This window comes from Paramisgurnus dabryanus, chromosome 1 (assembly GCF_030506205.2).
Source record: "Paramisgurnus dabryanus chromosome 1, PD_genome_1.1, whole genome shotgun sequence".
Classification (NCBI taxonomy): domain Eukaryota; kingdom Metazoa; phylum Chordata; class Actinopteri; order Cypriniformes; family Cobitidae; genus Paramisgurnus; species Paramisgurnus dabryanus.
This window is the reverse complement of record NC_133337.1, coordinates 14,618,607-14,742,360: the sequence shown is the minus strand read 5'-3', so window position 1 is coordinate 14,742,360 and position 123,754 is coordinate 14,618,607. Positions and strand designations below refer to the sequence as shown.

Genomic DNA, 123,754 nt, shown 5'->3' with positions numbered 1-123,754 from the left:
AAGACCACTGGATCATGAATATATTGTGAAGTGAAAAACATCACTGGTCTATTTTTAAAATATGGGCAGCCTTAAACTCATTAACTGTCACTGGCCCACAGGTGGGCCCAAAAGGGTTTTTCTTAAGTATTAAATCGTTAATATCCTAGTCCAAAACTAAAATGATCTTGACAAACTATTCATTGATGGAAAGCTCTGTGTCTATTTTTCAAATTTCTTCACCGTTTGGATAAATGCATAACGTTGTGAGAGTAATTTCTAAAATGTCACAGCCCAAATGTGGGCCCAATTTTGAAAAAAATGATTCATTCAATTTACTCAATTTTTTAAAGGTAAGTGGTTGCAATTAATTTATTTAAGCTACATTTAAACAAAAAAGATTAGTTAAGTAAAATACAATAAAAAACTTTTGGTTAAATGTAGCTTAAATAAATTGATTGCAACCACTTACCTTTAAAAAATGAGTAAATTAAATGAATAATTTTTTTCAGTGTAATATCCCATTTTAAACCTAAAATAATATTGACAAACTATATATGGATGGAAAGCTTTAAGAATGTACTTTTCATATTTTATCACCATTTTAAGAAAAGAATGAGACAGTAAGAGTAATTTTCTTAAATGTCCTTGGTATTACATGTTTATAACACTATACATTTTCAAAAATCTTGACAACCTGGAAGCTCTAATGGGGGGCGTACACACCAAATGCGAATTTAACTATTTGAATTGAGATTACTTACAAAGTCAATGTAAAGATGCAAACTTGTGTGGGGTGATGCAGATGACAATCGTGCCACACAATTCTGGTCATTCACATCGCCTCGCACGATTGCTGAAAAAATCTTCAAAAATGTTGACCACCTATATATCATTGGAAATCTCTTGGAAGCTAGTTTTCATATTTCAAAACCTTTTTGCAGTAATAATAATGCAGTGACAGTAATTTATTAATTTGGGATAATTTGTAAAAATAGTAGGCAGCAATCCATTAACCCCATTCACACAGACCTTTGGTCCCAGAAAATACCTATAGAATTGCCAGACAAGCCTCTGTGTGAACTCAAACACATATAAAACCCCATTCACACAGACCTTTGGCCTTTGTTGGTAAAACCACTAAAAGTGTCATTTTTGTAATTGTAACTTGGATCAGAGCTAGTTTTTAGCATTTTGGGCCAAACATTTTTTTATTGCTTTTAAATATAAAATACACCTTTAGAACGGATGTGTTAAAAACATCACAATCAGTGTTAGTTTAGGAACAAACCACACTAAATGGGTTGCCCCAGAATTCACACATCTATGTGTTAATTTTGGAACAACCAGTGCTCGAATTGAGGAGGCATTGAGGACCCCCTATAAGGAATTAGGGACTTGGGTACTTGGGGGGGGCGTCCCCTCAGATATTTTTTATTTTATTAAAGATAATGCTGACAAACCGTTATTTTTTTTGTTGAAGGTAAATTCTGATCTAGTTTAAATCTGTAAATTTTGGATTGCTTTTCCTTGTATCGATGTTACATAAATCATACATTTGCGTTTAAAGGTAGTAATGTGTTGGGTTTTGGGTTTGCTGCTATGTCATGGTGGCACTGGGGAACAACACATTTTGTGTTACTTTTAACACAACTTGTGTTTTATTTTAAACTAAATTAACGCAAAATATAATATGTTAAATGCATAACATAAAAACTGTGTAAAAAATTAACACATCCTTTCTTAAGAGTGTATATAGATTATTGCATTATTTGTATTTATTAAAATAAACTTAACTGCTATAACTATTTAAAATATATTAATTTAAAGGTGCCATTACCTTTTCAGTTAAGGGGTTATGCTATATTCATTGCCTAATGCCATGTTGACTGTGACTGTTGAGTACTGACTTTAGAAAATTGGTTTACACAACCGCTGTGTGTGTGAATGCACTTGTGCATTTCCTTCTTATCAGTAGTTTGGGGCACTTGTCTCCAGAGCTTTTATGTGAAGATCAACTATTAGTGCCCGCATGATTACATTCTAGCCACAGTCTGTAAGATAAAAGGCCTGACATATTAACTAAGCAAACTCTGGTAAAACACCTGGAAGGGGTGTGTCTAACAACTATTTGACCCCGCTGTGATGACAGGGACACAACCACACAGTCACCTCGGTTAAGTTGTTAAGCCCATATTTACTGTAGCATTCACTTGTGTGGTTTTGACCTAAAAGAAGAGTTTTGGTGATTTGATCATATTTAAACATTTCCCTTGGTTACAAAACAAAATCGTGACCGCCAACTTTTTCAGAGGACCTCATTGTGAAAGTATTTTCCTTTCACTTCCCTTTCATTCATCAAATTTAAGTCCCAACCAACTAGTTAAAATAGATAAATCATATTTTTGCAGCAAAAACATTTAAAAATCCACGAATGGGCTGGAGTCTATTCCAGCATCTCAGGATCGACCCATTGCAGTTCACTTCTAAGGGCAATTTGAGTAATTTTACAGTTTTTAGTGTTTAAAAAAATAACAATTTTGTATTGTATTTAATAATATTTAATGGACTAATCTCATGAAGCAGTTTTAGTACATACATTTTCAAAATACAATTAATTAGATCCGTCTATATTAATTATACCACAGCTTTCTTAAATGAGTGATTGTGATTGGCTGGCTGTGATTAGTAGTCCAAGGCAAGCCTGTTGGCCGCATTACAGCTTTAACGTTATATGACTTCGCCACATTCATTTCAGTTGTTATAAATTGCTATAATGATGTTCACAACTGAGAAAGTGTCATTGCAGCTCAACTATGAAGACGGGTAATCGCACAATTTTAAGGTTTGTCTCTCATTCGCACGCATATATCTGTATTACGCCAACAAATGCCTAAAAAAGCCGTTAGTAGTTTAAAATAGACTATTTTCATCTGTCAGCGACCATTCACATACATAGACGTCTTGAAGTCGCTGCATTTGCTGCCATGATTACATATCAGTAATTAAAAGTAGGACAGGACACATTTTGTACTCCACGCAGATGTTAACGTGCTTTTAATTCGTTAAAACAGCTCCCCTCTTTGACCTGTATGTGTGTTTGTATAGCGTTATTGACGTATCAGTGTGGTCAAAGCAGTGTGTGGCTACATCTATGACAGTGACAACATCAGCGGTGTATGAAAGTTGTTCTCATCAAAAGAAAGTTTTAGGAAGAAAACCCTCGATTATGTCAAAATACGATAAACATTTTGTTGTGGCAGTTAGCTAAGCTTGTTGTAAAATTATCGATCCATTTTTGCACACACACAGACAGACTTACCACCAGTAATTCAGTAATCTCATGAGCTCACTGTTTATCTTATGAACAATGTAATTCATTAACATTATTAGTACAAAATGACTTCATATATTATCTAAAAATATACAGTTTATATATCTGTAAATTCCTAAAAAAAAAGCAGTAGTACAATAGAGTAGTATGTCCACATAATATACTTCAAACACTGTATATGAGCGTATGTGTCGTTTTTCCAAAATGTTTATGTACAGTTATTTGTGTCATGAGTCCAGATATGTGCGTTTCAGTGTGTGTTTGTTCCATTAGCCCCGTATCCTGTGTCAAACAGGTGTGACACCACATAATCACTGTACTGTCCGTCAATCAATTTAGCCGCGTTGTTTTTGGCAAACCAGCAGTCCACCGTCTGCTTTCCAGAGTAGATTCGCCTGCTTTTCTTCATGACGGTGACCGTTCGATCCTTTAGCTTCAACGCGGGATAACTGGTTAGCGTGGTGTTTTTCTCTGGTGTTTCGTGTGTGCTGTTTTTTCCAGCCATGGTGAAGTTTCCTGGGATATGGGTCAATGTGATGTCCTCGTTCATAAACTGACCTGTGAACACAGGAATATGTTCTTCATTTTAAATTGTACATAAAAATATGTTTTATGATTATAAATGAGAGAAATTGTTTATTAACTCATCCGTTACAAACCCTAAATAAACAGCATCTTAGTTAGGCATCATTGGTGCACACCTCACACAAAGGCTGTTTCTAAAGGTAAGTTAGGCAGTATCATAATGCTGTTTGGTTAAATTCTAAGCTTAAATTTTAAGTTTTCTTCACTTTCTGGGAAGGTAATCCCAGAATGTACTGCTCAGTGTTCTATCTTCAACATGTTGATGTCAAGTCTCCTGTGTACTGCACTATATGGCTGTTGTGCATGCTGTGTATAGTTGCTGCCTTTGTAAATTCACACTATATAGTCACTTATGTGGTTTTAGTGTTAAATACAGTCTTAGGACCTTGGTATACCTATGGCAATTTTTGGGTGTTTTGGGGTAGCATTTAAATATGTGACTGTGAATACTTATGAAGAAATAACATAGAAAAGAAATGGGGAGCTGCAGGGATGTCATATTTCTGTAGGACAATCTGTAAGTTAGCTTCACATGTAGGATTTTTCAATAGGCTTTTGGATTATTGCAAAAAATAAGCCTGTGATAAACAAAAGTTTGTGATACTTAAACCCCATTCACACAGCACTTTGGTCCCCCAAAATTTCTGTTATATTGGCAGAGAGGCTTTTGTGTAAACACATACGTCCCATAAATGTTCTGGGATCGATCCCGTAAAGAGGACCTAGTAACATTGCCGTTACATCCACCGAAAGCATTCTGTGTGAACAAGATGCAGAAACAATGTTGTAAAGGGTGTGCGGTAGTGAGAATGCACGTGTCATTGCAACCAGAAGTTATGGTTCAGCTCTTTGACACAGGGATTTAAATGCAGATCAACATTTATGACGAGAAATGTTGGCAAACTGGACTGAAGCAGAGGTCACGTGTCTTTGCGTTATGTGTGTGAATGCACGCACAGATTCCGTAAAATCATTGGCAGTGTGAATGAACCAAAAATCAAACCTCGGATGCATTTTCTGTGTTTTTTCGGTAATCTCTCTGTTTGGAAAGGGCTTTACATGTTTTGTCCTTCAAGACAAATTAATTGGGTGTGCCTAAAAGTCTTGAAAAGTGAAGCCTCTGGCTCTTTGATCGCCCCCTTTTGGCCCCTCATAACCTCCCCCACCTCCATGCAAACGAATGGGACTGTGCTCTAAATAAAAAAAATATTTACACTTCCAAAAATTTTTTCCGAAAGATGGTTTTGGTCCTTTAAGGTAGTTGTTATCACGCTGATATATGTTCAATTGTTCATTTATGTGTGAAGTTTCATTTTAGCTAGTAATTTGATACTATAGAAACGAGGCGTGTAGATATGATTTGTGTGGTTGAACCGTTGAATTGGGCGCGTGAGCATTTGGGCAGAAGTTTGATACCGCGGCTCCACCTCTGGCTCCATGGATGATTCCTTTTGCCCATAGACCAATTTCGTGTTTGCAAACAGAGATGACGTTTTTTGTGGGCGGAGCCAAACTGGTTGCAGAAAGTGACTGCTCCGCAGTAGGGTTGTGAAGTGTTTTAGCATTTAACCGTGATTTTTATGGATCCGGTGTTCTGTCGAAGTCTGATTCCTTTATGTTTCCCTTTAGTGCAATGTTTCTTATAGCGTTTTAATCACATTACGTTTATTTTTTTAGATAGATCAAAAGTGTAAATGGCTTGGCTACTGATATGCATGTATGTAATGTATATGTATTGTTCTTTTTTGCTAAATCAAATATTTTTACAGTCTGAATCGCTAAAGTACATGTAAAAGCAATACTATCATGTATTATATATAATAGCGTTTATTAAATATTTCATAATGTTCCTGTTTTTTGTTATTTCTTCCTTAATAAATTATAATTGTAACATGATAAAAACGCTATAAGAAACACATGGAGGGAACAGACTTCGACAGAACACCGGACATCTTCTCTACTTATTTTCTATTCTAATTATTAAAAGATTTCCAGATGATTTCCTTGCTCCATTCTGTTCGTTTAAGGGCTTATTGTAATCATAAACACCTACGTTTATCTTCAAATGATGTCTTTGACGATGGTATTCTATAAAAATGAAAGCCATCTTTTTTGGCATTCTTATTCTGACACTTAACAGCACAACATGACATTTTCCAGTGAGTTATCTTGCTCTTTTCACTCGTGTCTAATTCATTTCCACTGTTTTTCTGCAACCGCATTGCGCGCGCAGCTTGCAGTGACGTAACTGTGACGTCTACTCTAAATTGGTCTATACCTTGGCTCCAAACTGACGTTTTTACGTCAAAGGTTACGTCCATCTTTTTTTTACAGTCTATTAAATGAATACAACTTTCAAGAATTTTGAAGTCTAAATGCAATCACCAGAAATTAAAAGATAACCTTAGGCTATAAGCGAACTACACCACGATTGCTTGACTTCAACATCATTTCAACCAAGCTTCCAACAAACTGTAGCTTTATTAAAAACATGGTCCTTGACATTTTGGCCTACAAATATATATCATCTCTTCAGCTCTCTATGGAGGAGCTAAGTCACACCCACCTACAGCATCATGATGGACCTAAAGCAATTATCCTGTAAAGTATGTAACAAGTACTGAGTTTATCTGAAAGTTTTCCCTTTGTTTCAGCCAGATTTAATTTTAATTTACAATATTGTTTAATTTAGCTTGAACTATATGAAAAAAGTAAGCAATAGACAGCAAGGCAGGTCACTAGGTCATGATGAAACAAAGGTGTGCTTACCTAACAACCCGTGTGTTTCTTTGCTCAGCCCCTTACTGTTGGCGATGTAGAAGCCCAGGTGATCTCTCTGATAGGGGGCTGGATTTTTATAATGGTGAAACAGGATGACGAATTTGATGGTTCCTTGAATGGTCACTGTGAGATTTTCGTTAGCAATGAGTACCACACCCAGGTTTGCAGTTTCAACAGAAATACTGGAGCTAGACGGAAGGATAATTCGGTCACGGCCATCCAGTATGACCTTCTGTGTGGTCACCTCTATGTAAGATCGACTCGGCTTGTTGGCTACTATAGTAATGGTGCTGAAGTACGTCCGCTGATCTTTATGACTGCCGACTGGGGCCGGAGCACCGATCAGAGCGCCATTCACAGTCACACCTAATTGACACACAAGCACATGCATGTATACATAATCATTAGGAGCAAGTCAGATATGCAGACCACATAACATCTGCATTTAAAGCAACACTAAAGACTTATTGCTCTTTGCTCCCCCTACAGGTTAGACGCGTAATTGTTCATTAGCACTGTCGTAAATACTGCAGCATAGCTGGCTCTGATTGGATTGTAGGTCTGCCGTAAAGCAAGTTTTTGTAGTTTTCACTCGAACTACAGGACCACTACCCGACGGTTGGAAACTTCTTTAGGGCAGTTTTGGCCGATAGAGGGCTGCAAAGCGAATGTGAAAGTGCCATTCACCCTGTTTTGAGTGGATGAACCACTGAACCTTTTTTGGAAACGTTATTTGAAGGTAAAAAAAAACTCTTTGGTGTTGCTTTAAGGCCTGATCACACCAAGAACGATAAATAAAGATAACTATATTAGCATCCGCCCAAACAAACAGACAATATTGTTATGTTCTAAGCTGGTGCACCCTGTAGTAAATGCGCAAACTCTTTATAATTAAAATGGATTTTGATTGACTGTCAATAGGTGCATTTCTATAACCTTCCAGAAACACCCCGTTACATGGCTGCTCCCAAGTGTAAGTGGTTTTCCTTCGATTTAAAAATATGGGTGTGTTCCACTTCATGCACTGCCAGGCGAATGACATCATCTGCCTGTCGGTCTGCGCAGTCAAACGCGAACTGATCGCTAGTGTTGTGGCTGCGATACTTACTGTAAACCTACCAACATCTTCTCTTAAAATGACTTTTTAATTTTTTAGCTATGGTTATCATCCTTGATTTAAATAGGCCTTAGGTATTAAATTAAAGGAATGTAATAAGTATTTTGCAAGTACAACAAATTTAATGCAATTTTTAAATTGGGAAAATAATGTCTGGTTTAATAAATATTTAAAAGTTAAAGGAATACTCCACTTTTATAAAAAAATCCCGATAATTTACTCACCACCATGTCATCCAAGATGTTTTTGTTTTTCTTTATTCAAGAAATTAAGTTTTTTTTTTTTAGGAAAACATTTTCTCAATTTAATAGACTTCAATGGACCTCAGCAATTTACAGTTTCAATGGATTTTAAAATCGCAGTTTCAACGCAGCTTCAAAGGGCTCTAAACAATCCCAACCGAAGCATAAGGGTTTTATCTAGGGAAATGATCGTCATTTTCTGCCAAAAAAAGAAAGGGGACTGTTCCTACGTTTTTGTATGAGGAATGATATAATTAATGTAATGGTGCCGATGATGCTTGCTATGCTTCTCAATGAATTATGGTGAAATTACGCTACATCCAAAAGCCAGAGGGCGCTCTCGTGCAGAAACTCAGTATGCGCTGCGGACGAAGAACCATGCACACGCAGCTATGACACGCAGCTCCAAGAAATGGCTTACGGATATATTTATATTGCTATTCTTCAAACCTTTTCAGGTATTTTCATGATAATAAAGATGATCATGTTTGACGAGTGTTGCTTTTTCAAACGCATGTTATATACAACCCAAACTAACAGTGATTTTAGATCGATAAGGACTATGTTACTAATCAAAAGCTGTAGTACATGAAATAGCTGTGAATAATATCCAGTCCTTCCAGAAAAGAAAGGTTATTTTTTGATTGTTCCGGGTAAAAATCCTTGATCTTGCGGCATATTTTCTTAAAAAAATGCGATGGAATATGCAGGATATTTTTGCAATATTATGGGATGAAATGATTTAAACTTGCAAAAAGTGCAGGAACTTTCAATACCTTTATGCAGCTTTTCAGTGAGGTTCAGTGATTTTCACGTCACATAATCACGTCACTTCATAACGTTCCCATGGCAACAGGGAACATGGCTGCACTTGTGTGAGGTAAATGCAACATTTTTCAACTCTGCTAAGATATATGTGATTTTTGCTATGAAAATGCAGGGATTATAAAATCATGCAAGCACCGCATAATTTGCGCACGGAAATCTGCAATTTATGCTCTGAAAGTACGGCGTATTTGAAAGAATGTGGCCCCCGCATAAATATGCAGACTTTGGCTGACTATGTGTTAAATCATGCGATCGCATAATTGCGTTTTTCTGAAGGGACTGAATATCGGCAGTGCGATTCAGAATAGTTATCGGACATGCATTATTAGTATATATATTTGTGTCAGTTTATTGTTTAATATGGTCTGCAAGTGGGCGTTTTTACATATTTAATGCAAGAACTTTAGACATGATTACACAAATACGTAAGGTCGCGCTGGTGCATCACATGGCTAGTGCAAGATGAGGAGTTGTGGTTTTAATGTAGATTTTTTTTATTTTTCTTAATGAAAATGATGATTGTTTCACTAGATAAGACCCTTATTCATCAGTTGGGATTGTTTAAAACCCCTTGAAGCTGCCTTGAAACTGCAATTTTAAACTGCATTGAAACTGTGAACTGATGAGGTCCAATAAAGTCTATTAAATCCTGGAATATTTTCCTAAAAAAACATTTCTTCTCGTCTGAACAAAGAAAGACAAAGTATGACATGGGGGTGAGTAAATAAAATAAATTAAAACCTTAAATCTATTTATTCAATCTGGAAAATTGGCCAACATAAAGCCCAATAAATAGCAAAACAAATGTGACATCACAGTTTTGTTTATTTAAAAAAAGTTGACGTAGTTGTGCTCATTACCAGAGTTTTTATGATCAGACACCAGTCTCAGAATGTGCCCTGGCTCTCCATTGATGTTGAAACACACTGTCAGTTTACTGTGGGGAAACTCCACCACAAAATGAGGATCACCATCAGCTACAAACAGATAAAAACATAATATAATAGCCAGTCAATAGGTAATACAATACAAATAAAAAAAATTTGCAGATATGTTCCTGAAACCTACGTCAGTAAACCGTTTTAGCCATTTTGCTCTTTCCACATTCACATACTGTACATGTAGAGCTGAGGTCGCGTGACATATAAATCAACTTGTTGTTGCAAAAAGGGCTTCTGTTTCATGGCTCAATATATCATAGCGCATATCTAACCACAGCTCTGTCACTTTTACTACTGTATATTGCATTAAAATGCCAGTGGCGGATGTCCCAGGTTATTACCAAATATAGTTATCTTGAAATATTGTTGTCAGATTATTCATGCTTGCATTTTATGTACGACACAAACAAGCCCTGTGGTTTTTATGGCGCACGTTCATGAACGTGCTGTTCTCCTTGTGCAACATTTTATGAAATTGATAAACACAAGTTACTCTTCAGAGTTTAGAGATTCAACACAAGGCTTCACTAGGGACAGTTTACTTTGCGAAGTCTTGAAGTCTTAGAACTGCACCTGGCGTTTAACCCACACAACACTGTCTACATCAGTAGTGTATAACTAAAACACCCCCCATAATGATCCCAGTCTTTTCCCATCACCTCCCTCCCAAACAGTGGTACTTCAATTAGAGCCCATAAACATCTCTCAGTAGCAATTAAGTTGGCTCTGATGAAGCCCCTTTTACCTGAAGAGAACAAATTACAAGCCACCCCGACGAGACGTTGTGCTTTTACATTATCACTGCTTTCAACTACTCGCAGACATTCTCACTGAAATGCATAGCAGATGTAAAAAAGAAATTGATAAATACCGGATGTTTTGGATAAAGTGACAGACTTTTTGAGTTTGTTACCACCACCTGCAGATAAAAGAGAGAAAATTAAATTGGCATGGATTATTTGAACACGTATTTATTCATTTTTAAGGTTGACTGCATGTGTAATGAGAACCTCATTTTTAATCAAAACCAAAAGTTTTATTTGCTGTCCAATTTAAATAAACACACTTGTTGCCTGGACGACTCCAGAACTTGGCTTGGGTGGTGCATTTCTGTAGAGGCTCTGGGGCGTTAGACTGTTGTCATCGTCCGACAGCTGACTGGATGATTCAGGAGGAGGCGGGGCTTCGGTGGGCTCCGCCTCTGCTAAAGTTCCATCGGCCAACACTTTGGGCTGTTCTACTATCATTTGCGTCAGTGGTGTGAAGAAGTTATACGTTAATGACAGATTCTTAGCATGTTCTGTGTAGTTTTCTCTTTCTCCACTTGTTTGGCTGCGGATTCGCCCCTTTAGTCCATCTTTAACGCTCAGGTATCCCCACAGTCGTTCTACGTAACTATCCGCATTTTGGCCGACTTCCGCCTCTGCTAGCCGTCTTTTGGTTACTTGCTCCTGTTCACGTAAAGACACTTCTTTCTCTAGCACAATGCTTCGCTCACTGTTGATGGCTGTTACCTGAACGTGCAGTGAGTCTGAGCTGTGATTGGTCAGTTTTCCGGCAACCACAAGTTCGGAGCCGTTGAAGTAGTTTGTGAAAAGATTCTGGGTGATGTACTCCGCAGCATCCTCAGAGTATTCAACTCGGATGTCGGATAACAGTGGTGTGCCAATTTCATCATAGAAGCTATAAAGAGAAAAAATAGGTCAAGGATTAATGGCGATAGGACCGGATGGAGAAATAAGGTTACAATGGCCCTGTGTTGCCTCAGACTTTGGGTTAATCAGTCATATTTTTCTGTGGGTTCAACTTGTTGAACTTGTAGAGTGGGGGCTGGCTTGTTAAACCTTGTGTAAAGAAATCTGATCTTTTCTGGTGCTTCATGACTTTTAACCTTTAAACTTGACTTTATTTTTTTTTCTTAACAATTCTGAATCAACCATTTTTCATATTTTACCTGAACAAGCTATGTAGCATTGTGTTACAATTAAAACATATATCAGGCATTAAAACTTGTTTTGCAAATCTTTTTTGCGTATCTGACTGAATTTGTTTAGTTGTAGTATGAGCAGAAAATAATGAAAACCAGCCTGAAATTTTTTTTACAAACCAGATTCAAACCACATATGAATGCGATAAAATTTTGGATTTCAATGGATTTCATAAGACATGCACAGTAGTCTACACCGCTGTGTCTGAATTTATTTTTCCTCATTCTTTTCTAATGTAGTGAAAGATTATGGCGTGGGCATGTAACAAATATAATGAGAATTAATTGAAAATGTTCCACCTGACACAACTTTAATAAATCACAGTTTATCATTTTGTGTAGAAAATGAGCGCCTGCATGGGACTTTCTGGTAAAATTGTAATTATGTTTTCCTTTAGAAGTACAGACAGCTGTTTCTTTAAAAAAAAAAAAGAAGGGATTAACCCTTTAATCAGTTCACAGACTAAGTAATGTTACTGTGCCACTAAGGTGCCTTTGAGTGCGCAGCCTAGTTTGACGTGTTGATGTAATTTCAACTTAAAGGGCTAATATTACGCCCATTTTTAGTCTCTGGTGTACCTAGAATGTGTCTGCAAAGTTTCAGTTCAACACACCCCACAGAACATTTGTTATAGCATGTCCAAAATAGGGCTGTCGCGGTACCACAATCCCACGTTAAATTCATGAAGCTATACCCTTCTTGTTTTACTTTTCATACATGTATAATAAAGGCCAAATACATTTTCAAGAGTAAAGAGAGTTTGCTTTTCCTAAATTCTCATGAATAAGCATGTTGCAGCCAACTGACTAAACATTTTACTTTCATCTGGGCATTTAAATATTATAAACATGATGATCATCTGCTGACTCGACTGTTTCAGCATGTCCTTTACGTTATTGCGGAGAGTCTGCTTTATTAACGCCTTTTCATTTGCTCTGCGTCTGCTAAAAGTTTTACGACCAAGGAACACACAGTATATAATGTACATTCTTATGGATAGCATTTAAGCTTGTTCTGAAATGATGATAAATCTAAATGACTAAAAATTATCCCTCCAACTCAATTTAGACTAAATAATAATTTGTTCATTTTTATACTTTATAGATACATGTTAATTTATTTACTATTATACTACGGGTCAGTTGAATGCTTGAATCTGATTGGCTGACGAACTTTCTAAGGTGTGCAATTATTTTCTGCAGGCATGAGAATCCAGTGGTGTAGTCTACGTGATACGCAGGTATACGCCGTATAGAGGGGTTGCAAGTTTACAAACATTGCAGGGTGCGCGCGCAACCAAGGGGCAGAAAGACCGATTGGTGAGCTGATCTGCTACTGCAACAACCTTAATTATTGAAGCGTTCTTTAATGTTTGTACATAAATAAGACTTGATTTTAGTTGTATCTGTTTTTCTGTCTTTATTTTTGCAGTGTTACTGTGATACATGTATGAATTATAATTTTATAATTATAATGCTAGTAACGTAATAGTCGCATCTACTGGTATGTTAACATCAGGCACCCAGCACTGACTCTGTTGGTACTATTTTCCACGCAAAAATTCCTTGGCATTTTGACTTACAGACACCGCTACTAGCATACAACACAATGCACGTCTCTTCTTTCTGCCCCTCGGTTGCGCGCGCAACCAGTTAGTGACGTCGCCGTGCAACCCGTCTATACCCACTAGAAATTGTCAAGGATTTCCGTATACCCACTGAAAATAGCGCGAGGATGCGTAACAGCATGGTTTTGTGACATTTTTAAACTTTTAGTCATAATATAGATGTGAAGCACTGACCATTAGCATGCTACACTTGCTACTTTAGCGGGTTGAAATACATATTAGGCTTTATACTTCCTGCCGAACTGCGCGATCCGATCGGCGTATATGAATTTCTATGAAATCAAATTACTATAGTGACGCGAAAGTGACTGGGGAGCAGACTGGTGTGACGCCACAGGAAAGTGACAGCAAAGCACCGCGAGAGCGACTCCAGTTATCACATGGAGAAATCTGCTTTGAATCGCTCTCGCGGTACTTTGACATCACCAAGAGGTCTGCTTAGCGCCAAATGAAGTCGAACCTGGAGTGTATCTATCTGCTCACGCGACACTGTAAACAAACAGACTCTATGTGGAGATGTGAACGAGTGGAGCAGTGCTGCTTTACAACGCACATGTGAGTAAACAACATTTAAATCATCAGTCCAGTTTATTACTTTATCTGGAGGGAAGGCTCCAAATGCAATAAAAAAGCCCGTGATTATATCCTGATGGTTTTTAGCTGCCTTCAGTTTCTCTGCATGTTTGCTTGTGCTTCACAGTGTTAAACTTCTCTTCTCTGTGTTCATATATCTACGTTCAAGATGTATATGATCTTAAACTTCTGTTTGGTTTGGGTGTCTAATATTAGGCTACATGATGGTCTTGTAATAATAATTAAGTAAGCCTATTTTCATTTTTAGACAATGCTTATGCATGCAATGACTATGCAAATTAGAGTTCATTCATGGTCATCTTAAATGTTAATTAATTTAAAACATTTACACCATTAAATTACACATGGTAATGTTATCAATAGTTGTCAGATAATAGCTATTGAAAGAGTGAATATTTTTTCACCTTCAATGCATGTGTTAGCCACAGATTGAAGATTGTAAACAGTTTATTTAATTTTAATTAACAGTTCCTGAGTTCCTGAGATGTTGATTAACACTAAACCAGTCTAAAAATCAGTCCAGTTTCCCCAGCTGTAAACCCATTGGCTCTAAAGTCTTTTTTTCTTAATAAACGTAATTTTTAATAATAAACTGACATGTTGAGAACACATTCAGTTTATGTGTTTATGAGTACACTTTCAGAATGCTCTTAGTTACATGAATATCTATACTGTATGCATCTGTGAGTGTGGTGGTGCTTATGGGGTGTCGCGCTGGGACGAGTGGGCATAAGGGTGAGAGGGAAAAATCACAGTATACTCACTACAAAAATCTAGACTACACCACTGTGAGAATCCTTCACCTTTCGGCGAAATTCGCCGTTTTGAAGCCAAAAAAGGTGACCCACGTGAATCGTGTAGATTCGATGAGAAAACATTTTGGGGGGAGGGGGGGTATGCGCGCGTTGTTTGTAGACGCGCCCTTCGCCGTCATCCAACATGTATACCAGACATTAGGCTTGTTTGAGATGCAGCTTGCCTCGCCTGAAATATAGGCGAGAGTAGCCGGCTGCAGTGAGGGGAGGAGTGAAAAAAGTGGAGGCAAGCCGGACGCTTCATGAATCTCGCAATGTTGTTGACTGCAAACGTCACCAATGGAAGAGATCGCGTTCGCGTATTTTATCGCGGATTAAATAGATGCAACTGAAATACCAACAAATGCATTTACATTAAGATGTTTATCAGGAGAATTAACAAAGCTGAACTGTTCATTATTGGAAAAGGCTTCTTAGTAAATTTTGGGATGTAATCTAAGTCTAGACGTAATACAAATTCGTTTCTGTGTGAAATATAAACAGCACACTGTACAATAATACAACACAAATACAAAAGTTTAAAGGAATTTTTTAATAATATAAATGTCATAAGTCAAGAACAAGTTGAATAAATATAAAAACTACTACAGGAAGTGGAGTTTTTAGAATTAAAAAGTCATCAGCTGACATTCCAGGGCAAATCAGCATTAAGCTGTGTCGTCAGCAAGTCTTTTCCCATGGTGCTTTTCGTCAACGCAGTCGGTGGAGAGTAACTGCGACCGGCTGTAGAATCCGACGAGCCCGCCTCTCCATCGCGAGCGTTATTTTGTACACGTCAGCGTGACATCAGAGCAAGTCGGACGTAAGTCGGACACTTTTCTAACCGCAATGCATCTTGCGCTGATCACCGGTGATCGATTCTGCGCAGAATTTGCTTATCTCAAACAAGCCTAATAGGTTGAGTTCGTGCTGCGCTGCAAAAACCGACAGGCAAGCAGGTGACATCAAAGTATCACGAGAGTGAACCGAGAAGTCATACGGAAGTCTGCTTTCGAACGGCTCTCGCGCTACTGTGATGTCATCCGCATTTCTCTGTTCTTCATCATACACACTTGTTGAAGATGCTTAGAGCAACTGCCTTCGGGAAGTAAAGTCAACACAAAACGCTGTAAAACTATCATTGTAGAATTCTAATGCGTCAATCAATTAAAACAACACATTTACACAGGCTGACACTGCAAAGTGACCTGAAAGATTTTTTGTTGGAATGGATTGGAACGAATTATGGACATACTCATCGCTTGTAAGTCACATTGGTTTACTAGTCTACGGCTGTAAGTACTTAAATGTAAATATGGTGAAACTGCTAAATATTGCATGAAATGCTGTAATAAGAACATACTGACATACTGTTACTAATACTGTTAATAAGAAAGTTTATAGTTTACTGTAACATTTAAGCGATTTTAGACTATTTGAGCGACAAAGTTCCTAAAGTGAACTGTTTTCAGTGCGCATACGCGCACAAACTCCAAAGCCCACGCACTGAAACGCGGGTTTCAAAAATCACGCAAACACATAATCTTTTTGGGCTTGACAGGAGATATACGCACAAACTATATTGTAATACCACAGTCTCTGCAAGTATTCTCATAAAAACAGTCGTTTATTATAAGTGAGAAGTTGATCATGTGTCAGTGTATAGAGCTTCTCCGTTGTTAAAGGGACAGTTCGTCTCATTAGAAATGCTTATGTTTGAGTCATAATGTTAATCAAACTACAGAAGACAAAAGGAAAATCACCTTTATAGCTTTAAAAAGATCAATTATATTTAATTTATAGAATGAAAACAGTGTTATGTTAATTTGATACTGTTTCTCTACCTAATCAATACTGTTAGGTCTTACTTTATTTGTAACTTTGTTCTTTTCTATTTTATATGCTTGTAATTTCTTAATTTGTTCTTATTTTATTTTCCCACATCACTTTTTTGCTTATCTGAAAATGATTCAACCCCCATGACTCAAAAACCATAATGTAATTCATTTAACCAGTACTATGTTGAAAAATTAATTCATTTTAAATTATATGTAGGCATTCAGGTCCACCCTATTCCAAGGCCACCTTAAAATTGTATGGCCTTACGACTGATGGTCAGATTATGGCAAAATAAAATTATTGCAGATGTAAAAATAGTAAGGGAATGCTACTTGTTACAGCTTTCCACATTTATCAATCCATTTAATTTAACATGGTTTCTGTTACTAGTCAAAATGTTTACATTATAAATTTGAAATCTAAATTGTCGCTCAGAATGAAATAATTGAAATAATGGTCATAATGTATTTTTTGCGTATGTTATGGTGTGCATTTTGTTTCGTCGCACGTGGAGGGATGTTGAGTTCCTTCCTTCTTTTTTGTCCTTGGCCAATCACATGCCTGAAGAATAAATAAGTTAAGTCACAGCATGTTCCCTAATGAGGCCTAATATTTATTCTGGGGGTCCTCCCACCTCGCGGAACCATCAGAGGCCACATCGGCTCTCGAGCAACCTTCTCACCTTTTTCACCCCTGACCCGTTTTCATGCCTGTTTCTGGGAAAAGAACTGCGAAGGTAGTTCCAGGCTTGGACCGCATTCCAGTTCCATATCACTTCGCATAGTTAACTTTAATAACGGACTAACAAAAACAACATGACAGACGATTTTCCTGTCGTCTGTCAGCACTGTTTAGAGATGCACAGAGGTAGCCTCCTTCACAAAATCTTTCTTGCTCGCTCGCTCGCCCTCTCTCACTCTCACTCTCTCTCTCTCTCTCTCACTCTCACTCTCACTCTCACTCTCGTTCTAATAACTTCATTAATAACTGCATTAGAATGCTATCAACGGCTCAAGCCTCCATTGCCACCTTTAAAATGACATTTTGGAACAAACAGAGGTGTTGGATGAGACGCGGAAGAAAAATTCCTACTCTCAATAGTGATATAAGTACAAAAACCAGATGAATTCCATTAAATATATGTCTTGAGGTGTGGTAACCGCGGAATAATTGACTCCGGGCCGTTGAAGTATTGAAAAATAATGCACACCCGAGGTGTAACAGCCACGGCGCCTCAGGTGTGCATTATTTTTCTAATAATTAAACGGCCTATCGTCAATTATTCCTTACATATATTATAGTAAACACCCTATATTAATATGCATTTTCTTCTGTATTGCATTCTTTAGTACATTTACAGGTGCACAAATACTGGCTAATTTTAATTTCATTAAGACACTGCTATGTTCTGTATTGACCAAGGTGTTGTAAATTTGCACTTAACAACCCTAAACAATGTTCTTCCATTTTTTTTTATTTTTTATATACTATATTTAGCTGTACTATAGCTTGTGTTAATCGTTCCCTTATAAGAGGAAAGACATGTAGCACTTTGCGTTCTACCTCAATGTATGTATTTTTAAATAAAAATTTTATTAAATAAAGGCGGTAAACCACATACTGCGCTATTGAGCCACATAAAATCACCGAAAGAGAAATTCTTTCACTGTGACAGGCCTAGTCCAAAATGCCAAAATGTTTTCATGTGTGTACCTTTAAATGCAAATGAGCTACTGCTTTCAGTTAAAAATAAATCTGATTCTGCATTAGCACTACAACGTGCTAACAAACACATTTAAAAAAGCTATTGGTTAAAGTTAACCACTCAGTCAGTGGCTGTGGGTGGGGCTTTGTTAGTGTGACATCACATTAACAAGAGAACCAAAACAGCATATCTAATGAAGCTGCTTTGGTTTAATAGGGATTAAAAAAGGAGTGGATGGATTTTTGTAGTGTGGTTTTGTTCACGCACTGCGAACACACATTTATGTCCAAACACCTTTTTGGATTTTGCATAACACGGCCCCTCAAACAGTAAGTCAATGCAGGACATGTCTTTAAAATAACCGCAGGGTTTCGTTTTACGGCACAAACCAGTAAAATCACATTTGACAGCTTGTAAGAGCCTCAGCTGTTTAAAAAATGAAGTCTAATAGATTCTCAATTTAGATATGAAACTATTACTACAGAGAAAATAATAAAGATGTGTGCAGTTTGAAAAGCTTGTTAAGATGCTAAACGGGTTGGATATGTTTTGTATTTGGCACAGATTCATGCATATATACCGTAATCCACCAAAGTCCCTTTAGGAAGATCGTGCCAGTTGGCGGCCATGTTTACAACACCTCCAGGCAGTTGTATCAGTCAATTTCAATCTACTTCAATGGGGGGGAAAATGATATCTCTAAAATCAACTGAACCATAACTTTTGTTTCTTAAGCTCAAATTGCCCAATAAACGCCTTTTTTTAAGGTTTCAGCTATGTTTCAAACACCACCTTTTTATGATGGCCATACATTGTGTCAAATTTGGCAAAAATATCTCATTTTGTTAAGGAGTTATAAGCATATATGTCTAAAAATGCCACAAGTAACACTTCGTTTTTTGACATTTTCAGCCATTTCTGATGGGATTATTGACATTTCGTCATTAGTCTATAGTCCAGAAGCTATTGTTTTGTTCTTCCTACGGTGGTTTCGAGTCAATCGGAATAATGCTCCTGGAGATATTTGTAATGGTGGCCTATAAAATTGTAAAGTCGGGATTACATTTTCAGATTTAAAAAAAATCTTTAATGTGTTTGCAGCAATGGTTTAGTAGTACAGTATAAGGCATTTACAGCAAATTGTTATAGACGGAGTACCTTTAAATGGTTATCATATTACATGTTACTTACCCTTTGAGCATGGCACTGGCATCAGCATCTTCTGGGATTCTCCTCATGGTTCCACAGTTCTCTAGGGACATCCTCTCCAACAGCTTGTAATCCACATCATCACCCATCCCAATCGTGAAGATGCAGAATTTCTCTTGCACTGCAGCTTTAGTGTTTCCAATGATGGTTGGGCTCTGGACCACTCCCACTGTTGGGCGCCCATCAGTGAGAAAGATGATGAGCGAGACGCTGTTGTGATGGGTCTCATCTTTGCTAGACAGGTAGTCCCTTAACAACGCTGAGCTCGTCTGAATACCATTGTTAATATCAGTGCCTGAGAATGCAAGTTAAATGACAGCAATGAATGAGTTTTGAAGAAACAAGCTTGTAGGAAAATGTGTTTCAAATTAGATGAAAGACTCACCCAAAAATAAAAATTCTTTCATCATATAATCACTCTTACTTGCATTAGGAATGTTTAAATAATCATTTCCATATGGCAGTCAAAAAATACATAAAGCATATAACTCATAAATGACAGTATCAGACTTTATGTGAGGTACAAACCTAAAAATTATTGCATAAAAATATTTTCAAAATTTTCTCCCCTTGTGTTTCACAGAAGAAAAACCAGCATATGGGTTTAAACATAGGCTAAATAATGAAGTAATTTTGGGAGGGATGTGTAAGATTTTCTACCTCCAGTGGGTGAGATCATGTAGATGAACTTCTTGGCATCCCGCACATTGTTGGGTGTGACAGGCACCAGCTTGCCAGGCTGCCACACGCGGATGCGATTGGAAAAAGTGACAAAGTTGAAGTGATCGTTGGGACGCAGCTCGCGTAGGATTGTGAACAGAGCGTCCTTGGTCTGGGTGAGAGATGATAAAAATCAAACTTTTGAACTTTGCCATTTTGTACAGTGAAGGGCATGCATGCGTATTTATGAGGTCACAGGAACCAGCTGTGAAAAAAGTGTTAGTATGATTCCTCTCTTTGAGAGAAGGAAACACTGCCCGTTTAACTTTGAAGAGAATAAATACTTAAAACTGATATTTTTAGGTATTTTTAAGTTTTACATATACTGTGTCCATTTAATTCTTACTGAAACCGTTAAACAAATTTGATGCTTCATTCAATAATAACTGTATTGTATTTACCTGTCTCATTTTAGTACCAGCCATAGAGGCGCTGGTATCAATCACAAATACAACGTTCTTAGGCACGACAGGCAGGTCTTTGGGAGCAAAGTAGTGCACGAAATGTCCATCTTGAACCTGAAATACAGCAGATACTTTTTTACACACACATTTAGTCCTTGTAAGAGCGTGCACGTGTGCACAGTGAGCTTAGCATCCAATAGGAGTTGAAAGTCTGCAGTGACTTCATCACATTCTGAATGGATTTCAAACATCCAAGAGGGAAGAGAAATTATAGCAAAGTAATATGGAAAATAATAAAAAAAGAGATTCCTTGTGAATTTTGTAATTTTTTGAAGAGATTGACTGGAGAAAAGGCTGTGCTATGCAGTTGCTAAGGGATGCTTAGGGATTTTTAGGTCATTGCTATGAAGTAGTGTTCTGGGTGGCTGCCTACAAGTCAGAAGAGTCTCTATTATATACTGTTCTCCAGTTAATATAAAATTCATGTGTTTAGCTAAAGAAAAGAAGTCATACATCTGGAACGTACCAAGAAGGATTAGGGCCAAGCTAAAATAAAAACATCTCAACATTGAAGTCATTTATAATGCGAGATTTAAGTAGGCTTTCAAGAAAAAAAGTCATAATAAATAAAATTACGTGAATAAAGTCATAATATTTCAAGAATAAAGTTAAAATAACGAGAATAAACTTGTAATATTTCGGGAATAGGGTCAATATAACGAGAATGAAGTCGTAATATTTTGAGAATAAAGTCAATATAACAAAAAATAAAGTGGTACTATTTGAGAATAAAGTCAATTTAACGAAAATAAAGTCGTAATATTCGAGAATAAAGTCAATATAAAGAGAATAAAGTCAATATAATGAGAATAAAGTCAAAATAATTTGAGATTAAAGTCAATTTAACAAGAATAAAGTCGTAATATTTGAGAATAAAGTCAATATAACGAGAATAAAGTCAATATAATGAGAATAAAGCAAAAATAATTTGAGAATAAAGTCAATATAATAAGAATAAAGTTGTAAAATATCGAGAACAAAGTCAATATAATGAGAATGAAGTCGTAATATTTCGAGAATAAAGTCAATTTAACGAGAATAAAGTTGTAATATATCGAGGAAAAAGTCAATATAACGTAAAAAACATCAATATAATTCAAGAATAAAGTCAATACTGAGAATAAACTCATAATATTTTGAGAACAAAGTAAATATAACAAGAATAAAGTCAGAATATTTCGAGAAAAAAGTCAATATAACAAGAATGAAGTTGTGATCTTTCTAGAATAAAGTCAATATAATGAGAATAAAGTGAAAATAATACGAGAATTAAGTCAATATGATGAGAATAAAGTTGTAATATTTCTAGAATAAAGTCAATATAACGAGAATAAAGTGAAAATAATATGAGAATTAAGTCAATATGATGAGAAGAAAGTTGTAATATTTCTAGAATAAGAAAAAAGATAATACAACAAGAATTAAGTTGTAATCTTTTTTAGAATAAAGTCAATATAACGAGAATGAAGTTGTAATATTTCTAGAATAAAGTCAATATGACGAGAATAAAGTCAAAATAATTGGAGAATAAAGTCAATATAACGAGAATAAAGTCTAAATAATTCGAGAATAAAGCCAATATTTTTTGTCTGTTTACCTTTCAGTTTCTTTAATAATAAATTATTTATGTACTGTAGCTCACACAGTTTTCTAAAGTTCTAAAGTTGTAATATTTCTAGAATAAGAAAAAAGATAATACAACAAGAATTAAGTTGTAATCTTTTTTAGAATAAAGTCAATATAACGAGAATGAAGTTGTAATATTTCTAGAATAAAGTCAATATGACGAGAATAAAGTCAAAATAATTGGAGAATAAAGTCAATATAACGAGAATAAAGTCTAAATAATTCGAGAATAAAGCCAATATTTTTTGTCTGTTTACCTTTCAGTTTCTTTAATAATAAATTATTTATGTACTGTAGCTCACACAGTTTTCTAAAGTTCTAAAGTTGTAATATTTCTAGAATAAGAAAAAAGATAATACAACAAGAATTAAGTTGTAATCTTTTTTAGAATAAAGTCAATATAACGAGAATGAAGTTGTAATATTTCTAGAATAAAGTCAATATGACGAGAATAAAGTCAAAATAATTGGAGAATAAAGTCAATATAACGAGAATAAAGTCTAAATAATTCGAGAATAAAGCCAATATTTTTTGTCTGTTTACCTTTCAGTTTCTTTAATAATAAATTATTTATGTACTGTAGCTCACACAGTTTTCTAAAGTTCTAAAATATTCAATAATTTGTTGTCTGTGTGTTCCTACTTCCTACCTGTATATCCCCAATGCCAAATTCTCTCTCTACATCATAGTGGACCACAAAGTCTCCCAGCATGCCATTGGTGGCAATCTTGGCTTGCTGGGCGATGTTGGGAGTGAATGTGATCTTGCAGAAGGTTTCGTTTTGTTTAATTATCGTGGAAGCTGGTGGTCCTACATTACCTGAGGAAAGACAAGGAGTGAACATGAGTGAGTATGAAAGTCTAAAGTTATTGTTTGTTAGAAATAATAAATATGTTAGTCCATAGTCCTATGTTTCATTTAAATAGTTATCCTAGGATGCTAAACTTTACCAAACAGTTAAATCCAGTTACAACATATTTCAGTATCAACTCAGGCATCTGATTGGATTTAGTTGGTTACCATCTGCCTTACCTTTGCCATTGGAGGCTGGAGTTTTGCCATTGGAGGCTGGAGTTTTGCCATTTTTTAGTGGCAAGACTTCTAGGTAAGTAATGCGAGAGTGCTCCACAATGGTAATAGCCACACTGAGTTTGCTGACCAACTGCATTGGCCGAATACTGGTCACATGTTTATAATAGCCCAATCGTCTCTGTAGCAGCTCTTCGTAGGTCAGGAGGAACATGGCTTTGTTGCGTCCAGGGATAGTAACTGCCATGCGAAACAACTCCATCTCACCCTCACTTGACACGGAGAGAGGTTAGAAAATATAACTTTGAAAATACAAACCTGCCAAATGAATCTCATATGAATTTCAATAGTTGAAATTTTTTGAGGAAAATAAATCTCAATTCAATGCCACTATATCATTTCCTTAATCGATTGCAGGTTTTGCAATTGTGGTAAAAACAGCCTTAAGCTCAAAACATGCTCATGTCAAAAGCAAGAACACAAACACTTCTAGCTGAAGATTGATTTCATGGGCTAGAAAAAGTTTTTGCAAAATGTATAGTTATGTATGGCATAAGGCAGCAGGGACTAACAGGGCCATGTTAGTTAGCCAAACCCAAAGGCTTTTGGTCAGATGCAATTAATAAAACACAAGTACACTGCCTGTTCAAAAATGTCACCTGGATTTAACTAAGCAAATAGGTAAGAGCCTCCCTGGCTGCTGCAGTTGGTCATATCAAGGTTCAGCAACCGAATCTTTGGGATGTGCTGGAGGAGACTTTCAACAGCAGTTTGACATTGCATTCTTTTTTACATTTCTGTCCTTGTGTGGAGTATGTTTCTGTGCTTAAAGCAGCACTATGTAGTTTCCATGTAAAAATGACTTACAGCTCCCCCATGTGGTTGAAAAGCGCAACAGTGCCTGGTATCAGACACTCTTCTGCAGGCAGGGGGAGGGGCGGGACTGTGTTTCCTACCCTCCACCGCCACTTTCAGAGCGTGCTTGTAGCAGCTAGGAGGCTGCTCAAGTTGCAGCAACAGTACAATTTGTCCAGTTAAAAGTTGTTCTATCACTGAAATAATTTTAGAAACATTATTTAAAGGTAAAAAAACTACATAGTGTTGCTTTAAAATATAAAAAAATAAAGATTTTAAGCAGGTTTATCTTCACCTCTGCTCTGGTGAGTCTTTGTTCTTCGGTTTGCCATTACTTTCTCCACCTTCCTTCTTTATCTTCTTCTCTTTGGCCTTCACCTGGCTGGGAAAGACACGTCCTCCCACAATCCTTTGCCACAATACGAATAGAGTAAAATGAAAATTTTGATTAGTATCGTGGAAATAACAACATATGACACTGCTTCTTTTGTGCAATTATAATATAAACTCTTTTAAAGGATCTTATGCTGGGTACACACCAAAAGATAATCGGGCTGATTTTGGGCCGATTTCCGCCCTTCCTACAATTCTAGCTATGTTCCGATTATCTTGAAGGTTCTACAGATTATTTTATCAGATTTTCCCTCGGTGTGAGGTGTCAGAACGTGATCGGAAGAACTTCTGATCCGCCCCGATCGCGAATCGTGACTATTAAACATTAAATATTTACGATAAGAAATCCTGATGTGTGGGGGAACCCCAAGGACAAATGCGCGCACGCTCTTGAGATATCAAGTTAAACGAAACAATATCCAATCAGAAAGCGAGATGATGGAAGACGGAAGCAGTCATGGTGCAGCACAAAGTGAAGTTGATGCAAAGTGAACTTGTACAGACCATGTTCCCGCTGTTTCCATGACTTCACCCAAACCCTTTACTTTTTTCCTTGAATCTTGAAAATCATTCCAAACACTATAATTGAAATTTCTTCCTGCATATCATACACCACGCTTATTTGGATGTCTTGCGATATTTTGTGAGATTCTGGTTGAAAATCTGTTTGTGTGTGGTGTGCTGTCTTTGACACATCGTGGCACACCACACACTAGGAGCAGAATGGTTAAATCTTGGAATTTTTATCTTCATATTTGTGGTCTATTACATTTTGAAAATCTTATAAGATGTAAAAAATATTTTGATGTGTACCCGGCATTACCCAACTATTAAAACAATCCAAATGCAATTCTCCTGAATCTGAAAAACATATTATCGATTCTTATATTATTGATTCTTATAAGATTTTAGTTCTGGTTCGCCTTGTAAAAATTCATAAAATTAAAAAAATTAAAAAAATAAGCCATGATTTAAAATAAATAAATATGTATTCGGATGCTCAGTATGCAGTTCATTATAGCAGTAGTTACTGTAGTTATGGGGACACGTTCTGTAAGACACAAATGGCACAGTTTCCTGACATTGACCCGCAAGAGACATTTCCATCTGATGAAAAACTCTATAAATAAAATATTTATAGATTGTGCTTGTAATTTGTATGTGTGTATATATAGTTCAACACTTACATGGTAAAGTTAGAGATGTATGCAGCAGCAGGGATGTAGAACTGAAAAACGCCTTGAGTTGCAGCCGAGTGTCTATTAAACATGCTGCAGGACACTGCAGTGAAGGCATAGCGGGAGATGATGGTGGTTTGGACCGAAAGCTCCAGAATATGCGGTTTAGTCTCCTGGCAGATGGAAGCAAGACTTATTATGATTGTAATTAAAATGTAGATGAATATTTAGAATAGTTGGTTATCTGTGAAGGTTAGCAATTTGAGGTGATTAACTTTTTCAAAAATGTATTATGGTAACCATAGTTCACCACAGTCATAACATAATTATCATATTTACAAAGCTCTCTGGAATGCTTGATTCTGATTGGTCAAGTGCTGTGTTATACTGGATAGTAAGGGATAATGTATAGGCAGCTGGTTTTTTTATCGCAGAATTAAACCCTGACAGTTTGAGGGTCTTGCAGGATCACACTGAAGGGGCTTATTTCACGATAACAACCAGCTGTTTGTACATTATCCTGCTTATTACACCGCTATTTACTTTATAAGTAAGGTAAGGAACATTAAATGTTTATTTGAAATATTTTATTTGCACATTTTTAACGAATGCAGACCTTCTTTGAGAAAAACCCGTTTATTTTCGGTTTTAAATAATCGTTGTAAAAATGATGTTATTTATGTTATAAAAATACATTTATATTTAACTTTTGTGTAATATAAAACTGTAAAATGATTTGCAGCATCTGGATCAGGGATGGGCAACTTTGGTCCTGGAGGGCTGATGTCCTGCAGAGTTTAGCTCCAACCATAAATAAACACACCTGAAGTAGCCAATTAATGTCTTACTAGGCATACTAGAAACTTTAGGCAGGTGTGCTGAGGCACGTTGGAGCTAAACTCTGCAGGACACCGGCCCTCTAGGACCGAAGTTGCCCATCCCTGATCTGGATTATCGTGTGTTATTAGTTTTGAGCGGGTGCTATCTGAGAATAACAAACCTGCAAATGTCACAACTGGCCAATCAGAATCATGCATTCCAATAAGCTCTGTAATAAAAGTTGATAACACAGACTCATCCTGCTACTAGGAGTCATCTTGGTGCAGTTTAATACTTTGAATCATTTTGTAACATTTTTTTTAATGCAAATTATTAAGTACTATTTTATCTATATAAACTACTAGTGGTGGATATTGTTTGTACATCAATAATAGATATCCACACATTATTTATCCACCATTCTTCATCTCATTCCAAATAAACCCATTCAAGGTGATACAGTACCTCATCATCCAGCTGGGGTTTACTGTAACAACCAGCTAGTGTACATTTCCCCTTACTTTTCACACGCTTCGTCGGGGGGGGGGGGGGGGTTAACACAATTCTAAGGGCCCCAAAGATCAGATTAGAGTTTTATTAGTAGTAACATGGGTGTGGTAAAGGACCCAACCTCATATTCTTTTATATGACCTAAAATTGCTAGAGGCGCCCCTGCTCTCTGGAAAACTTGATTCTGATTGGTCAGTCGCAACATTCCAAGATCTGTTATCCCTGATAACAAGCTGTTAACATCCTTGTACCTCAAGCGGTACTGCTTGTTTAATGTAGCATAAAACTCAGCTTAATGTCTCTCTTCTCATTCAGTTTTTTATATGTTACAAAATTAAAAGCATTACATCAATATTTCGAGTCCACCTGTGACACACTGTGAAAACCCTGCTAAAAAACAATAAACCCATTATAAAATTCTAATGGTTTCCATTAAAATACCAAAAGGAACCATTAGCTTTTACCATTTAAACCACTACACTGTAGTGTGTTTTGGGCCATATTCCATTAGAACCATTAAAATTCCCAATAGAACCAATAGAATTTCTGTGATGGTGTCTATTGTTTTTTTTTTAGCAGGGAAGGCAATGAATAAATATAATGACCGACTTTTAACCATAATTACTGATAATTCAGTTGCTCAACATTTTGGTATGAAACCTTTAAAGTATCGGACAGTGAGTCTGCTCCATACAGACTAAATCTGTTATTCTGGACAGTTTGAACAAACTCGCTTATAATAAAAATCTTGCCTGAAAGATAACAAAAATCTTTAGTTTTAGCGCGCAACGAGTAAATTTATGGAATATTGGCAACAAACTAGTAAACGTATTCGTGTTTATAGACTAAATTGTGTATATTAGCTAAAAATGTTATGTTTTGACTAGGCGTGGAGTCAAAAAGCGATGGAGAGCGCGCGCAAGTGTTCTTACCTTAGTTAACGTCGTTCTCAACTGGCGCGGAACCCTACGAGCAGCCTGTAGACAAAAATGAATTCATTCATACGTCTAATACCACAATGCCATGATCATATGCGTAAAATTGCAAGAAAAGTCATACGGTATTTAAATCCAAGTCAGAAATTGTGTCGTTTTCAAGGTCCAAATCCTCCAAAACGTCAGCATCCTCATTTTGGCATTGGAATATCGGACACAAGAACAAGACAAGGACTATAGCTAACATTTTAAGAGATGATTTCGTCTCTCTGGAGTGGCTCGAATGTACTCCAGTGGTCGTGGAGTGGGTTCGGGGCGGTTATTGCGTCCCACCCATCTTAAGACGCAAGTAGAGAAGCGCACGCCTGTTAACTGCAAGTGTTTGGAGGCTCAAGTGTTTCTGGTGTCTAGACGAAAAAAAAACTATTTCTCTTAAAATATTGCAACCCATCTGTGTCTATTCTGTCCTAGATTGACCCCTAATTTACTGTTGATCTTTGGGGTGCGTTGCGCAAGACACAAATCTAGTTTATAATAGTTGGCAACTCAAGTCTTCTGCAATGTAGAAAGTATTTTATGTCTTTGGTTGGTCTTTATTGTATAAATATCGTTAATAAAACGATAGCATACAAGCTTGGATATTTTGGGGCATTTTAATTTTAGGTAGTCAAGAACAGTTGTGTATTTTTTACATGTTTAAATGTTTTAATGTAGGCTAATATATTTACTGCATTTATTGAACTAATGCAGGATTACAAATAATAATTATAATAGAAATAAAAATAGAAAATTAACCCAACATTTCAAGCGTATATTTGCTCTTTAAACTTAAGCGCATGTAACCATTGCCAAATCAGGTTCAATAAAGTTTACATGGTGGTGCCATCTGGTGGTTGGTTTACGTTACCTAAACTGAGATATTGTTTCCGTTCCAGTTTTGTTTACTTAATCAGATCGGACCATAGTAAGTCATCAGCTTTTAATTTGTGTGTGAATCTCATTGATATTTATTGAAAGAAACTTGTATCTTTGATGATTTTTATGCCTCCAAAAACGTTTTGAAGCCTGTTGGCATTCAGTTGTTCTTAACTACCTGGACATCAGTAGTAATGTAGAGATTAAACACATTGCAGTAACAATGTTTCAGAATGACACAAAGTACCATTATTTGCTGCACGAGAATAGACCTGGAGACACAGTTGTTTTGCAATTTTCTAGGAAATGAGGGCATGATTCAAGAATGTTGTCAAATCTTGAACTGACACAAAAATCCTCAAAATGGTGTTAGGTGTCATCCAAGAAGTACCATTATTTAGTTGTAATGTTTATTAAGAATTTCAAAAACGACAATGGTCTCAAAATAGCTATACCCTCTATTAAATGACACCTTAATTCGCAACCCTGTTGGGAATTCTGGCAAAGTGATTAATCTTATTTATTATTTATTTCCCTTTTAATTTGCTGTTTAATTTTTATGTTTAATTTTAACAAAATAACACAAGCCGTTTTAATCTGTGTTTATTATATGTCCCACATTTTGTTAAGTTTAATGTGAAAGAAATAACAGCTTAAATAATGTTTGACCAAGGATTAACTTTTTAAAACTTAAGCACCCATTCTCACTGAATTTTTGTTTAAATGAAGAAAAGGGCCTATTATGCACTCCATTAAACAATATAGTGAAAAAAAAATACATATAAAAGGACTAGAAAGTCTGAACCAAAAGTCTTCTAAGCTTAACGATACATTTATTTTATTTTTTGAACATATTTTTTAAATTTAAACGTATACAAAAACATTATTATTTTGCCCAACTCGTCTACAAAAGAATGTTATGTGCGCTGTCCCTTTTCAGATTTTGTGTTTGCTCTTGTGCTGGTCAGGTTTCAAAGGTTCCTTTCTCTGTTTTTTTTTTTGTTATGTGGGGCACAACAAATATTGACGAGGCTCAGAGGTCTACTTGACAGCACAGGCTGATCATTTAGGCTCAGTGAGTTTGTGTTTGCATGTGGATTGTGCCTGCCATTTTAATACTGAGAGAACTCATTTCTGACTTCTTTCCATGAAGCCTCCGGTTCTTCTTCTTTGCGTCCTGCTCTTCTGTCAGAGCTGGGCTTTTGAGTTTGTCATCGATGGAGAGTGGGAAACTCAATTGGTAAGACTAAAAGTAAAACAATGTAAAGTGTGCATGCAGCCAAAGATGGTGGGTTGATAAGTTATATTCTCTTTCTATTAATGTGTTAGTCAGGTCCGTTGGATCAGTATCACCAATCTGGAAGACACAGGGTAAGTTTTCATATTTAAAATACATTCATGCATTCGGCATACATTTTGGCAATATGTGCACTTTTTTGGGAATCAAACCTGTAATCTTGGCATTTTTTAGCACACTACCAGGAAAAAATTAGTCAATATCAATATGAAACTAAGGAGAATGTGAAATTGAGCTGTTCTTATATATACATATAATACAGATTTTGTCTTCCTAATCTTATTTATTTAATGTACTTGGTTTCAAACTGTTTTGTAATGGGTGTAATGTGATCAATGGCTCTCTGGGGCCTTCATTGATTACCGATGATCAAAGTGTCAGGTGTAAGTCCAGCGGTCTCTTTGATTGTGTCATACTACGTCACGTAGCTGTTTACGAACTCTTCCTTTATAAAATAATGCGCTGGATTTACTAAAAAATATATTGCATCATTTTTGCATCCACTTTTTAAAGTAAGTTTTCCTTGAAATTTTAAGAAATTGCATAAATTGGAAATGATGCACTATATTTTTAAGTAAATGTAGCCTTTATTTTTTTCATTGTTCATTAACAGGGTACACTTTAATGTATTTTTACTATTAAAGTCTATTAAAGAATGATTAACATGAAAGTTGGTAGTTTAAAATCTCATTTTAAAGTTTTAATATAATATAAATTCATCAATAGCTGTTATTTTCAATTATTTTCAAGTAAATCCAGCGTATTATTTTTTTACAGTGTATGTATAAGTGATAGCTTAATTTAGGCTAAATCTGCACCCTTGATACTCATTTTAGCCTAGTTTATATTATATATTTTTTGTATAATAAATTGTAATGTTTTTATACTGTTTATTCTTAGGAAAATAATCACATAAATCAAGTTTTGTAACCTTTTCCAAAATATGGTACAGGTGAAAGTTGGATCTTCTTAAAAATTTACTTCAGTTGGTAATACACAAAAACTTTGTGAAAAAATTAAGGTGACATTTTTTAATAATTCAATTGATAGCACCTAAAAATTTAAGTTTTTTCAACTTAAATGTTTCACCTAAAGTGAGAAAATGTAATGTGAAAACATTACATTTTTATTTGTTACCAAATAAAGTATTTTTTAAGTTAATCCAACTTTACATTTTTACAGTTGCAATCTAAAATTCTAATATAAATATTTAGTTTGATATCCAAAGGTAAATTTGATAATTTCTTATTAAACAAAAAATACTTATACATTTTTTTGTTGCCTTGTTTGTACCATATTTATGAAAAGTACCTTATAATATAAATTCAATTTCCCCTAATCAGGAGAATTTATGTTATATATTTATAAAATAGTCCTATCAATGTTCTATTAACTCCTATTAAACTATTTCCATTAATGTCTTTTTGTTTGTATGTGTAGAGGAACATTTTGACCAGTGAGGAGGAAGAGGATTTTGAGGTATGTTCTTGTTATTCAACTTTGATCTTATCTAATAATCGATTGTCTTGTTTGAAGACACTCCGGTTATTGACTTACCCTTTGCCGCTGTTCTACTTCTGTTTTCCAAGTACACAATTAGTTTGATTTACTTAGCTAATTTGTCTTAATATATTTTATAGTTTGTTTCACACTTCTGTGAAAATTGCAATCAAATCAGCTGATCGTTCAGTTTGGTGTTTGCTAAGGATACATTATTATTTCTCATACTTTGTGTTAGACCCATAATCCGAAGTATTGAAGCTTATAGCATTTCAACATTTAGTTTCAACTATTATTTGATCATCAGTTTTTGGCATCAATAACGGCAAATCATTTTAAATATCACTGTTAAAAATACTTTGCTGCCTTAAATTTTTTTGTTAAATCAACTCAGATTTACAAGTCATTTCAACTTACTATTATTTATCTTGACAAGAGATGAGTTGTTTGTTACAACTTATAAAATGAAGTTGACTTCTTTCAACTATATTTTATAAGTTATAACAACTCACCTGTAGTTATAACAACTAATCTCTAGTCAAGATAAATTATAATAGTAATGACTTTAAAAAAAAAAAATGTTTTTTTAGGCAGCAAAGTGTTCATGACCTCTTCTAAAAGTGGAATAAATAAGCTTTCCATTTATGCATGTTTGTAAGGATTGGGCAGTATTTGGCAGAGATACAACTTTTTGAAAATCCAAATATTGAGAAAATCACCTTTAAAGTCCAAATGAAGTCCTTAGCAACACATATTTCTAATAAATAAACTGTTGATATATTTACGATAGGAAAAATTACTACATTTCTGAACATGATCTCATAATATCCTAATGATTTTTTGCCATAAAAAATGAATAATTTTGGCCCATGCAATGCATTTTTGGCTATTGCTACAAATATACCAGTGCTACTTATGACTGGTTTTGTGGTCCAGGTCTACATATAGAATTATTTTTACAAAATTGAACTACATGGAGGGCAGTTAGCCTGTAGTCCAAAAATGTTTATGATGTATATTATTGACATTGATTGATTCATGTACTTTACTGAGTTCTGTATGTGTTGCAGGCTATTCAGGGCTATGACATCACTGTTAAGAGCTATAAGATGGAGAGCAGGATTACGTCACGATTCGTTCACACCACAGTCAAGAGCTCTGTGGTTAACTCCGGATCCAGTGCACAGAGCATCGGCTTCAACGTCCAAATCCCCAAACGTGCCTTCATCAACAACTTCACCATGTAAGAACGATAACACACACAAACAGACACACAAACACATCGACTTGCTTGCTGACTGCCGCCTGCTTTTCAGGAACGTAAATGGGATCACATTTGTTGGGTCTGTTAAGGAGAAATCAGTTGCAAGAAAACTTTACGCTCAAGCTACAGCCCGTGGGAAAGCTGCTGGTATTGTCAGGTATTGTACTTATCTGATTCTTTCAGATAATCATCGATTCATCTGTACTGCCAGTCTGGTAACACACATGTTTCTCAGGACTAACTCTCAAGCAATGGAGACCTTTAAGACAGAGGTGCATGTTCCTCCTGGCAGCAAAGTGGAGTTTGAGCTACACTATCAAGAAATGTTGCAGAGGAAACTGGGCTTTTACCAACACACCCTGCACATCCAGCCTGGACGCCTGGTGCCTTTGCTACAAGTCAGTTTCACATAAGCACAAACATATGTACGCTTTCATCAATCATAATTTCTCTAAATGTGTTTGTTGATGTTTTTTTTACCCCAGGTTGATGTTTATATATTTGAACCCAAAGGCATTAAGTCTGTCACCGCCTCTAACACACTAGGAGACCAATTTGCAGAATTGACCAAAATCACCCACACCAAAGACAAAGCCCATTTAGTGTTTAAACCAACAGTACAGCAGCAACGTAAGTGTGAAAACTGCACAGACAGCGCTGTGGATGGCACCTTCACAATCACATATGATGTCGAGAGAGAGGGCAATGCTGGAGAACTGCAGGTGTGGATGTAGACAAATTTACATTTAACAATTGATGTACAATTTGATGTATATTTCTAGGTAAAATAAAGTTGTAAAATATATACATATACAGGATACAGTATAATGACTGCAAAATAAAAACAAAAATGTAGTTGAAACATATGCAATAAGGGAAAAGTACAGTCAGTCGGTTTGTATCATTATAATGAAGTTTATTTGTGATTGACCATTTAGAAAGTGCAGAGTAAAATGTTGTTAACAGTAGTATGTTATTTTACAATGACATTACCTCATTACATTGCATGTGTAATAATCGGCAGTTGTCGTCTCTGTATCAAGTGCATTGCATACATAATAAATCATCCTCTTATTTACATGCATACATGTGCACATTATGCATGGGCATAGTATGAACACTACATACTTCTTAAAAAGTAAAAGTGTGATAGTATGCTAATGTTTTTTTCTATACCCAATTTTTCAGGTGTCTGATGGTCATTTCATTCACTTCTTTGCACCATCTGATCTTTCGCCTCTCTCCAAAAACATTGTTTTTGTGATTGACGTCAGTGGCAGCATGTGGGGATTGAAGATGAAACAGGTAGGGATGTGGTAACCTGTATTTGCATATATAAATTTGTATATATACACTTAAATGTTTACGCTATCCCATTAATTGATCAAAAATAAAGTGCCCTCTTGTGGAAGTAGTGCAGAACTGCAGTTGCATTTGTCATGGAAATTTCGTTGTGACAACAGCAAGGCATTTATTTAAAGAAATAATATGAAATTTTTATGAAAATAATTGACTTATGCCATTCTGGATGTATATGACTTTCTTTCTTCAGCTGAACATAAAATAAAAAATATTTATATAAATATTTATAATGCTGTCATCAGCATACATTCATCAGCTAGGAAAAAATCCCATTGTGGATATTGTTACGCTGTTTCACCAACGTGTGGTGTGAACTTTGCTACTGACTTACATGTATGCACTTTATACAATTATTGCCCTTGGTGTGCATGCGCCTTAATACAGAGAAACATGAAGTGAAGAAATTTAATTTATACATTTTTTTTATTATTTAATAGATATATTAAGTAATTTATTTTATGATTTTTTTACTGATTTCATGTCCATTAAAGTTAGAAAATGAAGTGCTCATTTATCTATCTTTGTTTTCTTTCTTTCTTTCTTAGACAGTTGAGGCAATGAAGGCTATTCTGGATGATCTATCAATGGATGACTACTTCAGTGTCATAGACTTCAATCACAACGTCCGCTGCTGGAGTGAAGACCTGATGCCGGCTACCTCCATTCAGGTGGATGAGGCCAAGAAGTATATTCAGAATATCAAACCTAATGGAGGTAAGAAAGAAAAGGCTAGAGAGAGAGGCATATGGTTTAAAAGGTTTTTGTTTTTGTGTAATTTTGAGTGACATTTAACTCCAGGTACAAACATCAACGAGGCTCTAATGAGAGCAGTGCAGATCCTGACGAAAGCATCCAGTAGGGGCATGCTCAACTCCCATTCTGTTTCTATGATCATCCTGTTTTCTGATGGAGACCCAACAGTAGGTAAGAACGTTCACATTTACACAATTATGTTTTCTTTTGATAATGTACAGTTTCATGTTTTCTATTGCATGTTTAGTTGTGAAGAGATTGTATTGAGATTAAAGTCTCACTTGAAACGAGTGGACCTAGAAACTGTATTCTTTAGGTCACGATTTAACAAGTGAATAAACTATTTTTGTCTTGTGGAGGTAAGCAATCACCCAAAAAACCTTATAAACCACCTAGAAACATCATAGCAACCACCTACATAACATAAAGACTGCAGCATACAGTTGTGATGCCCTTCTGATCTTCAAGAGCATCTCAGTAATGTGGCATCAAGTTTTTAAATGGGCAAGCCAAACATAATTCCCTCTCTCTTTCTCTATCTGTCTTTAGGAGAAATAAAGTTGAGCACTATTCAGAAGAACGTGAAGCGTGTGATGAATGAGGAGTTTTCTCTCTTCTCTCTTGGTATCGGCTTCGATGTGGACTTTGACTTCCTGGAGCGAATTTCCTTGGACAACAGGGGTGTCGCCCAGAGGATCTTTGCCAATCATGATACATCAGAGCAATTAAAGGTATTGACACAATCAATGAAGCAATATGCGTCCTGCATAAAAGTCTTGTGACAGTGTAGGTACACCGTATAGATTTTTACCGACATCTAGGAGTGAGATTGTGAATTGAGACCAACAGCTTAGTCCACAGCTCAACCCTCCATTAAAAAATCATGTTTCAGAAAAGATCTCAGCAGTGTCTCAAACCATCAATCACTAGTAGAAGATTTGGAAATAAACTCAAACATTTCTCATCAAATTCATTCAAAACTTTCAAACAATTTCCACATTTATAGATCTGAACATTTATTGTATATCAACAATGGAAACCTCTTAAAACCCTCATCCCATCCCAGGAATGTTGCTTTATTAAAGGAATTTCTAATTCTCTTCCTTTTTTCCTTAGGAATTCTATAGCCAGGTCTCCGCTCCTCTCCTCAGGTCCATCACCATCCACTTCCCTCAGAGTGTTGTAAGCGACGTGACTCAGAACCGTTTTGACAAGTTCTTCCGTGGTTCTGAGCTTGTAGTGGCTGGAAAAGTTCAACCAACAGACCTCACAACGCTGCAAAGCTTAATCACTGCCTCTGCTGTGAGCGATGCATCCCTTTTGTCTCAATTTAGAGATTCTGATTAGATCCAGGATCAGCGCTGCTGAAAAGACCAACATAGGTTGTGTTTTGGATGTTTAACTGATCAGTAACATTTGTGGTCCATTAGTTCGACCAGCACAATGGATCTAGTCTGAGAATTTATGCTGGTCCTTTCTGCAGGAAGTTATAAGTTTATATATATATATGATATAATACCTTTAAAGTACACACCAAATATTTACAACAATTTATTAATTGAAAAGTTCAGTTAATAAATGACCACTTTGACTAGAAGTACATTTCCCTTCTAGGCCAACATGGACCTTAACATCCAGACAGACACAGATATTGGGGAGCTGGACTCTGTGCTCAACACACAACAGCATTCCTTCCCTGGCTTCGCTCGACAAATGTGGGCTTACATCACTGTCAATCAACTTCTAGCCGACCGGTGAGAGTCACAACCCTGTCTGAATTTATCTAATCAAATTGTGACCCTTAATAGCCAAACATAAGCACAAGTATGCTTTTAGCTACAAAAGTTCAATTTCATGTTTTATTGCTTTCCAAAGTGTGTCAGAATGTGATTTTCAAAGCAAGTATAGGTTTTATGATGTTATATAAATTATACACATTGTTTTAAAGTATATCAAGCCATAAAAGTGATTAATGAATGTTAGGGCTTTTCTTTGATGTATTGCGATGGTCATAGGTTCGATTCCCAGGACACTTATACTGAAATACTAATACAAAAAATAAATAATAGCCTACTTGCCAGCATCTAAACCACAACATATGCTGGTAATTTCACAATAATATCTGTTACTTATAATAATAACTACACAGGTACTTCATCGGTGCTATATGGCACTTAAAATGGTTCCTTTATGAATACGAGCCAAGAACCACTTTTAGTGCTATTTAGCACCGTTTGTTTTTAGAGTGTATTACATATTTATAATACTAATATCCTATGATAAATCTTCAAAAATCTTAACAAACTATATATCATTGGAATGCTCTAAGAATCTAGTTTTCATATTTCAAAACTTTTTTGCAGTAACAATACTTAAGTGACAGTAATTTATTAATTTGTGAATACTATGCAGCAGACCAATGGCACCTAGTGGCCTTTGTTGGTAAAACCACTAAAAGTGTGACAAAAAACATTTTTTTTGTGATTTTAATTTTAAATTTGAATCAAGATTAATTGAGACGTATGGCTTTATTTTATTTTTAGCATTTTGGGAATGAAACATTTTCATTTTTTATTCATTTGAAGGTGCACATCATCTTTTCACCCCCCCCCCCCACTCAAAAAGTTGGGGTGACAGTTAAGGGGTTAGTGTGGTTAAAACTGTATGGACCTTCTTTTGTGCAGCGCTCTAGCTCCTAGTGCAATTAAAAAGCGTCTGATCACCCAGAGGATTGTGGATTTGGCTGTGAAGCATCAGTTTGTGACCCCTCTGACTGCCATGCTGGTAGAAAGTCAGGACCAGGTGATGGCTGAGCGACTTATCGCCGACTCGCCCAAAGATTCCAAATATGGCTGTTGCTCAGGTAACCAGCACAAAGGGTTTCATCCTATTTCATATAATGAAATAATAAAAAAGATATAGATATTTTTATTCCTAACCAATAATGCTAAGGCATGAATTCCACTATTCCTGGAAAAACATTTGCTATAAGTATTAATCATCTCTCTTAAAGCCCCCACAACCTAAAAAAATGTGTTTCTAGTAGAAAATTATTCAAAAGTGTGTGCAGAAACATCCTGTTATTATACAAATCCTTTATTCTTCTTTGTGTGATCTTCTTTAAACCACAACAGTCACACAAAACAGGGCTGTTGGGGATCCCCTATCAATGTGATGTCACATTGATTACGCCCCAACCATAACTGCTCACAGACTCCACCTTATGAGCGCGTTGTTCAATCTTCTGCCAGAGACACATGTTTTGAGGTAGTCCAAAGCACATGTGTAAGCGCTCTACCCCATACTTTGCATACGTGGAGGGGAACAGAAGCTTTCTTTGCATTTAAAGAGACACACACAAAAACGGCACGTTTTTTATTGCAAGCACAAATAGCCATGTTCAACATCATATAATGAAAGATCTGTGCTGTATTTTGAGCTGAAACTTTCTGGGAATAACCGAGACTAATGCTAAATAATGCTAAAATAACACCTACATTAGGGGCCCTTTAAATATTTAGATTTACAGTATAACTTGAACCTGACCACAATAAAACTGGTGAAAATAAATTGCTTGGTCATCTACAAACCAGAAAATCTGAAAATAATAGAGGGTGGAGTAACCACCCTGAACAACCACCCTAAATAAGCAAACAACCATATTCCCCTGTTATAGTTTTTCGGTCTTTACAGGTTCAGATACCACTTTTTTATTTTTAAAATGTAAATCAAGTATTTTTATGTAATAATACAGTCGATAATGACATGATAGCCGATATTATAACAATTACATTATTAAATGTACATATAATTATAAATCTATATCAATTTTCCTGGCTGTTTACACAAAAAATATATTTTGAAGGAGTGTTTTGAAACCTAGCATATTTTGCTGATCTCTCTTTTTTCTTTTGTTTTATTTTTTAGCTACAGCTCCTTTCAATGGGAAACCTCCTGGACCGATAGTCTACTCCACTCCTCCGTGGGCTTCCACACCTGCCCCCAAAGACCTTGAAGAATCCAGGACAGGACCTGTACAAGAAAAAACCCTTCCTGGGAAAATCACTAGTGGTAATGCACCATCCAATTATATTCAGACAGCTAAAAAAAGGACTGTTTTAGACCACTGTTGTGAATGAAGCCAAAATGCAATTCTTAAATCTTGTCAATAGTTAACACCAATGTTTCAAGAAAACACATTTGCACAAAGGGTGCACTTTAAGGTGCAATTTTCACATTTATATGTACACTATGTATATAAACATTTAGCTTTTCTTTACCGCAGTGGACAGTGATCCTCACTTTATCATTCACTTACCCAAGACCAACATGGACATCTGCTTCAATATCGACTCCAAGCCTGGGCACATCCTCAACTTGATTTCAGACACTGGAAAGGGTAACTTCTCCAGACATAATGCAAAATGTTTTTTAAGTAACAAGGTCCTTATTTTGTATTTCATATGTGCTGTGTTTTTCTCTACAGGTATTACAATCAATGGTCAGTTGGTGGGGGCTAAGAAGATGAAGAACAACAAAATAAACACATACTTTGGTACCATCTCCCTATACTCCAGAACAGACGGCGTGCAGGTCATAGTTGGAACAAACAGGATTGATCTGATGGAAGGCAGGAACAATCATTCCTTCTCTTGGGGAGCAACAACTGAACTGATGCTAAAAGGGTATTAAAGTCTTATAATGTCACGTAGCCAAACCCTGACAGTCAGCATTAAGTCGGGTCCACTTTGTAAAGCAACAATTGCATTGGAGTGCCGGTGTCCTGCAGAGTTTAGCTCAAACCATAATTAAACACACCTGAAGCAGCCAATTAAAATCTTACTAGGTATACTAGAAACTTTTAGGCAGGTGTGCTGAGGCAAGTTGGAGCTAAACTCTCCAGGACACCGGCCCTCCAGGACCGAAGTTGCCCATCCCTGATCTAAGATATTGTGAAGAAAATTTAGTCTGATATTAGTTATTAGTTAAATTAATGCTATGCATTTGGTCAGGCTTTTCATACTGGGTAAAATGTAGCTGTGGTTGTAAACTTTTAAGAGTTATATATAAAATGTATATTTCATGCAACAGCAGGGTCATTGTCATAAATATATGCTGATGTGTTTGTTAATATATGCAAATCCTTGCTCGTCAGGATGAAGATTACCATAGTGAAGGAGCAACAGGTTACTGTGACGACCGATGATGGTATTTCATTGACAGTGCTGCTCCATCGAGCATGGAAGAAACATCCCGTGCAGGTGGACTTCCTGGGCCTTTACATGCCAAATGACAACAAATACTCCTCGCAAGTTCATGGTCTCATTGGTGCGTTCACCAACATGCCTACTAAAATAAATGACTAATATTATTAACATATAAGAGATATAGCATCGTTGTTTTATATAATGTTTATTTCATGTTCATGCTTTTGAACTCCGTAATCTAGTGACTGTGTGACTAATAAAATGTTTTTTGTTTGTCCTAACAGGTCAGTTTACACAGGAACCACAAGTGAAAGTGTACGATGTGCATAAAGGAGCAGATCCAAAAAAGAAAGAGGCCGTAATGGAGGTGAAAGGCAACAAACTGGCCGTCACCAGGTACATCTGTCAATTTCTTATACAAACTAGTAGTCATTGTAGAGTGAATCTCACAAATGTCCAGTTAATATTTCCAGAAATGTAATAAAGAAACAAGAAACTAATTTTTATGAAAATTAAAGGTGCAGTTTGTAACTTTTAGAAGGATCTCTTGACAGAAATGCAATATAATATACATAACTATATTATCAGTTGTGTAAAATAACCTTTCCGAATGAACTGCATTATCTTGGAATGAGATGTTTTATTGCAATACACTGCAGGTCTTCTTACATTGGAGTCGCCATTTCACAATATCATGTTTTTACAGTAGCCCTAAACGGACAAACTGATCTGTAGAGCGCATTTTGTCACTAGATTGTCTCAGATGATGACGTTTTTGTCCTGTGTTGGCTACACTAGCTTAACTATGCGTTTCGAAAGGCATGGGTGAGCTGTGAACTGAGCTGTTGGTTGTAATTCACAGTCTCACCACTAGATGCCGCTAAAATCTACATAATGGACCTTTAATATATAGTCAGTGATAATTCTCTTTGCTCTAATACAGGAAAATCATTCTGTATGTGTACAATTTTAGATTAAAATCTGCATAAAGAAAATACAAGTGATACCATATATAATGTGTTAATACTTTTCAATAAGGTTTCATTATTATCTTACATGATTACTATTATTAAAATGTTTGAATTTGTGTGTTTATCAGGGGTTGGCAGAAGGACTACAGAATTGACAAGAAACAAGGTTCAGATGTCTACTGCTGGTTTGTCCATAACAACGGAAAAGGCTTTATAGATGGCAGTTACACCAACTATATCCTCCCTGAGCTAGACAGCTTCTTGCCTTCTCTCTGAAATGTTAACATAGTGGTTATGAGAGGAAAAGTCTGATTTCAAAAAAATCTTTTATTTTATACAAACAAAAGCCTTTCTCATGAATCTTGACAAGAAGGTTTTGAGAAAAAAAGTTCATTTTTAATACTACAAGATACAAAACATCAGAAAATGGTGCTGTACATCAAGCAAGAGAAGATAATCCTCTAAAATGAATTAACCTAGAGCATATCAATGTATTGTAATAATTTGTAATCTATAAATATTTTATCAAATGCAACCATTTTCAATGACATCAAAAGGTAACAAATATGAGCACAATAAATTGATTGCACAATTTGTTCCAGTATGTATATTAGATGATTGTGTATGAGTCTTTATTATGTACATGCAAAATGTAAAGCATCTAGATTAGGCTCTGACACAGTAGAGTCGCTCTGGAAAGATGTTTAATCAGGCTAGTTTGGAGAAGTCCTCGTATGGAATCCCCTCCACCGTCTTTCCTTTCAAACGACCCTGAATTAAGACAAAGACCAGATTGTAACTCCTGAATTAAAGATGTCTATATAGATGCCTGCTATATGTTGACACTACTTTCGTAACAGTGCACATTTTTTGTTTGCAATTAATCACAATTAATGTTTTGACAGTCCTATAAAATATAAACGGTTAGTACAATACCAAAATCCATATGTACAAAAATAATGATCTCTGGAAAATGCTGAATATATAGGTTAGCTAACCTAATCCTGAAAAATACAGGGTGTAGTTTTAACAACATGTGGGAAGTCATTTCATGACACTGTTCTGTGTGAACTTACAGAGTCTAATGTGAGGGTGGCGGAGAATTTGTGCTCATTAATGCCGTCCAGGATGGCCTCTGTATCTTTATATTGACCATTTAGGATCAAAACTCGCTTACCTACACACAAACGAAAGAAAAAGAAATTATGTAGAATATCTCAGTAACTGCAGACAATATGTAGTTCACATTGACAACAACGGTTTACACTAGTGTAATCATCAGTCAATCTCCAAAAAGATACATACACAAAAAAAGTCCATATGACTCTTATATTCTAAGTTTACTAAATCTGAAGGATGCAAACACATACTGAAGTCATTATCCACAATACTCAGTCATGGGTTTATGTATTTGGCAAACAAATATTGATTTGTTATGACCACACGATCAAAACTATGTAGGAAACACTGGGTCTCATTCATTAAGCATGCGTACGCACCAAGGGGCAACCTTCTGATCTTTCTGATGAAGCCAATACGGAAGTGATTTAAGCTGCAATTCATCGACTGGCCGCTAGAGGCTGGCTTCAAAAGGGAGTCAATTCCCATAGACCTCCATGTTAAAATGGCCAACTTTACAGTAGAAAATAATATGTTTACAGCCTGGTACAAAATTAGTTTTTGGTCTATATAGTTAAGTTTGGCCTTCATGACAACTGTGAGGGGGGTGAATTTACCATTTAAATTATATTAAGCCTTAAAGTTTTGCGTAATTAAGGGCGTGGCCACTTGAGTGACGGTTCAACAGCCACTGCTGTCACTATAGACGAGTTAGGCGGGCGTGGTTTCAGCAACCAGTCACCTCAGCTTCACCCACGTCCCGCCTTTTTACCCATTTTTGGATATCCGCGAGTGACGCGCGGCCAAGATGGCGACGGCAGGCACTGCCTACTTTAAGCTTCAAAAACGATCTTCAGAAACCTACGGGTGACGTCATGGACACTACGGCCATCTTTTTTACAGTCTATGGTACGCACAAATTTGTGCGTAAGATGTGCGTGCGGACGTTTTCACGAACAAATCGTGATTCAACAAAAACTTTCATATCAAAATTTCTTAATGTACGCAAAAATTCAAGAAAACTAAAACCAATCACATACACTATAATCAAATACTAGGCTATAATGTTATAATAATGTTAATATATAAAATTAACACGATTATATTTTATATCATAATATCTTCTGTATTATGTATTATTATATGTGATCTGTATTATTATTATTATTATATACATGATATTATTCATTATTATAGCCTACTTATTTTTTTCTACTAGGGCTGTGTTGAAAAAAATCAATTCACCAATTCTGAATCGATTTTCATATTAATTTCTTAAGATCGATCTGTAACTCAGAGGATCTATTTAATAATTAATAACTTAAACTTGCCGCGTCATGCGTGGAAGGACATTAAAACAACGAACACGACGGACAGTAACGTTAAGAAAGTTTTGAAAACTGTAATTCAGGTAACAGCTGGAAAAAATGCTTATTTCAAAAACACTTATCTAAATCTCGAAGATCAGATCGGATCGGATCGAATAGAATAATGATAATCGATTCAAGATCTTGAGAATTGGAATCGATTCTTGAAATTTGAATCGAAACCCAGCACTATTTTCTACACATATAAAGATGCACGTAATGACAAATCTTCATGCTTTCCTTCCTCCCTTTTTAATCCCAAATGTAAACGTCATGTAAATGTAATGAGAAGTCCAAACATCAATCACTTGATCTCCTTTCTGTTTTAATTTAGATACAGATGCGCGTCTCTGTCATATTAATTAAATCGTATATTTGTTAATGCATCAAATACTTATTTAATGTTACTGCGGTCAGTGGACAGCACTGGCTTCCTCCAGCGATAGCAAAATCTCCCAAATAAAAAATGCAAAGCAAAACAGAACTGTACCGATAATAAATATGATCATGGATTTCTTTTTGAGCTATTTTGCTTCTATGACAAACTGCGCTAAAATTTTCTGTGAACTAGCGGTGCGCAAAGCCCTTATTTGGAGCTGGTTTGGATGTTTTATGCAAATTACCAACCTCATGCACGCTCACGTAGAACACTTCAAATTCACTAACGTAAGAACAAGTATAAGAACAAACTCATGTGCGTACGCACATGTTGTGAATTAGGCGGAAAGTTTTGGTGAGAAGCTCAAGTGTGCGTATAAATACGAAAAGCGTATGCAATTATTAGTGAATGAGACCCATTGGTTTTCCAGATGAACATTGACAGCAGTCATCAATCAACATCTTAAGGGATCAAGAAGTTGAAAAAAATAACAACACTTTCAGTTTTGGTAAAACTTTTGCTTTCAATGAAAATAATGCATGTTTATCCATAGTAATGTATTACCAGGAGCTGGAATAACCGTCTCCACATGACTTTGGTCCAGTTTGAGTTTGTCTCCGGAGTCTAGCATCTTCACCAAGGCTGTGTATTTATTCTGTACCTCCTGTGAAATAACACATATACACAAAATACCGCTGTCAGAAACATATTACCATCTGGGTGCAGCCATATAGCCATGCTGTGGTCAACTAATGAACATTTCACCTACCCGAATCATTGCTTTCTTTTTGTAATACTTCTCCCCCAGTCTTTTTGTTATCACTTTTACTACAATGTTTGGTTGAATCCAGTGATCTGATCGTACAGATTTCTTCTTCTGCTCCTCCATCTAAAAGTTACAGAAAGAAAGTAAAGTTCTGGTTGAAGACCAGTGTAAACTAATATTAAAAAAAGACTTGTATAAGATTGTATGAATTCGCAAACTAAACAATTATTTATTGGAAAAACTGATGGTTTAAATTGGGTGTTCACTTATAAACTTTTTTTAAAGCAGATCCAAGCAATGCAAATTGAATATTTTAACTTGATGCAGAAGAAAGCATACCTCTATTATTTCATCAAGGGCGGATTTCTTTTTCTTTTCTTTTGACTCTGAACTCTGAGAGGACTCTTTCCTTTTGGCTGAAGCAGCAACTTTGAGGGTGCTAGGACCCAGAGTCACACTATTGGACAGAAACACAGGGTCATTTCTAAACTAATATGTATATATATTTACATTTTAATGTATATAGGTACATTTTAATATTACACAAAAATTAAATATAAAAATGGCATTATATTTACAAATGATTAAACCAAATAGTGTGTTAATGAAATTTGAACGTCTTGTCTTAAAACTGAAAATAAACGTGTTTTGCTCACTGAAGGTCAGCATTCATTTAAAATGAGCAAATCAAATAATTTAAATCAAAAATGAATGTTCCTTACCTTACTTATGAGGTAAATAGCCATGTAATAAGCGGGATATTGTAGAGGGAGCAAGTTGTTATCGCAGAAATAAACCCGACAGTGTGATCAGGAGCCGAATTAGAGGCTAACTATACATTATCCCTTACTTAACATGAAACTGCATTCACAACCAAAGTAAAGCTCATAGTAAAGCTATGGTGCTTTGTTATTTTTTACCTTGTTTTAGAAGGTCCTGCAGAAGCAACATCTAAGCTCAAGGTAATTTTCTTGTCTTCATTCTCCCTCTTAAATTCTGTAAACACTGGTTCCTCCTGTAGATACACAGACGTTGAAAATGTGTGAACGCTTGGTGCAGAAATTTGTTATCTGAGCTTTGAATTTGTCTTAATGTTTATTTAGTGATGGGAATACATTTCTATGCTGATGAACGTCTACTTTTGCTTTGGACGACTTAAATTTTTTTAACATGAGAAACATTCAAGTTTATTTCTAACTGATAGGAAACACATTTCCAAGCACACACCTCAGGCTCTCTGCCTTCCCGGCCACGGCGAACTTGTTCTTCAATGAACTTAGCACTGCGTTCTTCATCATCCAAATCCTGTTTCTTCTTCCTCTCCAGCTCTTCTTGCCTACGTATAGTTTCCGGATCACGATCAATGTACTGGATGTACCAGCCTTTGGGAGTCTCATCCACTTTACAGAAACCTACATAAACCAACATCATCTAAATAAGACATCACTGTAATAGATGAATTATCTTATGGGTGCATTCGTTTGATGCTTGCTTATGCTTACCTTCTCTCCCAAGCCATTTGGTGAAGTCAGTAAGAGTTTCCCATTGTGTGGAGTTCATATGGACATGTTCCCGATGGCTGATATATTCATTGTAGACTATGTTATTGTGGACTCGTTTGGTTCCTGCAGGAATAAACACAATATACCATAACGCAATAAGTAAACAAGCTAAAAAAAATGCAATCTGTTATTAAAGTACAGTGATTTAAAGTTGCAATGATTTCATCATACCAAAACGCCTTCTGAGAAGCTCCAGGAAATCAGTTTTGAATTCACTATAAAAACAAAATTGCATACATTGTTAATAATTTACTTATACATTTGGATAATACATAATCATGTGAAGTTACTCACTCTGAGAAGTGGCTCATGAATTGGTTGGGGTTCTCTGACGCTAACAGCAGCTGTCTCTGATGAGACTCAGACATGCAGTGACATTTAAATCCATTCTGTAGTCAAGAGATATTATGGGAATGAGTTATATTAACCTGGCTGTTCAAGTGTTATGTTTTGTAAAATGTAAAAAAAATCAATACAAAGACTTTGAGCAATAACAACCTGGCTGTCTACATAGGCAGCTTACTAGTTGTTGAAACACTGCCTCTGATGTATAAAACAGATTAACTAATTAAGTTTTTGAGGAATGGCTAATGGTTCTGAAAAAAGGTTAAAAATACACATAGCTCATCACGCTTAAGGCACATTTTGCCATGAAACACAATTTAATGAAATAATTACAGATTACAGTAAATCAATACAGTAGATCGTTTTAAACTGAGTTAGCCTAAACCACTGGATAACGAGACACATGGTTAACATAAACTTACTTCATCTCGACACTGTTTCTGACACATCTGACAATACCAGCGAAGTTTCTGCAATCCTTTGGCTTTGATTCGGTTCCCGATCGCTTTAGGGCTTAGAAAATCAGCTTTTCCCATTGTCTAGCAGTAAAGTTTTAAAAAACGAAACACAACAATTGTGTCTGGTGTTCAAACACCGCTTCCTTGCTTGTGACGTGAAACACTCGCCTCACCAAAACGCCCGTTTCGTCACAGATTCCTGTGTATCTATGATATCGCGAGAGTATGATGAACACTCGTTCTTTCCTGTATTATTTGCGCTTGCGCAGACCGGCTGATCTGACCTTCACTGAAGTGATCATGTTCGCCAGGACCAGCGCGGCGGTGTTCCTCCCACAATGGTAATAATTTATTTCATTTTATGAAATAAAATTGAATTAGTATATACCGGTATTGTCTTTTCATGCATAATAGAGCTATTCTGTGTCACTTTATGAATTAAATGGCGGATAAATACAGCAAGGACGTAACGAACTTTAGGCCGCAGTGTGCTTGAGTCAAAGCGTATGACAGCGCGCGACAGAGATAACTTTAGTTTTGCTAATAAACGATTATTGTATAAATCAGGATGCAGCCGTAAAAGGTTTACTGTGTGTTGTTATTTGAAGACCTTACTGTTTCTGTGGTGATAGAGTTAAGTACCCTTGTGATGGCATGGGCGATATGTCAAGTTTATTCACATTATTAAGTGTAATGTATTCAGTTAAACTACGTTTATTTTTCTATAGTTTTATGTTTTGGATTTGCACATTTGTTGAATTTATTGCTGAGTACTGAAATTTAAAATATTTTGCAGTGGGCAAGTCAGGAACATGGCAACCTTGAAGGACAGTAAGTAAAGTTTTCTATTAGCATTATAAAAGGTCTGACTGTCATTATATAGGCTATAATATAATGTTTGATTTGAATAAAGATATTGTTTTTGTTGCAGTGACATTATGCAATGAGTGTCGAGTTTCTTACCAGTGTTTATATTTCTTATTTTCAGTCACCCTTCGGTTGAAGTCCATCAAGAACATTCAGAAGATCACCAAATCCATGAAGATGGTGGCAGCAGCTAAATACGCTAGAGCTGAGAGGTCCCTGAAGCCAGCCCGCGTCTATGGCACTGGTGCTATGGGTATGTCAAACAAAATCAATTTATCGCATTTTAAAATAAGCCAACATTTTTAAATGCATTTGGATGTTTTTGTGTTTCTAGCTCTCTATGAGAAAGCTGAGATCAAGGCTCCAGAAGACAAGAATAAACACCTGATCATCGGCGTGTCATCTGATCGTGGTCTGTGCGGTGCCATCCACAGCAGCGTGGCCAAGGCCATGAAGAGCGAAATCGCCAAGCTCTCTGGTGCCGGCAAAGAAGTTATGGTCGTAAATGTCGGTGACAAACTCCGAGGTCTGCTGTACAGGTATGTTATCGTTTAATCGTAACATTTACATGTAACCATTTCTTTTATTGTAGGTTCATCATGCTTTTTTTACGTAGCAAATGTTTATTTCACACCATTGTTTTGCTGTAGTTAATCCATTTTTTTCTGTAAACACAGGACCCATGGCAAACACATCCTGATCAACTGTAAGGAGGTGGGCCGCAAACCTCCCACTTTCACTGACGCATCTGTCATCGCCACAGAGCTTATGGATTCTGGCTATGAGTTCGACCAGGGAACCATTGTTTTCAACAGATATAGGTGTGACATTATTCACATTACATAGTTGTAATATAACAATTAGAATTATAGTAGTGCAGACAGTAGTAAATGTGGAGTTTATTTGGTTTTGATTGTGATTTGTTTCTTGGGCAGGTCTGTGATTTCATACAGGACAGAGGAGAAGCCTCTGTATTCTATGGACACCCTTGGAAGCTCAGGTATTGTTGAGCTCCATTGCAATCCCCAGTGTAATTCACAATGCATCACTGTATGTTAATTTGCTTGCAAATTGCAAAAACTTATAAAGAGAGACCCAGCATTTTTGCAGAAAACCAAATCTGTTTTATGTGGTACACTTTCAGGGAACTACACTAACCTTTTCCACTGGTGGCACTTGCGCTACCAACTTTTTCAGTTACTGGCGCAAAATATGATTTGGTCGCACATATTTTTTTCAAGTTATATTAAGGCGCTCTGGATAATAATGAACAATAATGAAACTGTATTGCATACAGATATGCTTTTTATTTTACTTGCCATCTTTTAAACCACATGCCGCCTTGTTTTCTTAAACGTTGCAGTGTTTCCCACAGATCTGAAATGTACTTGGTGGTGGTAGCCGGTGAAAAGGGCAATTATTACCCCCTGACAAATAATGGTCTACTATACATGTGACGTAGAACTAATAATGTGTGACACAACACAATACTTTGATTCATTGAAAATTAATATTAATTTCACATTATATTTCATCAATCTAACCACCCCAAACTTTCTTTGCCATTAACAAAGCTGACACTGTTTGTCAAAGCACCAAGAAAACACTTACTGTTTTGCACTGATATATGAAGCAATTAGACTCCTTTTATCAAACTCAATATAATACAACACTATGTATAGTACATTAATAGACAGTGCAGGTCTATAGATTATAAATGTGACTGATGTTATGATGGTTATAATTTCTATTAGATAGGCACTTTTACTGCTTTTGCTCTATCTTTCTATTTCTCTCTTGCCGATTTAAAAAGCTTAATCCACTCATTATTTCAGATTTAAAAGTCTACTTGCTGTCCCGGTGACAAACGTTACATTGCTTTGCTCGTTCAGTGCAATTGGCTTGACATTAGCATTGCTTTTTGCTACAATCTCTGTCCAAACTTAATATGGATATGGTTTTAGAAAAGATATGGTTTATTAATAATAAGATCATTAAAAAAATGTGAGAAAGCAAATGCAGCGCGTGGTCGTAACAAGAACCATCGCCATAGAAACCGAAGGCACGCTGAATCTGCACTCGAGCTTTAGCGCGGTAGCGCTCATGGCCGTTTTCCGATCGACTCCGGTTATAAACACAACATTAATCAGACTTGAGACCCAAAGTAATTAAACTAGGACCTAACCAGACCCGACAGACCATTTAAAATATGAACCCGGAACCATACGGGTCCCGCGTCCTCAGTGAAGAAAGACCTCTGTTCAAGTTTAGAAACATGAAAGACACTGCGCTTGCGTCGCACCTAATTCATTGAGAAACAGCTGAGCACGCAAACGCACACTGATAGGGAGAGACACGACGTGCTTTCACGCAAAATGAAGCCAACGTGTTGATGGCTCAGAGCATGTTATAAAACGTATTCTTAAAATCCACATTTCTGTTTTAATAAATGCTCATAGTAAATCATAGCATATTGTCTAAAACATTAGGTAGCACATTTGCGACCCATTAAAAATTAGGGTCGCAACGGCAGTTCAAAAGGTCGCATATGCGACCATTTTGGTCGCAGTGTAGCTCCCTGACTTTGTATAGTTTGAACTCTTATTTTTATTTCATTTTATGCATACATTAGTGAGGCTTATTAAAGGGATGGTTTACCCCTAAAGGAAAATTCTGTAACCAAACTGATTGGAGGCCCCATTGACATTTATATTAGGGTAAAAGAATATTATGGAGGTCAATGTGGAGGTCCTCAAAATATCTTCATTTGCGTTGATCAGAACAAAGAAATTTGTACAGATTTGTAACAGCATTTATTTACTTAAATTACTTATGAGTAGGTATGGGCACGAGTACTTGAACGTGGCACCAATGATCGATCACGAAAATTATCATGTGGGTTTATTCATTTATAGGCATTTTGATGTCTGGTTCGCATTACAAGCGCCTGTGGTAGTAAAGACTGATTGATGTTGTGTTAAGCTACGCAGACCGGCGTATGACATCATTAACGTTGCCATGCATGATTCAAAATCAAACGCATGTCCGTGCACCCACGCCGCGGCAACCCACAGAACCGCGCAATGCTGTGATGCCGAACACACCTCACTGAGGCACTATGGTTTAAAAGGTTGCCATGATTTTCAGTTTCACTTCGGTTATGGTAGGACGAAAATACAGTCAGGCAGGTGCAAAATGTATAGCGCCATCACAAGTTCAATGGGTTATCATCTCATATTTAAGCATCAAATGTCAAGAGATACCAGATAGCGAAACGAGAATGTCTTGACTGAGAACAGGTAAAAGGGACAACAGCTAATGGCTAAAATGATAGCAAAAGACTTAAAGCTGCTTAATGTTATGAAGCTTGTGCTTTGACTGGGCGGGTTTTAAAGCTTTTTAGGTTTTAAATTTTTTTAAAATTAATATCATGTATAATAATGGCCTATAACAGGCCACCAGTTAGTCCTGTGTTTGTTTTGAATGAATATTGTATATTCTATTTCTTATTGAGAATCCTGTACCAAGCTAGTAAGGATGTGTTACATCTTTTTGCTTTGTGCAGAGAACATGAGCATCTATGATGACATTGATGCTGATGTGCTGAGGAATTATCAGGAGTTTTCTCTGGTCAACATCATCTACTTTGGGTTGAAAGAATCCACCACCAGTGAGCAGAGTGCCAGGATGACTGCTATGGACAATGCTAGCAAGAATGCTTGTGAGTCTTTTATCTTTTTTTTTTTTTCAGACTATTATGATTTTTTTCTTTGTGTCAGTTCTTGCTGCTACCGTATTAAACCTTTAGTGGAGCTGGCTAAATTGAATGCCTATTTATTTGTATTATACAAAATATAATGTTATAAATGATAATAATTCGAAAACAATTTTTGCAAGTATTTGAGTTAATTTGCATAAGTGTAGGCTGTTTGGGATTGTGAAACAACTTGGCACTCCGCTATATAGCAAGGCAAAGTTGTAGGCATTTATCACAAATTTTTTAAGAGATTTGCACCTGTGACTTAATTGTTGTCTTGTATTTTTTTTGTCCATCAGCTGATATAATTGATAAGCTGACCCTGACTTTCAACCGAACTCGCCAGGCTGTCATTACCAAGGAGCTCATCGAGATCATTTCTGGAGCTGCTGCTCTGTAAGATGTCTTGCCTATCATTGCATATCTTATTCTCCTGCATGCACAGCATTTACCACATGCATCTGTTCTATTACTTTTTAAAAGGGATGCATCGAAATTTTGTCCGCCAAAAAGTTTCGGCTGAATATGCCCTAGTACTGATTTCACTCTCACTGCAGCTGTTATCACAGCACTACACAGCAAAGGGCGATTGTGACAGCAGTCTGCGTGATGCGCCACTGCCCATGATCACGCTTACATGTGTCTCTGGCATCGGAGATCACATACGTTATTTTAAAGTCAAGCTGAAGTCATATCGGAAAACACATCAGGCTATCAAATATGGTTGTTAATGTTCATCAGGTCTGTAAATAACTGATGATTAAGTGAACAGTTTTCAGTAACTCATACTGGACGGTTAAGTGGGAGGTGCTGATGTCACTGAAGCCCTTATCAAGCCCCTTAACCCAAGCGGAACAGAGGCTCACCGTCGTGGTGTGTCTAGCCTTTTGCTTTCACTAAAATGACTGTGTATCATAAATAAATGTAGTATTAAGAAGGCTGCTGAGTTGCTGCATTACTTTTTCTACTGTTTTATTTAGATAAAAGGTGTTAAATTAGATTGTTGCATAGAAGTAAATGAAGAATATTTAGTTTTGTATTATTTTCATTTGATTAGTGTAACTAATTTATTGGTTTGTAGTTTTTCCAACTCATATGAATTATTAGACTTGATAATTGAATGCATCTGACTGTACAAAACTTCACAAAAAATTAAGAATAATTTTCATTTTACGGCAAAGTCAGTGTTTCCCATACATTGATTTATCTGTGGCGGTCCACACAGAATCAACACATTAATGAGAAGAACAACAGCAGTAAGGCTTCATGGCACGTTTATAAATCAGGAGTAGTTAAAAGGAACAACTGGTTGGATAAACACGAGGTGTTACGGTGTTGTTCAGCTTACTATTTTATGGCCTACTCATTTAAGGTCTGCCAACAAAAATGGATATGTAAAAATAGCATTCAGTTGTGTTTAAATGACAGATGTTAATGTGATAGATCAAAGAGTAGAAGTGAAACATATATTTAGGTGCTAATACCAGATCAAACGCAAACATGATGCGATGATGTCATATATTTGCTAATTCGCATGCGACCTCACCACAGGCGCCACTGCAAGTGCATAACGATTTTTTGGTTTTGGCCCAGAATTTCGTTGCATCACTAATAAAAAGTCCACTGAATAACCTTTTCTGTTTCACCATTGTCATTACTTTCTTTTTCCATCACTATATTTATAAAAAACTTTATTTTACGTTTTATTTATTTATTCACTAAATCGTGACTGACCTACATTAAATAATTTTCTTTATTTTTCCTTCTACTAACCTTCCATATTATGCATGCATTCACCATTTTCAGGAACTAAAGCATGATTAAGGTAACAGCTGTAGGAAATGATGTGTGCTGATAGAGTCAAATGGTGTGAAACATGGGTTTTTAGGTTTTGTGTGTTCCCTGTAAAGGGTGTTTTGTTGCATGTAGTAGGTTATTGTAGTGGTTACTGCCTAGGTTTTGTGTAAAGTCAACATTAAAATCAAAGTGGACACTCTATTTTTCCTTATTTTATCGTGAATAATTGATAGTGTATTTTATTTTCAAAGAAAAATTTGGTAAACCGAAGTTTTTTTTTCAAAATCGTATAGCTTGCTTCACCTTTAAAATTCTTTTAATTTTTTGAGTGACTAAACTCAGACTAAGCTGTTATCTTGTCTACCATTCAGCTTTAACCATTTGTCCATGGTCAAGTCAGTTTTTTACATAAATAATATCAAGACCTGACCATTGTTTTTTTTGTTCTGTTTCACGCAAATAAATTCTGGAAGTAACAGGGCTCCAGACTGCTACCAAATGGTCGCATTTTGCCACCAAAATTTGAGAGTGTGCCACTGAATTTTACATCCAGTCGCACATGTGCGACCAGTAAATTTGACCTTTTTTTGTGATGGGACACTGAATTTAAAACAGCACATTGTACTTTCTGCATCTATCATCATATATATATATATATATATAATCAAGTATTTATTAGTAATACAGTGTAGAAATGTGAATATTTGGTTAGCATGTTGATTTACGGTGTGTGCCCCTAAATTTTCTGGTTGCGCCCCTAAAATTTTCAGTTGGGGGCCACTGTGCTCCTAGTGAAAAAAGTTAGTCAGGACTGGAGCCCTGAGTAAGATGGGTCGTTACTCGTGCATACTATTTCATGTTGACTTTTTTGGTGGAGGGTGGAGAAGTAGATTTTGGCAGGGTTTGTATTGAGTAAGATTGTAAGCCTAATCAAAAGTAAGCAAGCCTTACTTGGTGTTAGGCAGTGATGGACTGACTGGTAACTGATTGGTACACACTAGAGGTAAAGGCAAATGTACAGTAAAAGGTTTACTTTGTACCAAAAACAAGTAAAATGTGTCTCCTCAAACAAACTGCATTTTTGTTGTATGGCTGATGACTCAGAAATTACATTTATGAACTTTATGTTAGTGAATTTAAAGGACACAATTTGTGTGTGTGTAAAAGTTATGTGATTTGTATATTTACCTGGAGCATGTATTAGGTTTATGATAATATTCTCCATGGTTGTATGTATGTATGTTTTTTCCTCTCTATTTCTATTATTATCTGTTTTAAGATGGTTATATAAAAGATGTCCATAAAACACTTACTTATACATTCTCTCTTTTTCTTTTCACAGATAAATCAGGAGCCCTGTATAGCTACTGTGTGGTTCTGGTGCACATGCTCTCCAATTCGGTGATCTGATGTAGAATTCATAAATATATATGTGCTTGTATTTGTACAATGATGGAGAAAATAAACCTCTTACAAAGAAACACCATCCTTTTGAGTACCCCAGTCTATTTCTAGTGTATGTTCCAATCAGCTTTGATGTCCTCTAAAAAATAAACCTGTTTCCTGACCCTCACTTGTTTTTTTATTGGAATTAAAGCTTGTGAACTTTTCTTTGAAGGCACTGTGTGTTTGGCTGTGCTCAAAGGTTATCAATACAAAGAGGATACTGGGTCAATCCTTCCAATAAACTCTGTCTAGCGTGTACACACTTTGCTTAAAACACTATTAGGTTACTTAGAACTGATTACTGATAAACCCAATTGACTCAACGGAATCCTTATTGTTCCCTCCTATAATTGCCAATCAAAACAAGTTTAGCCTGCTTGTTATCCATTTGAAACTCAAACCAGGCCTGTCACCACAGTATCGGATTAAATGTTAGAGCTGTGGTATTGGGTATCTGTATCCATGAAAGGGTGAATTTGGGGGTCACTGATTGTGGAAGAGGGTCCGATCTATTAAAGTAATGGACAAGTAGAAAAGTTTGACCATATGGGTCACTCATGTATTATTTAATCAGCTGTCACTAGATCTCTGATTCTGATGGTTATCATCTGAGAAGTAAAGCCCATCAGCCGTACCATTCTGCATATTTTCTGAGGACATTTTAAAATTGAGGGAGTTTTTTACTTTGTAGTATTTATGTTTGGAAAATAAAAAAATAGAAATAAACAAATTATCTGGTTTGATAGTTAAATGTAATTTTTGTACTTTTTTAACATTAACATTAATTCATTTCACTTCACTTTCATTTAGCAGATTATTTTATCCAAAGTGACTTAATGAGTAAACATTTAACATTTATAGAGAGATTTCCTCCAAATATCATTTACTCACCCTCAAGTTGTTCCAAACATGTATAAATGTCTTTGTTCTGAGGAAGATATTTTGAGCATTTTTTGTACAGTAACTAAACAGTTTTGGGGCACCATTGACTTCCATAGTATTTTTATTCCTACTGTGGAAATCAATGGTGCTTCGTGCTTGATTACAAATATATTTCTTTGTGAACAATGGAGCAGAACAATGGAATTTGTACATGTTTTGAGCAACTCGAGGACTGAGTAAATGACATGAATTTTCCCTTTAATAAAGTTACAATGTAAATTGTATAATATAAAGGCATCAGGAGTGTTTTTTCTATTTATTAGTAATCTACATATAATTACACTTAAATCTACTTAGATTTAATTAATTGAAATCTATAAGTTTTTTATCTTACCAGACCTATATGGTTATAAATTTAAATTACCCATAAAGTAAAATGTATATTCTCTATTTCAGATGCTTTATATCTGTTTTATATATTTCTTCATTGACATCTACTTTAAATCAAGGGTCAATATGGTTTTATTTTATGTATGGTATCTAACTTGTATAAACAATTAGATTTTGTGTTTAGCTGAAAATTAATCTGATTTGTATTACAGTTCAACTAAAATCAAAAGATCACTAGGTTATCAGCACGAAAAATGTATCCAGAATGTTGTATTTTATTAATGGATGTTTTCTTACTGTTAATAAATGTAAATCACAGTTACATTAAATGATTACCGTAACAGTTTCCACCAAATATGCCATAGGCTACTATAATAAAACTAAAGGAATTATAATAAAACTGCAGGAAAAGATACTGAAATGGTTGCTACAATGCTGAACTTTTGTAAAGACATTTTCACTGGAAAAAAAGTTCTACAAAATAAGGTTGTTTATTTGAAATTATTTTTTCTTTATGTGCACAGTTCCTTAACCCTATGTTCCTTAACCCCAAAGCTTTGACATTTCTGACAAACATGCTAATTGTATTTTTAACCTACTTTTTGACCTTGGTACGTTTTGACTTGAAGTTACTTTTAGTCACTTTGGATAAAAGTGTCTGCCACGTACATAAATGTATATACAGTACTTACAGTGTTCCTGTAAAACTGATTTAATGAGTCTTTTTTATTATTGTGAAAAACAGGTAAAACTGTTCAGAAAATCAAAATAAATGTTAAAAATTATTTTCATTAATACTTAATTTTTTTTACTAAATATACACTAAATTTATGTTCTACAAAGATACATTTTCATAGAAATGCATCTATTAAATAAACAATTTATGCATATATAAAAGTAAAAATTTATGTTTTTTTCCCCCTACAATTTTATTTTAAATTTGAGCCCAAACATTAAATGTGTTGCTAAAATTTGAACATAACAGGAAATCAGAATTCAGCGGCAGTTTCACGAACCCACATCCACTCACACTCAGGCCATATAATCGAGTACGGTATAATCGAGCAGATACTGCGCTCTTCTGCGCATGCGCGATCGATTGCTCCCCAATGCTTCGCTCGGGAAGTAAAGATGGCGGCTCCTGTGGAAGCGCCAATGTCCCTGTTCATGTGAATGATCAAAACAAACCTCATCCAGCCTTTACAGGCGCCGTGAGAGCGGCCTTTCGGCACCTGAGAGATGTGTGAAGGTTACGCGCGGTCGCTGCTGCGGGTGTCCGTAGCGCAGATGTGCCAGGCGGTGGGCTGGGACGCGGTGCAGCTGAGCGCCTGTGATCTGCTGTCCGACGTGCTGGAGAGATACGTGCAGCAGCTGGCGCGGAGCTGCCACCGATACTCCGAGCTCTGTGAGTACTTCAGACATTATATTACTCAACCTCGAGGCATTTGTGCAGGAGACGAAGTGTGCATGGTCTGTTTGTATTCTCTGTGAAGTGTGTCTGTGCTTAAGCCCCGCCCACTACAACTGTTGTTAGCATGCTAAGCTAGCTAGCTACTGTTATGTAGATTGAGCTGTTGAGAGTGAAACCTTTACAATAAACAGCTTATTTTAAATATTTTTGAAATATGTAACTAATACATTATTACAGAGGGTTAGTCCTATAGCTATCCGTAAACGTTTCTGTCTTATTTGCTCATGACAGTTGACCAGACATGGACTAGTTAGTTAGCTGTCTGTTGTGGCTTATTGATAAACAAGGTTTTGGTTAAAGTATGTTGCCCAAAACAAATAAGAGTTCAAGTATATAACTGAATTGGAGGCTGAATTGTTTGCTATATCTTAAACAAGATAATATAAAGTTGTTTGTAATGATGCTGGGATCCATCCCACCTGTTGCCATAGTGATGGTCTTAGCATCACTGTTATATCTAAATGTGGTTAGTGTAAATTCAGTATTTGTTATTGTGTGAGTAAAGAAACAACTGTATTTGTATTTAAGAGCTGTTCAAATGAAAGTTTGCAAAACATGAATCATTGGGGTCTATGTGTTGTGTCACATTTTGGTAGTAAATTATAGTAATGCTTGTCTTGGAAGTTTAGTTTGTTTATGTGTATTTATTTATATGTGCCTCACATTTCAAACAATGTCACATTTGTATAGGAATGATTTGAAAAGTTGGGAGACATATTCAGGTCTTTTTGTAAAAATATATCTAGCTTTTTATGGAATACTTGGATATTTTTGGTCAAACCTGGCATTATTATGTAATTAAATATTTTGGTATAATGACAGTTAACTAATGGAATTAATCACTAAAATTGCTAGTTTCATGTCTCTTCTTTTCACATAATAAAATAGATGAATGCATTATTTCATATGAGTTTAATTATTTGTGAAATAGCCATGTAATACGTGCAGTAATCCCAGAACCCTGACTCTTAGATATAAATGTGATATATGCTACTCTATAATGGTTGCTATTATCCTGATCATCATTAATGTTGTATGTTACATAACACAATCATTTCTTCTTATTTCAGATGGACGTACAGACCCTGGACTGAGTGATGTGGATCAAGCTTTTGGATTTTTGGGAGTCAGTATAGCTGAACTTGAGGACTATGTGAACAATTTGGAGCCTGTTGGGTTTCCGCAAACAATCCCTCAGTTTCCTATTAGCAAGAGCAGCGTCCTGCAGTTTCCTGCTGCTGGCTTTGACACAGATGCTCGCGATGCCCTGAGGGGAGAGAGGAGAGACTACGTTCCAGAATACTTCCCTCCACTTGTCTCGCTGCAGGAAGGTATGTACCAATATTATTATAGGGCTGTCAATATCTGGAGTTATTTATTGAAAGATCTACAACTTAATTGCATTGTAAATACATAGTAATTACAGTGCCCTCATACATATTTAGGATATTTGATGTTAATTCTGCCTTCAAGTCAAAATATTGTAATTCAGAGGTCAAATTCGAATTTATGAGTGGGAAACTCAGGATTCTTATGATACACAATGGTAATAAATCATTTAGCATACTTTCCGTTTTTTATGCACTTTATTTTAATTATTTTAAATGTGCAACTATATGAAAAATTTATATTTGTATTTGACACTAATGTATACGTGACCCAAAAGCATAAAAAATTATTATTATTATTCCCATGTCTTTTGTAATGGGCAACCTGTCTGAGCACTTTAAATTGTATTAATTGATGTAGCATCAATGAATTAATTCATAAAGTTTATAGGAGAACTGTTTTTGATACATACTGAATAATTTTGTTAAAATTACACTACTTCTGTATTAAATGCACTTGAAGGCAGCATAAAAAGTAGTTGGATTTACTTTAATTTACTGTTTTCAACGAATGTGCTATATTTATATGGATATTTGGGCTTTTACTATAGTGCAGTTGTTCTTAATTATTTCAGCGTGCCCCCCTTATGTATGAAAAATCATGACATAAAACATTCTCAAGCTTAGATTTTAAATAAAACAGAATGTATAAAATTATAAAATAAAGTGCTGTTGGTTTGTAGCTATATTTTTCTTAGGATTAATGTATATTATAAAATGTTATAAAACTGGGCTCCCCCTGGCATTATCTCGGATCCCCCAGTTTGAGAACCACTCCTAAAGTGTAACAACAAGCTGTAGACTTTGAAAGTACAAAATATCCCATTATTTATTGTATATAAACTATAAAAAAAAATTGGGACCTTGTAACACTCCAGAATGCTTACTAATCTCCTATGACACACATTGTATTTTCTCTTATTATATCCCCCCACACATATTCCATCTTATTCCTGGTGCCAGTAATATGTTTTTTTTGTGGTTTACTTAATAGTGTAGATGACTGCATTTAAGATTTTTAAACATGACCAGGCATCCTTTGCATCTTGGTAAATGAGCCAATGTGTAGTAAATTTCAATTTTTGTTTTGAGAGTGTGCTTGTGTGGGCTCACATTGACCGAACATATTGCTCATACAGGAACCTGTACATATCCCATCATTCCCCTGTGCTGTGCTTCTCCACTTTCCCTCCCACCTGCTCACTTTATCCGGCTCATAACACACACACACACTCTTGTCTCATCACACACACAGCGAAGGCGTGCCAGTGGGTGGTGGAGAGGCGGACATGATCAGGGTTGTTTCAGGTTGGACAGGAAGCTCTCTGGCTGTGAGGTGTGTTTGTGGGTGTCAGTGTGTGTGAAACAGGAAGCTTGCGGGCTGTGGGGTCTCAGGCATGTATGTGTGAGGAGCCGGTGGAGGTCTGGCCCGGATGGCAGGCATCCCAGGTGAGCGTATGTGTGAGTCCAGCCAGGGCAGGGGTCTAACTGGGCTTGGAGCCAGCGCTCAGCTGGATGTCCCTATGCCAGAAAAAAAGACTACAGATCTCCTTCTCTTGGTCTCTCTCTCTCTCTTTCTCTCTCTCTCTCTCTCCTACAGTTCCATTTTTTCTCTGCTTCCTTCTGTTTCTTTCTCATAGATCAGTTGGAGACCATACATTCAATTTCGCCTCTGCACACTTGTGCCACAAATCTGCATGTACTCAAATAGGCAAAACACACGAAAGTTTAAATATACAGTTCATTTTACCATCTATGTAGAATGTGGTACATGTATTTTCCAAACCACAAAGGATATGGAGCACCTCTTTGTTTTTAAAAGTGATTAAAACAGGAATGGATTTGTGTGCTTTATAAACCAATCTCTGAATGTTTCAGTCCTGCAGTTGCAATTTTAGCCACAAGTTGGCACCATTGGACCATGTACTTAGCTTTCATTGCAATCTCATGTTTACAATCTCTAATAATAGCACATGCATTTATATCTTCTTAGTTGAGTTGAGACTTTTTGTTGGTTTTTAGAATTTTGTCCAAGTGTATATTTTAGAAATAGATTGTTGATTTTATGATCCTCTTGACCTCTTCTTTTGCATCTGAGATAAATACTGCAATAGTTTATGCATTTATTCAATTATTTGAAATGGACAACCTGTTTTTTATCTGTATACTATGCGTTTATGATTTAATCTTGATCCTAGACTCTGGTATGTAGTCTGTTTCTGGGTCTTAAGAGGCCAAGTGTTGGATTTTGGTCTTGACACCAATGTTAGCCACTATAAGTTGCATAAAAAAATGTCCATTAACAAACACAGAACATTATACTGGTAAAAGTATAACACAGGGTGAACATAATACAAGTCTTCCTTATAACAGTAAACTAAACTATTAGTCATTGCTTGAATATAGCTTTTTGACATTTCAGTGTAAAGCACAAATGTAATTATACATTAAAACTATCACTGTAAAAGTTATTTGGTTGCCTTAAAAAATAAAAAAATATTAGTTGAAAACATTTTTACACAAATTTGTTGGAGTTAACTAATATTTTTTAAGTTGAATTTACTAAATTTTAAGGCACCCAGGTAACTTGTTTTTTAAGTTCAGCTAACTTTTTTACAGTGTATTTTAGTTAAAATCACTGCCTAAAATCATTATCAGCTTCAAATACATCAATGGTCAATGGGTCTCATTCAATAAGCATGCGTATGCACAAATTTGTTCGTAAAATGTGCATACAGACGTTTAACTAACAAATCATGATTCAACAAAAACTTTCATAGAAAAATGTATTTTAAATGTATGCAAAAACATAAGAACAAATTAGACCACACATACGCAATATCATGAACAAGGGAAAAATATATTAAATATATAACACATAAATATATTATAGGGTTCTTTTTCCTTGTTCATTAAAATTTCTCACGTGTGGTCTAAGTTGTTCTTACGTTTTTGCATACATTTAAAATAAATTTTACTAAAAAAGGTTTTGTTGAATCATAAGGGTGTCATCGATCGAAACTTCAAATTAAATAATGGGATCGTCGATGCTGCCACGCCCCCATGTCTCATCCGGTCGGCTTGCCAAGCAGTGGAAAATAAACCTAGAGGTGCCTTTAAAAACATCGGTCCAGCGGAATGCGATTTATATTTTAAACACGAGGGATGTATTGCTACAACTCTTTAAAATGCATATCAAAAACAGGATTACTACCTAGTGATCTGCCTTCGGACAGAGCGCAGCTCTCTGCACGTGCACGAGAGAGCCGCCAAGATGCAGCGGGTTATATTTTAAACACAAGGGATGGTTTGCCTCAGCTCACATGAAACGCATAAAACTGAACAAATACGTAAGGATTACTACGTTAGTTTATGTTTAGACTTTGGACAGATGCGAGAGCTCGTGCACGTGAGACAGAGAGAAGCGCAGCTGCTTATGACGCACTGGTTTTATTTCAGATGATAGGAGTCCAAGACGCGTGCATTAAGTCCATCTGCGTGCAAGAAGGAATGCGTGCAAGAAGTAATCCTCTCTCTACAAGCTCTCTCGCGTAAAGTAAAGCCCACACTCCCCCATGCGAGGAAAAGCACGCAATGTGCATGTTAATGTGAAACTATAATCATAATAATAATAATAAAGGCATACAATTTTTTGTCTTTCAAAAAAAAAATTCCAATTAAAAATCGAGAATCGAATCGAATCGTGACATCAGAATCGAAAATGTAATCTAATCGAGGATTTGGAGAATCGTGACACCCCTATTGAATCATGATTTGTAAGTTAAAACTTCCTTTACGTATGCACATTTTACTAACCAATTTGTGCGTATGCATGCTTAATGAATGAGACCCAATGTGTTGGTATCGGGTGTGCCTTATACATCCTGAAAAGTGAAGCTGCTGGCTCTTTGTTCGCCCCTTGGTGGCTGGATGCAGTACAAGTCATAAACCCCACCCTCTCCATGCAAACAAACGGGACTTGGGTCAAAATAAAAAAATAAATTGCACTTCCAATAAAATTTTCCGAAAGATTGTTTTGGTCCTTCAAGGTAGTTGCTATCACGCTGATATATGTTCAATTGTTCATTGTGTTAAGTTTCATTTAAGCTAGTAATTTGATGTTGTAGAAACGGGGCTTGTCGTTATGATTGACATTTGTGATTGACAGCTTCTCTGAGCGAACTCACAAAGCTTTGAGTGAAGATTGAATATATAATTAACTATTAATTTTGTTGATTTCTTTGTTATATTACACCAAGTTTTACAAAATGAGTTGTATTTAACTTACCTTATTTTAGCAAGCCAGTCAAATGAGACATTCAGGGGGCGTGGTTGAATTGGGTGTGCAAGCGTTTGGGCAGAAGTTTAATACCGCAGCTCCGCCCCTGGGCTCCACAGAAAATTCCTTCTGCGCTGGCTCCAAACTAACGTTTTTGCGTAACATGTCAGCGCGCATTTTACGTTCAGTTCATTACAATGGAAGGAAGCGGCATCACGTCCTCCATCTTTTTTTTACAGTCTAAGGTTGGTACATTAAGACACATCACACCAGGACATCACTGCTGTTTTGGGTTTCATCCAAGCCAGCATGGTTTTGTTTGTCTGTTGTGCAGGAGCGAATTGTTGTTCAGTCCTGAGGGAAGAAGGTAATGGGAGGTAGAAAAGGCGATTGCATCTCTACACTGAAATTACCAGTGATTGCATAGTCCGATAAAGGCTCTCCATCTATGCAGAGAGAGAACAAGATTTAGATGAGTGCTCTGAAAATGTACAGCTTGGAAGAGCTGCAGATCTGAACCCTAACCACGATGCGAGTTTGCTTCTGCAAAACAGTCTGCATTAAGTTGTTTATTACAATCATTTAAGGTTGGCATTTCTGATTTAATTATGCATCATCTTTACAAGGTAAAGGATCTATTTCACCATGCATTTGCGCTGTAGATATCTTTGTTAATTGTAATCGAAGCTTTAGTATTATTGAATTGGGGGCTTGCAGTGTGGACAGCTGCATTGATCATATTGCATTCTTGCAATCTTGCAAGTTTTGTCGCATTGCCCTGCTGACTTGTGTTGTAGTCGCAGTGAATCTCCTTGTCCAGGGTTGCTGATTATTACCTCAGTTTCTGCAAGCTTGTGCGGCGTTCCTCCGTTTGCTTATGAATCGAGCGAGCTCCGTATTTGACTCGCTTCGTTATCGCCTCTTTTCAAAGCCTTACAAGGGCGTAAAATGATTAGAGGAGAGCCTGACAATGCGTGAAGAGATTTGCACAGTTTCCGTAGATGTCAGGTGCAGCCGTTACACTCTAAAAAGAGAAAAGGATGAATATTAAAGGCCTCCGTCTTTTCTCCTTTTCTTCCGCCACGACATTCACATCTTCTTTAGAGAGAATAGGGCCCAGGGCCCGCTCTGATTGTTGAGGGCATGCTCCCGTAGCCAGGCGAATCGGACCTGATGAAAAGAATTTTGTCTTTTAAGTAAAATAGTCATTACTGTCGTGCTTTCTTTCTCTCTCTCTATTTTCAGTCATACATCTTTTCTATCAAAATAGTGCTGGTGCTCAGCTGGGAGCTAATTCAGATTTTTCACTGACTTAAGAATGATGCTGTAACTGACATTGTGACTAACTGACTACAAGTAATGATGTGGCATCTCAGTCTTATGGAGATTTGAAAACCTGACCCTGTCTGTAAAATCCAGGCTAAAGTCTCATTATCTAATTATGAGATTAGGAGCATCAAAGATTGATTTCACTCATTGATTTCAATCTTTGACACAACCTTACTTGGTCAATATTAACTTTTTCCCTGCCAGCGTTTTAAAGAAAAATTGCCAGCCAGTGGCAGCATTTTTTATGATTTTCACAAAAGTTTAATGCCTTCCAAAAAATATTTTCTTTAAAGATTTTGGGGTGGTTTCCCAGACAGAGATTAGCTTAACCCAGGACTAGGCCTTAGTTTTTATTATTAAAAATAACTAGTTTTAACAAACATGCCTAACTAAAAACATTACTTGTGTGCATTTTGAGGCAAACAAAGGGCACTGATGTATTTTAAGATATGTCAGTGCAAGTTGTTTTCAGTTTGGACCGCTCTTACATTTATTTAAGTCTAGGACTACTCTAATCCCTGCCCAGGAAACTGCCTCATAAACAATATACAATATATCATATGAAAGAACGGACCATTTGTTTTGTTTTTAAATTGTCTCATCCTATCTTCATTTGTTCTCTTTTATCACCTCTCAAATATGGGTAAGTTTTTTTCAAAAATACCAAATTTTAATCAAAAAGCTGAAATAACTTTTTAGAGATCAGATTCAAAACATAAACAGAGTTTTTACTGTTTTTGGGATCAGTGGATGCTTCAGTGTTTTATAAGTTGGGTAATGTGGCATTCACACCAGGCGCGGAAGAGGCGGCAAGCGTGAGTGATTTACATGTTAAGTCAATGCAAAGACGCAAAAAGGCATCCTGCGGCGCATTATGCACAAAGTTCAGAGAAAAATCTGAGCTTTGCCAGATATTTGCGCCACGTTAACCAATCAGGAGCTTGCTCTAGTAGTGATGTAATTACAGGGAGTGAGCAGAGTTGCAGAAGCCCCTCCCATGACGCGAATTTCCATGTGAATGTCTCGAATGACTAGAATTTCACGTGCAGCTTTCACGCGCGAATAAAGCGAGTACACTCAAAATGTTCAAGCGTTCAACTACGCGCAAATAGCGCATTTTTGCCGCCTCTACAGCAGCTGGTATGAATACAGGGTAAGAGCGCCACCTAGTGGATAATAGCGAAAAAATATGGATTGCCATAAAAACTTGTCATTTCCAGGGCACTGGCAGCATTTTCTCTTAATTGACAAGATAATTAGTCATTGGCGTGGAAACAAGCGATAAGGATGTTAAAGGCGCTCTAAGCGAATCTGTGTGACGTCACTTCTTGTTGACGTGCAAAGTGTTGTCAAACAAAAGGGAGCGTAGCTAACTCCTTCCCCTCCCTTCTGTGCTTTCTGAACGAGTGATGAACTTCTTGTCGTTTATTGGCTGGAACACTTTATGTTTCGTGGTGGTAGGTTTGGGCTGTCTACAGAGACCGCGTTTTTTTACAGTGTGTTCAGGGGATAGGCAACTAGCAGATAGTGAGGAGATGTTTACTGTTTGAAACAAAAAATGGTTCATGGCCTAAAACGCGTGAATTCGCTGTAGTTTCACAGAATGTTCTTTATATTATGTATTATGATTTTATGTAGAAAACAGTCGATCACAAAATGACTTCACGTATTTTAGTGCCTATATATTTCAAAGCACCTCACACTTATCTGATACTGTAACGATTCTCACCAGAAACTATTTGTGTTAAATGCCACATAAATATAAAGGGAGATTTTTCACAGTTTATAGTAAAAAAAAGAAAAAAAACATATACTAAACATTGAATACGAACAAAATAATGAATTAATTTATAGGGCTGGGCGATTATCGGTTTTTCGATTAATTGTTTTTTTTTAAACATGGTCGATTCAGAATCGATTCTCAAAGAGCAGAATCGATTTTTTTTTTCATAATGTTTCTTGCAAACATTGAACTTTAGATTAACATTAATCAAATTACTAGTATTCTTTACTAGATGTCACTCTCTTTTTTGCCTTGCGCGATGATACCAAGGAGCCTGTCATTCTTTCATTCAGTGCTTAAAATAGTGGTTTTAGGTGCTTCATTGACGTTGATGCCACCTTCACATAAAAAGTAAGAGGTATGGAAGCATTTTAGATTTCGCAAGCAAGACGACAACGACAGTGTTGTGGCTTTTAATTTCTTTTTATTAATTACCCACTTGAATCGAAAATTGAATCGAGAATCGAAATCGTATCGATTTGATAGCTTGTGAATCGAAATTGAATCGATCTGGAACATCTGAATCGATACCCAGCCCTATTTATTTACTAGATGCCGGATATTATGACATAAAACTGATGTATTTCCTGCAGCCTGCTGATGCACTTGCCTTATATTTTACCCAAATTTTTCCTATAAAGTAGTTTAATATCATAAATCGCAATTTTGCCAGAAGTCAGAAGTTATGTTAGTATTAGATAAAAATAAATTGCAATCAACTCAACATACGAGTCGCACAAGGGCTGCACAATATTTTGATGGGGGTGATTTTGCAAATTTTATTTATTTATTTTTTCTCCCTTGCATTTTTGTATAGCTCTGGGATGGCAACTTGAGGAAAATAGTTGCTTGATGGTATTGGGAAAACTTCTTCTCGAAGAACCTTCAAAACTGTTTTTAATCGTTTTAATCATTACCACCATGTCTTTCGCGTGATGAAATGTTACTAAATCTGTTCTCACACAGTGTAAGTTTTCCTTTTGAAAAAGAAATGTTCTGAGGGTCTTGAGATGTGACTATTGCAGATGCACAAATTGCAGAGTCGATGCTGAAATTATATATTTTGCAGCCCTAATTCACACAAACAGCTCATGCATAATAGTTAAAAAATTCAAATATATCCGGAACCTGCAGTGGTTAAAACTGCCTTGCATTCTGACTTTTATAGTACCAGAAAGTTTATCAACTAAATTCACATGACATTGAAATAAGTCACATTTTTTTTATGATGAGGGCATTCTTGTTTTGCAAACATTAGTTTATAAGGATGTTATCCTCATTCCTATTCTCTGACATTAGTGGCTCTTGGTTCGATTCCGGCAGGTTTTAAGCAGTTTGTGCCGCAACAGATTTCCAGCTCTCTTTTTTGTGGTGGAAACAGGTGGAACGGTTCAAAACCGGCTGCTGGCACCAACACCCTGCCGGTGGAAAATAGGCCTTCGGTTTGCTTTGTTTTATGTCTGTCTGTGACACTCTTGCTGATGTAGTAACTCCTGTATTATCTCTCTCCCCTCCTCTTATCTCAATGTATTTCCCTTCCTCGTCCCCCTTTGCTCACATAGAGAGAGGGCTATCTGCTCTTTGTAGTTTTCTGACTATTTATGTCGGACAAGGTCAGAATCGTTTTAACTTGCCTGACTCCCTCAGACCCGAAGATAAGATGAGAGCAGGAAGGATGGGGATCGATGGACGAGTGCAGATTTATTCTCCTCTCTCTCTCCCTCTGTCTCTCTCTTAGTCTCTCGTCCACCCCTCTCACTCTGTAACAGAGGTTTGCCTGCTTTGGATCCATTCGTCTTTTTTACTTTCGTTTGTTGGGCCCTTTAAAATACAGTACCTAAACGGGCCACTTTGCTCAAATCTAGATCAAATCAAAGAGCAAATTAAAACGCTATCAAATAAATCTGACATGCGGCTGCAGGACCAGAGAAGTCCATTTCGATTTGTTGGTATATAAGTACGTTTTGCTTAAATTAATAGTTTACTGAAATGAAAATTGCTTTTATCTTTAGTTTACATTCATGTTTTTTAAAATCATCATAAAATCATCCTACATTACGCAAAGATCAATCTGAAATATAACCTTGATATCTTTAATGATGACTGAATCAAAGGTTAAAATTAATGAGGAATATAAGACTTTAGCTTTAATATCAAACAGGTTTGGACAAGCAAGAGGTTGGGTAATTATGAATGTGTTTTTTTAAATAATTTAGATTTGTTTGTGAGGTGCCACGAAGTGATCTCGGTGCAGAATTGTGTGCGTCCCTGTGCGTATGTGTAGAAAGAAGCCTCGTCTTATGTTACTCTGTCGTGGCTTTATGATAGATGGCTCAAGCCAACCCTAGTGCCCCCTGTCACAACCGTTTACCTCCCCCTGTCTGCCGACCGCACGGATGAGTGTGTGTATGTGTGTCAGAGAGAGAGAGAAAAAGACAGAGAGCTCCGTGTTTGCTCGTTGGCACATTGTGATTGACAGGTCTGGGATGACTCCCTGCTGTACTGGGCCAGGTACCGCGAGCATGCTGGCGTGTGTGTTAAGGGTATGCGAATGGTAGACAGCAAGGAGCCGGCTATTGGGCTCGGCGGAGAGGTCACCCGACCCAGGATCAGTCCTGGAGAGTGAGATGCCCTCCTTTGCCCAGGTGTACTAACACAAAACGTGTGTGTGATTTCAAAGTTTCTTTCCTTTATCTTTTAATTTAGGTCCAAATTTCTCAAGTTTCTTTCGGAATTAAGCATTTTTCGAGACCGCCTTACAGCGAGATCTTTCTTAAACACATAATCCACTTTTATGCCTTCCACAGAAATCGTTTGATTCTTTTGTCATGCGCTCAGTTTCATCTGTTTCTAGCATTTCTCATTCTTTAAATCCTTGCATTACTCTTTCATTCTTTTTCTCGTGATAGTTTTTCATCCTTCGTTCCAAATTTTATTCTTTCCATAGACGAAACACTCACAAGTGTAAAGACTTCGGATACAGGTAAAACTTATTTTATCCCTGTAAAGTTTAATGATGCTGTAAAGCTCTTACTCTAAACCTCTTGACTTTGCTGTGGTGTTGAATGAAATGTTAAAACACTGTTTTAATTTTATTTCATGTACCTACAGCTGATATGCAGCACATTTTCACCAAGTCGTCTGAACCTAAAGACATATTTAAAGCAATTACGATATGAAGGCAGAGTATAATCATAGAAAGTATATTATTGTTTTATTTTTATTAATGGAAAGCTGCTTTGAAAAAATTAAACATTTGTGAAAAGTGCTAAATAAATAAAATTGAATTGAATTCATTATTGACGCCAGTTTCCCTCATTCCCGCATTCTTATCTTCATGCGGTTGCAATGCAATGAGAATTTAATAGCTTTTAATTTGGTGTGATGTGGGATTTGACTGACTCAGCATTTAACACACCTAAACTTTTTTGCTGCTATATCTTTATAATGCATAACATACAAATATATAAAAATGTTTTGTTTGTTTTAAACAGGTAGAATAAATTATGTTTTAGTAGGCTATGTGATTTAAAGTGTACATTTTTTGTTTCATATTTTAATCAAAACTAGTAAAACAGCTGCTATTATTGATAAACATCAAGCTTGTTAACTTGATCAACCCAATTTCTTAAGTATATAGTTTTTAAATTTGTTGTTGAAGTATTTTTAGTTTTAAAATAATATATAAAAATAAAGGATATCCTGCACACTATATATATATATATATATATATATATTGTTTTTTTAATGCGACGTTTCGATCACAAGATCTTCCTCAGGCATCTAAACCAGTTTTAAAATAATAAAACTTTCATGGTGCATTGCATTATTTACTAAAAATCATTATCAAAATGTTTAAGTAAACGTTTACATCCAGTGTAAAAATAGGCCTGCAGGTTAATTATTTTCTCCTTTTTTTGTCCATTAAAGATGAAGAATGTTTTGTTTTAGTTTACTGATTTAAACGTGTTTCTGCCAACATATGTTGGGTTAATAAATAAACCTATGCTGCCCTACAAAGCCAAAGCGCAGTAACTACGCATTTGGTCAAAAATGAGTTAAGGGTTAAAATGGGCTTTGTGAGATCTGTTGTGTCTTGTGACAAAGTCTCCTGGTTCAATTTTGTCCAATTTCAGAGAAATGTGTGTGCCAAAATTGCAGTAACATGTTTGACTGGCTGGTGTAAAAAACTTTAAGGGCATTTTTCTCGGTTTCAGTGTTTGCGTAGTTACTGCACTTTGCTTTTGGAGGGCAGTATGCTGGGTCGTTCTTATTAAATGCTGGGTTGTTTAACTCATGGTTAGGTTAATAACAACCCAGCATGTTTTTTTTTACAACACAACATGTGACCTGTTCAGTATTTACCCAGCATTGGGTTAAAAATAACCCAGCAGAATCTAGATTGTGTTGTTTTTATGTAGCTTCAATTGTGAGTTAAGGATATCAGTGTGGGTTATCCTGTAGTACCTCGTCTTCCATTAGATGGCACTGTTGCACCAGCCAACCTTCTAATTCTTTAGAATCTTAATCTTTTCTATCTCTCTCCTTTGCTGTCCGTCTGTCGTTCGCAAACAAAAACAAACATATTCCACGTGTTTTCTCAGGAATTATTTTCCTCAAAATGTTTGTTTACACGGAACGTACTGTACGATGTGTACGTGTATGCACACAATGTGGCAGACACTGACCTGGTCTGTTGTCCTCCCTGTAAGCGTAGGTGTCATATGATGATTGGCTTTGCCAGGCCACTGTCTCTCTTTCTGGCGTTATGACATGAAAGACAGGCTCCTCCGAGCTTTGACTCTGGCAGGGAAAATGCTGTTTGTACGCTCGATCTACTCCTAAGAAATTCTCATCCACATTTACGCCAAGTTAGTGGGGTGATACCTTAAAGTAACTGCTTTCCTGTGTTTGATAGCACCGTTACGCCCGGTTTATTTTTCTTCATCTCTCTCGCACCCTTAAATTTTACACACATAATGTGTACAGTGTTTCAATGCAGTGGCCTAGCTAGCTTTCTGTAGAACTTAAATAATTGCAATTCTCAAGTTGTAAATGCACGCAGGAGATGTTTTACTACGAATAGGTGAATTGTTTTAGCAACTAGTAAGTGTTAAGAAGGCATAATTAGGTGCATTTTTGTTAGTGACCATATCTGTGAAATCAAAGACTCGTGGTGTAAAATTAAGATTAGGGGCATTGTAGTTTGATTATTGATTATACATTGATTTTAATCTTACTCGGTCAGTATATAAAGATATCAAGGTTATATTTTCACATAATGTTCTTTACATTATATAGGATGATGTAGAAAACAGTTATTCACAAATTATGACTTAAGCTGGAAATAATTAATTAAAAAGCAGACAGTATTTGTCTTGAAAGCTATCATTTAACTCCGTATAATTTAAATGTCGGTAAGGTGATTGTAAAGATGAAATATCTCAGAGAGCTTTAACTATACACTGTCAGCATGCTTTAATTATAAAATTACATCTAAAGTCAAAGTACAAACATCTATGAACTATTCCTAGTATCTGTTTGAATCACAGGTTCTTACGTTCACATAAGCTAAAATGAATAACACTTGAAAGATCATTTAGAAATACACGGCTATTAGCTTCTGTTGCCCTGGGCCTTGTGATTGTCGGACTAAGTAGTTTTGTTGAGACCGCCGTTTTTTTTACTTTTGTTATGTGACTTTGACTGTGTGTGTTGGGCTTGGTTCGTCCGGTGGATGGGAGTGGTAGGAATGTAAATTCATCCCCAGAGAGAGCGACAACCTCGCGGGCTCAACAGAACCTCTGCCCCTGGTCCCAGGGCGCCAGGGTGGGTCACTGTTAACCCAGGCTGAAATAGCCCAGTTCCTGATGGGGGTGTGAGCTTGCGTGTATGTGTGTGTGTGTGCTTGTTTGAGATGGACCAAATATATATAAAGGATAACCATAACACTTGCTGCTCCACTATAAACTTTTGGATTCAGCATTTGATTAGGATTTATTTAGTTAATAATCTCCTAATGTATGACATTTTTATAGTTATAAAAATCCATAAGATCTTAGTATATTTTTGAACATCATTCAATTCGACCCTATTTCAGTTAATAAATAAGTTATTGAAATAGGCATGCATGAATTTTTAAATTTATTGTATTTTGGTATTTCATGATCTTAATTATGCTTAAATGCTATGAATATGCTTTAATTGTTCGGATTTGTAAGAAAGCTTTGGTCACTATATTCCACACCTTCATTTGTGTGATTTTATAGTTAACTTCATTAATGTTCCCAAAGCTAGAAATAAAGATTGACTAAGGTGTGTCCAGACTTTTTGCTGGAACTTCATAGTTCTAATGACAAACATGTAGTTAAGCCTTAAGTGTTACGTTTTACAAGTGTGTTCGTGATTCTTGTGTTTGTTCAGTAATTGTGCTCTCTCTCATACACCACACACACACACACACACACACACACACGCACACACACACACACACACACACACACACACACACACACACACACACACACAAACAGTGCTGCTGCTGAAGCGTTTAGCAGTGCCAGGGAATTAGTGTGTGTTTATTGTCCTAGCAGAGAGGGAGTCTAGGTAAGCACTTAATGCCACCATAGGAAACAAGAGGTGGATGAGACCAGCATTCAGACGGAGGGCAAAAAATCACTGCACATGCTGTCAGTCAAGTGCTGATTTCTACTGAACATCATTGATATGATTCATTTTTTGTGCAGGAGGGCTATAGTCTATTGGTTTCAGCAGCTATGACATGAAATGAATACAATGATTGTTAAGTAAGAAAAAAGGTTTGTTTTTATTAAGTTAGAGAGACAGTTTTCAGACCTTTTGGTTACAATTTGTCTAGATTAGTTGCCCAGTTCCTACCATTGCAATTTCTAAAGCCTGTGTTTCTGTTATGAGTGACCTACAAATCAGCAGGTGGACATTTTCCCCATGATGTCATGAGCATCTGATTATGACCTGCTTGCATGTTATTTTGGGATTCCTGATGTGTGCATGCCATCTCTCTCTGGACATGCTCATTTCACATATTTTGTTCTTTCTTCTATCTTACCAATATATTTTTATATGTTGATGCTCCTGTATAGTTATGTAATAGAGCATTGTGTTAGCTGCACCAAAGGTCATGGGTTCAAACCCAAGGAACAAGCACACTGATAAAAATGTATACCTTGTAATGCCGAATTATCCCGAATGCATGAATGTAATATATATATATGTATATATATATGTATATATTTTTTTTAAATAAAAGCATTTACATTTTAGTGTAGACACTTTAATACAAATGCAATATAGCACTGATTGTACTTGTTAATTGTAAACTGATTGTACATTTTGCCGTTTCCATACAATTTGCTCACATCACAATTTCTTTTGATCATTTTGACAAATGAATTGGCTAGATAATCTTGGTAACATAATATAATATAATATAATATAGGATAAACCATCATACACAATGCTTACTCAAAGGACTGCACCCTATACCGAAATAAGCCAAAAAAGATGTGCACATGGCAATATGCAAAATTTTTATCTTTCCAAAAGCTACAAATAATCAAAGCAAAAAGACTGTCACACGAATGGGTATTTGTGTGTGTGCTCTGATGTGTTGAAGATTATCAACAATCAGAATGAATGTTAAACGTGTGTTTGTTATATTATTTCAGTGTTTAAACATATATTAAAAAGTTCAAATTGATTATATAAACTTATCATTTTGCATATCATTTGTCACATCACTAAGCACATTATTGCACATTGCATTTTCCTATGCAATTTTACTTTTTCGATATGTTAAGTAAAAGTTACTTTGCGTTACTCAAGCTGAGCCCTGCGTACAGAGTTTAATATCAGAAATAATGTCTTGTTAAATTGTTACCTTGTTTTCATTTCTGTAGGTAAATTGGGGCAGTTGCAAACCTTAAAAACCTCAGGCACCTCAGGTAGAGACTTCAACAAAAGATATATGTTTGGTGTGTGAAGTTGACCTTAATATAAAACCCGCTCTGTTTTGAATTCGCACTCGATGAAGTATTGACTTTCGCTGTGCCAATATAGGGCTGTCATTCAGAATATTGGCAGACTGTAGCAAAAGATAATTACTGTGTTAGGTTTATGTGATATAAATGATCTGTCAGAAGGCAGAATGGTAGTTTCTGGTGAGGTGTGTCTGGGCTGTGGAGTAGAACAGGAAGCGCACTTGTCGTTCACCACAGGAACGAAACGGTAGCTAGATAACGGCTATCGGTTTTATGCCGCCGCTGTTAAGGCGCTTTGCCCGCTCCTGTACTTGTTATCTGCATAGGGAGTAAAAATGTTGCATTTATGCATTACATCAGGTGTATGCGAAATAAATCGCCTTTCTTAAATGTGAATCCAAAATAAGTACGTTTTTTTTTCAAGAGCTTGTTTGCAGTTTTTGAGTTTGTCAGTGTCTTTTATTTCACAATGTATTTCCATGCTTGCTGTTGATGTGCAGTTAATTCGACATCTGGTCCTCCACGAAATATAAATGGAGGGAGTGTGTTTTTTATAAAAAAATTTGCTTTTCTGTCTAAGCCAATGTGAATTACATCCACACAGAAGGTGACAATTTAAAATGGCAAGAAGGGTAGAGACAGATGGATGGAGACAGTGCAGTGTAGACAGCGGAGGATGGAGAACGAAAGATTGGCTGGGAAGATGGAGAGAAGGGAAAGACGAAGGGGCCGACGGCTCGCCTGCGGAATACAAACAGGGTTTTTCCATCTGGAGCGTTTGCCCTCATGGCACCAGCAGAGGCAAGGAAACACAGCTTAGATTAATGCACTGATAGAGCGATGGAGAGTTGGGCGAGGAAAAGAGATAGAGCCACTGGATGAGAGACGGACAGAAAGAGGAGAGTTCAGGATTAATTGAATGACTTCTGGATTGAACCCATGATGGACGGTCTTCAAATAAGGAAGTTTGATGGGGGAAAAACGACAACTTGTGTAAAATGACCTCGTCGGCGGTAAAACAATTAGTGTCATTTTGTTTTAATGGCCTGAATCCAGGTGAAGTGGACCCGGTTCCTCATACTTTCACTGACCTTTGCAAGATATAAATAGTCAAACCCTGTTTGTTATGAATTTGCTGAAACCTAATACTCGTACACTGTATCAGGCATTGTTCCATTGCTGTTACTTATTTGTCTCGTAACAAATGTAGGGAGATGTTATGGCAGTGAGGACAAAGTATTATGCACACCTGGCATTATCAACTATCGCTGACTGGGTTTCTTTGCTGCCCTTAGCTCATTTCATTCCAGACACAAAGTGATCGACTGCAATTGAAACGCGAGAATATCCGATAAACGGGTTCACAAGCACTCGTACTGAAACATACCCCTTACGGTAACCGTTTGTGAATTTTAGTGAAGAGGAGCTGCAGAAATGTTAGCAAACATTAAGTCGTCATTTTTAAAAATGACAACAAATGATAATTGTTATCAAACAGTAATGTTAAAGCAATAGTTCGCCCAAAAATGAAAATTCTCATATTTTACTCACCCTCATGCCATCACAGATATATATGACTTCCCTTCTTCAGCTCAACACAGTATTTTTATAAAAGCACTTTATGTAGATATGAAGAGTTTGGTTCCAAAACGCAATAAACATTTTCTATACCAAGAAAGTGACAAGATGAAAACCACTATTTTCTGTTACAAACTTTCACATAGCATCTTTAGGTTATAAAAACTTAAAGAATTCAAGTCCATAATTAGATTTTCAAAGATTTAATATAAACTGATTATTTTTCCACAAAATGCAATAAATCCATGAGAAGTTTTTTTTTTCAAAATGCTATAAATTTATTGAATCAATATATAAATATGCATTCATCTTTGTCATGTTATAGTCATTTAGTTGACTAGTGGTATACACTGATAAAAAAACATTAATGGCATTAAAGGAGCATTTCACCCGTAGAAACATTAATCTTTATTGAAAGTGTGTCCTATTAAATGTAACAAACATTTAGAATTTGGTGCCTATTTGACCGAGAAAGGGGTGTTTGTAGTCTCAGCCCCTCAACAAAGATATTGGACTTCCTTCTTTCAATGATGCAAAATGATGATTTTTACATCATTGAAAGAAGGAAGTGCAACACTGAAATCTGTATTTCTCCTGTCTCAGCGGCAACTGAGGAAATGATGCACGACCATGGGCGGAAATCCCGGGGGGGTCGGGGGGGACAGGACCCCCCCTATCTGAGGGTTGTCCCCCCTAAATTATCATTAGAATATGTGTATTGAAAATAATTTAATGATTTATAATACTTAAACTAGTTGTGTAAGAAGTGAAACAATACAAATGCAAACGGAGCAACAACAAAAAAACGTTTTAAATATTTGGATTCCCCCTCCCTTGCCTCACAGTGGTTTGGTCCACTGCCCACGCCCCTTTTACCTCACCACCACACATTCCGGTGGTAGAGAAGTGTACGGAGCCGACGCGTTAATAAGCTATATACAATACAACGTTTCCCATCACTTATCAGTTTATCCTCATATGTTTTAAAACTGGACTATTTTGACATATAAACATGAACATATTTCGTTTTCTGAGAACAGAAGCAGATAAACGATCAAGAAAACATTTTTATGCATTCATGCAGAGGTAAGGCAGAGCTGAAAGTAACAAATTACATTTACTCACCTTGCTGTAACTGAGTTTTTTGTGTACTTTTACTTTGAGTAGTTTTTAAAATCTGTACTTTACTTTTACTTAAGTATGTTTAAAGTATTGTTGGTTACTTCGCTACATGTTAAATCATATCCGTTACTGAGTAAAAATAAATAAAAAAGTAAGGTGATAAAGACGCGCCACGGTCGGATGATTGATTGATGGGCGGGGGAACGCGCAAAAAGAACCATGGAGAGGGACGAGACAGGCGCAGGCTAATGCAGACCCTCAATTCAATTCTTACGAAAGAAACCCCTGGTCATTGACGCAAAGCGATTGTTTCATTCAGGTAGGGTTCATGCTCTTGAGTACGGAGTTTGAGAATTGCCGACCGTGTTTAACCGCTAATTTGCACGATGCATTTTTAATACATGCGCATTATCTTCCGAGGTCTAGCAGCTTTGCGTCAAGTCAAACAACTTGAGAACGTCCTCGAGAATGCGCAGATCATTAGACATTGCAGAGAGAGAGAGAGCGCGAGAGAGATAGATTGAAAGACATCAGGTACACAGGTCTGGGAGCTAATAAACGTGTAAAGGATGTATAGTGTATAGCCATGGCACTCATCTCATTATATGTTCATTTATGTATATAGTTTAATAACAATGTATGTTACCAGCAATACATCAATTACAACCTTCATATAATGATTGTATTTACTAGCTGCTGACCTCATATTATGTTTGCTTCAAAAGTGCATAACTCACCTGTAAAAATCATTAAATAATTCCATAAATGTTTCTTAGTTATAAAAAGCTTTTTATTTTATTAACATTTGTTATTGCACTTTAATTGTAGAGATGTTTACAATTAAAAACATAGTTTGAGATGTATATATCCTTCCTTTGTGAACTATACTAGAAACCTCTCCCCGCTGTAAAAAAGTAACTCTTAAAATTAAAATGACTTTTTACTTGAGTAGATTTTTAGACCAGTAACTTTACTTTTACTTAAGTAAAATATTATTAAAGTAACTTTACTATTACTTAAGTAGAAAATTGTATTACTCTTTTCACCTCTGCATTCATATGTATTAAAATTAAATTTGCGTCCGTTCATAGAGAAAGAGAAACGTTTTCTATCTGTACCCATTTCCTTGCAAGTACAATTTTGCCTGTATTATTGGTGTCCCCTTCAAAAATTGTTCTTGAAAAATTTTATGTTTATTGTCCCCCCCAACATTTAGATGAGATTTTCGCCCCTGTGCACGACCATTCAAAAACATGACTGGGGTTCTAACTATACAAAGCTTTATGCAAATGGGTAAAGTGTCCCTTTAATCAAAACACTTACTTTGTCATATTAAGAACACTGTCATTGCTGCTGTCATTATTGGGACGTCGTTGCTAAACTTTTTTTTAACAGCGATCAGCTGTAAAATGTTTTGGTCCTGCTCGATTTTCGTTGACTTTGAGTAAAATAATGGAAAGTTTTTCATAAGATCCCCTGGGTTCAATGTGTTAGCATGACAGAAGCTTGATGCTGTCGGGAGAACAAGCAACAGCCAACACTTTTCCGTCTCCCGAGTGCCTCTCACGTAAATGATTAGATTTTGATGGCTTACATTTCTTTCCCGTCACAGAAAACCACCACAGGTTTAGCAATGCCATCAAAGTATTATTTTTTGTTTGTTTGTTTGTTTGTTGATCACGAAGTACAAAGTAGAAGATGAAAACTTGGATTCTGTGTTTAGTAAATGCGCTGCCATTGTTGTTTAAAGTGTGTGGAATGGTGCGCTGTGATTTGTTAAGCTGATTTATTGCATTCTGCAGAGAAGGAGGAGTGCCGTTTATTGCGTTTTGGGAAAAAAGGGAGAAAAGATGACAGAATAACACGACAGATATTGGATTTTGCGTAAAATTAAGAATTTACTTTTTAATACTGACCACATTCAAACTGATTTTTGGCGGCAACTCTTTTTTTTTAACCAAATTCTTCATATATAGCTCCTAAAAATGTTAAAGCTCCAAAAAGCAAGTACATCTATCATTAAAACCATTAGTCAAGTAACCCAAATTACTCAAGTGAGTTTTAATAAAAATGAAATTCGAAGAGAAAAGATGCATTGTGAGAGAAAACAACTAATATTTTTATCTTATTTGGTGAAATTGAAACCAAGACACATCAGCACTAAATTTAAATATGGCGGCACATCAATAATTGTGTTTGGGGGGCACCTACCTGCAAAGAAGGGTAATGCAATACTTTGAGATCAGCGAGAGATATATCGGATGGGAATCTCATCATGGTTGCGCGATTATTAGTAAATCACATGGATGAATCGCCTGTGATAATGAAGGTAATATTGCCTAGCTTGTCGTTGAAACCACGGCCCTGCTTAGTAAATGCTGCTCCATTTGAAAGCAGGTGATGGCTATTTACTACTAATCATAAAACCGGCTTTACTTATGAGATGTGCATAACGATCTGATAGTTTAAATTAATTTAAACTATTTTAGCCTTAAGTTACTTAGTCTACATATTAAAATATCAAGATTAGACCAATTAAATATTAAGACTTATATTTGTATTTTATTATTAGCTCAGACAAAATCATAAGTGGCTCTGGTCTGGGGCCCCCCACCAAGCTCTGCCTATGATTCATATGTGATAAATGTATTTAGTGGGTGCACACAATATAAGCATCATGGTTTCAACATGGTTTCATGACATAATCAGGGATAAACTCATGTGATGAATTCTGAATAACTGTGAATTAAATTATTTCCCTTAATTATTAACTTATTTAATGCGTTTCATTATTAGTAGGAGACATGTGTAAAAACCCAGGTGGTTTCACAGTGGAGCGGAGGGGGTCCGCAGACGGTTCACCCAAAATCCTGCCCCTTTCGCAGACATGGCTCTTCATGGAAGGCACTGCTGTAGATAAAAAATATTTGCAGTTTGCCGTGTACCATGTGAAACGTCCATTACATTATATATATATTTAGCTTCTTTCTCTTTCTTTCTTTCTCTATTTTCAGTGCTTTGTTTCCCATACTCTGTTTCTCTGCAGTATCAGGAGTTTAGTTCAATATCAGATGTTATATCGTGCTGTAATTCAGCTGTTGATAAAGTGTTTGCCCCTCTGCGTGTTGTGCTGCTGTTATCATGAATCACACAAGCACTTGAGAGTGTGTGTGTTATCATTGATCAGAGTGAGGTCGTCTAGGCCATGTGTTGCTTTATATTTCATCATCTTAGGCTTTTTATCTGCTGTGACTCTATATACCCAAGCCCCTAATTCTGTTTTACCACTGACACCACCACCAGCCAAAATGCATCACATTCATGCTATGTATGTCCTTAAGACAAACAGTTAAGATAAAAAGTAAGATTAAAGATAGTAAGATAAAAAGATAACTTGATAAAAATGAGTTGATTAATCGATTGATCACTCTGAAATGACCCTTGCTGTTTTATTGATACTTCATTCGACTATATGATGTAACCTTGATGTTTCTCTCTGTGAAAAACGCACACATACGTACACAAACTGAGTTCAAACTGAGAAGCTGAGTTCCCAGACAGAGTCTGGCCCTGCGTTGACCTGTGTTGCTGCGTTTATCTAATAACATAATTTGAGGGATTTCCTGCATAGGCCAAAGAGCGCAGATCCCTCCACATGCCTGAGAGAGAGAGAGAGAAAGAGAGAGAGAGAGAGGGACCCTCACACATGTACACACACGATTGCTTCTTTCAGTATATTGTGGTATGTCTGGAGTGTCGTGTAAAAAGACAGTGTCTAAAAGTCACTGAAATCAAATATACCTGTGTGTTTGTTTGTTAAAGGGGACAGAGAATGAAAAACCATTTTTACCTTGTCTTTGTTGAATAATGGTAGTCTACCCGCATTCACAAACATACAAAAAGTGCTAGACATGCTAAACATCTCAGTCTCATAGAAATTGCTCTTTTAGAAATATCAGTCAGAAAACGGCCCAATCTGAAAAACTGATGCTTATGACATCACAAGCATCCCACTGCCCCTCCACTTTAAAATAATTGGCTACATTTTATGAGTGGCAGCAAAGTCAGCCAATCAGTAATGAGATTGCAAGTTAAGCCAGTAGGGGGAGCCAAATAGGTGCAAAACCACTTGTTTAAAATCACCCACCCTAATAGAGCTATCTGAGAGAGGTTTTTAGGAAGCTTCTAAGGCATTAAAGACCCAAATAAAAAAATTGTTGTCTACATGTCACATCACAGAACAAGGATAAATACCCCGTTCAATCATTCTATTTCACCTTTAAGGTCTGTTAACCTAAAAAAAGAATTACAGACCAGACCTGCATCTGGTTCTGTTTATGTTTAAATGTAGGAGAAGTTTTAATTTAGATTTCCCATAAAGTTCACTGGAAAATTGAATCACCCCCATGCCATCCCAGGTGTGTATGACCTTTTTTCTTCAGTTGCACACAATCAAGTTACAATAAATAATATCATCGCTCTTTCTAGCTTTGTACTGCCATTAAATAGTGATCAGCATTCTGGCTCAAAATTACATCCATCGATCAATAAAGACATCAAGTTAGTATATGTCTTTTGAAGTGATACAATATGTTGTTGTGTTATAATCTTTTTTCTCACAGACATAACGTTTCACTTCAGTAGACTTTAAGGGATAGTTCAGCTAAAAATAAAAAATCAAGAGAGAGCTTTGTATTGCTAAGCAACCACCGTCGCAGCTGTCCTGTCAATCAAACTTTGAAGCGTGGGCGCTCTTTTGCTGTTAACTCTCATATTAGCAGAAACTTTCAAAAGAGGGCACTTGCTCTGACCTTGATCGAGGGTAAGAGGTGCACAAACATGCACCAGAGAGTGAGGCCATGTCCCAAATGGCGCAGTGCATTGTGGACTTTCGGTCTCCTGGCCTTAAATTGCGCATGCTTGCTTAGTCTACGAGTCCATAGGGTGTCTTATCTGTCCTTTTTACGCTCTGAAGTGTGCTCATCAACGCTCCTCTCTTTGCACTCTTGATGTGGTCTTCATCGAAGCCTGCACTGCTGAAGGCTCCATGCACTTTACCTACCCAGATGTCCTTGCGAAAGAGCAATCTGATGACAGATATGAGATGTTCACACTGATGGACAACTTCTCTAACTATTTCCGGCGTGACGCTTGAGTCTGTCCCAAAATACGACTCCGGTGCGCCCTCGTGGACTCATGTTTAACTCTTTCGCCGCCAGCATTTTTCATGATTTTCAGAAAAGTTGAATGCCTTCCAGAAAATGCTCCTTATTAAATATATAAACATACAATATATGAAATAAAAGAACAGACCCTCTGCTTTCAAACTAAAAAATCCGTTTCATCCTACCTTCATATGTTCTGTTTTTATCACTTCTCAAATATGTGCAGGTTTCATCAAAAACACCAAATTTTGAGCAAAAAGCTGAGATAATTCCTTTTTTGTGAAGGAGTTTTGATAGAGATCAGATGCAGAGCGATCTTTAAAACATACACGGACATACAGCTGTTTGCCCTAGGGCAATACTTCCGGGTTTTATAAGTTGCGGATAATAGCGGTATTGCAGATTGACGAGATAACTCGTCAATGGCGGGGAAAGAGTTAAATGCTGTTTTCATAACTTTTAAGCAACTGAAATAAGTTGTTGAGAAACTTAAACAGATCTCAGTTCAGAAAAACGACAGGTCCTGGCACAGACGCCATTCTCTGTTCTGATTGCGTTCAGCTGAAGGCGGGAGGCGGTTTTATGTTTCCCATGTAAAGAGCAGCTCGCGTGGTGTCTCCTCCATCTGCCATGCTATCTTTTAACTGGCTATAGCTAGCGAAGTTAGACGAGGGTGACTCCCAGCACTCAACACATTTTTTTCCTTGGCAAGCCGACCGGACGTGACATGGGGGAGTGGCAGCATTGACGTTTCAATTATTTTATTCAAAGTTTGAGGTTGTGACTTAATTTTGATCGATTTCGATTTAAAATCGAAATCATGCACCTTTTTGTTTATATTGCATCATGATACAATTATATGGCTAATGTACTTATAGGAGACTCTTTTGTTTTTTGCTCTTTGATCATAATGCTGCAGTGATTTGCACATTTATTGTATTTTGGTTGAATTGAAATAATTTGGTGCATGTTGCTTTGATCTGATGCTACAGTGCAGTTTGCCTTTTTGGCGGCTCTATGTAGTAGTCAGTTTTCTTTTACTAAAAATTGTAACTAAAAGTCTTTCCACCAAAATATTATGATATATTGTAAAATATTGCAGTTCTTTGAAATACCGACTCCCTCCACCTCCAGTATTTTACATTTAGTACACTTTACTCATAAATAAATAGTATTGATTCTAACCAAAAACTTTAGGTACTTTTCTGTCTTTTCCTCTCTTATCATCTCAAGACACACACATGCACACACAATACACCCTCGCCAGCATGTCGCCCTTCCTGAAGTTCCCATCCTTCTCCTGGGGAGTTTCCTGTGGTAATGCTGAGCTCAGCAGCTGATTGGCCAATTCCGGCAATGGTTTAATCATGGGGACGGGTGTTTTTGGAAGTCTGGTAATGACTTCCGATTTTCTTGGGGAGGAAGCAAAATGTAAATTAAGCAATTATGTATCTTAATAAGGGTAACACGGTATTTATAGACCTTAATAACCTTAAGTGGGCCGGTTTGGAAGCTCGTCAAGGGAATTAATGCAGTCTAAACAGCCTGCTCTTCTGTTTGACTTGGAGTGGCTCCCTACACGTTTGCCGCTGCACACAAATGTTGAAATGGGTTTTACAGACAGCCCTAATGATGATCAGAGAACAACACACAAGAAAACACAGAAAAGTTCACATTGGAGAAATAGTGCACCAAAAAATGAAAATTTGGTTACTGAGTCCATCCAGACCTAAAATTTCTGCTCAAGCTCTTATTCTACAGTATGTCTTCATTTATTTTTTATGGATGAAACATATTTGTACATATTTGTAGAATGACATGACAGTTTAACCTTATTTCTTCACCCCTAACCTGACAAGTAATAAATAGAAATAGCCATGTCATAAAGAATAGTGCATTTGCTTCAACACAGTTGGGTACTTGTATAGACAATGCAGTAGTCTGATTTAAAAATGATTTGGGTCACAACATTTTCAGTTGTGTTCCTCTCTTTCTGCTTTCTGCTCACTTTTTTGTGCCAAAAGGCTAATACATAAACAAACCGTCTAAATGGGTTATGAGTACCACTTTGAGTACCATTATCCCATGAGTACCATTATATCACAGCCCATTACTTTCTGTTTAACCACTTAATCAGTGTTAGCTTTTCTCAGTAGTAGGATCTAGTTAATAGTTGTCTGTCAAGTTATGACCTTGTTCTCACTTTGAGGTGAAGACATTTTAATTCCTGACGTGGTCACAGAGTATATTTTACGATGTTTTTGGCCCGTTTGAGAATGTCCGGGCTTACCGTGCCACTGTTCTCAACCAAAGAGAAAAACTTCAGAAGGCTGATTTGACACTTGAAGTGAACTGGAACAGAGCGAGGGGCTTCTGTGGTAAAATATTTGGGCTCCGCGATTGTGCCGACGGCAGCACAAATGTATTTTTGTAAGAGTAAGCACCCAGTCTTTTTAAGTTCAACGCCTCGTCTTAAACACTCTTTCAATATATTGGGGTTTTTAGATTGAGTTGCGTGTGTCTCAAGTGGTTAGTTTGGGATTATATTCTTCCCATATTGAGATTGAGCAGCTTTATTTTACCGCCTGCCTCTAGCGTGTTGACCCAGCAGTTTTTGCGATTTTCAGAAAATAAAAACAAATTGGAAAATTTATCTTAATACGTTAAGATGAGAGCTGGAAGTTTGAATATGTTTTCTGCTATGTTTGTTTAAATAAGTTAGCTTCCTTCTTTTTTTCTTTTCTTCTTATGTTTATTATTTGTTTTAAAAGTTGAACTTTAAATTAGATTTTGTTTTATTTTTTGTGCCCTTAATGGTTTGGGAAATAAGTCAATGGGAATTCTCTGTTACTTAAATAAAGTTTCAAGTTTCATCCGAGGAAATTCACCTGAACAGTGACATGAACGTGTGTGTTCGTTTGTCGCTTTGTGTGATTTGGTGTGTCCGTAAGTCACCTGTGTGTGTCGACACTGATACACGCTGGCACCATGTGGAATTTGTCCTGGTGCCGTTCTGTCGAATTTCTCCCTTTTTTAAATTTGTACTTTTTTCGTACGGGCGAGAGGAATCCTGGCCCTCTCTATCACAAAGAGATGCAAATCTCTCTCTTTCTCTCTCTCTCTCAGTCTTCTGCTGCCGTTCAGCCGTTACGGGAAGGGCAGACTGCTGGCGCCGAGCTGTTTGGGCTCTGTTCAGTACACACACACACACACACACACACACACTAATACACACACACTATGCCGTCACACAACATACCTACACATATCATATGCACATACGTGAACTCTGTATGGTATTTCACCCCTGTTATAAATGAATACAAATATATATGCCACCCACACACACAAGTTCACTTGCGCACAATCTTTATGCATCTATTAGCTGTAAATGAGGCATATTGCTGTGTTGCACTGGCCATTTAGGACTTTGGACCCACAACCCTCATGCTGGTCCCCTCCACTAGGCGGTACACCCCCCTTTGCTGTTTCTTTTCTTTGCACTCTTTTCATCTATAGTTCACAACAAGGTGAGAAGTTCATACACTAAAGCGGTCAGCTCAGGTAGATCCAGTCCCTATCTCACATCGGACTGAGCCAATGTAGGTTGAATTATGTGATGTTTTTCCACATTCCCAGTTGCTTAATCATTTTACAAGATGTTTTTGAGGTTAGTCGGTTCATAACGTGTCGATAAATATTTTGTACCTTTTTTATTAGGTAAAAATTTTGAATATTATTTATGGGAAAAGTCTTTCAATTCCTCTAATTGATGTCTTTCACCCTTTTGCTCTTTCGTATGCCCCATTTGTCTTGCAATTTTTAAACTTTTTCAAACACAACTTTATATAGACACAAATATTTAAAAGAATTTAGCATCATTAAAACTTCACGAATAATACTTCTAAAAGAAACTGGAAAATGTGAACATAATTCAGAAACAGAAGATCGAAAGAAAAAGAGATGATCCTAAATCGCCTGATCACTTCATGCGAATTCAATTCCTTTATTTACTTACCAGAAACTTTTCAAAAAGTTTATTTGACTTGTTCCATAAAAATGTAAAGTACAGTGTTTATTGACTCGAAGTGCCGATTATTTATTCTGGCTAATTTGAAGCAGTGCTCCCTTCTCGACGTGCCTCCGTCTCTCCCTCAATTTCTTCGGATAATCCCGAGCAGTGGTAAAGGAGTGGAGTCAGATGAAAGATTAAATAAATAAATAAAGCGCTTTGGATAACATTCCCCTCAGATTGACCTGACCCTGTGACCCGAGAGACACTCACAAAGAGGTCGTGACCTGGCCACAGGAATGTTCATTTCGGATTGCACTTGTATATGTCATCGTCATGCGTTTACTGTTTCCCTTACATTTTATCACCCACAATTCAATACCCTGAGAAGAAATGTAATGTGAAGTGTGACGTTTGGTTGCCATCAGATTTTTATCAAATTGCCTGGCATGTCAAAAAGACAAACTTGAGAAATGTTAATATTTTTATTAACTTAATTTATTTATAAATGTATTAAATGCAAAACATAATATCCTGGGGGAGAGAGAGTGTGTGTGTTATAAATAAAAGAAAAAAAAAACTGAACAAAATTTTATTTTTGTAGATGTTGCAGAGATTATGAAGAGTAAACTGTTGTTGGGTTTTTCAATGTTTTGACTTTATCTGAGATTGCATGGCTTATTACTCATCAAACTAAACATCTGTAAGTGGGCACGATTTAAATGATAGTCAGATTTAACCATAACTACATTACTGCGGTATGCAAGAATCTATCTGCTGCTTAAAAAGCAATAACATAACCTGACCGACTCCGGCATTCGTACGTGTTTTGCGTGTTGAGTCCTTGTCTGTATGTCGGAAATGTAGTGGATCTGGATTCCTCCCACATGTAACTGTTCAACTATTGTACAACATTTTTGATGAACCGTAGATTAGCAGTTGTCATTCCCTTCTCAAAAAATGTCAGTTATTTTTGAGGAAGTGTTATACATTGTTTTTTTCTTAACGTTACATTTGCATGTGCAGTTTACATGTTTTTATATAGCAAAATACATTTGAATACACATTTGAATTATAAAATATGTCACAAATTTTGTTAAGAAGAAGTACCTACTTTATTATTTACTTCTTATTTAAATAACTATGACTTTAAGGAAAAAGCATTGGTTAGTTTTTTTGTTGTTGTTAATAATATTAAAATGTACATGACTTTACCTGACTAAGCTTCTAAACATATTTATTTATTTCAATGTTTATCAGAAGTTAAAATTACAAAACACAGTTAATGGTACTTTTCATTAAACTTTATTTTAAAAAGATAATTTTTATCCTGGTATCCTTTAATTTTAAATTGTGCAATGTACTACCAAAATTGAACTAACAGGTTATTTAAGACATCCTTGCGCAGTGCAAAATGATAATAGTAAATTCATAGCTATAGTAAATCCAAAAATTTTGTATGCATCCGTACTTAGGTGTGTGTATACTGTTTATATATGTATATTAGTTTTACAGTAGTTCATCAGAACCGGCAGCAGGTTGGCATTTTTGAACTGCACAAGAACAAAGTCAGCTAAGCCAGACGCTGAGCTGCAATGCTCCTTATCTGTTTATGAGATGGACGTTTTCAAACGCAAACATTTTCTTTAGATGCGCTGGGAACACAGAGAACCGATAGGGATCAGATGCAGTCTAATTGCTTTAGATAGGAGCGTGTTATTAGCATTAAAACTGAACATAGGACCAGAGCTTCTTGACCTCAACATCACTGATGAACAGAGACCTGACTCCCGTTTCTAACGGTATTAAACCTGTAAACAATTTAAATGCACTAAAATGGCAATTTTTGGATAAAGTCATACCCCTGATACCTCCTAATAGTTTTCTTGTGTTGCCGCGTTTAATGCGGTGGTACATGTGTATCAGGTTTGTGCGCAGAAAGACTTGTTTTAACCCTCGGTTTGACCCGTCTCTGACGCGCTTTGCATGTGTGTGTGCAATGCTGGTTTCAGATGTATGCATGTTCCTGCCAAGGCGTCTGAGTAGCTTAGACTCCCAGGACAATAACCAAACACCCGCCCGCCCCCCTGAACTCCTGCGAGCCGGCTCGAGGGCATTCCTCCACCGGTTCACTGGCAAGGCTCAAGTGGGTCCCGTTTTTTCAAGCCCTCTAATTGCCGAAAGACATAATTGTCGAGCACTTTGAAGTAAAAGTCAATTTGCCATAAGTCCACAGCTAAGTGTTCCACTGAACTTTTTGCTGTTCGCTAGCCAGCAAACTTGTTCAGATGTAATGATAACAATGACTCTATTTAGATTTGTTTATTTAACAAGGCCAAAACATCAACCTCTTTTTGTTGCCGTAAGCCAAGCAGCATTGCGCGGTTTAATAGATTAATGGCGACTGGTGAGAGCGCCGTTTGTTTTGGGAAGTTGAGTCGGCGCTTATGCGTTTTGATGAGCGCAGGTGTTGCAGTTAAGAGAGACGCCCGGGTGACCCGCCGTGCTGCAGCCGCTGTCCAGGGTTTTCATTGACTGTGTGGGTGATGACAGGGTTATGGGAAGTGTAACAGGTACTGACACAATACCTCCACGCTTTGCCTCTCAATGCAACTCAAATTAGTCATTGACACAGCGTGTGTACGCGCATTGAACCTTAACACGTATGCATGTGTGCGGTGGTACATGCGTGTGGTGTGTGTACGTGCTCGCACCCGTGTGTGTGCGTCGGTGTTTATTGTTTGCTGTTCTCCTGGTGGCGCCAGCGCTAGAGAAAACAGAAGCCTTAAAAACACTTTGTTTTGGGGAACGGCAAAATTCTGCGGTTTTCTAATCGCAAAGGCGATCAGGGCCCCTGATCTGTGTACTGGCTGAGAGCGAGGGGAGGGGAGCGTTACTCAACTGAAGTTCCATGTATGGCACTGAGAACATGTGGGCGCACCAGTCTGTCTGTCTCCAGCACTCTCCCGAAAGAAAGAAAGAACGACTCGGTGAATGACAATGAGTCACAAAGACAGAAAATGATGGACAAAACACCTTGCACCATTTTACAATGAGAGGTGGCTCTTGTTTAATTTCCCTGTAGTCCTATTGCTCAGTTTTCTGTGATATCAACATGATTAATTCCAATCGATTATGATAGTACCAGTTTTTTCCACAACGCCGTTTACCTTTAAGGTATGGCAGTGCAGTGCAGCTATATTTATTGTCGAAATTTCTCAGTGCTTTGACAATATTAGAACTTTTAATAATTATAAATATTTTTTTTGTGTTTGTCACTAAATGAACATGATGAAGAATGTTTTTTATTATTATGTATGTACTTATGTACTTATAACATTTCAGGTCCAACAGGCACAAATCCGGAAAAATTGTTTGCGTAAAAACGCAAATGAATCGTTTATTAAACAGTATGGACTGGTAAATGGTAATAATACCCAATTCTATTTAAATTTTTGCTACTGAGCATTTTTTAATGACCATTGTTGTGATTCTGACATATTCATGAGTTGTGCATAGTCGACAGATTAGTCAACTAGTTATTCAGGCAACCCACAAAGACTTTTTTTTAAATGCAGTTTTGCTAATCCCTGCTAAATTTTATACAAGCATCAATTTATATATAATTTACATACAGTACTGTGCAAAAGCCTTAGGCCACCACCACCAGACTTGTTGTTTTAGAAGTTTTAATGTCCATCCATATTATTTTTCAATCTATTTTATTAAGATACAAACAGAAAATACAGGAAATATACTGACAAAAAATATATATTTGTACAAAAAATAAAAAATATAATTGTCAGGACTAAATGTCTTCTTTAGGCATCGTCTGTGTTTAGTGTGACCTCTCTTGGCACTAAACACATCTGAGCGTTTTTGAGCAGAATAAAGTAAAAAGACGTTTGAAATTAGGATTTATTTTATTTTATTTAGGTTTAAGAGATCCTGCAGTTTGATGTTATTGCTAATGGAAGTTTACCCTAAAAACTTCATCAGTTTACATTTTTATGCAGTTTTTAATACTATATACACATATTCTGTATTTTCTGGTTTTATTATATTAAAGAGACTAAGAGACAGTTATATATGATCACTATAACATTGCAAAAACAACAAATCTAATTCTGGAAAGACTTTTGCACAGTACTGTATAATATTGTAAATCTTCAATATAACGTCCAGACCTCTGTGCAAGTATAAAACATCACTACTGCATATTTACCTCTAATAAAAAAGCATTATTATTTCAGATGTCTGCTATGTCAGTGTGGCATGGAGAAAACACAAGAAAAGAAACATAAGATCACTTTATTGATATTTAGAAACAATGCTTGGTTACAGAGTATGTAAATTATGCCAAATTAACCATTTTATTCAAACCGAAAACATGCAACCTACACTATTGGCACAAAACCCCAATATTTTTTTTCTTATAGGGAAGCAATAATTGATTTGACGTTTCTTACCACTTCAAAGGCTCTGAGCCCTGTGGGCACTAAATTACTGGAGAAAGAAGATTTGCTTTTAGCCAAGTGTTAAGTGTACGCGACTGTCTTAGTCTTTTAACTTTACCTTTCTGCCTAAACACTCCTGTGTGTCCATGAAATAGAATGAGAATGTGGGTTTCTCATTGAAGATAGTTACATCCTGACACCACAAAGGGCCGTCTGTTTATCAGTAAACTTTCATATTTCTGTCTTTTTTTGCTCTTTTCTATGTTTCTTATTTCGGGGGGAAAACTCTGTTAGCCTGCTCCTCTGTTTTAAGCTAAACCACTGCAGTTAAAGTAAATGTTGATGTTCTCACTGCCTTTATCTGCCTGTACGTGTGTTTCCTGTTAAACAACTTTTCCTTGCATTATAAAGTTTATATAAATGTGTTATGTTACACTATGCGTTAGTTGTGGCAGTGATTTTGAAATATAATTGGGTCCATATTCACTATTTTACTTCAAATGATGCTCATCCAAATGGACTCTTTAGTTTTTAACTCGGATGTTATATAATACCAGACTTTATAATTTGTCCTGTTTAATCTTACTTCTTAGCTTGTGTTTAAGTTCCAAAAAGAAAGATAAAATAATTAAATAAGATAAAGTATCATTTATATTTAATTTATTTATCTGAAATAGGCATAATTGCATGGTTATTAACTTGATTGTTCAATCAAAAAAAAAAAAAAACTATTGTAACTAGCCTATATTATAACATTACCGTGATGTAAAATGACATAAAATTTTGATTTTGGTCACACCGACAACTGTTACAGTAGACTCACGTAAACTTTGATGCATGCAAATGAATGATTGAATTATTTATAAAATACAACATATTTTGTGCAATTCAGTGTGTAACTCGCTCTTGCATGTTAACCCAAGCACACACACACACACACACACATTCAGATAAATGGTGTTGTGATTAGAGGACTCAGCAGGGCCCTGCAGTGAGCACGGGAGCCACAGAACGAGAGAGAAGCTGCTCTTATCTCAGGCAATTAATCAGAGGGACTCATATTGCGGGACAATTATTCAAAGCTTATTCTTGAATAACTTACAGCTGGAAGCCTGCAGAAGTTTCCCCTGCCGGACTTGAAGGTCATGAGAGCGAGGGGACGCTGCAGGACAGAAAGCCGGCGGTGCGTTTGTGTTTAAGATAGATACAGCAGACAAGGTCAAAGTCACGGCAAACTTAACTTCTGCTTTGATTTATTTCACACCAGGCAGTTTATATTATTTTCCTCGAAATGATCTTTTCAGGTTTAATGTTCGTTAGGAACTGAAATTTTCATAGATACTGATAATTATTTTATATTATGGCTGATAACCAATTTGATGTTAATATTATGATGATGGTGATTTATTTTTTATTTGGTACTGGTACATAACAAAAATCTGGTGTAAAAATAATGTACAGTAGAAAGAAATGATAGCTGCTTATTACTTTGAATATAATTTGTTAGTAACATTAACCTAAGGATAAATATTTTTTATGTTATAAAGGACTGAAATGATGGTTTCTTTGTAATGGTTCTTTTTTTTTAAAAAGTAACAAAATTTATTTTATAAAGTTCCTAATTTGTGACCTTGTGTGTGTGAAAACCAGGCAAAAGTCTGCAACCACTAATCGATAAAATCGAAAATACTCAATTATAGGGCTGGGCAAAAAAAAAAAACGATTTTGCGATTAATCTTTTTTTCAAAGTCGATTAAAAAAACACGATTCTCAAAGGCCACGAATCTATTTTCACAAATATGAAATTACCTTATCCTGTTTGATCAAGAAATGTGACTGTTCTGACTTTTTTCAGCAAAAATTTTTCATCTTTCATCAAAATTTTATTGTATTTAACATAATTATATGCATTTGAAAATTAGAGATGGGTTCTGTTTTAATGTACCCAAGTGTACCTAAAATAAGAGAGTTTAATATACAGGTTTGTGGCTCTTTATCTCTTATTTTATTAATTACCCACTTGTAAACTTATGTTCACTCACTGTTCTTTTTGATAAATATAGTATTTGTATTAAATCTATATTCATTGAGTTGAATTAAGAATCGAGTATAAAAACTGTTTCGAAAATCCGAATCGAGAATCGAAATGGGATCGATTTGATAGCTTGTGAATCGAAATCGAATCGATCTGGAACATCTGAATCGATACACAGCCCTACTCAAGTAGTTGTCAATGAATGTCATCATTATTGATTAGTTGTGATGTCACATGCTCCGCACGACCATTTACTTCATACTGAGCAGTGTGCTTATACAGTACAAATGTTTGCAATAATTTTATACAATAAATATCTATAGTGTACACACACCCTGAAAGGTCTCCCAATTCATGCTGCGGTAATTCGGCAAGCTCGCTAAAGTTGGAGGATAATTGGATAGTTGGAGGAAAAACCAAGACCAATTTAAATTTATTTTAAATAGATTATTGACCAAAACATGTGCTTCATAATTTGTAATTCAAAGTTTTATGCATGTTTTTTTTGCATTGAGAAAAGTAATTAATTGTATTTAACTATTTTCTTGTAAAAAGATGTTGTAGCAATGTGGTGTAGATCTCTTCTCCATTAAACACACTCCTACAGGTTGGTTGTTCTCGGCACACGCAAAGGAGGCTCTCAGATGTTAGTAATTGTCCCGCGTGGAGGCTGTACCGAATTGGAACATTAAAGCATCTTATCTCTCCTCATTTAGCCCATGTCTCACGCTCTCCATTGATTGGAGACCCCAATAAATGAGCTGCCTTTAATTGCAGCAGGCTTTAATCCAACTTTTTCTTGTTAATGTACCACAAGGGAAGGAGGGGGGCGAGAAAGATTTTAATGAAAGTGATATGAGTTTGCACCCTCCCAAACATACCTTTACCTAACCTAACTATTTGTGTGTGTGTAGCCAGTTAGTTGCATCAGGCATTGAGCTTCAGTAAATTGAGCTCTCTCTCTCTCTCTCTCTCTCTCTCTCTCTCTCTCTCTCTCTCTCTCTCTCATCCACTCTTTTTCTTATCTCTCTATTTTAATTACTTTACAATGTGTGTGTAAGCTTATTTCCATTCCCATGTAGCATTTTTGGCGCAGTGGCTCTCCCGCGTTATCACTCCCTGTCTTTAGTCTTATTCGCATTTGTAAGTGACACAATCAATTAAGCGCTGTGTGTTTATATGTGTGAGTGTACAAATCCATGCTTTTCTTCACCAGTGCCAAATGAAATAGGAACGAGGGGGTGATTTTTGATATCAGATGAAAGAGAAACTGGTTGCAAGTGAAAACAGAGCCGTTTCTCTGCTGGACGGCTGAGAAAGAGGCCCGATGTGTGAAAATTATCACACAAACTCAAAGATATCTCTTATTTCAATCCCTCACGTAAGCACACATGCTGATTTTCATATATTTTACTTTCCACCGATAAGGGACACGTTGTTGTTTTTTAACTAGCATGGTAATTAGACTCATTTTAGTTGGATAAACTGTATACTGTAACATAAAAGTTTGAAGTTCATCAAATGGCCATATTATATAGTTTTGATGTTTGTTTATTTAATTTTAATTGGTAGACAATGAAATCACATTACAGTCACTTTATAATAATGCTTGCAAAAAAACTGTAAATTCTTATAATAAAATAAAAACTTTTTTATTATTAAGCTTGACCTTCTGAGATGGACATCAACATTTTGCAAAGGTTATTCACCTTTTCACTGATCTGCTGAAGTAGAAGGAAATGGACTTCATATTTAAAATTTCAGGCTCTATTTTGTACCCTATGCGTGGGATGTGCCATGTCCATCTTTAAATTCTCAAACTCGCTTTCCTTCTTTTTATTATCTGCGTTAATTGTATGAGAGAAAAGCGAGAGTACCTCTACTTCAGGAATAAAGGAAATGGAGGATAGAGCCATAAAATGCAAATATCACCCATGCTGCTTTTCCTTTTTTTCATACAAATTAAATGTCAACGTTGTGAAATACTGTCACTTTCGTTCACACTGAGGAGGCGATGACAAATCCATATTCTTCCTTTAAATAAAAATTCTTATTACGGCGGCCGGGGCGGTAATCACGCTGGCACAAAGCCTTCCCGTGATTAACGATAGCAATTTATTGTGCGAGAGGGCCGAGGAGAGCGAGAGCGACCGACGCAGAAGAGACATCATCTTTATCATAATTCGTATCATAAATAACCGGTCCTAGCCAATCAGAGAGCAGCCGGCGTGTCATTCCCAAATAACCTTTGATAACTATTACCATTCCACCGTCCGGAAGAAAGCCTAAAGTCACAATGTTATCTTATCCTCATTCTGCGCCTATAGAATACAACAATATTACCATATAGATTACACTATTTATAATAGAACGTGTCAGAGGGCTCTGCCTGCACTTCCTGTCGCCCATTGTGGCGCAAAGAGTAGAAAAGTGTTGCAGTGGCCAGATTACCACCAGTTAACCAGAAAGTGTTCTGTGTATGTGTGCACACCAGTGTTTGGAGTGCTTGGAGATATTAGACAATTTTGATTTAACCAGAGATTGTTTTCGTGATCGGATGTGGGTCTGATGTTGTGTGTGTGTGTATCTTGTTCGCTCTGTTGTTCTGCTGTGTAATCAGGTGAGGATGATTTTGATCTGTTGCTCTGATATCTGCCCTCAATTCCACCCCAAGATATTTTCATCCAGTTAATATTGCTCCTTTTCTCTTATCTGACTCCCAGTGTATGATTTCCCCACCCTGTTTCTTTGGTGTTATCTACAGTATTTGCCAAACATGGCTAAATGGGTGTAATTAGTGGTGTTTGATAAGGCACGCATCACTGTTGCTATTGCTTGTATATTTTTGTGAAGTATTTCAAGAAACTCCTAAGCCTACGTATTGACTTTGACTTGTAAGTCCTGGTGGGCAATTTAATGAGTTTAGAAGTTCCTTAAAGCTAAAGCCAAATCTGGGCATGAGAGATGAAGGTTAACATTTTACACTTGGACTAGTAAGCAAACAAATAGACCTGTACCGGTCACTTCTCTCTCTCTCTACTGTTCCTAACAAAAATATGCAGTTCATGTTGCAACTGGATTATTTCAAATATATGAAATTAATATATTACATTTCTCTCTCACAGATGAGGAAGAGGAGGAACCTGTTCCTGCGGATATGGGCACTTCTGCTGAGGCCATGCAGGTCTCGTTGGGTGAGGAAGAGGATGTAGAGGAAGAAGAGAATGATGAGAACTGGCTCAGTCGTCATGAAGGACAAAGTCCCAGACCTGAGGGTCTTTTGCCTGCCGCCAAGAGACCCCGGCTGAGCACCAAACCCGGTGTTAGCCCTGAATGGAGCTATGAACCACGAGAACCTCTCAGTTCTCTTAATTCCCAGCACATGCCTCATTCCCCTTCCCCTCCCCTGTCCCCTGAATTACCACGACCACCTGTGGCACCACCTACACCTGGACACAAGCCCAAACTTCCCTCACCCTCTCCTGCACGGCAAAAGAACAAGTCACCCAAAAGAGGGGGTGGTTCTGCACCAACTGGTGTATTAGGGCGGCCTCTTACATTGACTCCGCCAAAGACCACTCAGAAGCCAGGAAAGAGGTCACCTGGTAGGCCCAAAAGCCCCCGCAGTCCAAGGCCAAGCCCTGCCCATTTGGGGGCAATTGGCCGTGGTTGGGCCTTTCCTCCTGGAGAGGACAATTCCCACGATGGCCAGTTCAAAGGCAACGACACGGGAGACGAGGATATTGAGAACTCTATTGCCGCTGTCATTGCTCGCGCTTGCGCGGGTGGAGAAGGCACATCAGACCCTTTTGCTTATGACTCTGATTCGGACAGTGAGGGGCCAAACCCTTCAAAACCTGTGCCCAAACAAATACTTACGCAAATCAAACCTCCACAAACTCTCCTTGGAAAACACCCACCTACGCCGATTCCCCAACATCTTAACCCACCCAACCGCTGGACAATGGATGACTCTATTGATGAGGTCATTCGAAAGGCCAATCAAAGTCAAAAACCAATTCAGGCACCACCTCTATCACCCCCAGAGCCAGCTTACCTGTCCTCGCCATCTGACTCTCCCCCCACGCCACCACCCCCTCTCAAACCCACCCTAGAACGAAAAGACCCTGCGACCCCCTTTCTCCTAAAGAAGAAACTTAAGAAAGACATCAAGGCCAAGCAGAAGAAGAAAGACAAAGAACGACTTAAAGAGAAAGGAAAAGAGAAAGGTAAGAATAAGGACAAGAACAAGGAGAAGAAGCGAGAAAAGGAACGAGGGCAAGTGGAGGAGAACAAGTTGCCTTGGCCAGAGTTATCGCTAGGGGTTGAGGAGCGAAGAGACGGCATTAGCGGAAAGAAAGAGAAGGATAAGCACAAGGACAAAAAGAAAGATAAAGAGAAAAGCAAGAAGGACAAAGAGAAACGAGACAAGGGAAAGGATCGGGGCAAGGAAGAGAAGAAGATATCTCAAGGAGCCAAAGACATTGCTGCCGCAGTTGCCACCAGCCCCCTCTTCAGCCCCCAGTCCTGCCTACGTGTCCCATCAATGCTGCCTCCTCTGCCACCGATACTCCCTGACAAAGTGTTCCCGCTTCCCAAGGACACCAAGGCTAAAGACAAAGACAAGAAGAAGGAAAAGAAAGAGAAAAAGAAGAAGAAAGAGAAGGAAAAAGATAGGGACAAGGAGCGCGAAAAGGAACGGGAGAGGGAACGGGCCAGGGAGAAAGAGCGAGACAAGGAGGAGAAGAAGAAAGAGAAAGAGAAGAAAGAAAAGACAAAGGAAAAAGAAAAAGAGAAACCAAAACTTGATAAAACGAATTTAATGGTAAGACGCCCCTGTCCATGTCAAATCCCTGAACGTAAGCAATGTTGGAGCTTCTTTGAAACTGTACAAGCAACTGTACGTAGCTAAATTTTAAAAGGGAAATTTTAAATGCATAACCACATTATTTAAAAAAAAATAGCAATATATTCATTTTAAAAACTATTGTTACACTATTTAAAATATATAAAGTCAGACTAAAACACATTTTACTTCCGTAAGGTTACATTTTTGAGTAAACAGGATATTTCACAAAAAATACACATTAATAATTAAGTTGATTCTGAACATTTGACATTAAATACCAAAATGGAAGCCAAGGTGAGGGGTTAAAAAGTATTTTGGTTTGTGAGAAAAATTTCACATTCAGAGGCAAAAGAAGTTAAATGAAATTTTCTTTGAATACCAACTACATAAGCTCATTCATAAAACTTCCACATGAATTCAATATGACTATCAGGTGCAGCATCAATTATGCAAAACACAAGGGAGTCTACTAGCTATCCTTGTTGTGTGTGTTTTCGTCGTTGTGTGTGTGTACCTTTGAGATCAGAGGTAGATCGCTGAGCTACATTTACATTTCCGTCTTTTCCGGTCGATTTGTCCCTGGAATCCTGTTCCTTGCATGCAGCCCCCATATACATACAATGGACTATCAATGTGTGCAAATCAAACAAGGGATAATACACTTCAAAGCCTCTGTTTACCCAATTCATACCCCATTTTCAAATGTGTATATGTCTGTGCGTCTGCAAAAGATCTTGAGCGAAAGAGTATGTTAGTTCTTCTTTATCAAACTCATCCTTCAATCCACCGTCCAACGACGATTATAATGTATGTACACCACATCAGAGGAGCTTGAATTGATTTGGACTGCTGTGGGATTAAATTTTTCCAGCTTTCTGTCTCTTTTTCTTTCGGTACCTGAATCCCTGACCCCGCACTCTTTTTTCTACTTTATTTCTGTGTCCTGCTGCTACTGGGAGATGGGATTGAAAAAGCGATTTCTCTCGTTCTTCACCTGCTTAAATCTTTCCATCACTTTAATTTTTTGCAAGGCTGCTTTGCCATCCTGAAGACAAGAAAAAACACAAGAGAGCGAGGGAAAAAGAAGAGGTAGAGTCGAAGGGTGGCAGAGATGGGGGGGGGTTATCAGTCATTGGCCTGAGGTATGTGTGCAAGGGACTTAAATCCGTAGAGATTAGCAGAAAAATGCCGTCGGTAGCAGTAAGGGGCTTTACACCACTGGTTGTATTAGTTCAGGTGAAAAGAGTATTGCGTTTACATAAAACCGGACAAATCCAGCCACAATGCCAATGCTGTAGGACCACAATGCAATCTGCTATCTCTGGACCTTAACCATAACATCCAGTGCTGCTTCCTGAGAACTGCCTCAGAAGTACTGCTGCCAAAAACCGAATGACAGAAATTGAGAGAGAATAAGGCAGAGAAAAAGAGAGCGATAAGGGAAAGAAAAATAAATTATGGTATAGGAAGTGAAAGAAATGTTGTTGATATTTATCTATTGCACAATACTTGTTTAATGGATATTATGACCACTTATACACAGGATGGGTTTGGGTCTACTACTCTTACAGTTCACTCCACTTCATTTCCTGGTTTTCAACTTTTTAACATCTTTTTTTGGTATATATAACAGTCAGGACATCGGTTGAAATGGATCTTTAAGATAGATCATTATTTTACATGCATTTTTGAGTTAAATTGTATATTTCACAAAAATTTAGATATTACATACCAACAAGGAACTGTTTTACCTTTGAAGCCACTGATCTTTTGAAGTTTTTGAAAATGTTTAGTAGACTTTTCACATGATAAACATTACATGGTTGTTGATGCTGCTAAAATCTAAAGATGTAAAAGGTTCATGTATGCATTTAGTTAATCGACCAGCAATACAATGTTTGTCGGTACCTCACAAAAAGTCTGGTAAATGATTTTGATTTGATTCTGGGGTTTTAAGATTGATATTTCGACAGCGTCCGACAGTAGACACAAAGATTTCTGCATCTGTCTTTTTCGTTGCTACCACTGCTTTGTTGATGCATCGCAATCTGATACACAGATAGCATTTTCAGTAAACAAAAACGCGTGCTTTGGCAAAAATGCATTGACGGACATTATGTGAATGTGGAGAGTGTCAAAATAAACTTACCTCATGTCGATATTTTATTGGTGGCATCGATGCATCATATCGTTAGACATTTTATTGATACATTGATCCATGTTGATGGATGGTACACCCCTTAATTTAGTTACATTGATATTAAATTAACACTTTCTGCAGTGTATCAAGGCAATCCCCAGGACATTTATTTTTCAATGCAAATACATGTTATTTATTTTGTTCCTAAATCACCTTTCCGTGATTATCTGGCATCTGTAACACTGTTCATGTAAAGGTCAAAGCAGCGAATTATAGTTTTTTAGATTTCTGTTGCTGTAAAGGAGTAAAGATAAAAAGTTCTGTAGAAGCAACACAGTGACATAAACCGTTTAGCAAGATGAGAAATTCTAAAATCTTTAAAAAAAACTTGTTTTAAAAGAATGCATCAGATTATTTTAATGCACATGTTAATTTTATGCACAAAAAATTTCATTTGCACCATTTTTATGAAAGTTAAGACTGAATGCACCTGAAAATGTAAAATTGTGTAAACGCCAGTTGTGCCAAAGAATGAGAGATATTAAATATTTTATCCACCTTGATTGCATGTAAGCATAATCATAAAAAAATAATTTTCAAGTATCATTTTATTAGTTATTTCTTAATGTAAATTTTTATGTTTTTTGTAATATTTGTCCTGACATATGCTGAAAACAGCTATGTTTTCTAAATTTTTGACAAATTATGTAAAAATGTAAATCACATTGCTCTAAACTAGACTAAACCTTTTTTTTTCACTTTTTTATGAATATATTTATTTATATTTTCATTTTTTTAAATACCTGTTACACCACATTGACATTTTTGCAATTATCCCCCCAATATTCTTTCAAACTGAAATAAAAGCAAAAAATTTAGACTTGGTTCTCAAAAAAGAGAATGTATGCACTTAATCTGCTAATTTATTTTGAAATTTTAACCCTTTTACATTTAACAAAATAATTAACGTCACGTCATTGACCCATGCATTATTGTTCATTAATCTCAGTAATTATAGGAAGGGTGTGATGCCTTAGACATACTAAGAGTCACGGAGCAAACCCTTAATGGATGCAAAAGATATGGGCATTTTTTTCGAAATGTAGAAATTGGGGCCTTGGTATGAAGTAAAGAAACATGAATATACTCTATAAAATGTCCTATGTGGTTTTAATTCAAGTCATACCTTGCAACCTGAAATCAGTTTCCTCATGCTTTCTAATCTCTGCCCTAAAGCACTGACTTTTAACTTAACAAAAACCTATTCTATTGTGTTTTACGATGTTATATGCTTGTTAAATAGTACGTTTTGTAAAAGAATTCCCCTTTCCCTTTTATTTTGAATTAAAATTTCTTGAATTTATAGTGCTTTTAAACAGTGACACCGGTCTTGGGTCGCACTAGTTTAACAATTCTTTACATCCATTTAGAAGCTGATTAATCAATTTGCGCAATTCCACAGCCGTCTGTGGTGGGTACATGCGCGTCTGAATGAGCAGAACTAAACGCGATAGGAGCAGGTTAAGTAGGACGGGGCACTTTTGTGGGGAAAGACATTGCTCCCACCTCCTCAAGCACTTAAAGACTAATTAACATAAGCAGATAGTACTATCTCCTCCTGCCATTGTGGGTCACCCTGAGTGTGCGCACACTTTCGTTTTTACATCCGCACACGTGCGCAGGCCTTATCATCAAGACACACGGTTTTAGCTCCTTCCTTAGGGAGGAGGATAGAAGCTTGAGTGTTGGACAAGCAAGCCACTATGGCCACTTTGAGGTTAGTAAATAAAGATCCCTTTTTGCATGTACCAAGTGGGAGGTCGCAACCTAAAACTACTTGGATATGACCTACAACTTTTAATAGCAGCTTCCTAAAATTGACATACCAAGCAATGGGTCCTTCAGATTTCAGATGAGCCCACCTAATTGGTCCTAATAACATACTTAAAATATTATTTGAATAGAAAAACTCCATTTCGAATTTAGTTGCTAGAAATTATACGACTTTAGTTGCTAGAGATCATTATACATATTCTTTGTTATCATGAAAATACCTGAAAAGCTTTGAAGAACAGCAATATAAATATATCCTTACTCCATTTTCTGGAGCTGCGTGTCATAGCTGCTGTGTAAGGTTTTCGTCTGCAGCGCATATTGAGTTTCTGCACAAGAGCGCCTTCTGGCTTTTGGATGTAGCGGCATTTCACCGTAATTCATTGCGAGGGCATAGCAAGCATCATCGGCCGATCGAACCGCGCATCCCTAGATTAAATATTATGAGGGTACATGAATGAAACAAAAAATAAGGCCCACGTATAAGAAATGTATGAATAAACTCTACTGTACTCCCTAAAAAATTGTCAGAGCCGATTTATGTAACGAGCAGTGCTCCGACATATAGTGCAGATGCACTTTCGGTGACCCGAGTTCGAATCCCGACTCAAGGCCCTTTATCGATCCCATACCTTTCTCTCCATCCTGTACTTTTCTGTCCTCTCATTACATACTATCTATCAAATAAAGACAAAAATCGCCAAACAATTACTTTAAAATTCCATAAAAAAATAAGTTTTAAATTTCATGACAACTGTAAATGTAGTTAGATAGGAACCTCAAGGCACCTTTCTGTGTTATTGTGTTTGACCCTACTACAGTAAATTTTACCTGATACTTTTTTTGGTTCCTGAAAAACATATATAACTGTGAATTATTTAAGGAGGAAAAATGTTGTGGAATATATATAGGATGCATATATGTCGTGTATAAGCATGTTGTCACCTGCACGTGGATCAGTTTTGATAGATGACTGTTATGACAATGCAAATGCAGCATCAATTCATTTATTTGGTAATTCATAAGACTCTTTTGGCTGATTTTAAAGAACCAGCTTGTAATTCAGAATAACGAAGTTGCCCTGTATGCTGCCAGTGAAGACAACATAAACAGAAATTGTTGCCTGTTTACCATATTTGTATTATTTTATGGTGCATAGTCTTTCTAACTTAATACATTTAATTCACAATATTATTTATTTCCCACTGCCCTGTAGAATCAGCAGCTGCACAGTGGCTGACTTGGGGGGGTTCCCCGATTGGCCTAATAGCATGAACGCGCAAACCATCCGTGCGTCCCAAACTGCCTACTTCCATACTATATAGTATGCAAAGAGTACGAGAAGTAGTGCTTTTCGCCTACTATATAGTATGGAAGTATGCGGCTTGGGACGCAGGGCATGTCTTCAGGACTAAATGTGATAGGTCAAACGTTTATTACATGCGCTTACCGTTTTCCCTTCATTCATCGCGTCAAGGCTGTCTGTTGGGATGTGTTCATCGCGTGAGTTCATATCGCGATGACGATGAAAATTCGATGTATCGTTCAGCCCTAGTATACGTCTCATCTTTTCCAGCAATGTTTGCATGGCAGGCCAAACACACCATCAACAATGTCGGATGTTGCATTATTAATTCTTTCCCCGCCATTGACGAGTTAACTCTTCAAACAAGAAAAAACGCTTCCCTGCCAATGACGAGTATTTCCGTCTTTCCGCAATACTGCTATTATCCACCAGGCTGTTCCGCAATACATCCCAGAAGTATTGCCCTGGTTCAAACTAGTGCTGTGTTCAAAATATCGATACGACGATACATCGTCATGGGCGCCTGACAATGCGCGCATCGATACAGCACCTTCCGTATCTATTCGGATGTACTTTTGAAAGTAACGTGACGTTTTGCTGTTGATCCGTGATCCATATGGAAAGGACGCATGTGTCCCGCGGAGTACGTATAGTTAAAGGTGGCGGGGTATACTTTCACTTTGCGTGTCTGTCTCGCTGGCGCACGTGTCTGCATAGTGAGCCGCTTACTCGTGCTCTCTCTCTCGCGCGCGCATTAAAGTCAATGAGTTCAGTATGAAAGCGCAGATATCTTACCGTATACTACTGCAAAGGGCTTTATTAGCCATGCTCTTATAAAACAGTACTAACGCATTTGAGAAGAAACACGACAAAGATTTGCATGTGAAAAGTGTACGTCTAGAGAAGAGATACAGAGCTACTTCAAACTATAACTGTCACATTAATAATCTGATTTCTATTAAATAGTATTAAGTCTGACTGCATGTTTACAGATATATTCATAGATGTAGAATAATGAGAGACAAGAGGAAGGCACCATCTTTGTAAAACTGCTTTTAAAAAAACATAAGTTATGTACTAACTCTGGGATTTTAAATATTTTTAATAGCTAATAAATGAATGGCAAAAACACAACTGTTACAACACTGCTTATTCAATGTACAATAAACAAATAATAATAAAAATAATAATAATAATGTTACTAAATTCTGAACAAAAATGTAATTCAAAATAGTCTTGTATTGTGATGCGCATTGTATCGGGACCCTTGTATCGGGATACGTATCGTATCGGGGAATTGTTGGCTATACACAGCCCTAGTTCAAACAGCTGTATGTCCGTGTAAGTTTTGAGGATCGCTCTGAATCTGATCCTTCACAAAAATTGAATTATCTTAAAATTTGGTGTTTTTGAAGAAACCTACCCATTTTTGAGAGTTGATAAAAAGAGAACTAATGATGGGGGGATGAAATGTTTTGTTTGAAAGCAGAGGGTCTGTTCTTTCATTTGGTATACTGTATGTTTATATATTTTAAGAAAATTTTCTGGAAGGCATTAAACTTTTGTGAAAATCATGAAAAATGTTGGCGCTGGCTGGCAATTTAAAAAAAAATGCTGGCGGGGAAATGGTCAATAGCTTTGCATACTTACATTAGCATTCAAACGCGGTGAATCATTGTGTACGTGCAGCTTGACGTAATTTAGATAAGCGCTATTAATGCTCATGACTTTGCAATATGTATGTGCAGCTCAATGTAATATGTATAAACGGAGGTTGCAATCGAGAATAACAGTATGGGCATAACATATTTTATAATTTACCCAGAACAACATTAGCCTTAGCATGTTGCTACCCTCCTAGTATCGTGTCACAGTAACCCCAGCCCCTGATGCAGTCGGTTCTTAAATCTAGACCTGCAATGTTTTGGTGCTACGTAAGAACACTTTTTTCTGGTTTGAAGCTGGTGCTTTAGGTGTCTAAAAAGAAAGAACTGATTTGAAATTAGGCTCTGGCTCTGAATCAGCACTCAACCTGCCATGGTGGCAAAGGGGCACAAGTGAAGCGTTTTGGCTCATTCCTTCTTTCAAAGTTTTCCATAGATTATTCCGGCAGTCTAAAGTTCATTGTGCCGAGTCCAGTGTTAACTCAAGAACTCCTCTAATCAACTGAAGTACAAACTGCTGATCAATCTTTCATGCCAGTTTAGAGTTGCAGCCCCAGTATAGTGTAACTCGTGTATATAGGAGCAAGTGGGGTTGGCAATTCGTTCCCAGGCTCCGTATCTCTAGAAGAAATGTGTGATAGTCATGGTCATGATATTTCATAAATCCCATCCATTTGAGACGATGGCATCTAAAATGCAAATTGTAGAATGAGAATTGCGGGCGCAGGCATACCTCCAGATGATTTTTTTGTTTTTTGGGCATCGCACGCCAGGTTTGTTCATGCATATATGCTAATGCGGTGGCTAACGCGGCATCTCACGCTCTTATTCTCTCCAGATGATGCAACCTGCCAGCCATCTTCTCAATTCTGCTGATGTTCATGTTCTTCTCTTTCTATAAAAGAAAGGATGCAAACAACAGAGTGAAAGAGAGGATGGGGTGGGTAGTAAAAAGAGAGCGAGCTACACACAGGGAGGAGTCTCCAAATCCACAAAGGTTTTGTAATGAATGCGCTCCACAACAATAAAAACAAAAACATTAAAGGGAGAAAAGACATGTTTCTGTGTTAAACAATTAGTGAAGCGGCATTATGGGGGATCTGGGTACACAAAAGCGCAGCATCGGCAGGGGTTCTCCCCGACGCGAACACAAAGAGCGCCTCGCTCCCGTTAAGCCTCAGAGAAACCCCCGAGACGCACTCCATGCCGGTCTCTTCCGCCAGAGCCGTGTGATACATCCCTGTGCTATCATCACCTCCATCTCATGTGCGCTTTGTTCTTTTCATCCTCCTTTTTGTGGTTTTTACCTTTCCACACAGGCTGTCTGTGTACCCCTGTTTCATTTCTCACAGGCTCAGACCGGCCTCACTACTGCCAGCATCATTGATGTGAAAAGGTGTGCGTGTACGTAGAGGGCTTTTTTTGCAAGGGTGGCCCAAGTGTCAGCTGAACTGGACAAGCTGGACACTACGTTGTCCCTTTACTGTGTTAAAGGAAAACACCACCGTTTCTCAATATTTTACTATGAGCACTAAGTTTGCAGCACTTTAACCTCGGGCGCAGTAATATTGACAGAAGTTTGAGTGAGACGGGGGGTAGTCAGGAGTGATGATGTTACTGCGCACCGAGTGCTTTTCCACCAAATAATATAGTTCTTATTGCAGTTTATTTAGTGCCACCATACATACTCGTGTAACCACTCATGAAACAGTCTTTAAATAGGGAAAACATGGAAGTGTTTGGTGGCTTCTAAATTCATCCCTGTTTGGATCCTAAGGAATGAATGGGGCTAGGCTAAATGCTAAAACATTCATGACACGCTGTACAAAGATTAAGTGCATGCATTGAAAAGAAATAGCTATGTGTTAATTTGTCTAAGCTGAGGTAAGAACATAGTAAAATATTGAAAAATGGTGGTGTTATCCTTTAAGTCTGAGAGGGTGCGTGTGCTTGAGGTTTGGTGACTTTACTTTTCTGTTATTTATAGCCATGTACACGGCAGTTTGGGACAGTCAATTGTTTGTGTGAGTGAATCCCTCAAGTTGACTTTCCACTTGGTTGAGTTTTTTGGCATACCATATTTTCCGGACTATAAGTCACACTTTTTTCATAGTTTGGCTGGTCCTGCGACTTATAGTCAGGTGCGACTTATATGTCAAAATGAATTCATACTGAACCAAAGGAAAACATTACCATCTACAGCCATGAGAGGGCGCTATATGTTGCTCCTGTAGCCTTACAGCTCATAAAAAAACTTTTAACTGAAACATTAACTTAAAGACTTAACAAACAAAATGCCCCCCAACAGAATAATAATTTTCTAAATAAATGCGACTTATAGTCCAGTGCGACTTATATATGGTTTTTCCTCTTCATGACGCATTTTTGACTGATGCGACTTATACTCCGGAGCGACTTATAGTCCGGAAAATAGGGTAGTTTAATTATGGTATATGTAGTAAAACTACTGTGATGCAAATGGTAATCAGTACTCCAAAAAGCCAATGTTACTACACTTTGGTACTATACATGGGTACCGTTGGAGGTCCGTGGTGGTCCTCTAAAAATTGTTTGAATTCAAAATGATTTTTTGGAAAATGACACAAAAAAAAAACTTTTCACGATAAATTTGATTTAGTTAAAATGTTATGTAGTATGTCAGACATTAATATTTTTATATCTTGGTGACGTAACAACATCATAAAGTATGTAAATGTGAAAATTTGTGCATGTGAAAATTCTTGTGTGTGTGAAAATTGTGTCATCATTTACTCAATCTAGTGTTGTTACAAACCTGTATACATTTCTTTGCTGAAAACAAAGCAAGATATTTTGAGGATGTTTGTAACCAAACCAATCAGAGGCCCCACTGACTTTCATACTTGCTATGGAAGTCAATGGGGCCTCTGATCAGTTTGGTTTCACGTTGAATTAAACTGTATCTTCTATATCAGTGCTTACCAGTTTGATAGACCATCGCATTAGACCGATTCCTAAAATGACTGATTTAACACGTTTCAATTGATTTCTTTTTCTCTACAGGCCGAAGTTTCTCTCGCCGTCCCGCCTTCTCCTGTCATACCTCGACTGACCCTCAGAGTGGGTGCTGGACAAGACAAGATGTAAGTACCTCACGCACATACACACGGAGGGTTGAAGGTATCAGACAGCTCTCTGTGTGGTCAGAGTCTGTGAGTCTGTCTACAGGTGTGAGTTTCAGTCTTTGGGTCTTGTGACCGGTCCCAGGCGGCCCATGAGGTCTTTAAGGGGGGCAAATACACACACCAACCCTGCATCACAGCCCCCGCTGCACACTCCTATCAATAGAGGCAGTGTTCACACCACTTAACCTCCTCATACACACACACACAGCACAGCACATGCTACAGGTAAGGCGATTACCAATTCCTGTATGTCTACACGTGACTGATGTCGCGCTAATGGTCGTTGTGATTTCGACTCTGACGTCTGTGCCCTGTTTTGACTGAGCTTTTGAATTCGTCCCTCACATTTTCACTTCCACCTGCATGCAGGACAGGAAACGTTAGTGTTTGCCCGTGTGTGTATGTTTGCAAAGGAAGGCCTTTATTCTCAAGCTGCGAGTGTGTGTCGCGTGTCTGATGTCGTCCGTGTTGTGCCCTTTTCTTGCACCTGTAGTCTGCTCTTTAGAAAAACAAAATTAGCAGTCTTTTCAAAAGCAGATGTTTCTTTTGTGTGCATAGTTGTTTTTCAGTTTACAGAAGCACAAAGCTTTAGATGTTGTTTATATTTAGGCTGAAAGATTTTAGAGATGCGTATCAATGGTTATATCAGTATTGAACAATATTAGTGTCTATATATTCAGTTTAGTGCGGGAAAGAAACTCATTTTGTATGCCTGGTTACTAAATAGTTATCAATCTTTTTTGACCCATTTTACATCATTTCAATGTGAAATGATAGATTTAAACTTGAAAGCTTAGGTATTTAATGAGTTGTTCATTGAAGAAAAAGTTTTTTTTATTTATCTCCTTGATAAATATGCAGAGACAGCTGTAAGTCATTGATTGATTGGTTTTATTTTACTAAACTGTTGCACTATCATAACATTACTTTAAGGCAGGGGGTTTCACGGTTTTGGGGTATTACCATTGCAACACTAAAATGTGTTTTATTTTTAAATGTCTGCGTATACAAACAACAACTTTTCAAGTGGACACAATAGATTTTATTTTATTTATTTATAAAAAAAATTTTATCTGTTTATTGAACTTTTACAAAAATATACAGGATACAGGTGAATCATGAACAATTTTTTTTACCCCAACCCACCCCCCAAAAGAGAAAAAACATAAAAAAAGCTTTAAAGTATATATACATATGCATACATAAGTATCCACACCCACTCCTAACCAGAATCAGGCCAAGTACACATTAAATAGATTTTATTTTTAAGCAATATACAACATGTATGCCAGGTAAAAATAAACCTTTAAATTATAATATTCTTTTGAAAAAATATATTTTTGCAATATATATTAAATGTAAACATCAAATCAATTACATGACTTAATGATTTAACAAATTTTGTGTAAACACGGCTCATACCTTAGAAACAGTATCACAGAAAGTTTTAGTGTTTTTGAAATTTTGACTTTTTAAAACCTTGGTGTACCTTGAAACCGGTTATCTGCCCATTTGTGAGTTAATGAAAAAAATTAATCAATTACAATAAATCATAAATAAATAATTTTTAAAAAAAAAATCAAAAAAAAAAAATCACACTTACTAACAAAATATTAAATATATTTTATTTGTTTAATCTAAATGTCATGTGACCTTTTCACAAAACTACAGTATATCAGAAAACTGATTAGTCAGATATATTTTATTTAAAAGAAAATTACCAGGTGAAGGTCAAATAACAGGTAGTAATACAATAGCAATAATTATGTAAAGCACTACTTATAAAAACGGATTTAAACGGATGAAAAATCTATATTTCTAGTTAAACAATGCAAATGTTCAACACTAAAAACCCTAAGTTGACTGAACTCATTTGATTGAGTAAGCTCGTTCCCTCAATTTAATTGAGTAATGGGTCTCCCGAAAAAAGTGTATATTTAAGTTTACTGAACTTGCTAGTCATAAACTTTAAAAAGTAAAGGTCACCAAGCTTGAAGTTTGTACAGTGCACTTAAACAGTTCAGTTCACTTGGTGTTCATAAAGACTGAACCTAAACTGTCATTTACATTGTATAGCAAGATAAAATAAAATACATTTATGACTGACTTTCTGTCAACCAATGAATAAACTTAATTCTCCACAGAAACACACAACATTGTTCAAACAAATCTTCATTATAGTGGAGAGACATACTATGGTTTGAACAGGGTCCATGTATATCAAAGTAAACACTGATCACCTGAACTGTGACTTCACAAAAAAATATAATTTACAACAAAACTGCATCAATAATACTACCAAGAGTGTAAAAATCTAAATTTAATTAACAACTGTTTATATATCCCATAAGTTGTTATTAATTGAACAAACATAAATAATCAAAACATTTCATTGCACTTTAATTTTAAATTTATGGATCCAAAATAAAAAATTGTAAGTAATGTTTAGTACAAACAACATTTAGGGATTTCAGTGTTTAAGTAAAATATTTACTTAATCTCGTACTTCAAGTAAATAATTTAGGTCAAGGAGTTTCATCTGACAAAAAGTTTGAGGTTAAGGATTGTATTTTTTTCCAACTACCGTAATGGCTGATGAGGATTACATGTAACTATTCAATAACATCATGTATTATATCACTTGTTGACCATAACAAAAACTATCAGTTATTGGTATACTGATCATAATCTCATGTTTGAAGGCTACACTATAAATGTTGTGAAATCATAACAGAAGGCCCTTTGATGCATGTGCAGACATCGGCACAGGTGAACTTTGACCTCATTGAGGTTTTTTGGGTCATATCCTGGACAGTGCGTACCCCACACCATCTTTGCACTGAAAGGCAGCCCTGTGTGCGTGCGAGGTGTCACTCAGATAAAGCATAAATAATGAGTGTCTGTGTGTGTAATCGGAGCTGGATGTTTGACACGCCCTTCTCAGGGTCAGTACCGTAGCAAGCAGCGCTGTCCACTCTCTCTGAGCCTGTCAGTCACCCTGTAACACAGCAGCAGCAGGGTTCAATCAGTACGTCTGGCATCATTTAAAAGACACTTAATGTGACATGAACCCTAGTGTGAATGCTGTTTAAAAGAAAGGAAAAGTAGTATTGATTTCTAATAAAATAAATAAATTATAATTCAATAATCGTTACTGACCAAAATTATCATTCATAATTGTGTTAAAGTAACTAAAACTGTAATATATTTATTATGCATGTTGCATTCCCATTACTTGTATATACAGCAAACAACAGTATAGTAACTGCATTATATGGGTTATATGCATTATATAACCCTTCCATATGTGTCTCACCAGTGTGATCAGCAAGGTGGTCCCAGATTCAAAGCCCACCCCTCCACCACCACGGACCCCAGTGGCCAAGTCCGGTCCAGGGGCTAGGATGCGTTCCCCTCCGGCTCCTCCTCCACCTGCCCCAGTTCCTGTCGTGCCCCCACCCCGCCCTCCCCCTGTCCTGCTCCCTCCAACCCCAACCCCTTTTATTCAGTCCCCACCCAGCCAAGCCAAAGCACGTGGATGCAGCGTTGTCACGGAGACCGTCAGTGCATACGTGGTGAGTCTCACATACACATACGTCAAACTTCAATTATTTATGAATAATCGTCACAATAATAGTAATAATAATAATCCGTTTATCAGCATAATTTTAACTGGCCCCATTATTAGTATATATCAGTAATAAACTGACATATCTTTTTTATATATCATAGTTTTTATAAATCTCACTCGCTGCTTGCTTTTAAATTATAAATGGATCGGCCATCTCTGTCTAATATATAATTAAAGTGATGTATGATGACAGGTGTGCAGATATCAACTATTTCATTACAGTATCTTAACTATATGAACTACTTTCACTTTTGTGTACAACCAGTACCAGATAAGAGTTGGACTTTTGTGTTTCTGTTTTGATCATAGATTGTAGATGAAAGCGGTAATCGAATCTGGATTTGTCCGGGATGTAACAAACCTGATGATGGCAGTCCTATGATTGGCTGTGACGAGTGTGACGACTGGTATCACTGGTAAGAACCTTTACGTTAACTGTCACATTAAGGGCATAGGTGTACTATACTTTTACATGTAGGGTCAGCTTACAGTGCGCGTGACACAGATGTCATCATTAGAAAAGTATGCACGTACCGCAAGCACACCAGATTTTTGTAACCGTGTGTACTTCGTACGTCCAGTTTACACATTCGTGTGTAGGAGTATGTAGGCCAGCAGAGGTTTGCAATTTGTTGCAGTGTGCATGCATCAAACACCTGTGTTTTAAAGGGGACATTTCACAAGACTTTTTAAAGATGTAAAATAAATCTTTGGTGTCCCCAGAGTGCATATGTTATATGTTAAGTTTTAGCTTAAAATACCATATAGATAATTTATTATAGCATGTGAAAATTGCCACTTTATAGGTGTGAGCAAAAATGTGCTGTTTTGGGTGTGTCATTTTAAATGCAAATGAGCGGATCTCTGTGCTAAATGGAAGTGCTGTGGTTAGTTCAATGACCTATTTTCTCACACGCTTGCAGAGAATGGTTTACCAAAACTAAGTTACTGGTTTTCTTTTACATTTTCAAGGTTGATGGAGGTCAGATATGTGCCCTTAAACTTAAATGGATGGCTCATCAAAAATTTTAATTCTGTCAACTTCTCACTTTCAAGTTGTTCCAAACGTGTATACATTTCTTTGTTCTGCTGAATAAGAATAAAGATATTTTGAAAAATGTTAATAGCCAAAATCATCTGGGGCACCATTCCACTTCTATAGTATTATTTCTTCCTACTATTGAAGTCAATGGTGCCCCAGATCTACTTGGTTACAAACATACTTCAAAATAGCTTCCTTTGTATTCAGCAGAACAAAGACATTTATACAAATTTGGAACAAGTTCAGGGTTAGCAAATGAAGAAAAAAGTAGATTTTTCTGTGAAAAAATCCTTAAAAAATACAAAACCATCCAATAAAATCAAAATGAAACAATACATATTTTTATATGATTTTGTAATATTTACTTATTTTCTAGTAAAAACCAAAGTAAACTAGAAAAAATAAATAGGGTGGTACTTTAGTTTAATACATCACAAGTTTATTGAATCACAAATTGTATTTATCATACCACTATGGAGCCAGAAATTTAAAAGGGTTTAGAAATAAGAGGATGTCAAGAAAAAAGTAGTTTGAGATGAAAGATTATATAATACAAACTGTTTTAAATGATGTGCACTAAATCTTGTAAAATAAGACCAGCAACATGTAGCTAATATCAATTTCAAATTCATGTTTAAATCACTCTAATATTAAACTTTCCTTCGATAAATTCAGCTGTTATGTTTTGATACGTCAGTTTTAAGACATTTTAGAGAAATATCAGATCCAATTTACTATATTTATAGAAAATGTGGTATATTGTGATTTTACAGTAATTCTGTTTCATGTTATTTAAAGCACCACACACTCTGTGATTCAGACCACATTTCAATTAAAAACACGTTAAATGAGCACAGATTACCTGGCAGTACCATAAAGATTCACAGGAATCGTCTTTTTTATGCATTTTGCATTATGATCAATGGACACTCTCATGCACAGCACAAATCACATCTCTTTCATGATGAAAGCAGAATTATTGATAATGAGAACGATCAAGTCTTTTTAGATAAAACAACACATGTCTGTTTTTATGTATATAAATAAATGTGTACATTTGGCACATACGGTGTTCTCTTCACTGATACACTCATTTCAGTTTATCTTGCAACTAAAACTCATCTATCTCTCTTTCTCTCAGGCCCTGTGTGGGTATTGTAGCGGCCCCTCCAGAGGACCAACCGTGGTACTGTGTGAAATGCGTTGGCAAGAAGAAAGACAAGAAGACAAAAAAGAGGAAACGTAAAGCGCACTGACCCACGTTTATTTTTCTCCCATCTCCATGTTCACTTGTTCTAGCCTTAATTCATTTCCAACTTTCTTTTGCTGCAGCCGTTTCGTTTGTTTCTTTTTGTTTTGGTTCGCCCGACCCTTCTTTTAACTAGGTTAACTTAACTCAGTATCATAATGTATCTTTTAAAATGAAAATTTCAAATTGTGTATATGTTACTTTTTATGTGGAGAATCGTACAGTATGTCTATATGATCTTTCTACCGAACTCATGGTTAAGTAGATGTGCGTGTTGAAATGAACCTCTCAGTTCAACCTCATTAAAGTTTGTTCAGTGTACAATCTGATTCATCAGAGCTACATTACACAAGAGGATTAAAACATTCTCTACCATAATCTGCCTTTTAATAACGTTCTTCTGATTGATTTGGACTGGAGGTGCAGTTTCATTTTATTATGAATTTAATTAAAAGTTGTTTTTTCACATCTTATTGTCTTGTTTTCCTGCCATTTGTTTGGGTACGAGGTTATGGGTTAATACTGAGGTTGACCGCTCGGCTGAAAAATCCCAAAACAGTTGCTGAAAAATTATAAATCAATGATTGCGATCTTAATGCATTTTTTTAAATGAGCATTCCATCTGAACAAGAAATGCAATGGATAATTGCATTTCATTATTTGTAACTATTTCTAATTCTTAAATTAATTTTGGATTTTTGCTTACATGCATGGGCTTTAAAAAAATAAACTGTAGATAGGATTAAATTGCCTTACAGATTTGTAAAAAGTTGATTATAGTTAATAGATTTTTTTATTAATTGAACGAGAAAGATTACCAGAGGCAAATCAGATTTTGGCTGTATTTTAAATGCCGCTGTTTTGCGCCCCCTAAAAGGGCATTTCAGAAAGGGGACACCACACAAAAATCACTCCAGATAAAAACAAAATGACATTTTCATCATTTGCTCATTTCGCTAAGTACATTCACCACAATTGTGTTACTTCCAGCAAGTTTACACCAATGGTTCTCAAACTGGGGGCCCCAGTTTAATGACATTTTATAAAATACATTCATTTATTATAAATTCTGTGTATTTAAACCTGAGAAAAATAAGGCTTCTAACCAACAGCACTACATTGTATAATTTAATAGGTTTTGTTTAATTAAAATTTTAAGTTTTGTAATGTTTTATGTCATAAATTTTCTTTGGGGGGCCACGTAAGGATGCAACGTACACAGGGGGGCGGCACGCCGAAAAAGTTTGAGAACCACTGGTTTACACAACAAGCTTTGCTCTTTAAAATGTGTAGGCCATAGATATGTTCCCTGTCAAATTCATCCCTTGAAACTCCATGTACAGTAGACTATTTAGGGACCACAATGGAAATAAGTCTTTTAGGCTTTATTGTGTTATCCCTGACTATTTATGTATTTGAAATGTATGATTCGGAGTACTGTTTCATATTTTATATTTAAGTGGTCAAAATCAAATCAATCAATATTTAAGAATTCCTGAAACTCCATGATTTCAAGTGCCATTTAATTCATAACCCCAACTGTTTCTATAGCCTACACTGACACCAGTATATACTTTTGAAGCGAAACATTTTGTACGTTTTAAAAGATTAGAGATATAATTTACAAAATTAACATACAGCAAAAAGCATTTGGAGACAATGTACATATTAAATGTGAGTTACACCTGTGGTTACTTTAACTAAACACCTGTGTGAATAGAATTCATCATCCATTACAAATTACTTTGGGAATATAAAGTAATTGAGGAAAAAAGGTAAAGATTTCTCATTTATTATCAAATACAATGACAACATACTTTTTTAAGAGTGGCTTAAACAGATTACCGATCAGAAGCCCCATTGACATCCACTGTAGGAATAAAGAATACTATGGAAGTCAATGGGGTTTGGTTAAAAACATGTCTGTATAAAAAAATCTTTGTGTTCATCAGAACAAAGAAATATTAACAGGTTTGTAACAACATGAGAGTGAGTAAATGATGACAGAATTTTCATTTTTGGGTGAACTATCCCTATAAGTGTCCAAAGATTTTTTTTTATCCATGTTTTGCAATGGATAGATTTAAATTGATTAATAAAGGAACTATTTACAGTACTGTGCAAAAGTTTTAATGTCCATCCATATTTATTTTTCAATCTATTTTATTAAGATACAAACAGAAAATACAGGAAATATGTAAAAAAAAAAATTATATATATATAAATTTTCAGGACTAAATGTCTTCTTTAGGCATCATCGGTGTTTAGTGTGACCTCTCTTGGCACTAAACACATCTTGAGCATTTTTGAGCAGAATAAAGTACTAAAAAGACAAATTTATTTGAAAATAAGGATTTAATTTTATTTATGGTTAAGAGATCCTGCATTTTCCTGCTATTGCTCAGGTGGAAGAGGAGTTTACTCTAAAAACTTCAGTTTACATCAGTTTACATTTTTATACAGTTTTTAATACTACATACACATTTCCTGTATTTCTGGATGTATTCTATTAAAGAGACTGAGATATAATTATATAAGATCACTATAACATTGCAAAAACAACAAATCTAATTCTGGCATGGTAGCCTAAGACTTTTGCACAGTACTGTATATGTATTTATAGTGCTGGAAAATTGTTGAAAACAAACTTGCAAAGTGAACTGAAGAATAAGGACAGATACTGAAATTTTGTGCATCACAACTTCACATATAAAGAGTTCAAAAGGGGAGCATATTACGGTAGTCTTATCTAGTAGAATAAAACCTCGGTTTGTAGCTCTGACAATATGACTTTGTAGGTTGAAAGCCTCAGCTTTAAAGTGTTTCACCTGATTGCAGAGTCTCTGCCAACTGAACTCCTTTAAAATCTCTAATATCCCCACTACCTGTCATTTCTGCTAATTAGACAGATACGGCCGGCTAAATGAGCCTTTACCATAGCTAGATCATTTCTTTATGTTAGGGCTTATCACAAAAAAACTGAGGCCTTTATTGTTGCATTGTTCATTTCAAAGCAGAAATAACTGTTGCGCTACAGCAGGGAGCAGTTAGCAGCGGACTGGATGGTGATAAGGAATGCGTTCCACATGCAAACTGGTTTTCCAGAGCTGCTTGTGAAGGGAAAAGTGTATCTGTAACAATAGCTGCAATCAGGTCAGCTCTGTGGGGCTTTTATCACAAAAACAGCCGTTTGCAATGTTCACATGCCTTAGACGGAGAAGAGATGGACGAGTTGAACCCTTGAATCAATTGATGTGGATGATGGTATGGATTTAATATAAACAATATGGGTCACATGACCTTATAAGTCGCAGGATCATGCGATCAATTCAGTATGGCTCCTTCATTTGGAATTGCCATTTTTAGCTCTCATTTAGTGCATCGCTTGTCACCTGAACCGAAGGAAACTTTCGGTCTGTATTTATTTATCAGTCTGGCTAGTGGCTAAACTGACCTTTGAAAGAAATACCTTATGCTTTGGTTTGTTAAAGACAAGGGAAGACGACGAGCATGGATCACAACTGTGCGAAGAGGTTTTGCAGCCAGGCAAGAATTCAAGGACCTGTAGCTAACATTGTAAACATTAATTTTACACAATAAGGATAGCTCAGTGTAGATATGCTTTAGATATGATATAGGAACGAATGTAATTTACTTGTGATTTATTTCCCTTGTTATCAAAAATAAACTACTGTAAAAGGTTATTGATTTTATGTGGAAGTCGACCGGAAGTTGCATTTAATCCACAACAGCCGTTTGTATATGTTGTTGCTGCTGAAACCTTCATCTCAATTCTGAAATATGCAAGCTTTAAAGGGATAGTTCACCCAAAAAGAAAAATTCTGTCATCATTTACATGATTTACAATGTTTGTAACCAAACCGTTTGTGGACCCCATTCACTTCCATAGGAAAAAAGAATACTATGGAAGTGAATGGGGTCCACAGACAGTTTCATTACAAACATTTCTCAAAATATCTTCCTTTGTGTTCATCAGAACAAAGAAATGTATACAGGTTTATAACAAAATGAGGGTAAGTAAATGATGACAGAATTTAAATTTTTGGGTGAACTATCCCTTTAAATACATTTTTGCTGGTTTACTTTTCTACACTGCAAAAAATGACTTTCTTACTTAGTATTTTTGTCTTGCTTTCAGTGGAAATATCTAAAAATTCTTAAATCAAGATGTATTTTCTTGATGAGCAAAATGACCTAAGAAAATAATACTAGTTTTTAGACAAAAATATACAATTTAAGTGAATTTGTGCTTAAAACAAGTAAAAATATCTACCAATGGGGTGAGAAAATTTTACTTGGATTTAGTGTTTAAGAAAAAATAAATCTTATTTCTCAATTTTTTTTTCTCACCCCATTGGTAGATAATTTAGCTGTTTTAAGGACAATTTCACTTAAATTGTATATTATTTGTCTTAAACCTAGACTTATTTACTTAGGTCATTTTGCTCATCAAGAAAAAGCATCTTAATTGAAGAATTTTTAGATATTTCTACTGAAAACAAGACAAAAATGAGTAAGAAAGTCTTTTTTGCAGTGTATAGCCTGTGCACATATCAGATTTGTTTTTGAACTTCTAAGACACGGTGAGTCTCTGGTTGTTTTCTCTTTGAACTGCAACAAATCTAGGCAAATGAACTGGCATATGAATATTAATGATATATTGTAAACTTCACTTTTAATACATTTTTTTGCAATTGCTTTAAAACACCTGGTATCAAGATTTTTGTGGGCGTAGGAAGTCAGTTCAAAAATCTTTATACAGGTGTCCTGGCAGCATAAACACAGGTCTGCTTGACACTAATGTTTGAAAACCAGAAAGCATCTAAATACTGTCTAATAGTTTATTTTGAAATTTTTTAACAAATGTTCATTATGTTTTGTTTGAAAAAATATTGTAATGCCATCTGTTTTTAAATAATAAATGCAACGAAAGGCATTTTTTGCATCAACAATTGTACCCAGTGTATAAATACACGTTTTTTACGTTTTTTCTTTCCGTGCCTCTAAAAATGTGTATGAAATATTGCCACAATATTGCTGCATTTTCGTTTTTTATGTCTCAGCATATATTAAGATTTTTTACATAATATTACACATCATCTTTAAGCCGGTATAGAAAAAACAGTCATAAAGCCTTTTATTAAGCACTTTAATTTCATTCACATTACTGTACATGTATGTGCAAATGCTCTTCTGATTGATGTTGGTTTCGGCAGAGCTGAAGATAATCGTTGCTTACAGTTTTCACAAAGGTGAGAGGTCAAATGAAGAGGTCAGAAGATAGACAAGTTTCCTCTGAGGTGAGAAAAGAGCATTCCAATTCATGACAGATTGGTGAACACACACTTAAAAACATGATGAACAAAGATAAAACAAAACAGTTAAGCATTATACGAAGCTTTCACTGTAAAAATATGCAGCATTTTTGTCAAATCAACATATATTTTTAAGTTTCAAAACTTTAAAAATTAAGTTAATTAAAAAAATTCAACTTGATTTTATAAGGTATGTAAACTTTTCACAAGACACAACTTGAAATAGTAGACTTGCAAAACCAAGTTGTTTTAACTTCATGCTGCTTTTTTTTTACAGTGTATGAACTTGATTTTATTTCCTTATGAGTAGCTTCTTAGATATATTTAAATAAATCTTTATCCAATATGTTTTCAAATCATATGTAAATTAACAGGAAAAGTTTTTCTTCTGATGCAATATTGCTATAAGGTACACAAGACATTGAGAATGAAGGTTTTTAGATACATGTTATAAAGTCTTTCTTTCCAAGTATAAATATCAATATAACCTTCATTTTAATTTTCACTAAAGTGTACTTTCATAGCACATAATGTAAACAGCATCATGACATTATTCCAAGAACAAATGAAATGACTTTTCATGAGTTTTTGAATGGAAACTTTTCCTTTTAATTCAGACTAACATTAGTTATTACACCACGACTTTATAGTAGCTGTGGATCTAAATACCTTATGAATTGTGTGTTGAAAAGTTGATAAGTTTTTTTGTGAATGTCATAGGCCTATTTATTTTTCTCACACTTCATACTCTCATTGGCATTAAGATGTTAAGTTGTGTCAGAGAAAAATACTAGATTAATATATAGGCCCATGTCAGACTGTTTGTAATGCATAAAGAAATCGAGTTGATAACTTTGTTTTTTAATCTCCAAGTGAATCCCTAACATTTCTTCAGGTTTCATTTTATGAGTCCAACCGTTATAGCTGCAATTCTGAACTATTCATTTATATGTAAAACTAAATTAACGCAAATATAATACGTAAAACGTCGTATAAACAGAAAGTTAATAACGGGCAAGCGCAAAAACAACAACAACAAAAAAAATTAACGATTTTTTGCCAATCGTTAATTGTTTTTTCTTTGTAAGTCGCTTTGGATAAATACGTCTGCTAAGTTAATGTAATGTAATGTTAAATATCATAATACACTTTACAATTTGGTGGTCTTATACACCCATCACCACAAATATGACGATGATGAAGATGATGATTCCGATTGCCTATTAGCAAATGAGGGCGCCCCCTGTTGGATAACCTTATACAACAAGAAATGAGTGAGTGCATGCATGGTTACAATAAAAACAGTTATGGGTTGGTTAGTCAGCTAAAAAAAATTTCTTTATAAAGTTTATATTTAAATTAAAAACATACACGATTAAACTTTAAACACGTCATCAATGAACTAGCATACTTATATCATAATTGTTTTTGTCTCTTTTATGCATAAAGTATGGGTCAGTGTACTAAGAAACAGATAATTTTATCGGTCTGTGTAAAGAAGAACAGAGCATTTGTACAAATAAACATTATAACAGAGAAGATGAATGACACTTAATACACATTAAAAAATTAGACTTCATTTTACAATATTTAAATTAGGCCTTTATTTAAACAATATCAAATTACTTTTATTAATGTGACAATTAAAGTGATGTTGATATTTCCTTATATAGACCTCATGGAAACTCTTGTTAAAATCGAATGCATTTACACTAGGCTTTCATGTTAACTAAAAGTTCAGTAACTACTGAAATTGAACTCTTTGTATAGTACTGTATCCTCAAGTGCTATAACTATAAACAATTTGTAAGGTGAATGGCCCGTATTTTCTTTAAATAGGCCTAATCCAGAAAGTGTAAGGCCGCAGTTCAAACCATTATTGCACACTTTTTGTGAAACTGAAATACACTACAATCGCAGCTTATCTTACTTTTACGCAAAGGTAGCGCATTTCTTTATCAATTGTTTTGAAACGACAAGCTTCAAAAGCAATTAGGGACGTGATATGACACCATGCGGAGGAATTTAAAACACATTTTAATTAGGTTATTTATTTATTTTCAGTTTCTCCTCAGCCCCAAGCTCAGTGTGCAATTAAAGAGGGTGCGCGCGTGATGTTTGAATAGTCTGATCAATAGCCCGAACACCAGAGCGCGCACGCGTGAATTTAACATAATTCTCCTCGTGGGCGTCACGCGAACTTCCAGCGTGAAGGTGCAGTGTGAAGATAGGTAATTATTTAACCAAAGGCTCTAATGAACGCTCTATCTGCCTTTTACAACTCGCATCGCATTCTGCCCTTATGCCATTTGTTAGAAACTTTCTCCTGATTAAGAGAAAGAAAAATAAACAAAATGAACTTGGGGGGGCATAGTACACATCGAGAATGGATGCGAGGCATCGTTTGTTCCCATAAACTGCGTTCCCATAAAGCATTATTCATGCATATTCCAAGAAAGTGCCTGAACAGGTGACTGTATGCTTTTCTGTTTTAATTTGTTTCCATTTGAATTTGGTTAGTTATCACACTTTTACGAAAGTTTCTTTTTTAAAGCCACACATCTAAGCTATATACAATCAGCTTTATTGCCAATAAAGATACCGCTCATTTAACAAAGTCACCAATAGGATCACACTAGGGGTAAGTACGTGTAGCCTTAACAATTATGAAGCACAAAGAATCATTAAATGTCACAAATAAAGTAGGAACATTTCGTTGTTTTGGTGAACAGAAATTGTCATTAAAAAATTAAATAACTGCATGTGACGTTTTGCCCCAGTTTGATGTGCCTGAGAACAATTTTTAGGTGTTTAGCTGCCTAAGGATGGTGTTCGATTGATGGAATTTATAGGCCTACTAAAGAAAGCTTGAACTACGTGTTTCAAATCAACAAAACCGAGAAAACTAAAAAACAATTTAACTCCAAAACCTATTATCAAAATGAAAAAGTTGTCATTGTGAATACCTATACGTCTTATGTGTGTGCATAAGCGAACAAAACATTAAACCACAATAAACACAGGCACGCTAATTATTACGTGTGATCTTAAATCAAAAGTAAACACTGCGCCCTTGCTGCATGGTAAACTATCGAGGTTTGTTGCATGGCACCGAGCTGCTGTCTAGTCTATTCACTTTGCCTCCTGCTTCCGAGTCATGCAATATGCATTATTTTCCATGAAAGGAAGGAATAGATTGTCGATATAAAATGTCAAAATGCATACTCTCTGTAGTATTTAGAATGAAAGCGAAGGCATTTTCTCCTGCACTTTAGAGGGAGAGGGGGACGGATAGAGGGGTGGAGGTGTAGCATAAAGACACCTACACGAGGCCATGCATCTCCTTTGATCAAAAAGGGCAGTTGCGTCATCAGATGCTGATGTTGGGAAGAGAGCGCGCGCGCACGCGCTCGGCGAGGAGAATGGAACGGGAAAGTGTCATCATAAACGCGCGCTGTGTCGGGGAATGACTTTGTGACGACCTTTGTTGCAAATGGGCTGCAGACATGGAAATGGCTTAGCGCTATCGCCGTCTCCCAGGCAACCATCAGGGTCCCCATCTCTCGCGGAGAAATGAGTTATGAAAAGGCTGGAGTGAAGCAGGGATTAAACATGATCCTGGGGACAGGGTGTCAATCAAAAAAGCCAACTCACAAACCGCGCTCCTTTTCTCCCCACTACAAAATTGTATTTTGAAACGCAGCATATATTTACTGCCAAAGGTGCCACTGTCTATTTTATATTTATTTAAGGCCGATAATGAATTGGTGCTTAGTGCGCCTATAAAGATGGGGAGGTTGTGCTTTTAAAATCCGTTATCGGAGAGGATTTAGCTTGGCGCAGTGCTCACAGGCAATGGGTATTTTTCAATTACCCAGATTAATTGCGCTGCATAAATTAGAATACAAGTAAAGTGAATGGAGATCAACGTTGTTGATGAATTTGAAACATGGCGGAAAATGGAATTGGTGCTCTTTCTGTGCGCATTGGTGGTGCACTATGAGTGCATTATGTCATATTGTCAGATTTCTATTGTGAGCATTTAGAAATGAAATAAGAATGTCATTTGCTGGATCTTGGCTGGAGTGTATGCCATATTTAAAATTACGCGAATGGAAACAATTCTGGTACAACATTTGTCTTAAGCTACGATTACGTACTAAATACCTAGTACTATCGTTTAGTTAAAAAAACATTCCATAAACTTCATTCTGAAAATCTATGAAAAGTCGATCATTTTACGCGAGGAAAGACCCTAATACAGTATAACCTATCATATTGGCTTCATAAATTGAATTGAGGAATAGACCTCACAAACTAATCAAATTAAATAGTTTTAATCTAAAGCGAATGAAAACTAGCCCTAAGTTATTCAGAGGATATTATGCACTTTGGTGTCGTTCATTC

General features: G+C 36.4%; 5 protein-coding genes across 8 annotated transcripts; 3 read left to right on the top strand and 2 right to left on the bottom strand.

Moving 5' to 3' along the window:
• Nucleotides 1–3,310: 3,310 nt before the first annotated feature.
• itih5 (inter-alpha-trypsin inhibitor heavy chain 5) lies at nucleotides 3,311–28,481 on the bottom strand. Of its 2 annotated transcripts, none has more exons than XM_065274677.2 (14): nucleotides 28,217–28,481; nucleotides 28,090–28,134; nucleotides 25,838–26,001; nucleotides 24,553–24,666; nucleotides 23,406–23,674; nucleotides 23,023–23,183; nucleotides 20,685–20,801; nucleotides 20,224–20,395; nucleotides 19,546–19,858; nucleotides 10,874–11,490; nucleotides 10,679–10,726; nucleotides 9,727–9,843; nucleotides 6,668–7,045; nucleotides 3,311–3,871 (listed from the first exon to the last, which is right to left on the bottom strand). In XM_065274677.2, exons 1-14 carry the CDS (start codon nucleotides 28,337–28,339, stop codon nucleotides 3,564–3,566), a joined length of 2,946 nt encoding a protein of 981 aa, XP_065130749.1. In that variant the 5' UTR covers nucleotides 28,340–28,481; the 3' UTR covers nucleotides 3,311–3,563. The 2 variants fall into 2 exon arrangements, with proteins under 2 accessions (XP_065130749.1, XP_065130748.1); XM_065274676.2 differs by having other exon boundaries at nucleotides 23,023–23,192; nucleotides 28,217–28,480.
• Nucleotides 28,482–30,026: 1,545 nt separating this feature from the next.
• itih2 (inter-alpha-trypsin inhibitor heavy chain 2) lies at nucleotides 30,027–41,974 on the top strand. Of its 2 annotated transcripts, none has more exons than XM_065274648.2 (20): nucleotides 30,027–30,247; nucleotides 30,337–30,378; nucleotides 31,745–31,783; nucleotides 32,875–33,047; nucleotides 33,121–33,225; nucleotides 33,304–33,466; nucleotides 33,554–33,790; nucleotides 34,257–34,373; nucleotides 34,976–35,144; nucleotides 35,229–35,354; nucleotides 35,733–35,914; nucleotides 36,300–36,485; nucleotides 36,798–36,937; nucleotides 37,868–38,046; nucleotides 39,117–39,254; nucleotides 39,469–39,582; nucleotides 39,670–39,868; nucleotides 40,339–40,511; nucleotides 40,675–40,786; nucleotides 41,490–41,974. In XM_065274648.2, the coding sequence occupies exons 1-20, from the start codon at nucleotides 30,155–30,157 to the stop codon at nucleotides 41,635–41,637; spliced, it is 2,835 nt and encodes a 944-aa protein (XP_065130720.1). In that variant the 5' UTR covers nucleotides 30,027–30,154; the 3' UTR covers nucleotides 41,638–41,974. The 2 variants fall into 2 exon arrangements, with proteins under 2 accessions (XP_065130720.1, XP_065130719.1); XM_065274647.2 differs by having other exon boundaries at nucleotides 39,111–39,254.
• Nucleotides 41,975–41,991: 17 nt separating this feature from the next.
• On the bottom strand, nucleotides 41,992–47,540 carry kin (Kin17 DNA and RNA binding protein). Its single transcript, XM_065274649.2, has 11 exons — nucleotides 47,322–47,540; nucleotides 46,849–46,943; nucleotides 46,726–46,769; nucleotides 46,495–46,617; nucleotides 46,220–46,404; nucleotides 45,913–46,007; nucleotides 45,332–45,449; nucleotides 44,996–45,115; nucleotides 44,791–44,890; nucleotides 42,438–42,538; nucleotides 41,992–42,132 (listed from the first exon to the last, which is right to left on the bottom strand). The coding sequence occupies exons 1-11, from the start codon at nucleotides 47,433–47,435 to the stop codon at nucleotides 42,070–42,072; spliced, it is 1,158 nt and encodes a 385-aa protein (XP_065130721.1). The 5' UTR covers nucleotides 47,436–47,540; the 3' UTR covers nucleotides 41,992–42,069.
• Nucleotides 47,541–47,574: 34 nt separating this feature from the next.
• On the top strand, nucleotides 47,575–55,351 carry atp5f1c (ATP synthase F1 subunit gamma). Of its 2 annotated transcripts, XM_065274650.2 has the most exons (9): nucleotides 47,575–47,698; nucleotides 48,154–48,188; nucleotides 48,346–48,477; nucleotides 48,559–48,763; nucleotides 48,902–49,045; nucleotides 49,160–49,224; nucleotides 51,790–51,945; nucleotides 52,281–52,377; nucleotides 55,121–55,351. In XM_065274650.2, the coding sequence occupies exons 1-9, from the start codon at nucleotides 47,583–47,585 to the stop codon at nucleotides 55,122–55,124; spliced, it is 954 nt and encodes a 317-aa protein (XP_065130722.1). In that variant the 5' UTR covers nucleotides 47,575–47,582; the 3' UTR covers nucleotides 55,125–55,351. The 2 variants fall into 2 exon arrangements, with proteins under 2 accessions (XP_065130722.1, XP_065130723.1); XM_065274651.2 differs by lacking the exon at nucleotides 55,121–55,351 and having other exon boundaries at nucleotides 52,281–52,381.
• A 2,235-nt stretch (nucleotides 55,352–57,586) lies between these two features.
• taf3 (TAF3 RNA polymerase II, TATA box binding protein (TBP)-associated facto) lies at nucleotides 57,587–114,479 on the top strand. The gene is made up of 7 exons (XM_065269278.2): nucleotides 57,587–57,901; nucleotides 59,038–59,298; nucleotides 96,259–97,958; nucleotides 107,968–108,047; nucleotides 111,409–111,664; nucleotides 112,030–112,136; nucleotides 113,904–114,479. The coding sequence occupies exons 1-7, from the start codon at nucleotides 57,736–57,738 to the stop codon at nucleotides 114,016–114,018; spliced, it is 2,685 nt and encodes an 894-aa protein (XP_065125350.2). The 5' UTR covers nucleotides 57,587–57,735; the 3' UTR covers nucleotides 114,019–114,479.
• Nucleotides 114,480–123,754: the final 9,275 nt, after the last annotated feature.

Bases quoted from the DNA above. Each gene is read 5' to 3' on its own strand.
- itih2 (XM_065274647.2), top strand. From the start codon at position 30,155: ATGAAGCCTCCGGTTCTTCTTCTTTGCGTCCTGCTCTTCTGTCAGAGC. The intron at 30,248-30,336 runs GTAAGACTAAAA...TTAATGTGTTAG, and splicing joins GAGAGTGGGAAACTCAATTG to TCAGGTCCGTTGGATCAGTA. The intron at 40,512-40,674 runs GTGCGTTCACCA...TTGTCCTAACAG, and splicing joins GCAAGTTCATGGTCTCATTG to GTCAGTTTACACAGGAACCA.
- atp5f1c (XM_065274650.2), top strand. From the start codon at position 47,583: ATGATGAACACTCGTTCTTTCCTGTATTATTTGCGCTTGCGCAGACCG. The intron at 49,046-49,159 runs GTGTGACATTAT...TTTCTTGGGCAG, and splicing joins ATTGTTTTCAACAGATATAG to GTCTGTGATTTCATACAGGA. The intron at 49,225-51,789 runs GTATTGTTGAGC...TGCTTTGTGCAG, and splicing joins GGACACCCTTGGAAGCTCAG to AGAACATGAGCATCTATGAT.
- kin (XM_065274649.2), bottom strand. From the start codon at position 47,435: ATGGGAAAAGCTGATTTTCTAAGCCCTAAAGCGATCGGGAACCGAATC. The intron at 46,008-46,219 runs GTGTGTGCTTGG...GTGTATCTACAG, and splicing joins GGGAAGGCAGAGAGCCTGAG to GAGGAACCAGTGTTTACAGA. The intron at 44,891-44,995 runs GTAGGTGAAATG...GTTATTTCACAG, and splicing joins AAAAGAAAGCAATGATTCGG to GAGGTACAGAATAAATACAC.
- taf3 (XM_065269278.2), top strand. From the start codon at position 57,736: ATGTGTGAAGGTTACGCGCGGTCGCTGCTGCGGGTGTCCGTAGCGCAG. The intron at 97,959-107,967 runs GTAAGACGCCCC...TTTTCTCTACAG, and splicing joins TTGATAAAACGAATTTAATG to GCCGAAGTTTCTCTCGCCGT. The intron at 111,665-112,029 runs GTGAGTCTCACA...TTTTGATCATAG, and splicing joins AGACCGTCAGTGCATACGTG to ATTGTAGATGAAAGCGGTAA.
- itih5 (XM_065274676.2), bottom strand. From the start codon at position 28,339: ATGTTAGCTATAGTCCTTGTCTTGTTCTTGTGTCCGATATTCCAATGC. The intron at 24,667-25,837 runs GTAAGTGTTGAA...ATTGTGGCAAAG, and splicing joins TACATCTCTAACTTTACCAT to GATTGTGGGAGGACGTGTCT. The intron at 7,046-9,726 runs GTAATGAGCACA...TGTGTCAATTAG, and splicing joins GTCTGATCATAAAAACTCTG to GTGTGACTGTGAATGGCGCT.